We start from the raw sequence: 144,179 nt of genomic DNA, 5'->3' as shown, positions 1-144,179 counted from the left end.
ATTGAGGAAAGGAGGGAGGGAGGGAGGGAGAGCAGGAGTTGGAGGGGAGAGAGGAGGAGGGGAGAGAGGAGGAGGGGAGAGAGGAGGAGGGGAGAGAGGAGGAGGGGAGAGAGAAGCAAGAACCAGAGAGCAAGAGAAAGAGACAGAAATTAAATAGGTGGTATGGAGAGAACTAGTTAATTGAAAGTGATGATTGACCAGATGATCACTTTATGTTAGGAGGTCCTAAAAGAATTCTTTCAGTAGTGGCATTTGTGTTCAGCCCTAATTCAAGACAAAAGGCTGCCACTGACAGATTATGGGGAAGGACATTCCAGACAAAATCAGCAGCTAATGCAAAGCTGTGAACCAAGTGAAGAGGTATTATCTATGAGATGTGCTTGCTGAAAGAGGGCTATTGATGGGGGCGGGGAGCAAGAAATTAATGATAACTGTGGTACTTTTTGATTGAGCAATTCGGTAGATGATGGTACCTTTTCCAAAGCTGGGAAAATGAAACAGTGTTGGCAAGGAAAAAATCAAGAGTTATACTCTGGCCATGTTAAGTTTGAGATATTATTAGACATCAATGTGGAAATATCAAGAAGATATCAAGGTGACATACATACATATTGGATATTCAGATCTAGAGTTCCACAGAGAGGTTAGGCTAGAGATAATGATATGAGAGGAGCCTACATATGCTCAAGAGAATGTGTTCTTGGCCAAGACTCCTAGATTGTCCAGGAACCCCTACCCATAAAATTGCTAAAAAGTATCTCACATGACAGAAATTATTTCAACTGTGTTTAAAACTAGTCAGTTCAAATTCCTGATCTTTTTATACCAAAGCAATTTTTTTAAAATAAATAATATTGAATAATTATAATACTAGGGGAAAAGAAATTTTACTATTTCCCTGGAAATTGCAAATTGCACACTCTATTCAATGTACATAACCCTTCTTAAGAGTGAGAATATAGCCCTTTTATCCACTGGATAAAGGTTCACATAAATGTTATTTAAGCCAACAGTACATCTTCATATATTAACAAGTTAATTTATAACTTTTTGTCTTCACAGAAGTATAAATAACTAATTGACCACATTATCATTTTTAGCTTCACATAGTTCACTGGAATTCTGCAAAATACTCCAGCTTTGCTGAAGCTGCCTCACAGGCTGATGGTTTGGCAATTATTGGTGTTTTGATGAAGGTGAGTTACAGAGCTCGGTTAACACAATTTCTTACATCAAAAAAGTATAAAATAAGGCAAAAGGATATCTGAGTCTTTCTTTTTAAAATTTTCCATTCTACTAATGGCTACAGGTGAGCAAACAGTTCTCAAATACTTTGTTGCTTTGTTTTCTCTTGGTTTTTTCCCTTTTTTGAGAGAATTAAGTTTCAGGTAGGGCTAACATGGGAAGATATTGGAGGAGGGTGGAATTTCTATTTTCCAGCTTTTCTAAATGTCTTTTCCTCTAAACTTCTACTTCATAGGTTCAGGAATTTATCAATTTAATGTATCATCAGAAAAAAAAATACTAAGAGGATTATTGTCCCATAAAGAAAGTTCAGTTAATATTTAAAATGTCAGATGTTGGGACACCTGGGTGGCTCAGTTAAGCATCTGACTATTGATTTCAGCTCAGGTCATGATCTCAGAGTTTGTGAGATCAGCACCCCCCCCACACTGCCCCCATTGGGCTCTGCTCTAACATCACAGAGCCTGCTTGGGATTCTCTCTCCCCCCTGCCCCTCCTCCACTTGCTCACTCTCTCTCAAAATAAATAAAGTTAATAAAATAAAATAAAATAAAATAAAATAAAATAAAATAAAATGGCATATGTTGCTGAAACCCTCTATAGGAGAGTCCCTGAAAAGTCCTATAGAGAAGTTATTATTAAATTGGATATACTAGGATCTTTTGGGTTCTGCTCACCAAATTCCAATGTGACAGGTTCCCCCCACACCTCTAACAAGCAATTCTTGGGCACCAGCAGGGTGTCCAGGAATTCAATTCTAACACTATCTACCCAGAGATAGCATCAGGTTCCACAGGTTAAGGGTTCAGACTTGCAAGATTACAAGTCCCCCTGCCCCACTTCAAATGTCAGTCCTCAAGTCCAGATGGTTGTTAACCTGTGCTTCTGACTGACTGGTTATAAATCAGAGATTCCCATGACCTCTTCCTTGGGTTCAAAGAGGCTTGCTTAATTTGCTAGCATAGCTCACAGAACTCAGAGCAATATTTTACTTAGTAGATTACTGGTTAATTATACAAGGGTATAACCCAGGACTAGCCAGATAGAAAAGATGCATAGGGCTAGGTATGGAGAAAGGCAAAGAGCTTCCGTGCACTGCCCAGGCACACTGATTTACCTGTATCTCCTTTAAATCACCAATCTGGAAACTCTCTGAACCCAGTCCTTTTGGGTTTTTATAAGAGCTTAATTATTTAGGCACAATTGATTAAATCATTGGCCATTGCCAATTGATTCAAGCTCTAGCCCTGTCCCCTCTCCTGTCCCTAGAGGTCTGAGGGTAGAATTGAAAGGTCCAACCCTCTAATCCCCTGTTTGTTTCTCCCGGCAACCAGCCCTCACCTTCAGATTCAGTCTAGAAGTCCCCTAATTAACATAACAAAAGACACCTTTATCACTGTCATCACTTAGCAAATTCCAAGGATTTTAGGAGCTCTGTGTCTTAAACATATGTCTTATTATAAACATCACAGGTAGCTAACTTTTGGGATTATAGCAATTCTCGTTAACCTTTCTTGAGCACTTACAACATGCCACGCATTGTACTCATTATAACTAATAAAACAAGCCAAAAGTAAGAGGTTGTGTTTTGTATCACAGTTTTGCTAAATTCCTGGATTTTGTCTTGTATATCCCTGAACATCTTGTCCATATTAAATTAAAACCAAGGTTTTGTTTTCCACTTCATCTGTGGTGTGAAAAAATGACATTCACAGAGCCATTTACAATGGAGATATAGTGGCCATTTCAGAGCTGCCTTGCACATCCTGCTTTTTGAACCTTAGAACTGGGCCAAACCACCAATATTCCAAGAAATCAACAAGAACAAGAATATCCTATTTGAGAGAACTAACAAAAGTGAACTTTTACGTAGTGACCACTTCACCTGACAAATCTGTAATGTACAAATCTCACCCTGCTTGTCAGCACCAATGAACTCTTCTCAAAAACTACTTACATGGGGGCGCCTGGGTGGCTCAGTTGGTTAAGCGTCTGACTCTTGGTTTTGGCTCAGGTCATGATCTCAAAGTTTGTGAGTTTGAACCCTCAGCTGGGCTCTGTGCTGACAGCATGGACTCTCTGCCCCTTCCTCTCTCTCTCTCTCTCTCTCTCTCTCTCTCTCTCTCTCTCTCTCAAAATAAAAAAAATTAAAAAATGTAAAGAAACAAAAAAACAAAAAACGAACAAACTACTGACATGATCATCCTTCTCTTCCATAAATGAGTCTATGTCCTGTAATTAGAACACTATTTGGGTTTCTACCTCAATCTGTGTGCCCTGAATTGTAATTCTTTGATCTCAAGTAAACACTTTACCTCTTGAGCTGGTTTCTTGTTTTTAGGTTGATGGTGGTTACACATTATGAACAACTTACAGAGCACAAGGGCCCGCAAGGACATACAACCAACAAAATTCCCTCTCCTAAAGCAGAGAGAAAATATCTTACCTTTCTTCAGTTACAGTTTCCAATTGAAAAAAAAATAGCCAAACATAGGTTCACTTAATAATACTTTCTAACACACATTTTTTTTTTAAATCTCCAGGTTGATAAGGCCAACCCACGACTGCAGAAAGTACTTGATGCCCTAAACGCAGTTAAAACCAAGGTAAATAGACTAAACACATTAGTTTAAATCAGAGAACAAGAGGGGGTCCCTGGATGCCTCAGTCAGTTAAGCAACTGACTCTTCATTTCAGCTCAGGTTATGATCTCACAATTCCTGGGGGATCAAGCCCTGCATTGGGCTCCATGCTGAGAGCGCAGAGCCTCCGTGGGATTCTCTCTCTGCTCTTCCCCTGCTTAAGCACACCTGCGCATGTACACACTTTCTCTTTCTCTTTCTCTCTCTCTCAAAAAAAAAAAAAAAACTTTAAAAGATAAATAAATAAATGAAAACATTTAAATCTGAGAACAAGAATCCACAGAACTACTGAAATCATTTACATATTTGAAGTGGGGAATAAGAAGCCTAAAGCAAAAGTTACCACTCTGAAAATCAAGGTACTACTTGGATATTGCTTGCTTCTGAGGTCTCTGACTCAGGTATTTGTTTTGTTTTTTTTTCTTTTTTCACAATTATTATCTATTTCAGCAGGATGAAGCCTATAGAAGAAGAAGTTTCATAGCCATTCAAATTTTCTTTAAAAACTATATCCAACTAAAATGTGATTTTTTTTCCCATTTCATGAAGAAAAATGTCTCTATTTCTTTAGCAGTACAAAAATGCAGGAGTTAGGGGTATTTTTTTGAGATACCATTAACAAGCCATTAATAAACAACCAAAACAGAAATAGGAATAAATAGAATAAGGCTAAAACATAACTAGTTTGCACATCAATAAATAGTTTTGTCACTGGAACAGTTTCTGGCATCATTCCTAAAGAAGCAGTAAATGTTTGGGGCACCTGGGTGGCTCAGTCAGTTAAGCATCTGACCTTGGCTCAGGTCATGATCTCACAGTTTGTGGGTTCGAGCCCCATGTCAGGCTCTGTGCTGACAGCTCAGAGCCTAGACCCTGCTTCTGGCCCCTCCCCAACCCCTGCTCACACTCTGTCTCCCTCTCTCTCTCTACCTCTCTCTCAAAAATAAATAAACAAAATAAATTTTTTTTAAGAAACAATAAATGTTTTATTCTGGAAGTGAAAGATCTTCTAGAGAATATAGATTATTTTAAAACTTCTTAACATTTGTTTATGTTCAGCCAAATGAGGAAAGAAGATTGCTTGGCCAAAATGCCAGTGTAGCAATTTTTCAGTCTTCTATTACTTTTATTGTTTATATCTACAAACACACCAGTGTATACTATATAGTAGGAAAATTAAATTTTCAGCTAAAATATCAAGACAATATATATACCAAAATTATATAACATAGATACCATATACGTATATGCTGTAAGTATTTTAAATCATGGTATAATGATACATTTCTTTTCCTTCCAGGGCAAACGAGCCCCATTCACAAATTTTGACCCCTCTACTCTCCTTCCTTCATCCCTGGATTACTGGACCTACTTTGGCTCTCTGACTCATCCTCCTCTTCATGAGAGTGTAATCTGGATCATCTGTAAGGAGAGCATTGGTATCAGCCCAGAACAGGTAGAGTATAAAAGGTGAAAGAGTGGGACTTAGGAGTGCAAAGCAGGAATATCACTTCAATTCATAGTAAGGTGGACATTATGATTTCAAATAGATTTTTGAGGAGTTTGTTTTCCACTCCCAGTGAAAAAGATTCATTTCTGACTTAGATCCATTGAATAATTAAACAGAAATGTGTGTTATAATACTGTTTTCTACTTAATACAGAAAAAAAAATATGAGATTCTGAACTCCTACTATCTTTTTGACCTTATTAAAAAAAAAAAAATCCAACCTTGACACGTGTCTTCCTAAGAGTTTGAGAAACAAAGAAAAGATTGTCACTGGAAATTCTACCAAGACTTTGAGGAAGTATGGCTCACAATAGACATAACTTCAGAGTTGACAAAGGTTTTTTGTTCTTTTTTGAAGGTTTTAATTATTAACTATCCAAAAAAAATATCTCTTTAATTATTGTTTATAATTATGATAATAATAACTACCACTGATTGAGCAAGTACTTTCATTAGGTGCCTTATACATGTTTTGTCAGCCAATTCTCAGAACAAACCTATCGGACAGCCAAGTATGTAGCCTACTGATAACATATGCTACATGCCAAGCAACATTCTAAGAACTTTATGTGTATTAACCCATTTAATCTTCACAAAAACCCGTTGTAAATAGCTGATAGTGTTCAATATTTTTCCTATCAGCTATTTAAGGGGCCTGCTCCATACTACATTATCTGTATAAAGTTTTGCCTCTATTAAATCTGGAGCGATAAAATGGTGAGGACACACCAATTTCTTTTTCAGTTGCAATCATTATTTCCTTTTTTGCAATTTTCTTTTAATTGTGAAGTCAGTGACTTTTTTTTCATGCCTCAATAGTTTTATAGGCCAGTTGATGTTTTTGTGGAACTCTTAAAAGTCTGTCTACATTAAATGACAGGGTTTTTTGTGGGGTTTTGTTGTTGTTGTTGTTGTTGTTGTTGTTTGTTTTGTTTTTGTAAGGTGATGTTTTAAGAAAAAGGTAAGAATATATTTTGGGGTGGGAAAGTGATTATTCTGAGAACTCATAAGTTATCACACATTGTGCCTTAACAAAGAAGCCTTCAGCCATAGCTGAAGTCACTTACTCTAAATAGGCTAGATTTTTAGCAGAATCGGACACACAAGCTGAAAACAAACTGATGGCTGTCAGAGGGGAAAGGGTGGGAGATGGGCATAACAGGTGAAGGGGAGGGGAAGGTACAGATTGGAGTGAATAAGTCACAGGGGTAAAAGGCACAGCACAGTGAATATAGTCAATGTGATTGTAATTTTACTATACAGAAACTGAGGCCAAAAGCAGAAAGTCACTGGCCCAATTAGCCCAGTTGACACTCTGAGAAAGTTGGCATTCTAATCCAGTCAATCCTTGATCATTTAAACCAAATACCTAGTTCAAAGAAATGTGAAGGAATTTTGCCTTCCACCCTTCCAATTGGTGAAGTCATTGCAATCAATAACTTAGTTTTTTATATGTCAGTGCATTGATTATACTGGAAATAAAGTGCTTTGTGTAACTTTAATAGCCTTTGATTCCTTAAATATTTTATTCTTCCTCCCAGCTGGCACAGTTCCGAAGTCTTCTATCAAATGTTGAAGGTGACAAAGCTGTCCCCATTCAGCACAACAACCGACCACCTCAGCCTCTGAAGGGCAGAATAGTGAAAGCTTCATTCTGACGGGAACAGGAAGGAACTTATCCTCCTTCCAGAAACACTGCCCTGCTTCTGACACAAACCAGTAAAACAAATTTTGAAGAAATAAAATTATTTCAATACTAGCAAGACAGCATAGCTGCAAATTTAATCTGTAGAACTGAAAAGTTTTAATTTTTGTTCTTAATGCTTAACTCAAATAATCATCTATAAGCTTGTTAAACTTATGTGTAAATTCAAGTTTATTTTGTGGAATTATTTATAATTACAATTAAGGTATATTGAATAATTTCTTAGTGACTTGTATCTCTTTCCACTTTATTCAGTTTAGTGGAACCAATAAAATAATTTTATCCCTTTCTTATCTGTTATATGCTCTGTTTTTTTAATATTAATTTTCTACCCCATTTATATCCAAAAATCTTAAGTGCCTTATTTGCAATATTATTTTACTTCAAATGTAATAACCTAAGAGCAGCTTGAGATGAAATATTGAGAAATGTATTTTCTTACTCTTAAAGGCAAATATATAGCTAAGATGACAACTGTACTTAATATCGTTATACCAGCCCAACATTTGTGTTCTCTGTGATTAAAATGGTGTCTTTTATACAGGAAGATGTTGCTTCTGGATATTGCTTCCACTTTTGCTCCTCCCATTAGTAAAGCCAGTGGTTTCTCCCCTTCCCCCCATTATTATAACTGATTAGCTTGAATAGAGAATCTATAATTCAAAATTTGAAGAAAATTCACCAGTGAATGGTTTATAAAAATGATGGAGTCATTTGGACCTAAAATCATATAAAAACATCACATAATTTTTAAGTCAGATATGTCCCTAAACTAAAGCCAGTTCTTTCTGAAGCCATATCTACATCCAGAATTCAAATCTTGTGTCTAGTGTATAGTCTTGTAATTGACTTTCGTTTCCTTCTCTGTGATTTAATACAAGGAACTGTATTAGATACCAAAGCCCATACCCATTCCAATGTCCTAGAGCTGTCTAATGTTACAGAATCAGTAAAAACTTCTAAATAAATATAAACATAGTTTAAAAAGACAGATCAAGCAGATTCTTCATTGCTCTGAGAGAGTCTTTGTATAAAGATTATGTTTACTTTGTACCTAAAAACCGCACTAAGAGACTTCTTTTGAAATTTTTGATCTGGGGCCCAGAATTTAAAGAATCCTTCTTATTAAAATGTAATAGGTTCAAATAATACTTTAGCTCTGCTCACATAAGCATTATATAAACAGAAATACTTTCTTTGCAAAAGTAATGTGTGTATATTACTGTATATTTGCCAGATACCGAGAACGCCTGAAGCAGTTACACTTGTCCTATGATCCTCTTATTTTACATGAGTGACATTGATGGGATTTCAATTCTAAAGTTATCAAAGGTCATCATGAAAGCCAAAGAAAGAGGGGTATGAGTTTAATTTGAGAAATATATTTGCATGAGGTATGAAAGGCATAAAAATTTTTGCAGAAAGATATCTGCAAAATATATCTACTCAGGACCCACAGTGTTTGAAAATATTTCCCAAGAAGAAATTGAGCAATTTAAAAAAAAAAAAAAATTTGACAAAAAGGATCTGAAAAATATTTAACTTGATGACCCATATATTTTTTAAGAAGGTTAAAATGTATTCTTGAATTTAAATATAAATCTGTAAGTCTTGTTTTGAAGAGGGCAAAGAGATGACACAAGATATATGATGGTCATCAAACTTCATCCCTAAGCTGAATACCAACTGGGGAGCATGTTTCCCCTTACTGCTTCCGCCAGAATTTCACTTATTTGGCAGAACTCACGAGGTGCATTATGGGGGCTTTCCACATTTCTCTGAAGTAGCCGATAAAAGCAGCTGTTGAGAGAAGGTATGTGGACAAGGCATTGGATGATCTAAGAAGGCAACTCATATGTTTCTTTGACTCACTCTCCCACTGTGTGCCCTCTTCCCTTGCCAATGTAGGTAAATGATTTGAACATCCTGCAAGTATTTTCTGATTTTTCCATGAGGTTTGGCAGCTGACCTTCTTCCAGTAATCCAGAATGACAGTGCCACCTGATGGGCCCAGCTCAAGAGTAGAAAGGTGCTTCTATACCCTACTGTTTCCTGTCTTGTCCAGCCCCACAGTCCCACCCTTGCTTTCAGAAACACCATGCTGAATATTTACGGTGTCCTTTTGCTAATTCGTGAGTACAAGATATTTTCTAAATGATTCATTTTTGTAAGTTTTAGATAGCTCAAAGAACGTTAAATTCATCAAAGACAGAATTAGGGAAAAGAAAAGAAAGGGAGATAAATATCTTCTTTAAATTTATTTTTTACATGACTCAAAGGAGGACATTTCTATTTCTTATAACTCTGGTTACTATCAGTGGTTCTGCGTGGATTCCTGTGAGTATGTAAGTTAAGCAATGAAACCTCTTTCTACTTCCCCTGAAAATGTAAATAGATATAATCAAAATTTTGCATGGAATTTTAGAGTACTTAGAAACTCAATCCTTTGTTCCTTTCCCCATCACAAAGTCAATCCTGGACTGCAAATAGGATTCTGGCTCTAAACTACAAAAAAAGTTGAACTACAATGGGACTGACTCCAGGTTTCTCGATCTTGCTTCCTAATTTAACATTTATTTTTGCTTTTCTACATCTTTCTTTAGAGCAGGTTTCTAGATGGAATCATGTATATTTCTCATATAGTTCATAAATTATCTTCTTGTTTTCTCCTTTACAAATATTATTTTGAGTTGGTATAGGGCTCCATTGCAGAAGAGATATAAAACAATAAAAAAGAAAGAGAATTCAAACTTTAGGGAACTGTTTCATTTATTAGTGGGTAAGCTAAAAAAAAAAGTTGCAAGTGAGAGTGAAAAGAGCATAGAAAAAAATTCAATTGAGGAGGATCTAATTAGATCAATAATAACTCAAAATCACTCTGAAAGTCATCAACATACTTTGTATCTAAGACCACGAACGCATATGGAATTACTTATTTTATGAGCATAATCTTGATGATTATCCATAAATAGCAAATGCTTAATTACTGTTCTCTGTAAGACACTGTTCTAGGATTTCCTTATTACTCTCACTAGATTTGGCTATTTTCAATCTCATCAGGGAAACAGAGACAGACAGACAGACAGACATAGATATAAATGAATAAATGATTGTATTTATTGCAGGACTGGTCTACTTTGACAAATTAGAAACATAGATATGAATATTTAACCTATTAAGAACACAGTTTATTATATGTTCCTAGAATGATATGGACACATTTATAAAGCTAAGGGGAAAATGTGTAAAATAAGAAAGATTTGAAAAGAAACATAACATGCTTAAAACAAGTTAGGAGAAAAGGCCTTAGGCGTTCTGGCTTACAAATCTAGATTTCAATAGAGAAGTAGCTCATGGGAGTAACTTTGAGTCTTAAGATATGTGTATACTCTCACACAGATGAAACTGGTGGTTGCCAGCAAGGAGAGGGATGGGGGGATGGGCAAAATAGATGAAGGAGAATAAGAGGTAAAAACTTCCAGTTATAAAATAAATAAGTCACGAGGATGTAATATACAGCATAGAGACCATCGTCAATAATACTGTAATAATGTTGTCTATGACAGATAATAACTAAACCTATCAAGGTGATTATTTTGTAATGTACAAACATATCAAATCACTACATTGTACACCTGAAACTGATACAACATTGTATATCAACTATAATTCAATTAAAAAGTAAAGCAAAGCACGAAAAAGAATAAAGCCCTAAAATAAGAAAAAAAAAAGATACGTGCATACTCTCATCTTGTATCTTTACAAGTATCTTTAGTATCTTTATAGGAAAAGTGCCTGGTGGACAAAGAGGTCATGTTTGAAGGTGTTAGAATGCTCAGAGCATAAGTGCACTTACTAGAGGTTTCTCACAATGGCATCTGGGATGCTAATCCCTTTGCTATGAGAAGGTAGAAATAGCAATTATGTCAGAGAGGCATAGTGTTTAAGTGGCCTTATTTTTTCCCCTCAAAGACTAGAGAATATACTTTTCCCAAATAATCAATAAATATTTTAATACCCTTTAGAGGCAGACACATGTTAAGCTATTTGAATATGTTATTTTCCATCACGTTAACTGATGACTAAATTGTCTGCAAACACAAACACGCACAACAGAACCACACCATGCAGAAATAATGTTTAGCTACTTAGGAAAAAAAAAGACCCTCTCTCATCCATACACCAAAATAAATCCAAGGTGGTAAATTTTTCAAGGAAATCAATATACAAGAAAAATAGGTAAATATTTAAATATCTGGTTGAAGAACTTTCAAAACACCAAAGGTACAAACCAGGAAATAACAGAATAATTGATTGAGCTAGGAAAAACTTAAATATCTAGGTCAATCAACAATAAAAAAAATTAATGAAAATAAAAAATTGCAACTGGAAACATTTTTTTTGATGTAAATGACATCAACAGGAACAATGGCCTTGCTATAGAGAAAGTTTTCATAAGTTATTAAAATAAAAATTGACTTCCCAAGAGAAAATAGTAAGAAGATACAAATAAGCAATCAGTAAAGAAGTAAATATATGAAAACTGCTCAATCTTAATCTTTTTTAAGATTATTTATTTATTTTGAGAGGTGGGGAAGGCAGAGAGAGAAAGGGAGAGATAGAATCCCAAGCAGTCCCCATGCTGTCAGCACAGAGCCTGACATGGGGCTCAACTCAGGGACCATGAGATCATAACCTGAGATGAAATCAAGAGATGGACACTTACCTGATTGAGCCACCCAGGCACCCCAAATTAGCAATTTTTTAAAAATTTATTTATTTAAATTCAAGTTAATTAACATATAGTGTAGTATTGGTTTCAGAAGTAGAACCCAGTGATTCATTAGTTACCTATAACACCCAATGCTCATCCCAACAAGTGCCCTTCTTAATGCCCAACACTCATTTAGCCCATCCCCTGACCCACCTCCCCTCCAGCGACCCTCAGTTTGTGCTCTGTATTTAAGAGAACCAACATTTATGGTTTGCCTCCCTCTCAGTTTTACCTTATTTTTCTTTCCCTTCCCCTATGTTCATCTGTTCTGTTTCTTAGATTCCACATATGAGTGAAGTCATGTATTTGTCTTTCTCTGACTAATTTCACTTAGCATAATACACTCTAGTTCCATCCATGTTGTTGCAAATGGCAACATTTCATTCTTTTTGATTGCCAAGTAATATTCCATTGAATGTATATACCACATCTTCTTTATCCATTCATCACTCAATGGACATTTGGACTCCTTCCATAATTCAGCTATTGTTGATAGCATCTACTGATGCAAGGAAATAAGAACTGTCATACATTGCTGGGAAGAACATAAAGTAGTATAGTCTGTTCATGAGTAATGCAAAAGTTGTGCTCCAGAACAAATCTTATTATCAGAAATCATGTAATGAAATGCTAGGTTCGATGTAGGAAAGGAGAGTTAAATGGTAGAATTCCCACAGCTAGTTACAAGCCTTGCCTAGCAAAGAGTTCTCCCATAGAACATTATGGGAGCATCTCCCCTGGGTCTTCTTTTCTGTCTTATTTCATAATTCTTGTACACTTCAATAATCTCTTCCCTTAGACTATAAACATTGCAAAAAGAACAGGTGAGAGAAAAGAAGCAGAAAGACTGTGATCTTTCTTATCACTCATCTTTGTATCTCTTGAAAAACTCAAAAAGATAGAACACATGATGAGTGTTTAACGTATTTGACTCTAACACAGATGTAATTATTCTGGCTATAAAAAAGAATAATGGGGCACCTGCATGGCTTCAGTTAAGCGTCCATCTTGGTTTCAGTTCAGGCCATGATCTCACAGATCATGAGTTTGAGCTCCACCTCCAGCTCTGTGCTAACAGTGAGGAGCCTTTTTACAATTCTCTCTCTCCTCTCTCTCTGCCCCTTCCCTGCTCTCACCTGCACAAGCTCTATCTCTTTCTCTCTCTCTCTTTCTCAAAGTAAATAAACTTTTTAAAAATTTTTAAATAAAAAAAATTTAAATAAAAATTTAAAATAAATAAATAAATAAATAAATAATACATTGCCTATGAAAATTAGGCACAACCAGTCTAATAGCAGTTTCTGATTTCTATGCAGGAAAAAAATAACAAACAATAAATTATTAACCTAGAAATTTGAAAAATGAAATTCTAATTCTTTTCTTACTTATTATTTCAAACATTTACTAAGCATTTTACCATGAGGATAGCATTACACTAATGTAATAAATATAAAGAAAATAAGACACTGTATCCTATTAATAAGCATCTTATGAACTCTGATTTTATATTTCTTTATTTCTAGAACACTATGCTAATGCTGTCAGGAATACAAAAATAGATAAAAATAGACCAAATCACAGAGGAGCTTACAATCTACTGGGGGAGACATCCATGTTAATAACTGCAAATCATTACAGAATTAAATATATACTGATATTCACGCAGTCAAACGCTATAGGAAGGCAGAGGAAGAATGATTTAACTTCCTTAACTTCCTCTTGCTATTTATCAGCAAGGTTTTTCTACCTGTATATGAGCTACAAATTTACCCATCTTTCAGGACACAACCAACCTGCTTCAACAAGTTGGAACACAATCGAAGGGTTTGAAATCTATCAGCCTTGTCTCCTGGTATGAAGCACATGCTAGAAGAATAGACCTAACTCAGGGAAAGGCCATCTTGGCCTGTGAAGTAAAATGCGTAAGAGGCAAGGCAGCATACAGAGAGTAGTAGACCTGTACTGAGCAATCAGACACAAGATAATGTTGTGTCGTAAAGAAATCCAGGACCAGTTAGAAAATCCAGGAGGTGGTCACAGAGTCAAAGGTGAAGTCGAGGAGCCAGGCTTCACTTCCTGGGTAAAATAAAATAAAAAAATGGCTAAATGCAACTTGCTGTCTATGTCTTAGGAAACTCGGGTTATCGATGCCTAGACTTAGACACAGAGTGTAGGCAGAAGCAGCAGTTACCGGAACTGAAGCACACAGTCAGGAGCAGTAGCAGCATTGACTGGTGTGGAGTCCCAGGTTAGGGCTGGACTTCTCATATCCCTCTATTTAAGGTCAGGATAAATTTCAGAGACAAGCAGGACTGAATTTGCATCAGATAGGCCGGTCGACCCAACTATTGATGGAAAGGCAGATAGAAGAAGCATGAACAAAAAGGGACTTTTAAAGACAGATACAAAAACAGCATGATCCCCATTGTCTGCGACTGTCACATTTTCAAACTTTCATTTCCAAACTAACAAGCTGCATTTGTTACAAATCTGTCCCCAATCAGTTTTGAAAGGTTACATGAAGTCAAATAAAGCACAACAAAATAACAACAAAAAAGTCATTTTAGGTTAAATTTGATTTAGAAATAAATGAGTCACCACTTTAAAGAACAAAAGGAACATTCTGTGAAGTTACAGTCCGTGCAGAAAACTCAAGGATTCCAAATGTTTCCCACTGGGCAAAGTAGACTCAGAATCCTAGCAAAGGTAACTGAAGGGCAGTGTGGTTATGTACAGAAAACTTGTGAATGAGCAGTATACATTATAACCCACCCATGTATGACCTGATGGACCTGTGAGATGAACTTCTTTGACTCAAGGAGATGTTCCTATTGGAAATGAACACAGTTGTGTAACAGTATCAGACCAACTTCACTGAGAACTTCTTGGTATGTCTCCCTTTGGTATCAATCTTCCTTTTGTAAGAATGTACCCACTTTACAATTCAAAGGATTAGAACACTATATTCAGATTAATGCACAGTTAAACAAAGGCATGTGTGATAATGTAGTTGAAATGCCAGAGGCACTGGCAACAGGAGCACAATTCACTTCAAACAAACATTTATTAAACCACTAAAATGTTCTAGGCCCTCCTATATCTCCAGTCTCTCTTCATATTCTCAATTCCTCTCAACTTCTCTCATCATTTGCATTTCCACTACCCCAACTTTGTTAGTGTCAGCATTGTTTCTCCCTGGAATAATTGCTACCCTAATTGCTGAGTGCTTGCCCTTCTCTGAGTATGATCTACATCAAAGCCCATTCTAAACAAATTCCTCCCTTGTAAAAAATCCTTTAATGTTCCTCCTTGTTTCAGGATAAACATCAAATGGCTCTTAAGACCTGTGTGATGTGTCCCTACTTATCTCTCCTGCTTCACCCTCCACCTCTCCCCTCAAGCTTCCTGTGCTCTAGCCATGCAGACATGTCTGCAGTTCACTGAGCAGGCTACACTACTAAGTACCTCAGTGCCTTTGCATATGCTCTCAGCAACATGCCCCATAGTAGTGCTCTGTCTCCAAGATTCAACCAAATATCTGCTTCATATAAAAAATTCCTTGGTCCTGTAGCTAGTAGTTACACAGTACCACCCTAAGACCCAAGCAAGAAGGACCCTACACTTCTGAGGGCCTCATACATTATAAACAAACAAAAATAAATTTATGAAGGAACATATGAACACCTCTCTCTCTCAGGATCTGGTATTCAGCACTGGCACAGCAAGACTCATAACCCTAATCATCAATTCCTCCACTAACATGATTCAGGCTCCAAAGAAATACATCTCCGTATCTCTAGCCGCGTCCTTGAAACAAAAGGCAACTGGAGCTAGACGACATAAAGGCTTGTGGGGTCATGCCCGTGCTGATGTTGGAGACAGACACTGCTGCAGAGTGTGGGGGGAATTTGAGCAGAAATAGCATTTAGGCAAGAGAAGGGCCATGATAATCAAGCTTTCCAATAGCGTATGTGCAATAGATCCTTGCAAAACAAAATGCTATTCCCAGTAGAGCCAAGTACCCATTTTCTTGTTTATCTATGTGCTCAGATTTACGGTTCCAGAGCTACTCACAAATTAGCAAGGATTCACAATAATTGCACATGGCAACTGAGGAACATTTTGCAACCTTTAACAATTCACATTACTCTTAATTTGTATATAAATAGATGTAACATGTGTGACTCATCGATCCAAATAGCAACTACATGGACATTAGAATCCATTTGTTTGTATAAAAATATTTAATACACTTTAGGATGGACCGAAAGGGTATTATGCTAAGTGAAATAAGTCAGACAGAGACAGGAAAGTACCATATGATTTCACTTATATGTGGAATCTAAAAAAACAGAACAAATGAATAAATGAACAAAAAGCTCAATCAGACCTATAAATACAGAGAACAAACTGATGGTTGCTAGAGGAAAGGGAGATGGGGGGATGGGCAAAATGGATGAAGTACAGTGGGAAATACAGGCTTCTAGTAGCAGAATGAATAAGTCATGGAAATAAAAAGTACAGCACAGGGAATATAGTCAATTGCATTATAATAGCAATTATAGATGGTAGCTACAGTGCCCGTGAGCATAGCGAAACATACAAAGTTGTTGAATCACTATATTGTACACCTGAAACCAATGTAACATTGTGTGTTGAGTATAATGCGAAACATACAAAGTTGTTGAATCACTACATTGTACACCTGAAACTAATGTAACATTGTGTGTCAAGTATAATGTAACATTGTGTGTCAGGTATACTCAAATACATAAATATATTTGATACGGTTTAATTAAATATTCAAAAAATTGAATTATTAATTCAGTTTCAGTTAATTTTTTTAAAATTTTAGTGTTTTGGGGCACCTGGGTGGCTCAGTTGGTTAAGCATCAGACTCTTTTTTTTATTTTATTTTATTTTTTTAATGTTTACTTATTTTTGCAAGAGAGAGCTGAACATGAGTGGGGGAGGGGCAGAGAGAGAGGGAAACAGAATCCAAGCAGGCTCCAGGCTCCCAGCTGTCAACACAGAGCCCAGTGTGGGGCTGGAACTCACAAACTGTGAGATCATGACCTGTGCCAAAGTTGGACCCTCAACCAACTTAGCCACCCAGGCGCCCCAGTTAAGTGTCAGACTCTTGATCTCAGCTCAGGTCTTGATCTCAGGGTCGTGAGTTTGGGGCCTGTGTGGGGCTTCGCACTGAGTGAGGAGCCTACTTAAAAAAATAAATTAATTAAATAAATAAAATTGTTAATGTTTTATTTTACATTTTATTTTAAGAGATAACTGGGTATTTTATATAAAGAGAATTAAAAAAATTTTAACATTTATTTATTTTTTGAGAGATAGAGAGAGCATGAGGGAGGGAGGGGCAGAGAGAGAGCAAGACACAGAATCTGAAGCAGGCTCCAGGCACCGAGCCATCAGCACAGAGCCTGACGTGGGGCTTGAACTCATGAACCGTGAGAGTATGACCTGAGCCAAAGTCAGATGCTTCACCTACTGAGCCACCCAGGCACCTCATATATAAAGAGAATTTTTTGAAAAAATATGAAAATAATTTAACTTTGGTAAATTTAATTAATGATTTGATGAAAATATGTTAAAATTTTATACACTTTGAATAGGTATATATTTAGACACTTAGGTTATTACTATTAATAGTATACAAATTATGTGAAAATCTTGATTATAAAATCATCATTAGTTATTTTGGTAAGAGTAAGTTCAGAAAAATATATTTGTGGGTAAATGAATTTTATTTATGAATTATGTTTATTGCTATTTAATCACTCACCCAAACATTGCCAGCCCTTCAACAGAATACACAGACATGCCCACAAATATTTAAATTCAGTTGTCTTTGCTCTTGTGCTATGGTAACTTTTAGTAATAAAAAATTCCCAGACTTACTCAGACTTTCAATTTTGTCATTATAAAAAACAGCTTTGTGAAATTTAGTCTATAGTATTTAAATATTTGAACATATGGAATGCGGGTTTTCATTTATGCCTCTTCCTAAGCCCTTCAAATGTTAATAATAGGCCAGTGACTCCCACAGCCACTGAGCTTATGTCTTCTATGGATGTACAGCACTGTATCATAATTATCTGTTTCTAATTTTTTTTTTTTTACCACTAAACTATGATCTTCTCAAGGGCACAGATTTCTTCATCTTTGTAACTCATGTGCCTAGGACAATTCCTAACATATATAGTAGTAGTTAAGTAAATTGGTTACATTCGTACATAAATAAAATAGGGCTACATTATTTAAGAGCATTAAGTTTTTAGCCTAACCACCCAGGTTGCTATCCTGGCTCTGATACTCTCTTTACCTGGAATAGTTACCTTAACCTTTCAGCCCCTTGGTTTCCTCATCTACAAAATAGAAGCAAAGGGGCGCCTGGGTGGCGCATCGGTTAAGCGTCCAACTTCAGCCAGGTCACGATCTCGCGGTTCTTGAGTTCGAGCCCCGCGTCGGGCTCTGGGCTGATGGCTCGGAGCCTGGAGCCTGTTTCAGATTCTGTGTCTCCTTCTCTCTCTGCCCCTCCCCCATTCATGCTCTGTCTCTCTCTGTCCCAAAAATAAATAAACATTGAAAAAAAAATAAAAAAAAAATAGAAGCAAAAAGAGTGCCCACCTTGGGGTACCTGGGTGGCTCAGTCAGTTGAGGGTCCTACTCTTGATTTTGGCTCAGGTCATGATCTCACAGTTCTTGAGATAGAGCCCCATGTTGAACTCTGTGCTGACGATGTCGAGCCTGCTTGGGATTCTCTCCCTTTTTCTGCCCATCCCCTGCTCATGCGTGCTCTGTCTCAAAGTAAATAAACACAAGAAAGAAAAAAAAAAAAAAAAAAAGAGTGCCCACCTCATTCAGTTGCTATTAGGATTGAAGTATTAAATGAGAAAATAGGGGCGCCTGGGTGGCGCAGTCGGTTAAGCGTCCGACTTCAGCCAGGTCACGATCTCACGGTCCGTGAGTTCGAGCCCCGCGTCGGGCTCTGGGCTGATGGCTCGGAGCCTGGAGCCTGTTTCCGATTCTGTGTCTCCCTCTCTCTCTGCCCCTCCCCCGTTCATGCTCTGTCTCTCTCTGTCCCAAAAATAAATAAACGTTGAAAAAAAAAAATTTAAAAAAAAATGTTATTTAAATGAGAAAATAAATTAGGTCATCTTTGCAAAGTCTTAGAACTGTGGCTGCATATTAAGTAGTATTTACTAAATAAATCCCTCAATGACATCAGATTAGATTTCTTTAGCTTTCACCAGACACCTTCATCTTTCATCACAACAGCCCTGTGAGCTACATGCATAGGAGAATGTTGAGGTTTCCAGGACGTTAGAAGCTTGTCCAAAACCACACAGATGGAGACGAGCAAAGTCAGGGTTAGAATTCTAAAGTTTGGAGGCAAAGCCTGAACCCTGAACTTTCTTTTCAGATACAACCATTTTATAAAAATATGTATGTGAATGGGCGCCTGGGTGGCTCAGTCGGGTGAGCGTGCAACTTCGGCTCAGGTCATGATCTCACAGTTCCTGAGTTCAAGCCCCACACCAGACTCTGTGCTGACACCTGGAGCCTGTTTCGGATTCTGTCTCCCTCTCTCTCTGCTCCTCCCCAGCTTATGCTCTGTATCTTTCCGTCTCTCTCTCTCTCTCTCAAAGGTAAATAAAAAATTAAAAAACATTTTTTAAAAATATGTGTGTGAGGGGCGCCTGGGTGGCGCAGTCGGTTAAGCGTCCGACTTCAGCCAGGTCACGATCTCGCGGTGCGGGAGTTCGAGCCCCGCGTCGGGCTCTGGGCTGATGGCTCGGAGCCTGGAGCCTGTTTCCGATTCTGTGTCTCCCTCTCTCTCTGCCCCTCCCCCGTTCATGCTCTGTCTCTCTCTGTCCCAAAAAATAAATAAACGTTGAAAAAAAAAATTAAAAAAAAAGAAATGGATACATTCTCTTTAAAAAAAATAAAATAAAATAAAAAAATAAAAATAAAAATATGTGTGTGAAGAAAAAAGTGTGTGTATATAATTGCAGAATTATTTCTTAATGCTCTATTTTATTTAGCTTTTAATAATTTTTAAATTAGTTTTTATTTATTTTATTAACTTTATTTTTATTAATTTTATTCAGTGTTATTTAATTTTTCTTAAATTGTCATACTGTTCTGAAAAGATTTCAAAGGAAAAAGTGTTATGAATCTCAACAAAAGACAGCAGATGTTTAGCAGACAATAAATCAAAAGGGGTAAAATATTTCATTGCTAAATATAAATAAAAACAATGAGCTCAAACATAAGTCACTAGCCCTTAAAAATACATGTTCCTAAATGACCTCAGATATTGAAGTATTTTATGACCACTCTGGTATTTATTCTATGGTACAGGAAGTACATGAGAGTCTTTCCTGGTGAAAAAAAGAAATTACTTCTGTCAGGTTGTCTGTGGAGCTGAAATAATGGCTTTAATGCTCCTTCCAAGAACAAAATTAGAATTATTGTAGCACCATAGACATGCATTAGTAAGTGACTTCATTGGATTGGAGGGGCTACCACTGTGTTTTATACTATTGAGTTTATAAACTTTTCATGAGACATCTCTCTCCTCAAGGATTATATATCTCATAGGAAAAAAAAAAATAGACAGGCACTGGTTTTATAAAATGTACCTGCTAACACGGCCAGAAATGGAAGAGATTTAAGTTTATTAACCTGGGGATTTTGCACAATGCTGTTTTCACCCTTGCAGGTTGAACTAGATAGTACAGTCAGAAAAACATACTAAGAAACAGAAAAATGGCAGTGGAGGAATCATATGTCAAAGATGACGAGCCACTTGTCATATTGAAACATGAACAGTGCACATAAGTAGATTTGGTCAAGATGGTGATATCATAGAAGAAATGCCATTGATTTGCCCTAAAATCCATACAGTGTTAATTTACCAACAGAACAATTGAGGAGGTATGCTAGAATTGAGAGAAGGATAGATAAAAGGGTCAGAGAGGCCCTGAGATCACAGTTCTGAAATGTAATGTATTCTTCCTGCCTCGGGCAGTTGCTTTTATATTCTCTGAGCACACTTTGTGCTGTTCATATACTCACTGTTATACACTTTAAGAATGCATTTGCTGCATATATTCAGTGTAGGTCCTAGACCACAGAGGCACAAGTGACAACACGAATTTCTAAGGGGAGTTATTAAAAGAACAGAAAGAGAGAAAGCAATAGAGTTCCCATATTGCCCTTCTTCCTAGCGCTCATCACACTTATAACTACTGATTAATGTTTGATTCCCATGAGGTCAAGGACCTTGTTTATCATTTCACTGCTGTATTCCAACGGCTTGACATGCAGTAGGTACTTGATGAATATTTGTTCATTGATAACAGACGATTCATTTGTCAATATGGCAAGAGTGCCTTATTGTTTCTATTTTGAGTGAAATTTTGTTGTTCTTGAGGGAAGAAAAAAAGCAGATTTATGGAAACATACAGAAAATGTGTGCCAAAATTCTAATATCATGGTAGCAAGTCTTACATGGATCGTACACTGGTTTTCTTTATTAACTTCCAAGTTTTTCATATTCCCAAACTTTATATATGGAACAAGTCCACTTAAAGTAACACGACCAGCAAGAAGAGGATGGATTGGGGCACTTGGGTGGCTCATTCGGTTAAGTGGCTGACTCTTGGTTTAGGCTCAGGTCATTATCTCACAGTTCATGAGTTCAAGCCCCGAGTCAGGTTCTGCCCTGTCGATGTGAAGCCTGCTTGGGATTCTCTCTCTTCCTCCCTCTCTGCCCTCCCCCACTTTCTCTCTCTCTTTCTCTCTCTCAATAAATAAACTTAAAAAAAAAAGAAGAAGATGGACTGGAATTAGACAATATGTGGAAGAGGAAAAACCAGCTAGCTGACAGGTTAAAGCAGCCCTCTGGACCTCATTTTCCCATGTGCTAATTGGTAATTATTTTTTTGATACTAATCTGAGACAACAGTGATATAAAAGAATATTCTAAGGCATCAGATAGTAAAGGACCAGATGGCAGAGGGGCACATAGGTGGCTCAGTTGGTTAAGCTTCTGACTCTTGATTTCAGCTGAGGTCATGACCTCTCAGTTCCTGGGTTCAAGCCCAGTGTGGCGCTCTGTGCTGACAGTGTGGAGCCTCCTTGGGATTCTCTCTCTCCCTCTCTCTCTTTCCCTCTCCCCCTGTCTCAAAATAAATAAATATTTCTTACAACAAGAAAAGAGAAAAGAAGAGAAGAACGAGGTGCAGAGTCCATATTCAATAACAACTTCACAATTCTGTTCACGAAGGGGCATGATTCTCCTGAATATTCTCAGCATCGTACTTCCCTGTCTCCACACATTCAGAAGAGTAGCATGGCATTCTGGGTCTCCTTAAAAAGAAAAAAGAGAGTTCTAAATTCTTCTTAGAGAAGACCAGCAAGATACGATTCTACAAGGTGCAAATGCTGATGGGGAGAGTAGAAGTGAAGATGGTTCAGCAATGACAAATATTGTGAGATTTATAGGAAAAAAAAAAGTTGCCTCCAGTTTAGATAATAAAAAAGAGCAGAAAAACATAAAGGGCCCATTTAAAAGCAGTCCCCAAAGCACTTTACCTGAAAAAAGCTCTTCAATCATTTTCCAGTTTAGTGGGATGAAGATATTCTTTCCTTGCACACTTTCAACTTGAGTAAAGAACCTCACTTCTGTGTGTAGTTTCAATTTTTTTAATGGTTATTTATTTTTGAGAGACAGAGAGAGACAGAGCTTGGGTGGGGGAGGGGCAGAGAGCAAGGGAGACACAGAATCTGAAGCAGGCTGCAGGCTCTGAGCTGTCAGCACAGAGCCTGACGCGGGGCTGGAACTCACAGACCGCAAGATCATCACCTGAGCTGACGTCAGGTGCTTCACTGAGTGAGCCATTCAGGCGCCCCTGTAGTTTCAATTTTTAAACACCTTTCCTAATCTGTGACCTGATGTTTTTAGATCTGTTATAATTCCCTTCAGGACCTTGTTGGTGGAAGCCTCTGGAAAAACAGACTTAGAGACCAAACACCTGCTCAACCCAATATTTTTCAAGAGACATTTCAGAAGTAACTTCAAAAATCAATTTCAAAAACTTACATTTCACTCTATGGTGTAACATTTTGAAAATTAAGTTTTAACATTTTATTTAGATCTTAAAAATGAACATATAGATGAACTAAGAGATATTGAGCTCAGGCCTTACAGCTCTTCATTATTGACAGCATAAATGGTATAATTAGATCATCTGGTCCTGCCAGTCTCCGTGACGCCTATAGACTCTGCAAGCCAAGTATGTGAAGTGTCAGTGTGGAAAGAGGCGATTTGGACATTTTATGAACAAAGCAACTGAAAGATTATACTCTGCTGAAATTAACTCTGAGTGAATGCCTTTGTGGTGCATTAATGTCACCACAGCATTGTTTGCTCACTTCCTGAACAAATAAGCCATCCATATGAAAAGATTTTGTCGGCAAGAGCTAAATTCTTATCTAGCAAAGTTTTTAAAAGCTGATAGTAATCACACTGAGCTCTGAATTTGGGTGGGCAAGCCATATTGAATGCTCTGGCGTGGAAACCCTGCCCTGATAATCCCTGAGCTAAAAAAAAGATGCAGAACACAAAAGGCATCCCGACAGCGGGAACTGGCAACACTCTCCTTTTCTGTGACCAAACCAGGAAGATTCGTCATTGCTGAACCATCTCCACTTTTACTCTCCCCATCAGCATTTGCTGCCTTGTAGAATCGCATCTTGCTGGTCTTCTCTAAGAATTTAGAACTCTCTCTTTTTTTTTTTTTAAGGAGACCCAGAATGCCATGCTACTCTTCTGAATATGTGGAGACGGGGAGGTATGATGCTGTGGATGGTGCAGGAGAATCATGCCCCTTCGTGAACAGATTTGTGATTTTGCCACCCTCTGGCATTTTCCAGAATGTGTGGGTGGGGGGTGTGGGGTTGTAACACAGGTTTATTGAATAAAACCTGAAAAATACAAACAACCCTAATGAATAAACAAAACTTATCTGTAATCTTACTACCCAAAGACCACTATTGTGGCATGAATCTTCCAGATAGATAAACCTGGGGGGGGGGATCGATAGATGACACTACAAATTGAGACTTTATTCTTTTGTGATTTGCTTGTTTTGACTGTCAATAATTTATGAACATCCTTTCATGTCAATTAATACATTTCTACAATATTTAATAGCAAAATAGTAAGTGGGTGAGCCAAATTTATTTAATAGAGCCCTTACACTTAAATATTTGATTGTTGTCAATACATTTTTGACAGGCAAAACTTGTGGTGATCATTTGGCACAAAATGTACAATGGGTATTTGTACACTGCTTTGATTTTTTTTCTTAGTATAAATTTACAGTTATGGAAGGGTATGCATATCTTCAAGCTTCTGGTATAGAACTTCCTCTAAAGGCAGACCTGGTGTCACAGGCACGATGAAGAGTGCCCTTGCTCATCCATATGGGATCACCTTTACCATTGTTCGGGGATAATCAACCAAATGGCGGGTCTAATATTTTGATAAATATGGGACCTAATAGTTTAATAAAGAGAGTTTCCAGGGGCACCTGGATGGCTTAGTCAGTTAAGTGTCTGACTTCAGCTCAGGTCATGATCTCACAGTTCGTGGATTTAAGCCCTGCATCACGCTCTGTGCTGACAGCTCAGAGCCTGGAGCCTGCTTAGGATTCTGTGTCTCCCTCTCTCTCTCTCTGCCCTCCCCCATTCATGCACTCTCTCTCTCTCTCTCTCTCTTTCTCTCTCTCATAAATAAACATTAAATTTTTGTTTTTAAAAAAAGAGTCTCCTTAGAAAAAAATAACACAAGGCTTCTGCTTTCTTTTGAGGGAAATTTTAGCTTTCCCAAATCCCACAGACTAACCCTACCAAACACAGCAGCCACTGGGCCAATGTACAGTGTACTTGTGTCTGATCACCTTTTGGCAGTTGAAGGAGGCTTGAGGAAATGGGTTCCCTGTCTTTAACAGGTTTCAAGAGCTACCTCCCTGTCCTAGGGGGAACCGGGGTAGCGTGATCATCCTTCCTCAAGTGGGATGTAAGGAACCCAGTCCACCCTCTCTCTTTCTACAGTGAAGCATCAAGTCCACAGACATGACAACTTTGAAACCTGGACCTTCCAGTTATGGCTTCTATTCACAGAGTGTACCTGGTTTGCTTGCCATTTCCTTTAGCACCTTTCCCTGAATTCACCCTTGTTATCTCTCTCCCATGTAATTTTTATAATCCTTTATAAACTCTATGTTTCCTCTGTGTACTCCTTTCTTGCGCTCTTTTACATTCCACACTTATTTCCCTATTGCACTAAATTCCTCCATCTATTGTTTATTCTCTGTCCAAGCCTCCTCTGAGATGACCTGGCTCCTTCTTTCTTTCTTTTCTTTTTTCTTTATGTTCATTTTTATTTATTTAATTGACAGAGAGAGAGCATAAGCAGGGGAGGGGCAGAGAGAGAGTGAGGTAGAGAGAATCTCAAGCAGGCTTCGCACTGTCAACACCAAGCCCAAAACGGGGCTCCAACTCACAAACTGTGAGATCATGACCTGTGCTGAAGTCAAGAGTCAGTCACTTAACCGACTAAGCCACCCAGGCACCCTTGACCTGGTTCTTTCTAAGAAAGGGCAAGAGCTAGAACACTCGTGTTCTAGCTTGGAGTAACTTGAAGAGCGGTAGTAAACACCTAAAAATGATTTAATACACACAAAACGGAGGGAAATTAAAACCAAGGGCTAGAAAGGATTCAACTTTTAATCCTTTTAAGTTTATTTATCTTTTTGTTTGTTTTGTGTTTTTGTTGCTGTTGTTTTTTTAAGTAGGCTCCACACTCAGGACCCTGAGATCAAGACCCAAGCTGAGATCAAGAGTCAGGCACTCGACCGACCGAGCTACTCAGGTGCCCCAAGTCTAAAAGTTTATTTATAGAAACCACAAAGAGATTACACATCACACCTTCCAGGATGATATTGGTGAGGAATGGAGAAATTGGTACTACTGAACGTTGCCAGTGGGAATGTAAAATGCTGCAGCCACTATGGAAACCAGTTTGTCATCCCTCAAAAAGTTAAACCTAAAACTACCATAGATTCCAACAACTCCACCACTAGGTAATATACCCAGAAAACTGAAAGAAGAGATTCAGCAGATAATTGCATGCCAATGTTTATTGCAACATTAGTCACAACAACCAAAAGGTGGGGATAACCCAAGTATCCATCAACAAATAGGTAGGTAAGTAAAATGTGGTATATACATGTAGTGAAATACTGTTTAGCCATACCAGGGAATGAAGTTCTGATGCAGGCTGCAACGTGGATAAACCTTGAGAACATTATGCCTAGTACACAAATCAGACACAAAAGGAAACATACTGTATGACTTCACTATAGGAAATATCTAAAATAGACAAATTCTTAAAAACAGAAAGTAGATTAGAGGTTACCAGCCACTGAGAGGAGGCAGGAATGGGGAGTTATTGCTTAATGGTTGCAGAGTTTCTATTTGGGGTGATGAAAATGTTTTGGAAATAGACAGTGGTGATGGTTGCTTAACATTGTAAATGTAATTAATGCCACTGAATCGTACACTTAAAGATGGTTTGAAATTTTATCACAATTTTTGCATATGCATTTTATCACAAGTTTTTAAAAAGCAATAATGTAATATGCCCAAAGCCATTGCATTGTACACTTTAAATGGGTGAATTGTATGGTATGTGAATTATGTCTCAATAAAACTGTTCTTTTAACTTCTTTTATAAAAATTCTCCCTCTCTGCATCTGAATTACTTTAGTTTAAGAAGTCACAAGTAGGCGCCTGGGTGGCTCAGTCGGTTGAGTGACGGACTTCAGCTCAGGTCATGATCTCAAGGTTTGTGAGTTCGAGCCCTGCGTCGGGCTCTGTGCTGAGCCTGGAGCCTGCTTCCGATTCTGTGTCTCCCTCTCTCTCTGCCCCTCCCCCACTCATGCTCTGTCTCTCTCTGTCTCAGAAATAAATAAACATTTAAAAAAATAAAAAAAAAAAATCCTTTGAAGAAGAAGTCACAAGTAAATTTGAAACATATTAGATATTTTTTTGAATTACGTTTCAGGAGTTTCTTTTCCTTTGTCCGAGGTGCAGTTCCTGGTAGTATAGAAAAATGCCTTACCTGCACTGTGCTATATATATGTTGACTACATTTATTTACAAGAGTACACATTCCTGTATGTAGCTGCTAAACTTACGTGATTTGAATAAAACAATAGCTGATTCCAATGGTCTCCATCAGAGCTGGGCTTTCTGCTGTGAACAGGGTAAAAGCCACTATCAATGAAGCCAAGTGGAAATCAGCTATGTAGCAGCCAAGATAATAGCGGATCTTTCCTTTTTAAAATATATTCAGAAACAGTTTGGGGAAAATAATATATACCCAGTATTGCTCTATTAGCAGAAAACAAAACCCAAGTTTTGGAGAAAATCTTTATTGCGTTTCAATACTCAAGGACATAGCATAAGACCAGGAAAGAGCATGACTCCGTCTTACAGTACAAAACCTCTGTTTTGAGGATGGTGAGAAGCTACAAGCTACAAGGAGGTCCTTCTTTTTTTAAAAATTTTTTTTTCAACGTTTATTTATTTTTGGGACAGAGAGAGACAGAGCATGAACCGGGGAGGGGCAGAGAGAGAGGGAGACACAGAATCGGAAACAGGCTCCAGGCTCTGAGCCATCAGCCCAGAGCCTGACGCGGGGCTCGAACTCACAGACCGCGAGATCGTGACCTGGCTGAAGTCGGACGCTTAACCGACTGCGCCACCCAGGCACCCCAAGGAGGTCCTTCTTCCTTCATCTATTGGATGGATCATTTAACGTCTGACTTCTAGTTTCTCTTAACTTCCTACCCACGGTTTTTCTTAGGTAAAATAGGAATAAAGAAACCAGGATAGTTGTGAAGATCAAATGAAATGTTTTCTAAAGTGTTCCATAAATCTTAGTTCTCAGCAATGAACTAGGAACATCACGTGAGATTCAGCTCATGAGAATTTGTATGATCTTTTCCAGATTTCCTAGGCAGGAGCTTAAGATTTTATTTTCTCTTTATTCCAACGAAACCATTAATTCCCTCCAACTGAGCCACCCCACTGAATGGGAACTACGTGCCAGAAGGTGGCTGCCATAGAGAGCTGCAACGAGCTGTTCACTGCATCCTTCTACGAGTCAGACTCGACTCTTCTCGTCAGACATTCATAATTATTGTCACAATGCACTCCTGTATTAGTTTCCTATTGCTTCCGTAACAAACTATCACACACTTAGTGGCTTAACACAACTCAAATGTATTGTCTTACAGTTCTCCAGGTCAGAAACTCTACATGGTTCTCATGAGCTAAAATCAAATTAGCAGCAGGGTGAGTTCCTTTTTTGGCAGTTCTAGGAGTGAATCCGTTTCTTTAACTTTTCCAGCTTCCAGAGGCCACCTGCATTCCTTGGCTCATGGCCCCTTTTCTCCATCTTTACAGCTCACAGACATAAAAGTGGCCAACAGATATATGAAAAGGTGTTAATATTTAGGGCAACGCAAGTCAAAACTGCAATGAGATAACACCTCGCATGTGTTAGGATGACTGTTATAAAAAAGACAAGAAGTAAGCAACTGTTGATGAGGGTACAGAGAAAAGGGCATTTTCATGCACTGTTGATGGGAATGTATATTGGTGCAGCTAATAGAACTTTCCTCCCAAAAATTAAAAATAGAACTACCATATGATTCAGCAATCCCACTCCTAGGTATATATATCCAAAGGAAATTAAATCAGTGTCTCAGACAACATATTTTTTAAGAAGTTGTGTTAAACTTTGGGAAAGCTGGTAAGGGAGAGAAAAAAAAGACAATGCATTAAAATAGTTGAAAATAATGCCATAGAAGGATTGTTAATTGATAAATATTATTACACTGCAAAGAGCTTATCATTGCTTTGCTAAATAAAAATCTTCTTTTTTAGAATTATTTTTTTAGAGATAGGGAGAGAGAGCACAAGCAAGGGAGAGGAGCAGAGGGACAGAGAATCTTAAGCAGGCTCTATGCTCAGTGCGGATCCCGACATGAGGCTCCAACTCAGAACCATGAGATCATGACCTGAGCCAAAATTAAGAGTCAGACACTCAACTGACTGAGCCACCCAGGTGCCCCAATAAAATCCTCTTAATAAGTTCTGTCATTGCTTTGCTAAAAATCTTAACAAACTCTTCTCTTCTTTTTTTAATTTTTTTTAATGTTTATTTATTTTTGAGACAGAGACAGACAGAGCACGAGCAGGGGAGGGGCAGAGAGAGAGGGAGACACAGAATCTGAAGCAGGCTCCAGACTCTGAGCTGTCAGCACAGAGCCCGACGCGGGGCTCGAACTCACGGACCGTGAGATCATGACCTGAGCCGAAGTCGGACGCTTAACCGACTGAGCCACCCAGGCGCCCCAACAAACTCTTCTTAATAAACATCCTATATCTAGAAGTTGTACATTTCCACAACTGGAGCTCATACTCACTCCCATGCCTCATGGGAAGCACACCTCCTCCTCCAGTAAAACTGACACTAATTTCCATGGTAACTTCAGGAGCACACACCTTACAGGCTATATCATGATATGATAGATCCACTACTGTATTATCTTCCATAATCTTAAAAAAGACTCATTTCTAAGAGATAAGTAAATAAAACAGGTAAGAAAATTATAAAATGTCTTTAGGATCCCTTACTATTCTAGAACATCAGCTCAGATGCCATGCAGGTATTAACTGAGCCATTTGCTGGAAAGATAGGCTTCCAAAATAGGATCTGGTTGATAGGGCCCATTCTACTTTCACTTTTTAAAAAAGTTTATTTATTTATTTTGAAAAAGAGTGAGAGAGAGTGTGAACAGGGGAGAGGCAGGGAGAGAGGGAGAGAGAATCCCAAGCAGCCTCCCACTGTCAGTGAGGAACCCCACCCAGAGCTCTATCCCAAGATCCATGAGATCACAACCTGAGCTGAAATCAAGAGCCAGACACCTAACTGATCAAGCCACCCAGGAGCCCCTATTTTCCTTTGGTTTTTTGAATGATTAGATGTCCTCCTGTTTGGAGGCAAGGGCTGAACGACTTTACCTCTTGGTGTCCCTGTCAGTCCTGTGATCCTACGCGTCTGGATTTTCCTCCTTGTCTAGTGGAAGAACAATCGTTGTCTCTGCACAAGTCCTTTTATAGTAACCCCTGACCTTTACAAAATGCCAGTTCACTATCTCAGGTTGTCCCCTTTATATGTCACGGTTCATTAATAACTGGGACTCCTTGTCTCACTTGGCCAGACAAGAGGAAGACTACATAGCAAATCCTCACTCCAAGTTTGTGTCACAGGCTTATACTGAAATTAAAGATTGATGCAAGACTCTCTTCTGGTTATGTTGTTAAACTCTTTATCTTCTCACTTTCTAGAAGGCTGAGGGTATTTGTGGAGACACCATTGCTCTGCTGCTAGTGCTATGGATTCCGGGAAGGGCAGAGTCCCAGCAGGGTTCTGGTGGTGAAGGAAGTAGCCTCTCTCTCTGTATTTCTAATGCCACAGCTCGTCTCCCCAGAAGTATGGTCCACCGTGGAGGGGGAGGGGAAGCTGCCTGTGGCAGAAAAGGGAGAATCTAAACTCCCGGTACAGCCAGCAGAAACACCCAGGATTGCACCTTTGCTGGCAAAGATCAGAATTACTCTTAAATATATCTTTTCCGAATAGTACAGACTGGAAATTAGATATAATTATATAGTTTTGCTACTCATACTCTTAAAATGCCACTACCCACTGTAATATCATAGAGGAAAACACATCCATATTAAGAATGTTTTTTATTTTACAAAATAAATAAATGAATATAATTCTTGCTTATTTGCCTATCTCCCTTAGAAGACTGTGGGCCCCTTCAGATCAGAAACAATGTCTTCTTCAGTGGGTACCATTGCATACCACAATGGCTGGCACATAGTAGGGACTCAGTAAAAGATGATTGAATAAACAAATAATATATATTGGTAAACAATCATTACTTACTTTTTTATTGATTTACCAGTGACTATAACCTATTTATAAATAGATGAATTTGTTCAGAAATATTAAAAAAGCATCTATTATGTTTCTGATACTCTGTTAGTTCTGGGGATAAAAACATGAAACAGAGGGATGTCTGGGTGACTCAGTTGGTTAAGCATCCAGCTCTTGACTTCAGCTCAGGTCATGATCTCACAGTCTGTGAGTTTGAGCCCCACATCAGGCTCTGCACTGGCAATGCAGAGCCTGCTTGGGATTCTCTCTCTCTCCCTCTCTCTCTGCCCCTCCCCAGCTCATGTGCTCTCTCTCTCTCTCTCTCTCTCTCTCTCTCTCTCAAATAAATAAAATAAACTTTAAAAAAAACATGAAATAGATACATTTAAAAAAGTAAGTCCTAGAGATCCAATGCACAGTATAGTGAGTATAACAAAAAATATTGCTTCATAATTATAAAACTTACAAAGAGAATAGATCTTTATTACCCCCACCATAAAAAAGAAATGACAATTATGTAAAATGATAGATGTGCAAATTATCACTACACTGGCAATCATATCACAATATTTAAAGGTATCAAACTAACATGTTTTACATCCTAAATTTACACAATGTTGTATATCAAATATATTTTAATAAAATTACTTTAAAATTTTTAAAAAACCATGAAATACAGCTGCAGTCTGCTAGTTGTGAAAGAGACAAATACAAAAAACTGTATTATAAGGTGAACAGTACTATGAACAAAGTACATCAGAGCAGAGCTCTACATCGGAACCCAGCAAAGAGAGATAGTCAAAGAAGGATTCAGAGAGTAGGCTACATTTGTGCTGGCTATTAAAGGACAAAGAAATAGAGCAAGGAATTTAATGGGAAAGAAGAAAGGGTGAACAAGAACAGAGCTTGCTTAGAGGATGGCAAGGATGTCTGGAGAGACGAGAACACAGTGGGGCCAGCCAGTACATGGCAAGAAGTGGGGCCGGAAAGGGGGTGGAGGCCAAGAGCACAAGTTCTTGAATGCAGGAACTCTTGATTGCCTGGGCTCTACTCTGTCAGCAGTGTAAACCCCATCAAGGTATATGGCCAGAAAAGAACATCACCAGCTCTATCTTGGAGAGATGATTTGTACAGTGGTAAGACAGTTGGACTGAAGGCAGGAAAGCTGGGGGGTATGGCCTGAACTAGGACAGTGGGTATGAGGAAGTGCTCCAGCTTCCAAACACCGTCATACTGCACACACAATTTCTAGGTTCGTGGATTTGAGTGTGAGTGTGTGAGCTTCCGGTAGTCTGTGGCCTCATTAATCCAATCTCTCCTGTCAAACTTAAAATGAACTTTTCTAAAAGTTGCAAAAAAGCAAACACATGACTTTTAATAGTTAAAGTCCTGGCATCTCTTTGGACACATACTTAATAAAGAAAGTTTTCATCCTTGTTTGCTCCAACCTTAATGTTGGCATCTGCGTGACACCGTAAACTGAATCTCTCTGCTTTATGAGAAGAGAGATTAGCATCATAGGGCAGAGTGTGACATTCTTCAACCATTTGCCACCACTCTGAAATGAGTAATGTCATGTGGAGGTGAGAACATGGCACCCTTGCTCCTAGTCATCTCTGCTGAGCTTGGAACAGAAATGCCACTTGGAGTGTTTATGTATTTGACCCAGGAAAATAAATGCGTGCTTAGGATGGAAAGCAAACTTTACCCTTCATATTACAAAATACATTGTAAATTACTGCAAATCTGTGATTTACAAGCATGGAATTACACCCAGTTTATCTGATTCCTTCAATTTTCTGCCACATTATTCAATTTATAAAAAGTAAAACAGATTAGGGGCGCCTGGTGGCTCAGTTGGCTAAGCGCCTGACTTCGGTTTGGGTCATGATCTCGTGGTTCATGAGTTCGAGCCCCGCATCTGGCTCTGTGCGGACAGCTCAGAGCCTTGAGCCTGCTTCGGATTCTGTGTCTCCCACTCTCTGCCCCTCCCTTTCTCTCTCTCTCAAAAATAAATAAGCATTAAAAAAATTTTTTAAGGTAAAGCAAATTATCAAAACTTTATAAGACCCAGATGCACTAAAGATTCTTTTTTTTAATCCCTAAAAGGCAAAATAGTCAACAGTTGTTATTGGTATGGAAGTGAGAACATGAGTGATTTCCTTTCTTTATTTTCTTTGTCTTTAATAAATGGTATTTCAAAGCTACTCTTTGCATGTGTTAAACACATTACATTTTCCCAATAGAGCCTTGTGAATGAGCAGCACCAATTACATTCTGCCCTATCTGACTTTCAGAGGTAAGACTTCTTCCAGGGAAGTCACTTCGCCAAGTCAGGGTCCCTCAAGATTCCAGGAGAACCAAGATCTCCCACCCTTCCTGCGGTCCCTACATAACCCTTTGTAAATGGCACATTCTTCTACTTCAGTAGAAAGGAACTCAGAGAAACAGTTTCCTCAGGGAGCTGACTTCGGTGCTGCCAATATAACTCGGCCATATTTAACTTGCAGTTTGTTTTGGGTTTGGTTTTTGTTGTTGTTGTTTTGTTTTTCCAAAGCTGTTACTTTCGGTTTGTGGGCAAAGGGCAAGGGTCCTCACGCACCCTTGGCACCGCAAAGTGCCTTCCACAGGGCATCTTGGCAATGCTGCGTAAAATGCTTATAAACGTCCATGTGCTTTGAGCCTACACCAACTCCAGGAAATACAAGAAAACAAAAGAGGGGAAACTACAAAGACGTTCGTATCAATAGGACAATAACAAGTCATGGAGCTAACCTAAGTGTTCAACAGTAGAGGAATTAAAAACTCTGATGTAGTTTATGATATTTAAACTTTGTTTAGACAAGACAGTGAGACCCTGGCATCGTTGAAACATTACTCATAAGCTATAAATGTGTCAGTGGATTTAAAATATTTTCAAGAGCAACCACTTTAGGTGAGGCGGGAAAAAGGGGTAGGACTGAGTCGTGCTCGTTTGTGCCCTGACCCCCTATATGCTGCAAAGTGGCCCCAAACCACCTCTGAGAAATTCACAGGGCACCGTGAGACAATGTGAAAGCTACTGTGGCATCATTTCTGTTGTCACTAAAAGTAAGAGTGCAGCCATACAAACAAAATGAGACAGTGTGTGTAAGGTGAGGTTAAATGGGAAGAGTGGAACACAGGCATACCACACACACATACACGCACACAACTGTATCAGTGTGTAATTAAGAAGATTGGAAAGATGGTGGAGACATGAACATAATTGCCCTTATCTCTCCAGGCTGTTTTAGAAACTTACATCTCTACTTAGTGGAAACGTGTTTTATCAAAGTCATGATTAGCACTAATGCTTTAGGCAATTAACCTGGCCTTTCTCAGCATTCCCATCTGTAAAATGGGAATAATTACAGTATTTGTGCTGTGGGGTTACTGTGAGCCTCAGATGAGTTGTGTACAGGGCTCAGAACAGTGCCTTAACAAATTTTAGCTGTCATTAGGAATATTATCATTCCACACACCCAGTTGTAAACGTTTTTGACGTAAAGAGAGAAAAATTCAGATTTAGCCACCTGCCCATCTCCTTGATCTTTTTCTCAGTCCAGTAAACACCCACTATGCTGGCTATAGAGGCTGTCCTGAGCTAAGACTCTCTGCAGCTGTAGAAAAATCCTATGGCACAAAAACAGACACATAGACCAATGGAATAGAATAGAAACCCCAGAACTAGACCCACAAACGTATGGCCAACTCATCTTTGACAAAGCAGGAAAGAACATCCAATGGAAAAAAGACAGTCTCTTTAACAAATGGTGCTGGGAGAACTGGACAGCAACGTGCAGAAGATTGAAACTAGACCACTTTCTCACACCATTCACAAAAATAAACTCAAAATGGATAAAGCACCTGAATGTGAGACAGGAAACCATCAAAACCCTAGAGGAGAAAGCAGGAAAAGACCTCTCTGACCTCAGCCGTAGCAATCTCTTACTTGACACATCCCCAAAGGCAAGGGAATTAAAAGCAAAAGTGAATTACTGGGACCTTATGAAGATAAAAAGCTTCTGCACAGCAAAGCAAACAACCAACAAAACTAAAAGGCAACCAACGGAATGGGAAAAGATATTCGCAAATGACATATCGGACAAAGGACTAGTATCCAAAATCTATAAAGAGCTCACCAAGCTCCACACCCGAAAAACAAATAACCCAGTGAAGAAATGGGCAGAAAACATGAATAGACACTTCTCTAAAGAAGACATCCGGATGGCCAACAGGCACATGAAAAGATGTTCAGCGTCGCTCCTTATCAGGGAAATACAAATCAAAACCACACTCAGGTATCACCTCACGCCAGTCAGAGTGGCCAAAATGAACAAATCAGGAGACTATAGATGCTGGAGAGGATGTGGAGAAACGGGAACCCTCTTGCACTGTTGGTGGGAATGCAAATTGGTGCAGCCGCTCTGGAAAGCAGTGTGGAGGTTCCTCAGAAAATTAAAAATAGACCTACCCTATGACCCAGCAATAGCACTGCTAGGAATTTATCCAAGGGATACAGGAGCACTGATGCATAGGGCCACTTGTACCCCAATGTTCATAGCAGCACTCTCAACAATAGCCAAATTATGGAAAGAGCCTAAATGTCCATCAACTGATGAATGGATAAAGAAATTGTGGTTTATATACACAATGGAATATTACGTTGCAATGAGAAAAAATGAAATATGGCCTTTTGTAGCAACGTGGATGGAACTGGAGAGTGTGATGCTAAGTGAAATAAGTCATACAGAGAAAGACAGATACCATATGGTTTCACTCTTATGTGGATCCTGAGAAACTTAACAGGAACCCATGGGGGAGGGGAAGGAAAAAAAAAAAAAGAGGTTAGAATGGGAGAGAGCCAAAGCATAAGAGACTGTTAAAAACTGAGAACAAACTGAGGGTTTATGGGGGGTGGGAGGGAGGAGAGGGTGGGTGATGGGTATTGAGGAGGGCACCTTTTGGGATGAGCACTGGGTGTTGTATGGAAACCAATTTGTCAATAAATTTCATTAAAAAAAAAAAGAAAAGAAAAATCCTAGAAAACAGTGGCTAGGAGTGCATGTAGGCCCCCATACCCCTACTTCCTAAATACTTGATAAAAACAGCACTTTGTTTTTCAAACCTGTAATGTGATTAACAAAATCATCACACCAGAAGTGCCATTCTTCTCACATATATATGGAATTCAGAAATTTTTACTTTAGGCTGTATATTTTCATTTAATCTGATGTTCTATACATGCACAAATCAGAGAAGGTACTTTTAAAAAGGCCCCAAAATTTAAGTTCATTGACCAAATCTTGAATGGGAAGGAAAGATCCATATCTGCCCGGATGTTACCTGTCATCTAAATACAGGGCCCATAGGAAGCTGTTTGCTAACATCCCCTCCCCACCTCCTCAACCAAGCCTCCCATTTCTGAGGGAGGTGTTTCAGACTTCCATCAAAGTAGCAACTTCTTAAATACAGAAATAGCATTTAGTTTTGTATTAACTTCAATCAGTTAATCAGCAAACCCTACTGGGTTCCTTGCTATCTAAACACGTTGATTAAAGCTTTACAATTTTTCTAAAGCTGACTCACTTTTAACATGATATTTAAAGAAATGCTTTCAGGCTGATGTTTTCAAGAAGCAATCTCCCAATCCCCCAAGCTTTTTTTTTTTCCTTTAGAACTTTTTAAAATTTCCACTTGGAAAGTACCATTCATCAGCGACATCTAGTGTCTGGAGTCTAAAAGGAATTTGGAACTACTAGATTGTTCTTACTTGTATCTCCTTCATTGACAGACCGTGTTCATTCAAATAATAAATTTATTGAGTATGCCAAGACCTGCTGTAATTCCTTCAAGTGCCTCATCTCACCTAAGATGCACAAAACATTTTATGTCGATACTAATCTGTGTGTGTGTGTGTGTGTGTGTGTGTGTGTGTGTGTGAATTAGAAAAGAAAGACATGGAGAAGTGAAGAGACTTCCCCTTACTCACAAGCCATTGCACTTCATCCTCCTTTTTTATGATCAGAATTAGGACTTCCGGAGGTGCCTGGGTGCCTCAGTCGGTTAAGCATCCGACTTGGCTCAGGTCATGATCTCACAGTTTGTGGGTTCAAGCCCAACGTCAGGCTCTGTGCTGACAGCTCAGAGCCTGCAGTCTGGTTCAGAGTCTGTGTCTCCCTCTCTCCCTGCCCCTCTTCCACTCACATTCTGTCTTTCCCTTTCTCTCAAAAATAAATAAATGTTAAAAACATTAAAAAAAAAACCCAGAATCAGTACTTCCTTCAGGGACACTGCCTTTAACCTCAAATCTAAAAATATGCCAGAAAAGAGGGCTCAGATTTGGCCTTGATGATTCAGTTGTGAGAGGGTAGGACCAGAAATCCCAAAGGCTTCTCAAAAAGAGAAAGATATACCTTTGAGAAAAGATAAAGAAAAGAATTACTTTTTTCTTATATGAGAAAGCAGTAACCTGATTTCTCTAGAATCCTAAAGCTAGAAAAATTCCATTCATGCTCTCATAACTTCTTTTTGAATAAAATATGTTTTTTGAATTCCCCTCATTGTAGGAATGGCCTCTGAGGAGGGGAGGAGGTGTGGGGGTGGCGGATGGTTATATAGGGAATCTAAGGGAAGAAAGCCAGACTGAGCAAGTCAGTAGATTGCCCGAAGCCAGAAGCACAGTCTTCACCCAACAGAAAATGAAGATTGAAAAAAGAATACCAGTGGGTCTCCTAACCCCACCACGAGTCTCAACAAGAATGAGGCATGCTGAAGAGGACAGGATGGTAAAAATGACACAGAGATGTTTATAAGTAAGTCCTTGATAACAAAGCTTTTAACAAATAAGTCCTCGATATCTGCTGATAGATCTTAAGCATTGCTTGAAGACCTCAATCAAGTTCATCCCTTTTGCAAAGAAAGACAACAGTCACAGATGAGACTCAATGGCATTTGAAAACATAGGAAAGGATGACATATTTATAGAAGTGAAGAGCTACCCAGTATCAAAGCAGCCTTGACTTCAGGAAATTTACATGCAAACTTGCTTCCACCTCGGGCCACTTCCCCTGATTTTGTGCTTAATAGAGGTAGATGGGGCGCCTGGGAGACTTAGTTAAGAGTTCAACTCTTGGTTTCGGCTGAAGTCACGATCTCATGGTTTGTGAGTTCAAGCCCCACATTGGGCTCCGTGCTGACAGTCCAGAGCCTGCTTGACATTCTCTCTCTCTTCCTCTCTCTCTGCACCTCCCCTGCTCACTGTCTCTGTCTCTTTCTGAAAAATAAATAAATAAACTTTAAAAAAAAAAAAAAGGTAGGAAACACAGAGTAGGCACAAAAATGTTTACTATTAATGAATACTTCCTGAGCCTTCTCTCCCCTGGCAGGGGCACAAACAGAGCCCAGTGGAATCTGTATGGTGCCCAGAGGATTAAGCAATACCCTAAGCAGGTGTCAGAGATGCTCCCAGAGGGCATGGTGGCTAGGAGATGCACCTGGGGGGAGGAGAGAAAAGAGAGGACAGAACACAATAGAAGAAAGGACACTATAAGCTAACCTGACTTATCCATGAACACCAATGAGACACTCCCTGGAAGAACTTAGAAGTAAAGGATAAGTGGGAGCCTTTGGAAGGGACTGGAATCTGGCACCAGCAGAGGAAGTAAAGAATGATAACGTGCTAGAGGCTGATGGCGTCTGGTCTGGCACTGGCCAGTCCACTCCCTGGAAGGCAAATCAGCTTTTCTTTTCCAACAACACCACCTGGTGGTTAACAGAAGGAATAACCCTCTGCTTTTTAACCCCTTCCTTTTTCGCCCTTTAGGGAGATTATGGTCACATAAATTTTTCTTCCTAAAGTTTCTTTAATGCCTATTAAAATACTCTTTCTTCCTCTGCATTTTCTCCCTTTCAAACACCGTTCACTATGAGAACATCGTTCTCTTCATCATCCTCTCCTGTGCTGCTTTTCTCTTAGTCTCACTCAGCAGTGTTTTGGAAGATAACAGTGTCCAGGGCAAAGTGACGCCTGAGTTGGGAAATATGGCATCTATTAAATTGTGAGTAAGGGTCTTTGAGTCAATCAACTACTAGACAGTAAATTAAAAAAATTTTTTTAATGTTTATTTATTTTTGAGACAGAGAGAGACAGAGCATGAACGGGACAGGGTCAGAGAGAGGGAGACACAGAATCTGAAACAGGCTCCAGGCTCTGAGCTCTCAGCACACAGCCCGATGCGGGGCTCGAACCCACGGACCTGAGATCATGACTTGAGCCAAAGTCAGACGCCCAACCGACTGAGCCACCCAGGCGCCCCTAGACAGTAAATCTAAACCTTCGAACACTGCATGAAAATTTTTAGAAGACTTTCAAAGTACTAAAGCACTATTGAAAGAAGTTTTCTTAAGAAACAGTGCACACTGTATCTAGCACCAAAGCTGACATAGAATTCTAGACCCAATCTTCTATGGAAGCACAAAACTAATCCAGAAAATTAAAGATTATTGTGTGAATCTTTATGTTATCTTATTTCTTTTTCTTAGTGAGGTATAATTGACATAACATTGTGTAAGTTTAAGGTGTGCAAGCGTTGATTTGATACATTTATATATTGCAATATGATTCCCACCTCAGGTTTGCTAGCACCTTCCTCACATTACATAATTATTATTCCTTTTTACTGTGGTAAGAACAGTTAAGGTCTAATTTTTTTAGCAACTTTGAAGTATATAATACAGTATTGTTGACTATAATCACTAAACTGTATTAGATTTCCAGAATTTATTCATCTTCTAGTTGCAAGTTTGTATCAGCTCTGTTATTTTAAATATGCAAGAAAATATATTCATTTTTTCATTGAATAAATATTTATTGATGTCTAGCATGTGCCAATCACTATTTGGATGCCAGAAACACTAGCTAACAAAATAAAAACCCTGCTCTTAGGAAAATTACATTCTAGGAGGAAAGAGAGACAGATAACATTAGAAATAAATAATATTATATTAGGTTAAGTTCTACGAAAAAAAACAGTCAAGCAAAGTAAGGAGAAAGAGAGTGTGGTCAGGGAAAGTCTCTTTCAGGAGGTGACATTTGAATGAATGAGGGAGGATCTGTGGGAAGATCCAGGGAAGGGCATTCCAGGTGAAGAGAAGGTCAGATGAAAAGGCTTGAAAAGGCCTGTTGGAAAAGTGAGTGTGTCTGCACCAGAGGGCAGTGGGTGGGATAGTAGGAGAGAATGGGACAAAGGCAGCCAGCACAGGTTACACAAAGTCCTGTAAGCCACGTGGCTTTTATCCTGAGTGAGAGGAAGTTCCTGAAGCATGGAGCTCAAGCGAATGAAGCACTTTGACCTACTTTTTCAAAGATGCACTCTGGCTGCTGTGTGAAGACTGTAGGAAGCAAGACTGGAGCCAGGAGACCACTTGGGAGCCATAGTTTAAGCACAGAGTCCATAGGACTTGCTGACAGATTCACGTGGTTTAAGATAAAGAGAGGGGTGGGAGATGAATGTGTTTTAAGTAGCTGGTGGTGCCATTTACTGAGATGAGAGAACTGGGAGGAGGAGGTGTCGCAGGGAAGAAACTGGGATGGCGAGTGGAATCAAGGGACCTGTTTGGACATGTTAGTTGTGAGAGGTCTATCAGGAATCCCATGGAGCTGTCTTCTAGGCAGTTGGATATATGAGTTAGAATTTCAGGGGGAAGGTTGTGGTTGGAGATGCAAATACAGGTATTATCAGTGTACCTAAATGTTGGTTAAAATCATGGAACTAGAAAAAAATCACCCAGAAAAGAGTGAAATAAAGAGAGAACAAACTAGAAAAACAAACAAACACCTGGAGAGGACAAAAGAAACCAGGAGATTTGTCTCAGAAGAAAAGTGAAGAGGGGGCACCTGGGTGGCTCAGTCGGTTAAGTGGCCAACTTGAGCTCATGTCATGATCTCACGGTTCGTGGGTTCAAGTCCCGCGTGAGACCCTATGCTGACAGCTCAGAACCTAGAGCCTGCTTCGGATTCCGTTTCTCTCTTTCTGTGTCCCTCCCCTGCTCATGATCTGTCTCTCTCTGTCTCTCAAAAAATGAATAAAAAGGCTAAAAAAAAAAAAAGTGAAGAGTTAAAAAAAAAGAAAGAAAAGAAAAAAAGAAAAGTGAAGAGATAGAAATGTACATACACATACATGTATGTATAGTTGTGGGTGTGTATTATAGGTATGAGTGTGTGTATATATCTATATGTGTATGTACCTATGTGTAGGTGGGTGTATCCAGTGTATTTATGTCTAGTAAATAACTAAACTCATAATTGAGTACTTAGTATTTCTCTCTGATTCCATGCCAAGACTAAAGAAGAGTAAAGGAAGGTGACAGAGAAGAACTTATGACTTAGTTGAATATTCACATGTAAGCTAACCTAAATGAAGTTATTACAGAGCAATAGCATGTGATTAAATTTTGCCAAGCCATTTAAAAGGTAGTATCTGACCTGGTTATAAGTTGACACATTTACAATAAACATTAATCAATTATAGAGACTAATTAGAGAATCAATCTGTTGTTGAACATCCACCATTAATAGATGTATTTGAGATAGTTCCTTTATTAAAAATATTTGAATGGAATATGCCCTCATAACATTCTCAATCTTACTGCTTTTTAACAAAGATGCATTTTCATTATATATGACAAGGAGTTTTTTCTTGGATAGGAATGAAGTGTATCCTCATAATAAAGAAAAAAAAAAATAGAGCTCTGTTTCCTTTCTTCCTTAATATTGGTTAGAAAGCCAGATCTGGCTTTGTGTTTTCTTAATAGACTCCTTTAAGTAAAGGAATAATTGGAGCTCAGATTTCAAACTCCTGTGATGAGTGAGCAAACTCAGCTTCAAGTATGCCTCTGTGTAGCTGCAAAGCACAACAGTACCTTCCATTGTTCAAGGAAGGAGCACTTCAAGCTTGTGTTTGTCTAGGCTCCGATTTCTAAAGGGAAAAACACAGAAAGTATATCAACTACACAGCAAATAATAGGAGCAAACAGATGTGGGTTTAGGAATTGTTGTTTCATTACTTGATCTCAGGATGTCTGAGTGACACGTGAAGAAACCCAACACAGAATAGTCCCTATGCCCAGAGAAAAGGACACTGTTAGGTTAATGATATTCGAGAGACCCCTTGGGATCAGGGCTCCAGGAGTTTTATGGGTCTCCAAGATTTTCATTATATAACAACCCTGAAAATTGTCTTCAAAAGTTTTTATAACTGCAAGACCTCTACTTGGTCATGGATTTGTGATCAGTCTGACTCATCTTTATCACAGCCAATGCCTGCCATCTGTATCCCTGACTTTATTCTTTTGCTTTTCATCCCAGCTGGCTGAAAAAACACTGTATCTCCTTTATCAAAAGATAACTTTCCTTAAAAGAAAATTCCCATGAAAATAAACAAGATGAAACAAAGAAACAGACTATGCTATTATTATTTTCTAAGATTACGCAAGGTGACCGCTTTTTATTTTTAACTCTATCCTTTAACAACTCTACGGGTAAAAGGAACACAGCAAACATCACTGACATCCTTCTGTATTCCCCTCTCCTCATACGCATACATTGTACCTACTGCCTTCAGTGTGCACACATTATTTACTCTTTACAGTATCTCATGAATCCACAGCATCCCATTTTCCATGAGCCTGTGGCCTCCCTCTAGGTCGTGTAACGTAAAGCTGGCTGAGCCATTCACCTCTGCACCAGCATTTGGCTGGAAGTGAAGTCAACACTGTTGACTGTACCCATCCTTCCTTTCCTCTTCAAGGTTTCCTCTACAAAAGTGGGATCTCCAAGCCAACTGGTGTGAAGAGTTTATACACTCAGCAGAAAAGGCATTATTTTAGGTATGCTGTCTCATTTTCTTTGTATTCTCTTTTATCCATTCGGCAAGTAATTTAAATAATTCCATTTTCAGTCCTTGGGGAGATTTAGAGACTTTCCCAATAAAAACTTGAGAATAAGAAAAGTAAGTTTAAAATTCTATACATCAGCTAAATAGCTCTAAGAATTGGGCTTTATAATCTGTACATTATTGGATAAGAACAGACATTTAAAGACTATCCTTAAACGGTAAATGGCCCTCAGATCTGAAACTCTTACTTAGTGAATGTTGACATGTTAAAAGAAAGGATGTGCTAACTAGGGAAGAGGTTGATTTGTCACAAAACAATAGAAAATGAAAACCAGAGAGGTACATAATAATAGAGTTTATCCAAATATGATCCAATGTTGAGAAAACATTAACCAACAGATCAAGTATTTTAGTTCTTCTGGCAAAATTATCCATATTTTGGAAATAATGCTGGGAGATACAGCCAACAAAATTCTATTATTATGGTCTCACTTTGAAAATCACCCCTTTTAGTGAGCTGGATATTTTAAATTATTCCAGGTCTACTGATGTAAAACATTTACTTCTTCTATTTGTCTTCTTTGTCCTGAATTCCATACTCACTGAGAAAACTTCTGATTTGGTTTCCTATGTACGGTTACCTTCCTAGTGGAACTCAGTAAATATTCTTTGAATGCATGGTCATGCTGATCTGAGCATTCCAGATGATATCAGATGCATGCTACTATTTATAAATTAATAACTTGACTTTTGTGTTTTCTGTATCAAACTTGTGGCGTCACTTATGAGTCTGCATTTAAAAAAGGAATTCAGGGGCGCCTGGGTGGCGCAGTCGGTTAAGCGTCCGACTTCAGCCAGGTCACGATCTCGCGGTCCGTGAGTTCGAGCCCCGCGTCAGGCTCTGGGCTGATGGCTCAGAGCCTGGAGCCTGTTTCCGATTCTGTGTCTCCCTCTCTCTCTGCCCCTCCCCCGTTCATGCTCTGTCTCTCTCTGTCCCCAAAATAAATAAACGTTGAAAAAATAAATAAATAAAAAAATAAAAAAGGAATTCATTGCAGTGACAAAGTAAGCTTCTAACCTTGCAGAGATGAGGGCATGGCTCTATACCTGGAGAACTTATTAAGGTATATCAACTTAGGACACTCCTTAGAAGGAGCCATCTGGCCACACCCTTCTGCACTGACCTAGCAAGAAAGCCGAATTGTAACTAATCTGCCAAGATAGATTATTGCTCTTTTTCCCAGAGAAGAAGCAAGAACTGGAAGGCCAGTAACTCTCTAACGTAGGAGAGGAGGGATCAAGGGAAAGGGAAGGTGGATAAAAGTAAAAGATGAGACTGGGAAAGGATATGGCAAAGAAACCTGGAGTTCATGGTCAGAACCATTCTGTAATACACAATAAGAAGACAAAAGACTGGGAGGAAATTTTTTAAAACTGAGTGCTTAGAGCAGGAGAAGTGGCAATCTGCTAAGAGCAAAAGGGGGTGAGAAATTTCTGTTGGCACAAACCAGGGAACTACAGGCCAGGACTTCAACGCATCTACAACAAGTAGTTTGGACTTGAATTCAAGGAGTTACCCCAAACTTAGAGGAAATTATATTGTTCCTTCAGCACCTAAATAGGAATTAGTGCAAATTGCTTGACCTTAGATTTGATGTTGCAAAGTGAATAGTAAATCTAGAAGGACCTGAACTAGAGTGGTTAATCCTATGCAAATAATGTGAGACTATGTGACCAGAATTTACCTTCTTACATCTGGGTAATATGGATGCATGTCCGTATCTAGTTCTATTACAGTATTAATAGAACTTAATTACTGTTCACTAGACCTGATCACAACTTATTTACTTATTTCTTTATTTATTTAAAAAAAATGTTTTTTCTATCACAACTCTTTGATAGCAGATCTCTGCTGAGAAGAATGAAGGGTGGGACACTGAATCATGACAGGGTCCGCGGGAAACACTCTTAGTCCTTTTGGTCTCAGGACCCTTTACTCTTGAAAGTTACTGAAGGATTTGGAAACAAAAGCTAGGAAGGGAAGCGTCACAGGCAGCACCTGCTCTCCTTCTGAGTCACAGACCTCTGCTGAGACGGGGCAGCGTAGAGCCAGTGAGCTGCCCTGGGGAAGCAGGCAGAGAAAGGGGAAACAGAGGAAAGAAATGATTATTTCAAGGAGGGAGGAGCCAAGATGGCGGAACAACATGGAAGTTTTCTGTGTCTCGAGTCCATGAAATACAGCCAGACCAACACTAAACACTCCTACACACCTAGAAAACTGATTGGAGGATTAACACAAAAATCTGCACAACCTGAACCACAGAATTCAGCAGGTATGCGGCACGGAGAGGTGAATTTGGGCAGCCAGAAGCCACAAAAGGTAGGGAAACACTTTTGCGGGTGGAGAGAGGATGGAGACTGGGGAAGGGGGGAGAATACGGGAAAAGCACCCCTCCCCAAAAGCAGCTGGAGAGAAAGTGAAAAATTGGAAATAGCCGCAGGGACTAAACTAAAAAGGGAGAAAGGAGAAAGGAAAGGGTTTAAATTCCATTAAGACTAAACAAGGGGAGCACAAAGGCTGCAACTCCGCAGCTCCATACCTGGCGGTGCTCTGGTGGGAAGGGCGAATCCCCAGGAGCAGAGTGGGGTCCGGGAGGTTCTTGGGCCACACGGGGAAAAGCGGTTCCACTGCTGGAAGGACATTTGGTAGAGACTGTTGAAGCCACCTGGTCCCAGCCCAAAAGGGGGCCACATTCGCTGGTGCTGGAACAAGGTCCTTAAGGGTGAAGCCTGGTGCCAGATATGTGTTGTGACTTCAATAATCCCTGAAACGTTGCTACGACACTGTCTTTGGGGCAGGCTAGCACCTGGCTGCAGTCTTGGGGCACCGGCAGCAGTGCGGTCCAGCAAGCGTTCCTGGGTGCAGCTGACATTCAGCCATTGCTCATTCGGTCATTGCTCTGTGAGACCCACTCATAGAGGCGAGGAACCGGTCAAAGCCACAGTCCTTCAGAAGTAAGGGGCCAGGGGAAACAGCCGCATCTCAGACAAAACTCAGGAGAGGGGTACTGCCTGGGGCCTGGTCCCGGAGATGAAAAAGCAGGGAGCGGACAAAAGCTGAAGGTGGACAGGTGCGCAATTGCTGATGTGGGAGAACAGACTGGGTAGCTGGCTGGCGCCATTCACACCAATCCCGCACATGCGCATACGCACCTACGAGCCCCACAACAATCCGCCCCAATAGGCTAGCAGCGCCACCTAGTGGAGAGCGGAGCTGTTACACTGAGCCCTGCCCAACTGGGCCAACTTGGCTCTTCAAGAACACAAGGCTCACCGCCAGCTTAATTTATGGACTCTAAAGAGCTACATAGACTGACTTCTAGGGGAAAACGAAGCAATTTCAGTCCTACTTCAATCTGTTAGCAGGTTCATTAATTCAATTTTCTTTCTTTTTTGTTCTTTTTTCTTTTTTATAATTCTTTTCTTTTTCTTGAATACAGAAAGAGAAAAAATTCATTTTTATTTTCCATTTTTATTAAAAATATTCTTTAATTTTTATTAATATATTTTTTAATTTGTGTAATTTTTTTCAAATTCTATTTCACTTCCATCATTTTATTTTAGTCTATGTAAGTGTATTCACCTTTTCAAATTTTCAAACAATCGCCTTTTTTTCTTTTTCATTTCTTTTCTTTTTCTTGAATGCAGAAAGAGAAAAACTTCATTTTTACCTTCAATTTCCCTTAAAAATATTTTTATTTAATTTTTTCACTATATGTTTTGCTTTTATGTAAATTTTTTCAAATTCTATATTACTTCCATCATTTTATTTTAGTCTACTACAGTGTGTTCACTCAAATTTTCAAACGATTTCCTTTATTCCTTTTTTCTTTTTTTCTTTTCTTTTTTCTCTTTTTCATTTCTTTTCTTTTTCTTGAATACAGAAAAAGAAAAAATTCATTTTTATTTTTAATTTTTAATAAAAATATTTTTCTTTAATTTTTTCTACTATATTCTTTACTTCTGTGAATATTTTTTCAAATTCTATTTTACCTCCATCATCTCATTTTAGTCTACTTCAGTGTATTCATTTTTTCAAATTCTCAAGAGATTTCCTTTTTTTTTTCTTCCCCCTTCCCCCTCCTTTTTTTTTCTCTAATCTGTCAAACCACTTTAAACACCCAGACCAAAACACACCTAGGATCTAGCGTCATCTATCCAATTTGTGTTTACGTGTGTGTGTGTTTAACTTTTAATTTTAATATTTTTTTAATTGTAATTTTTTTTAATTTCAATTTTTCTACCACATTAATTCCTGTTCTCCCTTCAAAATGACAAAATGAAGGAATTCACCCCAAAAGAAGGAGCACGAAGAAACGACAGCCAGGGATTTAACCAACACAGATACAAGCAAGATGTCTGAACCAGAATTTAGAATCACGATAATAAGAATACTAGCTGGAGTCCAAAATAGATTAGAATCCCTTTCTGCAGAGATAAAAGAAGTAAAAAATAGCCAGAATGAAATTAAAAATGCTATAATTGAGCTACAATCATGGATGGATGGAGCGGTGGCAAGGATGGACGAGGCAGAACAGAGAATCAGCAATATAGAGGACAAACTTATAGAGAATAATGAAGCAGAAAAAAAGAGGGAGATTAAGGCAAAAGAGCACAATTTAAGAATTAGAGAAATCAGTGACTCATTAAAAAGGAACAACATCAGAATCATAGGGGTCCCAAAAGAGGAAAAGTGAGAAATAGAGGTAGAAGGGTTATGTGAGCAAATCATAGTGGAAAACTTTCTTAACCTGGGGAAAGACACAGACATCAAAATCCAGGAAGCACAGAGGACCCCCATTAAATTCAACAAAAGCCGACCATCAACAAGGCATTTCATAGTCAAATTCACGAAATACTCAGGCAAGGAGACAATCATGAAAGCAGCAAGGGAAAAAAAGTCCCTAACATACAAGGGAAGACAGATCAGGTTTGCAACAGACCTATCCACAGAAACTTGGCAGGCCAGAAGGGAGTGGCAGGATATATTCAGTGTGCTGAATCAGAAAAATATGCAGCCAAGAATTATTTGTCCAGCAAGGCTGTCATTCAAAATAGAAGGAGAGATAAAAAGTTTCCCAAACTAAAATTAAAGGAGTTTGTGACCACTAAACCAGCCCTGCAAGAAATTTTAAGGGGGACTCTCTGAGGGGAGAAAAGATGAAAAAAAAAAAAAAAATATATATATATATATATATATATATATATATATATATATATTTAATATAAATAAATATATGTATTTAATATAAATAAATATATATTTTATATATCTCAAAAGCAACAAAGATTAGAAAGGACCAGAGAACACCACCAGAAACTCCAACTCTACAAGCATCATAATGGCAATAAATTCATATCTTTCAGTACTCACTCTAAACGTCAGTGGACTCAATGTTCCAATCAAAAGACATAGGGTAATGGAATGGATAAAAAAACAAGATCCATCTATATGCTGTTTATAAGAGACCCACTTTAGACCTAAAGACACCTTCAGATTGAAAATAAGGGATGGAGAACCATCTATCATGCTAATGGTCAACAAAAGAAAGCGGAGTAGCCATACTTATATCAGACAATCTACACTTTAAAGACTGTGTCAAGAGATGCAGAAGGGCATTATATCATAATCAAGGGGTCTATCCACCAAGAAGACCTAACAATTATAAACATTATGCACCAAATGTGAGAGCACCCAAATATATACATCAATTAATCACAAACATAAAGAAACTCATCAGTAGTAATACCATAATAGTAGAAGACTTCAACACCCCACTCACAGCAATGGACAGATCATCTAATCAAAAAATCATCAAGGAAACAATGGCTTTGAATGACACACTGGACCAGATGGACTTAACAGATACATTCAGAACATTTCATCCTAAAGCACCAAAATATACATTCTTCTCCAGTGCGCATAGAACGTTCTCCAGAATAGACCATATACTGGGACACAAATCAGCCCTAAGTAAGTACAAAAAGATCGAGATCATACCGTGCATATTTTCAGACCACAATTCTATGAAACTCGAAATCAACCACAAGAAAAAATTTGGAAAGGAAACAAATACTTGGAGACTGAAGAACATCCTACTAAAGAATGAATGGGTCAACCAAGCAGTTAAAGAGGAAATTAAAAAGTATATGGAAATAAATGAAAATGATAACACCACAACCCAAAACCTCTGGGATGCAGAAAAGGTGGTCATAAGAGGAAAGGATATAACAATCCAGGCCTTCCTAAAGAAGGAAGAAAGATCTCAGATACACAGCCTAACCTTATGCCTCAAGGAGCTGGAAAAAGAACAGCAAATAAAACCCAAAACCTAGAAGACAGGAAATAATAAAGATTAGAGCAGAAATTAATGCTATCAAAACAAACAAAAAAAAAAAACCAGTAGAACAGATCGATGAAACCAGAAGCTGGTTCTTTGAAAGAATTAACAAAATTTATAAACCACTACCAGTTTGATCAAAAAGAAAAAGGAAAGGACCCAAATAAATAAAATCAAGAATGAAAGAGGAGAGATCACAACCAACACAACAGAAATAAAAACAATAATAAGAGAATATTATGAGCAATTATATGCCAATAAAATGGGTAATCTGGAAGAAATGGACATATTCCTAGAAACATATACACTACCAAAACTGAAACAGGAAGAAATAGAAAATTTGAACAGACCCATAACCAGTAAGGAAATCGAATTAGTAATCAAAAATCTGCCAAAAAACAAGAGTCCAGAGCCAGATGGCTTTCCAGGGGAATTCTACCAAACATTTAAGGAAGAGTTAACACCTATTCTCTTGAAACCTATTCTCTTGTTTCTCTTGAAACACCTATTCTCTATTCCAAAAAAATAGAAATGGAAGGAAAACTTCCAAATTCTTTCTATGAAGCCAGCATTACCTTGATTCCAAAAGCAGACAGAGACCCCACTAAAAAGAATTATAGACAAATTTCCCTGATGAACATGGATGCAAAAATCCTTAACAAGATATTAGCCAACCAGATCCAACAATACATTAAAAAAAATTATTCACCACAACCAAGCGGGATTTATACCTGGGATGCAGGGCTGGTTCAATATCCGCAAAACAATGAACGTGATTCATCACATCAATAAAAGACAGGACAAGAACCATATGATCCTCTCAATAGATGCAAAGAAAGCATTTGACAAAATACAGCATCCTTTCTTGATAAAAACCCTCAAGAAAGTAGGGATAGAAGGAACATACCTCGAGATCATAAAAGTCATATATGAATGACCCAATGCTAATATCATCCTCAATGGGGAAACACTGAGAGCTTTCCCCCTAAGGTCAGGAACAAGACAGGGATGTCTACTCTCACCACTGTTATTCAACATAGTATTGGAAGTCTTAGCCCCTACAATCAGACAACACAAAGAAATAAAAGGCATCCAAATTGGCTAGGAGGAGGTCAAACTTTCACTCTTTGGAGATGACATGATACTCTATGTGGAAAACCCAAAAGATTCCACGAAAACACTATTAGAGTTGATTCATGAATTCAGCACAAAGTTGCAGGATATAAAATCAATGCACAGAAATCAGTTGCATTCCTATACACCAACAATGAAGCAACAGAAAGAGAAATCAAGGAATTGATCCCAGTTACAGTTGCACCAAAAACTATAAAATACCTAGGAATAAATCTAACCAAAGAGGTGAAAATTCTATACGCTGAAAACTATAGAAAGCTTATGAAAGAAATTGAAGAAGACACAAATAAATGGAAAAAGATTCCATGCTCCTGGATAGGAAGAACAACTACTGTTAAAATGTCAATACTACCCAAAGCAATCTACATATTCAATGCAATCCCTATCAAAGTAACACCATCATTCTTCACAGAGATAGAACAAATAATCCTAAAATTTGTATGGAACCAGAAAAGACCCCAAATAGCCAAAGCAATCTTGAAAAAGAAAACCAAAGCAGAAGGCATCACAATCCCAGACTTCAAGCTATACTACAAAGCTGTAATCATCAAGACAGTATGGTTCTGGCACAAGAACAGACACTCAGATCAATGGAACAGAGTAGAGAACCCAGAAATGGACCCACAAACATACAGCCAACTAATCTTTGACAAAGCAGGAAAGAATATCCAATGGAATAAAGACAGTCTCTTCAGCAAGTGGTGCTGGGAAAAAATGGACAGTGACATGCAGAAGAATGAACCTGGACCACTTTCTTACACCATACACAAAAATAAACTCAAAATGGATGAAAGACCTCAATGTAAGACAGGAAGCCATAAAAATCCTCGAGGAGAAAGCAGGCAAAAACCTCTTTGATCTTGGCCACAGCAACTTCTTACTCAACACATCTCTGGAGGCAAGGGAAACAAAAGCAAGAATGAACTACTGGGACCTCATCAAAATAAAAAGCTTCTGCACAGTGAAGGAAACAATCAGCAAAACTAAAAGGCAACCGACCGAATGGGAGAAGATATTTGCAAATGACATATCAGATAAAGGGTTAGTATCCAAAATCTATAAAGAATTTATCAAACTCAACACCCAAAAAATAAATAATCCAGTGAAGAAATGGGCAAAAGACATGAATAGACACTTCTCTAAAGAAGACATCCAGATGGCCAACAAACACGTGAAAAAAATGCTCAACATCATTCATCATCAGGAAAATACAAATCAAAACCACAATGAGATACCACCTTACACCTGTCAGAATGGTTAACATAAACAACTCAGGCAACAACAGATGTTGGTGAGGATGCAGAGAAAGAGGATCTCTTTGCGTTGTTGGTGGCAATGCAAGCTGGTGCAGCCACTCTGGAAAACAGTACGGAGGTTCCTCAAAAAACTAAAAATAGAACTATCCTATGACCCATAAGTTGCACTACTAGGCATTTATCCACAGGATACAGGTGTGCTGTTTCGAAAGGACACATGCACCCCCATGTTTATAGCAGCACTTTCAACAATAGCCAAAGTATGGAAAGAGCCCAAATGTCCATCGATGGATGAATGGATAAAGAAAATGAGGTACACGTAAACAATGGAGTATTACTTGGCAATCAAAAAGAATGAAATCTTGCCATTTGCAATGACGTGGATGGAACTGGAGGGTATTAAGCTAAGTGAAATTAATCAGTCAGAGAAAGACAAAAATCCTATGACTTCACTCATATGAGGACTTTAAGAGACAAAACAGACGCACATAAGGGAAGGGAAAGAAAAATAATATAAAAACAGGGAGGGGGACAAAACAGAAGAGACTCATAAATATGGAGAACAAACTGAGGGTTACAGGAGGGGTTGTGGGAGGGGGGATGGGCTAAATGGGTAAGGGGCACTAAGGAATCTACTCCTGAAATCATTGTTGCACTATATGCTAATTTGGATGTAAATTTTAAAAAATAAAAAAAAATAGAAACAAACAAGAAAAGTTACTGAAGACCCCAAAGAGCTTTTGTTAATGTGGGTTATATCTACTGTTATTCACTATACTAGAAATTACAACTGAGAAAATATTAAGTATTTATGTATGTTCATCTAAAGATAATGGACTTATATAGTAAATAAGTGAACATGACAAATTTTATGAAAATAATATTTTATAAAACAAAAAATATAGTAAGTGGCACTTACATTTTTGTAAATCTCTAATATCTGGCTAACTAGAAGACAAGTTGATTCTTATGTCTGTTTCTACATTTAATCTGTCATGTTAGGCTCTTTTGTTTGAACTGCTTATAGGAAATCCAGCTTCACACAGACACATAGCTAGAAAATAGAGGAGTACATTAGTAGCCTTTTTGGATAATTGTGGATATTCTTCATTAGTAATACACCAAAACTTAACAATTGGCGTTTTCTTAAAAGTTACATATAAATAAACTCTATGAATAAACTTTTCATACTTTGTTGCACTAAAATTTATTGGTCTATCTTGCATTGTGAATAGATATTTTATCTGTGCATGCATTTGTAACATTATGCACCTTTTGTTTAGAAAGTATTGCTTCACTGAGTTATGCATGTCTTCAAAATGTTGGCACAATTCATTAGATGATATCACAAAAATCACATTTAAAAAAATTACCACCGGTCTCATCAAAAATGTCTTTAAGCATTGAGAAGCTGGCATGCTCGCCTAGGCAGATGTAAGTTTTCCAAAATCCTAATTTTCTCTTTAGAGTTCTAATTTTATCTTTGCCAACAAACGCTTTTAGTTGTTTTTCTTGAAATGAAAAGCTCACTTTGCTCATTTCCAGGAAAATATTTGCCGATTACCCAAGCCTGACTCTCCAGTTTGTCGGTTGCTCTTTTATGAAAAAATGATGCTCAACGAAAAAAGTGCAGGACACTTGGCTGGCTCGCTTGGTAGCGTGTGTGATTCTTGATCTCAGGGTTGTGAGTTCAAGCCCCACATGGAGTGTAGGGTTTACTTAAAAAAAAAGAAAAAGAAAAAGTGTCTAGTTCAGTTTGCAACTCAAATCATTGCATAATGCTTTCCCTAAAGAAAACGACCATACTTCTATATGCAGGTGAAGTTCTGGCAAATTTCCCATTATGTCACACTAAGTTAAATGAATGTGTACTTGGGAGTTGAGATTAATAGTTAAGCTCAAACTAATTTTCAATTATATGAATCCAATTAACCTTAACAACAAGGACTTTCTTAAGAGAAATTAGCATTTTAAAATGATGCATGCAAGAAAAAAATGACTATTAACACCATTTATTGCCACAGCCTTGATTTATGCTAAGAAATCAGCAATTTTAGCCATCATCACTTTACACCATCAGTGCAAATACCAAAGCAGTTGAAGAAGGCAAATAATACCTTTGACTTCACTGACCCCCTACTAGTATCTCTGGGGCCCCAGATATCTGCAAACCACTTTGAGCAAAGCTGGTCCATGGCATAGGTTGTGGAAGAAAATTTCATAGTTGTCCAGATGATGGCAGCAAAAGGTTTTAGAGGTTTTAGGAGGACCTTGGCCCTAACAAGGAAGGGCTTCCGGTGGTTGGAGACCATCCTAGGGAAAGGGTGTGTGCATTTAATCACAAAGAAACAACTACAACCTAAACCTCCACCCTCATTTATCTTGAATTAATTTCACAATTGATTAACATTTCCCTAAGGGAAGAAATTGCTTGAGATTTTAGGTCAGTAACCTGTGGACACTTGTTATTTCATTGAAGAAGAGTGGATTTCAAAACGTGCTAATTTTACACATAATCAGAGCATTTATTACTCATTCATGTGTTCATTTGTTAATGCTTTCCAAAAATACTTCCTAAAGCCACCTGTAAAGACAAAAGCACTGAGAATAGTACGCATGATCAATCACTAGACCAATCCATAGAAGACTAAGAGAGATGCGGATGAAAGCTAACAGAGACCTCTCTGCCTCCTTGGAACAAGAGAGAAGCCAGCGAGAGACAGACCACAGTGATCAGAAACCAACATCGACATAGGAGCCCTGCATGGAACACCAACTGAATTGCATCAACAAATAGCCCTTTTCTGCTGACATTACCAGGTTTGCCGATTCCAGTTTAGGTACCCATCCTTCCTCATCCCTGTGAAAAAGTATTGACTTAACATTGTATCAAAGCACTGGCAGGAAAAAAAAAAAAAAAAAAAAAAACACCTTTTAAAAATCTTGTGCCCCAGGGGCTCCTGGGTGGTTCAGTTGGTTGAACATCCAACTTTGTCTCGGGTCATTATCTCATGGTTTGTGGGTTTGAGCTCCACATCTGGCTCTGTGCTGACAGTTCAGAGCCTGGAACCTGATTCAGATTCTGTGTCTCCCTCTCTTTCTGTCCCTCCTCTGCTCATGCTGTTCTCTATCTCAAAAAAATAAACATTAAAAAAAAAAAATCTTGTGCCCTTCCTAAAATGCTGCCCTTGCTTTTGGCTTGAGAAACTTCATTCTCTTTTAGGTGGCTGATGGTGAGTTCTGGAAGGTATCAATTAGCTCATGAGTTTTATTCTCTTCAGACCACTTTTCAGCCACTCTTTCAGTTACAGAGTAGACATTTATTGCTTTTGTCACCCAGGAACCTTTCTCCCTTCCTCAGGTACTAGCCCCCAGTTTCCTTTTGCGGTAGCCAGCCCTCCTCTGTTCTTAGTCTGTGCAGCTTGGGAAGGCTGGTTCCACCTGCTTCTCCAAGCGGATGTTCTATCTGCTGGCCATGATGATAAGGATGGACATGTGACTCAACTGAGGCAAATGAGTGAAAGACAGACATTTTTTGAAGTTTTTGAAGAAAGAAGCTCTCCTTTACCATTGGTGTGGCTTACAGGAGGTGTTTAGGTATAGAGGTGCAGGCTTCTACCCTTCCATTATGAAGGGACAGTCTGACTGATAACAAAACCCACAGAGGTGGAGACAGCCAAGAAGTAGGAACATTGAGGACTGATTGTAGCCTGTGGCTTCACATTATTGCTTTATCCGCATTGTGTTGGAGTTCCTATTGTTCTCAAGCAAAAGAGTCCTCACTGATCCATTTCCCTACCCCCTAGCACCAAACACAAATCTACATTAGAGAACGAGAAAATCCAATTTTCAAAATATCACACTTGCAAATTTTTGTGCCTCTATTAATTTATCTGGAATTAATTTCTGCATCTTTTTCATGTTTCCTTAGCACTCTATAGATAGCTGAAATTAAACTACTTAATAACATTTCATATGTTGCAATTTATTTTTATACTTGTCTTAGATTTTGAGCTAAGAAAAGCAACCATATCTTAATCATCTTTATATCTCTAGTACCTAACATAACATTTAGCACATATCAGATGTCTGACAAACTGTGCTCAAATTAAATTTCCAGAATGGGAGTGTTCAGCAAAGTTCTTCCATCTTTGGAGACTTCCAGCTCAATATCACAGTCATTTGATGAGCTTAATAGAGATCCCAGTCCTCGGTCCCTGGCTGGTTTTAAGTCTGTTTCTCCTCGGATCCATTCCTGGATCTTTCCACTGATCTGCTCTGTATGACAGAAGGGATGATTTCTCATATTTCCACATTATCTGGCATCTGACTAGGTTAGGACAGAATAAAAGGAGAACCCAGAGTATGTCTCCCCCTCTCTCTATCTCAAACCAGATTTCACATAGTGGCTGACTCCAAAAACTAACCAGATCCTGCTCGTCAAGTCTACTCTAGTTTCAACTTCACCTGGGTGGCCATGGTGCCTGGGCTCCAGGAATATTGCCTCCTTTAAGGAAGGTGATCTCTAGGTTGCCTCACTGTTCTGTTTAGTTTTTCAACATCTTTTCTCACTTGTATAATCAAATCCAAGCATTGGTTCCTCTGATCTCATTGAGACACAAACCCAGAGTTTTTGCAACTCTAACTTGAGTATAGCTAAGATCAACTGACCAGTCCCTCCACTTAGAGGAGTTGAAAACAGATTCATTAGGAAAGTTTAAAATTTTTTAATGTTTACTTATTTATTTTGAGAGAGAGAGCATGAGCAGGGAAGGGGCAGAGAGAGGGAGAGAATCCCAAGAAGGCTCCACACCCAGCACAGAGCCCGACATGGGGCTCTATCCTATGAACCCTGAGATCATTGACCTGAGCCAAAATCAAGGGTCAGATGCTCAACCTACTGAGTATCCAAGGCACCCCTAATTAAGGAAGTGAAAATACCCACTTTCTTTCACCAGATGATTTACACTGGTAGGAATGTTGAAGACCTTCAGGCAAGAAGACTTTCCTTAGCCCATAACAGGAGGTAGGGGATCTCTGCTTGTTATTAATTCCTCTTTAGGAAGGTACAGGTGAGTTTGAGCCACAACAGAAAAATCTGCAAGTAATTCAATTCGATAAACTTTTTTAAGTCAAAGTTTAACTCACATAAAATTTACTCAGTCGAGTTAATAAAACACCCAAATTTCTGAGTTAGTGTATAGCAGCATAAATTTAATTTTTGTTACAAAAATTCAACATTTGATGTTTCCACTATTAAGCTATGCTGCAAAAAGAGCAAACACATCGAATCTTAATTCAACAGGGTCACGGTGCATAAACTTCTTGTAAACTTCTGAGGTATCCTCTAACAAAGCCTCATCACTAGTTCCTCCACAGTTAATTGGAAATTGTTTCTGTTCATCTATTTTGTAGATATGCCCATCTACGTGAACTAATGCAATAAAGCACGAACTAATGCATTCTGTTCATTGCTATACATCAGTCCTTGGTGTGAGGTGTCAGGGTACAGGTAAGAATGAGACATGTAGGCAACATTGTGATGTGGTTCAAATTCACCTCGATTATGTGAACACTCAGATCATTGGCTCTCTGGTACCATGTTCACATTCTTCCATCAAAGACATTATTCCCACCAAAACCCACCATGCAAAGATCAGTTACCTTGAAGTAGAAATGACTGGTGGCAACTTAAACAATTATCCACTGAGAGGAGTTTGCATTTCAATGGGTATTGAAATCTTAATATAAAAAAATTAATCTTCTTCAGAATTTGAAACAGGAGCAAGTTGGGGTAGTTATTCATGGGCCGGGATGGCTTCCCACCCTCCATAATGAGACCACTATTCCTTGGCCTACATTTTCTGCAGTCCCACTCCAAAGGTATTAAAAGGCTTTTACAAAATATTCTACTCCATTGTCACTTATGATGAAATGTGTATAGGTAAAGCTACATTTTCAATAACCTTGTGTTAGAAATAAAGGACTTCCCTATGAACAGCCCATTTGAAATACCCATGGAGTATTATGAAATACCCATAGTATTTCAAAATGTGCTCTTGCTCTTCTCCCTTCCCTTCCTTTCCCTTCCCTTTCGGGGTCCAGGCAGCCCAGCACAGGACATCACAGCCCAAGCTGAGTGAGAAGGGCATCCATGCAATGTGGGGGTGAGAGGCTGCAGGTGGTGATGGAATATGGTTACATACAGAAGAATTGGTCAAATAAATAAATGTGTTGAGGATAATGGAAGCCTGGTTTCTTACTTTTGGAAAAGAGAATTACAAATACAGAAATGGAGAACTAGAATGAAACTTGCAGTTGGACAGAAATTGGACATATGAGTGTGAAATCATGTTTCCTAACACAGATAAATATAGAAATACCAGTGTTGAAGCTGTATATACACATGATGTATGTGTGCATGTATGAACATGTGTGTGTACACATTCCCAACTTCTGTCCATGGAGAGGACCTAGAAGTAGTGACATTCCAATAGCAGTGAGATCATCTAGTACCCAGACTGGTTTTCTCAATACTAGCAGGGTCCCTTTGGAGAAATGGTAGATCCTAGGACTAGGAAAGGGAAAGAATGAGATGAGCCAGACATGTCAAACTGCTTTCAGAAAGTAAGCAAACAGGGACATGTCAAAAGGACACAGAAGTCATCTTGAAGGTGCTCCCACTGGGCAAATCAAGAAAAATTTGGGGGCACCTGGGTGGCTCAGTCAGTCGGGCGTCTGACTTCAGCTCAGGTCACGATCTCACAGTCTGTGAATTGGAGCCCCACGTCAGGCTCTGTGCTGACAGCTCAGAGCCTGGAGCCTGCTTCAGATTCTGTGTCTCCCTCTCTCTCTGCCCCTCCCCTGCTCATGTTCTGTCTCCCTCTCTCTCTCAAAAATAAATATGAAATTGGGAATGCAAACTGGTGCAGCCACTCTGTAAAACAGTATGGAAGCTCCTCAAAAAACTAAAAATAGAACTACCCTATGACCCAGCAGTTGCACTACTAGGCATTTATCTACGGGATACAGGTGTGCTATTTCGAAGGGACACATGCACCCCTGGGTTTATAGCAGCACTATCAACAATAGCCAAAGTATGGAAAGAGACCAAATGTCCAACGATGGATGAATGGATGAAGAAAATGAGGTACACACATACAATGGAGTATTACTTGGCAATCAAAAAGAATGAAATCTTGCCATTTGCAACTACATGGATGGAACTGGAGGGTATTATGCTAAGTGAAATTAATCAGAGAAAGACAAAAATCCTATGACTTCACTCATATGAGGGCTTTAAGAGACAAAACAGATGCACATAAGGGAAGGGAAAGAAAAATAATATAAAAACAGGGAGGGGGACAAAAGAGAAGAGACTCATAAATATGGAAAACAAACTGAGGGTTACTGGAGGGGTTGTGGGAGGGGGGGATGGGCTAAATGGGTAAGGGGCACTAAGGAATCTACTCCTAAAATCATTGTTGCACTATATGCTAACTAATTTGGATGTAAATTTTAAAAAATAAAAAATAAAACAAGTTAATAAAAATAAATAAATACACATTAAAAAAATTTAAAAAAATTTGTGAATGAGAATAAATAGATAAGGTATTAGTGATAATATAATAGTAATAATGATAAGTGACTGAATAAATTAGGAATTGCTAAGTCCTTAATAAATCAACTAATATTTATGTGGTCTCAAAACACATCCTCACACAAATATGTTAATTACAAAGGGTAAACAACTTTGCAGTGGAGAAACCTAGCAGACACTGTCTTAAGTGATGAAAGTGAATATTCTCCATAAGAGAAAAAAAATCACAATTGGTTGCCTGATAGGATGAAACGAGAAGAGCACAGCATGCAACACTGCTTTTCTGATACTCCTGCCAACCATGCATAACCTGTATCTAATCGTAGGAAACCTTGAACAAACCCAAGTTGGGGGACGTTCTATAAAATAACTGGCTTATAATCGTCAAAAGTGTCAAGGTCATAAAACCAAGAAAAGACTGGAGGATCGTTTCCAACTGAAGGAAACTGGACAACTAAATGAACAAGTTTTTCTCAAATAGATTGGGGGTAATAATAAAGCAATATTAATTTCATGGTCGTTTTAGCCATGTTGCAACCATGTAGGACAATGTCCTCACTTGTAGAAAATATAAATTAAAATCTGTAGCAAGATGGAGAAGCAGGTTGGCAGCTTACTCTCAAATAATTCAGAAAACAATGTACTGTGTTTGCATTTTTTTCTGTGAGTTTGAGATTATCTTCTAAATAAGAAATGTAGGGGCACCTGGGTGGCGCAGTCGGTTAAGCGTCCGACTTCAGCCAGGTCACGATCTCGCGGTCCGTGAGTTCGAGCCCCGCGTCAGGCTCTGGGCTGATGGCTCAGAGCCTGGAGCCTGTTTCCGATTCTGTGTCTCCCTCTCTCTCTGCCCCTTCCCCGTTCATGCTCTGTCTCTCTCTGTCCCAAAAATAAATAAAAACGTTGAAAAAAAAATTAAAAAAAAAAAAAAAGAAATGTAAAAATCGAATCTCATTCTGTGTCTTGCATATACAAGTCCCTAATACAGTTCAAAGTTTGTCTCATTTTCCTTATTGTGGTTGGATTCAACTTAAATTAAAATGCAAAGTGCTTAATAAACATAAATCCAATACACGTATGGGAAACAAAAGAGATCTATATTAGTATTTACAACTCTTTAATCTTGTTAAGAGATCAACAACTTCAACACACACTTAGACCTTTTCCCCCTAAGAGATAAATAAATTCACAATCTTCAAGATAATCAGTGCTGTGTAGACTTTTTTAGTCTACTAAAGTCCAATTTGTAACATAGAACCGATGCAATACTGTAGCAGAAACCATAAATTACAAAGTAATAACTCTCATGCAAAGTAGTTACACTCCCCATGATATACCCCTTCAAACAGAACATTACTTTTTCTGAGGAAACAGACTTCTTTCTCTGACTAGGATACTTTACAACATGTCCTTCCAAACTAAAGAAACACTTTACCATTCAACACTGGTATTTTTAAAGCCATTAAAACATCTGGTGACACAGGTAGATTTAATAATCATGCCTTTAAAAGGAAACCATTTTTAAGAGATAACTTACATTTTACTTGTTACATTAACTTATAATGTATTTAATCCCAAGCGGCAAGATAATTACCAAAGATATCAAATAAAACGTTTTAAAACATTCAGTTCGTTAAATATTTACTAGATGGCAAGCTCCTGTGAAGCGTAAGCTAGATGGGGGAAAACAAAAATGACCAATATCCACATTAGTCTTCAGGAGATTACCTTCTGCAACCAAGTACAGCATTATTACACAACTTACTGATTCTCAGTGATCCTATCAAGAAGACTACTGCAGAATAATTTGAATTATTAAAATCTACATCTGGAGGAGAAGCGGTGTGTGACACAAATTAATAAAATCAAGGAAACTCAGCTAAACTTCTCTCGAGGACAGAAGTGTACCATGTGTTCAAGTCTTAATGTGATTAATGCTTAGTGTCGCTCCATTTGTACCAGAGAGAGTAAAAGGACTTCCACCATCCTCCTTCACCAAAAACAAACAAAAATATATGAGAGACAATAGATTAAAATGAATATCAGAAGCCAATTTAAAAAATTACTTATGAGATTGAGGGACATGTATCAAAGGGGAGATTGAGGGACATTGCCAAGGAAATGGGTTGCAGGGTTTGTAGACTCATTGTACATTCATACGAGGCCCGGGTAAATGTTTTTCACCAGTTGACATACTAACCTTCACGGGACTGTTTGCTGCTCTGTTGCCAAAACATAGGAGGAAAGCAGGCGACCCATCCATCATACCCTTGGGGCGCTCCACCTGTGTGGTACCCTACAATCTGTTAGTCTCAAACCATGTCTATACATTGGGCAAGCACTGTATCTAATCAATTATTAACCAGTTTATCATTAACATTACTGCATGACTGTGATATAGGGCAAAACTCATTAAAGTTTAAACAGTCATTTATATCCAGAGGAATTCCTTGCCAAAATGGTATCGGTTCATTTTGAGCTGTGAAATAGACAGAGTAAGGAGTTATATCCCCACCCCCACCCCTACCCCCCCGAGTACTCATATTGTTCATTCTATTAAAGGTACCATGCGATGAGAATCGACAACATAATCAAAACAAAAATTCACTTTAAAAGGAAGTATTATCGACTTTTTATGAATTGGAATGATAACAAGACAGCAAGCTGACTCATTTGTGTAGAAAAAGATATCACAATCTTATCATTCTGGAAAAGAATTTAAATTTTTCACCAAACATCACTGAGAGAGATGACTGATTCAATCTCTAGGGCAAGGGGAAAATCTTAATACATTCTGAGATTTGTGATGCCTGCCATGTTTTCACACAGGTTGAAGTAGATGCACTTCATGGGCTTTAACACACATCAAACAATGTTTCCTGTTTGGATACCCATGAGGGAAAATCTGAGACAGATGAGTTAAGTTATTAGTTTGATTAAAGAGATCTGATCTTTGTGGTACTGAAGCTGACAGCAGCCATATGGTACCTGTAAACCAGAATCCTGGGAAAGAACTGTTACTGGAGATTTTTGTGTTTTGTTTTTTTCTCCACCGACTTGTTTGGGGTGGTCGACTGGTGACAACCTTTAATGGAAAGAGGCTCTCACTTTTCGGCCCTTCAAAGGCTGTGGCGGACGGTGATTGCTCAACAGAAAAGCTGCTGCTTCGCCCTCCGCGGTACAAAGGAGAGTGCGGAATGTGGCCAGCTGTTGAAAACAAGAGAAGAGTTCGTTTCAGCATAGAAAGTCACACCTGCAGGGACACCTAGGTGGCTTGGTCAGTTAAGTGTCTGACTCTGGATTTCGGCTCAGGTCATGATCTCACAGTTGTAAGATAGAGCCCCATGTCAGGCCAGCTTGGAATTCTCTCTCCCCTCTCTCTCTGCCTCCCGTCTGCTGGTGTTCTCTCTCTCTCTCTCTCTCTCTCTCTCTCTCTCTCTCTCTCTCTCAAAATTAATAATAAATAAACATTAAAAAAAGTCATATATAACCTTTCCCTTACCAGGAACTAAAATACTGCAGTAAAAGTGTTCTAAATTATGAGTCATATATATAATAAAACAATACTTCTACTAAGTTCTCACCACTATACAAATACCTATGGGTTCAAAAACTTAAGTACATAAGCATTCTTTATCTGGAGATGAAAGTAATATGAGGAAACAACATCTAGAATGTGGTTCAAAGAGTCCATATCTAGGAATCAGAGAATGTCACCTACCAAGTCACAGAAGGACAGTGGAAAGGTCACTGCACTGGCTTTCAAGGCTAGGTCCCAGTTCTGGGCCTGGTACAGACCAGTTGTGTGACCTTGAGCTCTAGCCTTCAGTTACTTCATCTATAAAGTAATGCATTGGATTATATTCCTTCAATAGCTGTCTTCCAACTCTTGGAATTACAATGGACGCTTATCAGTATTCCGGCACAACATGGCCTCAATTCGCACAGGAACCTTGTGGTCCTCATCCTATGGAATTTTGATCTTTTAAGTACTGTTTTCCTGAAACAATTATTTTGTCCTCACCATACTTGAGCCTTGGAAACAACAACCGTGGTAAACATCTAGTACCCTTCAACCTCTGATAATGTTTAAATACAATTTAACTGGGATAGGCATATTTCTCATCAAAAGAGCTTAATTTTTCTTATTACAAAAAATGTTTACTTATCTTACAAACTTCATACAATATACAAGCATCAAAAGGAAAACAGAAGTTACTAGTAATCACAAGACATGATCACAGTTAACATTATGGACTATATCCTTCCAGATGTTTTTCTTTATATAAACACATGAGCACACATGCATGTACACACAACGTGTTTTATTACAAAAATAGGCTCAACTACCATGCTCTTTTTAAACTTTATTTTTTAAATTAATATATATCTTAGATATCTTGCCTGTCAATAAACATAAATCTATGTCACTATTTTTTTAAGTTTATTTAATTATTTTGAGAGACATAGAGACAGTGTGAGTAGGGGTGGGGCAGAGAGAGAGGGAGAGAGAGAAAATCCCAAGCAGGCTCTGTACTGTCAGCACAGAGCCTGATGTGGGGCTTGAACTCATGAGACAATGAGATCATGACCTGAGCAGAAACCAAGAGTCAGACACTTAACCAACTGAGCCACCCAGGCACCCCTATGTCACTACTTTTAATTGCTGAAAAGTTTTCTATTATAAGCAGGATTTATAAATTATTCACCAATTCCTTGGTGATTTAATATTTTTTATCAAGATTTAGCACTGGTCTACAGTAGTAAAATGAAGACTGCTAACTGAATAATTCTACTGTCACAAAAATGTTCATCTAAAATACATTGTCAATTAACACAAGTAAGTTTTGGGTGTTTGTTTTGCTGCTCTGCTTCAGCAAAGACTAATTATTACATTATTGAGAATGAAAGCCTCCATTGTCTAAGCCGAGTTAGTCACCTAATCGCAGAGTCAAGTAGATTCAGACTAGGATACATCTATTAAGTTTCTGTCATCATCATTTAACTGAAGCCTAAAAGGATGTGGGCCTACATGGCAGAGAAGTAGTGGGATCCGTACTTCCCGCATCTCTAACTGAAGCCTAAAATATTTCTTGCACAGCCCTGGCCGGGATGGGAGGCAGAGGTGACAGAGGTGCTCCACAATAAGCAGGCAACAGTTTGTAACCACAGTCCACGGAGATAAGTTCATGCATCATATACAAGCAGCCAGGTCTCTCCACAAATGATACTTTGAGGTGTCTTTTATTATTTATTTTTGTAAGATTTTATTTTTTAAGTAATCTCTACAACCAACGTGGGGCTCAAACCCACCACCCTGAGATCACGAGTCACATGCTCCACTGACCAAGCCAGCCAGGCGCCCCAAGGTGTATTTTAAGAGGTATAGATATGGGCAAGACAAATATTTACAACTTAACTGTTACTCATATTTCATTAGACCAAATTATAGCTAAAGCCAGATGAGACTTGAATAATTGTCTGGTGAAGTCAAGCAGCAGAGGAAAATAAAATCTAAACTCTGGAGCCATAGGGAAGACACCCAGGCTTTTCCCCAGACCATGCGGATCAGGTTTGTCCGGAGTGACCTCTCCAGGTGTCTGTGCAGGAATCTGGAATCTGGAATCAGGGCACCCACTCGCTGGCCTTGGCCAACATGACTTGCCTCCCCAGTGAAACTGCTGATTCCTCTGAAAACCTGGGCTTTATTTATCTCGCCCATCCTCCTTATAACTCCTCTGCAAGTTGATCATGGCTCCCTACCTCTGCAACACCTTGACCTCATGGTGTAAAACTGGAATTTACTCTAGATCTTTCTCTGAACCTATCCTGATGTCTCACCAAACCCCTGACCTTTTTGGCTCTGCATCTCCCTCCCAATCGCTTTGCCCAGCTAGGTAGACCTACATCTGCCAGTGTCTGCTCAGATTTGCTTTTCTTGGCTCTGCACAAGAAAATGCACATCCTTGGCTGGCCCCTACCAGTCTCCTTGCCTTCCGGACCCCAGGCTTCTTGCAGACAGAGAATCGGCCACTCTGTCACTAAGGCTCATAGCATCTGCAGGGGTCCTGGCAGCAGTCTCCACAGATCAGCCTGATGTCTGAGGTGGGTATGACCTGTTTTGCTATTTTTCTTGGCTCTAATACTCAAATTTTAATGTCCTTATATAGCAAGCCCAGCAAGCAGAAATACTCTCTTCTAATGTTTTGTAAATAACTTTGCTTATGTCACTCCAGTGCTCAAATGTCTAATGGCACTCCACTGCCTGCCAAAGCTGGATAATAATGAAAATAAAATCTCTTACAGAATATGGTAGGCCAGGTAATGTGCTAAGTGCTTTACATACATATCTCATTTAATCAATGATATACTATTATCCCCACTTTAAAGATGAGGAACTTGAGGGACAGCTAGGAAGTTTCAATAAATAAGCCGTCTGGCAGATAAGTCATATACTAACTAACCACTACTGCATCTCTTTTCCCCCCCTATTTTCCCCTAATGTCTTTTCATTAAGTTTTTATTATGCAAACTTTCCGACATACACAAAAGTAGAAAGGGCAGCATAATAAACCACCACAAACCCATCACCCAGCTTCAACAACCATTAACACAGCCAATTTCATTTCACCCATATTCTCATTCATTCTCTTTCCACCTCCCATCCTGCCCAAACTGGATAAGATTGAAGCAGATTCTGAACATCATATCGTTTCAGGTGTAAATATTTCAAAATATAATTCTAAAATGTGTAATATTTCTACCTCTAATAAGACCCCCAAAACAAACTTATTAGCCTGGCTTCTGAATCACCGGGTTCTAACTAACTAGATTATCTCCAATTATGACCACACACAGGTTCTGCTCTAAGCCAGTTTTATGAAGGGTGGCTCCAGAGCATCTGAATGAAAAGACTTTGGGGTGATTTGTAACACTTCAGGTTGCTGAACTCTACCCCAGACCTTCTGAATCAGAAATTCTGATAAGGCCCAAGGGTCAACGTTTTGGTAAGCTTCCCCAGGTAACTGTTGTATACTCTAAAGCTTGAGAAGTTCAGGTACAAAGTTGCCCACATATCTTCTGTACTTCCTTTACTTGCCTTATTTATGGTGTTCCATCTTGAAATTGCTCCCTTTCCTTTACTACTTCGAACCAGTCACCACATTTTCCCTAGACCAGATGTCAGCTCTTTCATGAAGTCTTTTCCTGATTTTTCCAATAAAATAGTCTCTCCTTTTTTAAACATCCTAACACTTTATATCTCTTACGTACCAAGCACAGACATTGTGATATCCTTTCTTATGCATTTATTTTATCTTGTCTATCAGATTACAAACTACTTGAGGATAAGGGACATTTTTAACACTTCTTTGTAATTTTGTGTATTATGCCCTATAAGAATTAGCAATTATTAAACGATTCTAAAATTGGCTTGTACTGTCTCCTATAATTTAGAACTTTAATTTCAAAGCTAACTATACACAGTTTTATATCAAGTCAAAATCAATGTTCAAGCAAATGGATTCTTTCCCCATTTCACATTTAGCCTAAAGATGCAGAAGCTAAGAAAACTATTCCTAGATCATTATCATTAATTACAAAATATAACATTTTACTATTTAAAAAGGATGTTAGAACTTTGCTTCCAGATATGCTGGACTGCAGACAACCTCCCTGTGGAAAACAATGCTAAAACCCAGATGTAATACAAAAAGCAACTAGTCATAGGTACTGGAGAGTGAACAGAAGCAGAGGGACTCAGGTGGGGAGTTTATGCTCACTTGAAGGAGAGATGGGAGCTCTATAAGTGAGTTCCAATTTCCAGTTTTTCACCTGGAGCTGAGAAGAGTCTGCAAGGTGCACACAGTGCAATGGAGCACACTGGTGTTACAAGGATAGAGGCAGAGAGGGTCATCAACTCTACACCCAAGAACCACACATGGCTGTACTGAGACCAGAGCTGCTGCATGAGAACGAAAACCTGAAGTTCAAGCCCTACCCAAAAAATTACCTGCTAGCACAGAGGAAAAAGTGCTCATCAGAGAAAGTAACTGAATCCAGAATGTCCACAACTTAATGTTCATCACGTCTAGAATACAATAAAAAATTACTTAACATGTCAAGAGGCAAGAAAATGGAACACCTTCTCCAAAAAAGCAACTCCATTGCTTATGGAGTGACATAAGCAAAGTTATTTACAACATCAACAGGGTCACACCCAAGATGAACCAAATTAGGAATTTACAAGAATTTTTTTTAACTTTTAAGTTTTTTGTTAATGTTTATTTATTTTTGAGAGAGAGAGAGAGAGTGTGTGAGCAGGCGAGGGGCAGAGAAAGAGGGAGACACAGAATCTGAAGCAGGCTTTGAGCTGTCAGCACAGAGCCCAATGTGGGGATCGAACTCACAAACCACGAGATCATGAGCTGAGCTAAAGTTGGACGCTTAACCAACTTGAGCCACCCAGGGGCCCCTGAATTTACAAGGATTTTTAAATGAGTATTTTAACTACCTGAGGGTCATATGTTAAACAAAGCATCATTTTAATGCTTGAGAAATCTTAGCAGAGTAGTGGTAAGTCTCAGAAGAAAAATAGATATAATAAAAGAGAACCAAATAAAATTTTAGAACTAAAATATAGAATTGCTAAAACAAAAAAATTAACTAGATAGACTTAATAGTCAAATTGACATGACAGAGGAAAGAGCAAATGAACTTGAATATAAATAAGTAGAAATTATCCCTGGTGAAGAACAGAGATTAAAAAATTATTTTAAAAAAATAGAACCTTGGGAATGTGTTAGATGATATTAAAAGGTTAAAGTATGCATAATTGAAATATCAGAAGGAAAGGAATGAGAAAATGGGGTGCAGGATACATAAAAGTTCAACTCATAAGTCATCAAAAACTTAAATGTAAAAGCTACAACTATTAAAGTATGAAAAAAATATTTAGAGGCATATAGTTAGATTTAAGAAATCTTAAACAGGTCATCAAAAGCACAGATTATAAGGAATAAGTTGATAAAAATGAATTACATCAAGATTAAGAACTTTTGCTCTTCAAAAGACATAGTTTTAAAAATGGGGCGGCAAGCAACAAACTGGGAGAAAACTTTGCAGAACATGTATTTTAAAAAGGGCTTTATCCTGATTGTATAAAGAACTTTTGCAATTCAATAATGAAAAGACAAAACGCAATTCAAAAAGGAAAAGATGATTTGAACAGGTATTTCACCAAAAAAAGATATACGTAGTCAATAAACATATGAAAAATGCTCAACATTACTAGTCATCAGATGAATGCAAATTAGAAATCACATATAACCGGGGCGCCTGGGTGGCACAGTCGGTTAAGCGTCCGACTTCAGCCAGGTCACGATCTCGCGGTCCGTGAGTTCGAGCCCCGCGTCAGGCTCTGGGCTGATGGCTCAGAGCCTGGAGCCTGTTTCCGATTCTGTGTCTCCCTCTCTCTCTACCCCTCCCCCGTTCATGCTCTGTCTCTCTCTGTCCCAAAAATAAATAAACGTTGAAAAAAAAAATTAAAAAAAAAAAAAAAGAAATCACATATAACCTCTAGAATGGCTAAAGTTAAAAAGACTGACAACACTAACTGCTGACAAGGATGTGGAAGAGCTAGAAATCTCATATATTGTTGGTGAGAATGGAAGATGGAACAGCCACATTAAAAAACAAGATGGCAGGTGTGCCTGGGTGGCTCAGCTAGTTAGGTGTCTGATTCGGCTCAGGTCATGATCTCATAGTCTGTGAGTTCAAGCCCCACATAGGGCTCTGTGCTGACAGCTTAGAGCCTGGAGCCTGCTTCAAATTCTGTCTGTCTGTCTCTCTGTCTCTCTCTCTCTGTCTCTCTTTCTCTCTCTCTCAAAAATAAAATAAAAACATTAAAAAAAATTTTTTTAAACAATATGGCAGTACCTTAGAGAATTAAACATGAATTTACCACATGATCTAGTAAATCTAGTTGTTAGGTATTGCCACAAAATGTGAAAACGTGTCCACAAAAAATATATGACAATTATTCCTAACACCCAAATATGGATAGCTATTATTCATAATAGCCCCAAACTGGAAGCAACCCAAATGTCCATCAATTGGTAAATAGATTTTAAAATAATGTGGTATATACTCTTATGTGGATCCTGAGAAACTTAACAGAAACCCATGGGGGAGGGGAAGAAAAAAAAGAGGTTAGAGTGGGAGAGAGCCAAAGCATAAGAGACTCTTAAAAACTGAGAACAAACTGAGGGTTGATGGGGGGTGGGAGGGAGGGGAGGGTAGGTGATGGGCATTGAAGAGGGCATCTTTTGGGATGAGCACTGGGTGTTGTATGGAAACTAATTTGACAATAAATATCATATAATAAAAAAAATAAACTGATAAAAAAATAAAATAATGTGGTATATCCATATCATAGAATATTACTAGTAAGAGTCAGTGAATCTTAAAAACATTATGCTAAGTAGAAATGCAAAAATCTATGTACTGTCTTATTCCATTTAAATAAAATTCTAGAAAAGGCAGAATCCTAGGAACAGCATCTCAAAGACTGCCCAGAGCCATGATTGAGGAAGGAGCTAGAGCGCAAGAGAATTTTCGGGCCAAGTGATCTGTTTCATATCTTGATCTAGTGGTTGCTGCACAGTAATATACAATAACAAAATCAACTGCACACTAAAATTCATGAATTTTATTGTATGCAAAGATCGTAACAAATAAGAGAGATTTTTTTAAAAAAATAGAGCAAAGAATTAAAACCAAGTATTCTGCACACTGAATTCAGCAGATGAGTAAGCCAATTTAGATAATTTAGGATAACCCTAAGAAACTTGGCAGAAAAGTTAGCTTAGTCTTCCAAAGAGAATGATGGATCTGTTATCAAAACTATCTGAAAACAGCATATCTGTTTACTGGCCTGGCAGTTAAATCAAGCATTTCAATAAGTGACTCTGGGGACAGAAATGGGCTTGAATCAAATAAAAGAAAATGAAAACTGTCTGATTTGCCTTTTTGGTCAAACAGTGACTTGGCAAGAAATAGCAGTAGAAAGACCTAGAAAAAAAAATTGGCACTAACTCACTAAAAAAAGAATTTAATCTTCATGGCTAGTGACATTATATGGTAGAATTGAAAAATAAATAAAACAATGTGCCTCAGGGACTTCAAAAATAAACAGCTGCTGAAGTTGAGATTAAAAATTATCGTTTGGAAAGTAACTCTCAAGTGGTATACACAAAAGACATATTCATTTTACTTTATAGGAAACAGATAACTGAATAATCATCTTGACACTCTCAGGCTTTAGATTTTTTTTAAATAACCTTTTATTTTAGAACAGTTCTGAATTTACAGAATTATTAAAAAGATTGTATGAGTAGTTCTCATATACCTCATACTGAATTTCCCCCATTATTAATATTTTACATTACATGGTACATTTTTCACAATTGGTGAACCGATATTAATATGTTACCATTAACTGCGGTCCATCCTTTATTAAGATTTCCTTTTTCTGTTCCAGGATCTCACCAGGAAACAGCATTACACTTGGTAGTCATATTTCCTTCAGCATTCTTGATGACAATTTCTCAGATTTACCTTGCTTTTGATAACCTTGACAGTTTTGAGGAGCACTGACCTGCTGTTTTGTAGAATGTCCCTCATTTGGGCTTTGTCTGATGTTTTTCTCATGGTTAGACTGGGATTGGACTTTTAAAATATCTTTTGCTTCATTCTTTAACTCTTAAAATCACCATAATGTCATATTATAAAAATGTAGATTATTACCCAGATAATCATGTCCATCTGATTAGAAAATGTCTGAAAGTACTCCTACTATAGATTTAAGTGAATGTAAGTAGATCACAGTGAATTATCATTCATACTAAAGCTCTAAAATATAGCTATTATTTTATATATTCTACCATATAAATACCCCATTAATACTTAATATTAATTAATTGAGACCTAAATAAGATACAGCAGTGTATCCACAGCTAGTCACAATTCCTAACTTTACAGTGAGTCATTTTTTTTTAATGTTTGTTTATTTATTTTGAGAGAGAGAGAGCACAAGCACCAGAGCAGGGGAGGAACAGACAGAGAGATAGAGAATCTCAACAAGGCTCCACATTCAGTGTGGAACCCAGGGCAGGACTCGATCTCATGTGAGATCATGACCTGAGCAGAAATCAAGAATCAGACACTCAACCAACTGAAGCACCCAAGTGCCCCTACAGCGAGTCATTTTGTTTAGGTTAGTCTTATGCATTTTAAGGAACTAAATTATATATTTTAACATATTCTCTTCCAAATGGCAGGTGGATTTTAAAAAGTTATTTTCCAAGTGGCTTTAAGAAATAAAAATATCCTTAAAACATGAGGAAGAGGGGCGCCTGGGTGGCGCAGTCGGTTAAGCGTCCGACTTCAGCCAGGTCACGATCTCGCGGTCCGTGAGTTCGAGCCCCGCGTCAGGCTCTGGGCTGATGGCTCAGAGCCTGGAGCCTGTTTCCGATTCTGTGTCTCCCTCTCTCTCTGCCCCTCCCCCGTTCATGCTCTGTCTCTCTCTGTCCCAAAAATAAATAAATGTTGAAAAAAAATAAAAAAAAAACCATGAGGAAGAACATGAGCTCCTATTATTACTACCTTTCTATTATAATTTATCAATTCCTACTGTTAACTTGTTCAAATTTAACAGAGGAATGCAAAAGTAAACAGTTTAACACATGAAGGAAAGAAAAATGTACTCCATTACTAAGGCCACTGAATCAGTGACAGGTCTTTTTTCTTATGACACAATGCACCTTATTCATGATTGGAAAAAGTCGCAGGAATTTCCATGTCAGTCAAACTCTGGACTTCAATCCCAACTTTCACAAAACGTTTTAATTAGTATGTTCCAGAGTATTATTTGGCTTTAATCCTAAAGACAAGGCCAACAGAAGTTGGATCTGTTCAACATGCCAAGGAGAAATGTTATCTGACATGACCTTGGAAAAGGTGAACCAGCTCTAGTCTTTGATTGGGGGAAAAAAATAAACAGCTAGGAAGGTGGGCTAGCCCAAAATAGAAGTGCTTTATCAGCTGCAAAAATTATTAGACTATGTTCTTATTCAGATTTTGCAGCAAGTAATTCAAGTAGGAAAACAAAAAGAAAATAAAACCCACTAAGCACAGCATCCCAGAAGATATAGCATCCACCTGTCAGATTGGTTAGTCACACAGATTGTAGACCTGAGCAGAGTTTCTAGACCCAAAGACATCTTGAGCCTGCAGACTGCTTGGCTTATCGTGGGGGCTCAATATGTTTTTCAGAAAAACAAGTGAGGAAATGTCTTCACTAAAACACCACGGGTGCAAATGCTCAAATAGCGCCTTAGCAAATCCTCTAAGTCCCTCAAGCAGCCCCACAAAAGTTCTGTCAACAAAAGCCTAAAGACCCATTGTTGTTGTCACTGCTTACTTTCTGAATGTCAAATTTGTAGGAGGAGCAGGTCTAGGGACTGAGGTCAAAAAGGAGAAAGTCCCCTTGATGAGCACTGGGTGTTGTATGGAAACCAATTTGACAATAAGTTTCATATTAAAAAAAAAAAGAGTAGCCTCTCTCCTGATTTGCTCATTTATATCCCAGCCTGTTTATATCTCAGACCAAAAAAGAAAACAATTATAGCCTTTAAAGCCACTTCACTTTCCTCAGTGTCTGTATGCACATGGCATTTCTAACAACTGGGAGAGAAATCATCTAATCATAGAAGGTCAAATAAGAAAGGGACACAAGTTTTACCTGGTCCAACCACCTATCTGATTAATGAAGGGAAAACATAGGCTTCATAATGCAGCAGAAATTAAGGGCAGGGTTTTTATTTTTTAAAAAAGTTTCAGTCCCGTTTCCTCTAGTAAATCAGAATCAACCTTGAGCAGTGACATACCTGTTGAGAGCTGATATTTATAGGTTGTTTTAAAACAATCCATGTGACACTCTCAAGAAGAGGTGGGACCGTAAGGGAACCAGGGTATGTCCAGTAGTCCCAGGACGGAGGAAGCAGAGATAATGGGTCAAAATTCGTGAATCGAGTTTGTTTACCCTAGTGGAGAAAAAAGAATTCCTACAAATTACAATGGGATAGCTTTACACAGACCTCAAAAAAACACACATCCCATGAAATACGATTTTACTGGAATTCTTTAACTCATGGAATTATTTAGTATCTGCCTTTGTATCTTTAAAAAAAGTATCTGCCTTAATCTAAAAATTTTACATGAAGCAGCACATTACCTAAATTTATTTAAGAAGCACAAGATTTGTTTGAAATGTGCTGCAACTAAATGCTTATTGTGCAAAACTCCAATATGAGAAACTAAGTATGCATAGATTTACTAGTAATGGTTTTAGATAATTTAAGACCCCTTCATAATTTTCAAAACACACTTGGCAACAGGTTAATTCTGCTCTATTGGTCAAGTGTGTTCCAAACCTGCTTCAAAGCAGATAACATATCCAATGTCCAAAGTCTAAGTTATTAAAAGAAGGTAAGAGAATTCAGGAGAGAACAAGTCATTAGCACATAGTATTTTATTGTACCTTTTCTTTAATGGAATCCAAAATGTCAGTAATCTTTTGCAGTTGAGAATTGTGTTCACCAATCTGAAAGCATGAAATTTCAAAAGAAATGGTTACTGTTAACAGAACAGGTCTGATTCACTCCATGCCAGTCACTTTTTTTTTAACCCTTTTTTTGAAAAACCTTTGCCAACCCAGAACAAACAGTAATTGTTCTATAATGAATCTGTCTTTTACCTGCTGGCTTTAGCATGCCAGAGAATGTGAATAACAAGATAATGTTACAGGGCTCCTTGGCTGAATTATAAGTTTGATTCTAAAATGAGTAGTAACAGCTACATATTCTTTAGCTTTATGAAGGTTTAATGTACAGGTTAACTTAAGAGAAAACTTGCTTAGGAAACTCTACCATAATACTTGCACAATTCAACCAGATGTGACCTTCAGACCCTACATCTAAACAGACTCTTGTGACATCAAAGTATTAAAAGAAAACATCTCCCATTCTCAACCTAAAATGATTTGAGGTCCTAACCAAAACGATATATTGTCATGAGTAGGAACCATCAGAAAAATAGATGTAACTCTTTTCATTGTTAGGGATGTCCTGAATCGACCTGAAGTTTTTAAGTCCTTCAGGATGAAAGTATAATCTCTTGCTTCACTTGGACTCCATTGCCACCAGCAGACTTGGTGGCCAAAGGGAGGGAGCCGCTGCCATTCATGCCTCCCTCCCTTCTGCCCTGGGCTTCCCCCAGTCCCAGCCCCAACGAGTTACATCACACACAGAGTCGGCGGCAAAGCAGAAGTGCACGCCCTGCAAGAATGCGGTGCAGTGGGAGCCCAACCCACCCACGGATATTGTAACAATGATACTTGCCTAATCCCATGTGAATATTAGACAAAGGAAACTACAACAAAATTTTTAAAAAACTGGTCAGTGTGTTTGAGACAACAAACCATTGTGGTAAAACTAGTGCTTCAAGAATCAGGAACTTGAACTTGACTGTCTGTTATCTCTAAAGACTGTGCAATCAGGAAGAGCCTACAATAAAACCTACAATAAGAGCCTACAATAAAGATCTTCTTCTCAGAATGTTAGTGTTATTCCTGCTACTATTATTGTTGTTGCTGCTGCTGCTGTTTCTACCCACATAAAAATGATCAATGGACAATAAGAGGAAACAGAAGACAAATCTCCTAAGGTAGTTGTGGGCTATTAGATGAATCATAAATTAATACATAAATTTTTAATATTAATTGCAAAAGGAAAACATTAAGGTTAGAATGAGTTTACTATTAAAAGTGGTAGACTATCTTCTCCATGACTGAAACCCTTTATCCAACATGACTGATCAATTATTTAAAATGAAATCAGTGTATTCTCACCTGTAAAAATACTCCCAAAACAGCTAGTCCATCTGGCTCATGAGCTGCCTCAACAAAGCTGGGATATTTGTCTGAATTCCAATGAACAACATGGAGCTGAAAGGGAGGTATGCAAAATAATTCAAATGTTTTATTGTAAAACGTCCTTAAAAACATAAATGAAAATAGAATATTTATATAGATGTTCTGGTGCTGTGCACTCATGTATATAACGTATTCTTCACAAGAATCTTGGACAGCATCTTATTTGTTTTCATCCAAAAACCAGAGACAAAAACCATGGCCACTTAGTCTGTGGTGCACTATCACAAGTTCTACATCATTATTTAGAATGCTCTGGACTATCCTGCCAAGGAACAATCTCCAGCCATTGCTCCTGAGTGACTTAAGGCTCCCCCACAGCCTTCCAAGGGTGGGATTGCAACAGAGCCATCTTAGGTCAGGTCCCAGCTGGTGGCAGAGTCCACTAAATGAGCTTAGGCTCACAGGATGGCAGAGAAGTCCACTGAGGTCTGCAGTGACTGAGTCCTGCTGCTAAGGACAGTGCCAATTGTTCCTGAAACTGCCCAGTCAGCTGTTCATCACTGTACTCTAAGACTTTTTATGGCTTGAAAGTGCAAACTCTCCTTAACACAACTATTTTAAGCAATATTCACACATTTATTACCATCTATAAATATGTTCAGATCCTTTGCTGACAGCAACTTTTAATGGGGACAAAGAGGCTTTGTCTAGGAACAGGAACTAGGAACCAGAGGTGTCTGAGGATGAAAATGAGAGGCAGGTGGTGCTACTGAGGTGGGGGAAAGGAAAGATGGGGAGAGGGAAGGAGTTGGAAGACTTGGAACTCTAGAAAATAGGTTACACCTACTTCACAACTCGGACCTCATGCAAAATCCAAAGGTGTTCTAAATGTTCTGCCATTGTACACAGTGCAGTATCCCTATCACACAAACAACTGTGGAAGACTGTAGAATAACAATATGGCAGAAAACCACTCTGGGAAGATCTTCATTCCTGATTAAGGGGAAGAACAATCTAAACTAAGATAGATGCTAAAGGGCAATGTGCCACACTCACATGATTCAGCCAAGATCACGAGTAGACCATGTGGTCCAAGAACCCCTATATGAGGGACTGACTTCAGATAAAATCTCCTTTAAATAAATCCTTTTGGCAACTCAGGAAGGAAACACATATAAAGGGTTTCATGCACAAATAACCTTTCTAGCTAACTCTTACAGAGAGGATTTAGTATGTTCAAAGACATATTTTAATCCCATGCTTTAACTATAACTTCACATCTTATAGGCAACTAATATGGGGGATTTCTGAATAAATAAGAATTATCATAAATAGTGAGCCACAAAACTATAAAATAGTATATCATCCACAAATAATCAAGAACGATTGTGGGATATCCATATAGAACATACAAAAGTGGGTCCCACCCTGTGACCCAGCAATTGCACAAAGGATAAAAAAATATATAGATTCAAAGGGGGTACATGCACCCCAATGTTTAAAGCAGCATTATCAACAATAGCCAAACTATGGAGAGACCCCAAATGTCCATCGACTGATGAATAGATAAAGAAGATGTGGTACACATATACAATGGAATATTACTCAGCCATCAAAAAAGAATGAGATCTTGCCATTTGCAAGGACATGGATGGAGCCAAAATGTATTACACTAAACAGGATAAGTCAAACAGAAAAAGAAAAATACCATATGATTTCACTCATATGTGGAGTCTAAGAAACAAAACAGATGAACATATGGAAAGGTGGGGGTCAGGGAATAGAAGAGAGAGAAACAAACCACAAGAGACTCTTAAAGACAGAAGAAACTGAGGGTTCATAGAGGGAGGTGGGTGGGGGATGGGCTAGATGGGTGATGGGCATTAAGGAGGACACTTGTGATGAGCACTGCGTGTTGTATGTAAGTGATGAATCACTGAATATTACTCCTGCAACCGGTATTGCACTGTATGTTAACTAAATAAAATTTAAATGAAAAAAAAAAGTGGAGGGGCGCCTGGGTGGCTCAGTAAGTTAAGCATCCGACTTCAGCTCAGGTCATGATCTCACGGTTCATGAGTTTGAGCCCCACATTGGGCTCCCTGCTGTCAGCGCAGAGCCTGCTTTGAATCCTCTGTCTGCCCCGCCCTTGCCCTCTCCCTCTCTCTCTCTCTCTCTCTCTCTCTCTCTCTCAAAATAAATAAACATTAAAAAAAAAAAGTGGATTCCGGTGTTGCCATGTTCCAAGTTGGTGTGAGATAGCTGGAGGAGGAACAAAACCGGAAAACACTAAATGATGAAACAAAATTCATTTGGTTCACATGAGATAGATGACATTCCACTGGAAGGGAGGGGCTGAAAAGAACATTAAGGTTGTTTAAAATGGCTCTGTGCCAATCCATCAGCTCACTTAGTAAGAGATGACACCAAAGAGATAGAAAGATGTAAAATGACGTCTTTAGGTTCACAACCACAATTGACTAAAAAATGAACATGTAACTAAAGAGAAATGAATCTATATATCCTGCTGCTGGTTAAAAAACAGCAAATGTGTAGAATATTCTGGGAAACTAGAGCAACAAAACTCTTTTTAAACAAGTCTTTCTCCCACACACCTTGCCTAACTGGCAGCAATACCTTCAGAGAAACTGTTATCACTTGTATTAGCATTTGTATTTGAATTAAAACTCAAACAAATAGCAAACTCACATTTCCTGACTAACAACAACAGCCACCGTGATTGAAGTCATAGCCATGACAAAAATGGAAATGAGATTCTTCCCTGTTGCAAAATAATTCCTAAATAATAGTATTATTCAACTTTAGCATTTTTAACTGCATACTACTGATATGTCAATTACGGTTAGCATGCCCAAGATTGCCATTAATGTTAAAATCATAGTTTTACTATCAACTACATATTTAATATGCTTACTATATAATCTGCACAAACTGGAATCAGATGAAGTTCTAAATATGGAGTGGATTAGGGGCGCTTGGGTGGCTCAGTCGGTTGAGCGTCCGACTCCGGCTCAGGTCATGATCTCACAGTCCATGGGTTCAAGCCCCGCGTCAGGCTCTGTGTTGACAGCTCAGAGTCCAGAGCCTGCTTCAGATTCTGTGTCTCCCTCTCTCTCTGCCCATCCCCCCACTCATGCTCTGTCTCTCTCTGTATCAAAAATAAATAAACATTTAAAAAATTTTAAATATGGAGTGGATTATTAGTCTACTTTGTATAGATGCCTAACCCTTGGGATATGGTTTTTCATGATTTAGATCACTTTAATCTCTCTGTAACAGTTACAAATCATCAGAGTAGACCTCAAGTTAAGTTTTTATATGGTACATTTTAAATGGTTTTCCTTTCCTTTCTTTTCTTCTTTTTATTTTGTAAGAGGGTACAACTCAATGACAGTCATGAAATTAGGTACAAATGTAGCTGGAAAAACTAATTAACACTTTAGACTCCTATCTACAGCTCAGCACAAAGGGACTCTTTTGAACCTGAAACTATAAGTAAGTGACTCCCAAATGCCTCCAGCGCCAGCCTGGACCTCTTCCCTAAAGTCCACACTTGCACCCAACAGCCCTCTTGAATGTGAGCCAAGGATATCTATCTAATAGACACCTCAAACTTAACATGTGTAAAACAGAAAGTTAACTTCTCTCTGCAATCTGCTTCTCCCTGGACTTGCCCATCTTAGTAAATGGCAGAACCATCCTGTTTGTTCAAGCCAAACTCTTAGGAGTGTTTCTAGACCCCTCTTTTTTTCTCCCTTCAATCTTGTCATCCTTTTCATTGCCAAGTCCCACTGACTTCACTTCGCAAACACATCGTGGACTCATCTAGCTCTCTTCATCTCCACCACACCCATACCCCAAACCATCATTGCTCATTTGTACTACATCCATAAGCTTCAAATTTGTCTCCCTGTTTCAACCTTAGCCCAACCTCTTCTCCACATAGCAGCTGGTTCTATTTTATAAAATATAAAGTAGAACATGACATTCCCCTGCTCAAGACCTTCCATCATCTTTGTCTCAATACATTAAGGATAAATCCCATGGGGCGCCTGGGTGGCGCAGTCAGTTAAGCGTCCGACTTCAGCCAGGTCACGATCTCGCGGTCCGTGAGTTCGAGCCCCGCGTCAGGCTCTGGGCTGATGGCTCAGAGCCTGGAGCCTGTTTCCGATTCTGTGTCTCCCTCTCTCTCTGCCCCTCCCCCATTCATGCTCTGTCTCTCTCTGTCCCCCCCAAAAATAAATAAACGTTGAAAAAAAATTTTTTTAAAAAAAGGATAAATCCCAAATTTCTTACCATGCCCCACAAAGCCTGACAAGGCATGGTCCTTGCCTGCTTCTCCAGGACATGGCCTATAACTTCTCCCTCGTTAATTCCAATCCCAGAAGCCAAAGGCTTTTGCTTCTTAAACATGCCAACCTTACTCCTGCCTGGGGTCATCTGTCTTTGCTGTGCCCACTTGCTGAGAAGCTCTTTAGATTTTCTCATAGTGACTCTTAGACATTCAGTTTCAATTCACATAAATCACAAAGAAACATTTCCTAACTATTCAGTAACACTACCAGCTCCCATGGTATGTTCCTATCAAAGAACTTATCACATACCATTTATTAATGTTTATCATCTACCTCTAACATCCCCCCAACTCTGAGGTCTGACCCAGACTTCCTCATTCTCCATCAGCATTCCTGTCTCAAACCAGAAAACATGACCCCCTCCTCCTCTCCCCTTCAAACCAAATTAACCAACAAATCCCACTGAAGGGGGATACTTCCAGTCTATACTTCTAGCCAGCACTCCAATTAACTATACTATCATCGATTTACCTGGAACTCCCCCAAAAAATCTTCTCACTGACTCCTCTTATCCATCCCTGCTTCAACCCAATTTATTTTCAAATGGTACCTAGAATGTTTTTTTAAATGCAAATATGATCACTTTCCAGTTCAAAGCTAGTCAGTGGCTTCCCACTGCACAGAGAATGAAGTTCACAATCCTTACCATGACTTACCTTACTAAGTGCAGGCCCTCCAGCCCTTCCAACCCTACCTGGGGCAGCTCTCCTCCTTGTTCATGCACCAATCCAACTAGCTACTTTGTTCTTCAAATATGGGATGCACTTCCCACCCCAAGTCCTCATACATGATCCCGTGCAGGACCACTGCTGTCTCTCTCCTTTGCCCGGCTCACTGCTGCTCATCCTTTGGTTGGGGCTGAAGGGCTGTTTGCAGGGAAGTGTTCCCTGTTCTATCCCTACTTCCTTCCAGCATTCCCTTCAGGATGAGCACATGTCAGCTAGGCAAACATGGGGGGCATAGTAGGGTCACAATGAATTCTTAAAGAGTGAATGAATTCATGAACAAATGAACAAAATAAGAAATAGTCTTAAACATATATTAAAGAATATATGAAATTCCAGTCAAAGCTTTATCTCCTTCAAGAAGGAAAGTCTACAAAGATGTTTCTTTCTCTGCAAGTCAGGACTCCGAGCTTCTGGAAAATTTCAGGATATGGGTGCCCTTTTCAAGAAACAACTTGCCAGCTCAGATAAGATCTCTCTGAGAGTATGCATTCAAGTTTATGAAACTAGAAAGTAAAACCATAAAGCAATGTGACTAATTTTTCTTAGTTGTTTAGGAATATTACAAAGCAGTAATCCAAAACCAGCTCAATCCCCACAAAGCCTTTAAGATTTAGAACAAAATGTGAGATTTAGAACACAAAATGTGAGAAAGCAACATGAAAACTGTTCAGCAGATGATATAAACTGAGGCACCACACAGATTCAGAAGTCCCACTTCCTACATTCTTGGCTTCTTTTCTCCACTGGCATGGAACACTTTGGATATACATTTTATTTCTCCATCCTAAAAACAGAGCAAGTCCCACACCTTAAGCACTTGGCCTCAGACAAAAGTGTTTTAAGTTGACGAAATGGACACTTTGGTTGATAGACTCAAAGAATAGATGTACCTGTGAATGGAAGAGCAAAACTGGAAAAAAGTTCTGTTGGTTGGATTTCTCTGAACAGCAGAATTATAAAGGAGTATCCATACTCCACAGCTCAGTAACCATGAGAAAATGAAGAAGAACTTTACTGGCCTGGTAACACTGCTCTGTCTCACCTAGATGGCTCACAAGCCAAATTATTTTCACATAAACAGCTTTGGTTGAGTCATACAATAATTCACTTTCGCTTCATGAAAAAGTTGGGTGTTAGCAATATTTAACAGTATGAAAACTTGAAGTATATTATGCTTTGTCATTGAACAGAGGATTAGAAAAAGTAGAGTATTATTAACAAATATAATTATAAAGAAGTGACTTCCCAATTTAAAAAAAAGATCAATGATGGGTGCCTGAGCAGCTCAGTCAGTTAAGTGGCCAACTTCGGCTCAGGTCATGATCTCGCGGTCTGTGAGTTCAAGCCCCGCGTCAGGCTCTGTACTAACAGCTCAGAGCCTGGAGCCTGCTTCAGATTCTGTGTCTCCCTCTCTTTCTGCCTGTCTCCCACTCACGTTCTGTCTCTGTCTCTCAAAAAGTGAATAAACATTAAAAATTTTTTAAAGAGTCAATGAATGCTTTATTGTGTTATGCTTTACCAATGACCTTAATAATTAACAGATTCCATTCTATACCTATAATTATAGAGGTAATGTAGAGTTTAGGAGAATTTGTGTCTTTGTTTTTTCTTCCCTACAAGAAACTCCTCCATTCACTATTACCTCTACAAAATATGATATTAGTATGTATCTCTGTCTGGACCAAATCAAATGTCTCTTTCTCTGCCTTCTCAGTGGACTTTCGGGAAGCACAATAGATAGTATAGAAAGATTTGTAATTTGGTATCAGACAAACTTGAATTTAAACCCATCTTACCCACCCCCTAATTGGATAAGTTACTTAATCTCTCCAAATCTGCAGTTTACTCATTTCTAGAATGAGCACAATAACCCTAAGCTCTCAGAGTTGGTATAAGACTCAGAAGAGCCACACTGATCGCTCTCATATTGATAAACTCTCATGTTGATTGAATAAAGCAATTTCAGACACCGAGAAACCTAACTGACTCAGGATCAATTTGGAGTCAAGAGAGTTGCCCTCTGCGTTCCTTAAATCCCATCACCTAGGAAAACACTGAATCATGAATCTATGTCTGTTGGCTTACCTCTGCAGCGTATCTCACTCCATCCACCACGTGTTCAGAGCCGTGATCATCAGCAGACCCCCAATGCAGGTGAAACTGCCGCAGCCTGTAGTTTCCAGTGAGAGGACCCCCACGCAGAACTAAAATGGCGATCCATTTTCAATTGTGAGCAAGAAAACAATCTTTACACATGCTGCTACAACCCACATCATCTCCCTGAACACACGCAGGTCCTCCAAGGAAGTGTTTACAAATGTGTCATTCAGTTTGTGGACAGGAACACAACTTTTAGGTATATGAGGAGTGCGTACAAACATTTTAAAAGGTTGGAGAGTCTACAAAACAGATTTTTATGGAATATCTGGGAAATCACAGCAGACAGTGGTTGGAAAGTAGAAGAAATTAGGAGTTCTTAAAGGTAAGGAATTGGTCTGTTTATTGGAGAATGTCAGCCTCTCTGAATAAGGATGTGATTATGTAAAAAGGGCCACCTTGAACTTGGTAGAGCAGTCCAGCATTATGATTAAAGAATAGTGTCCTGCACTGAGAAGACCTGGGCTCATGCTCTTACTGGTGATCTTGCATGAACTCTAACTTCAAAGCACCAGCTTTCATGTCTGTAACCTCAAGAGAGTAATGCTCCCTCCTCCTAATGCTGTTTTGAAACTAGAAGAAAAGTTGAATACAAAGGACTTAACACTGCCTGGCACACAGTGAGCATGCTGGACATGTTAGCTATTATTACTATTTTATTGTGTTAGGATTACTACAAAAACTGGCCAAGTAAGCATATCTTCTGTACTTAAATTCTATCTTCCCAGGGAAACCTGGAATACAGTGCAAAATTAACTCTTTTCTGACAACAGAATCATATCTTAAGTATATAGAAAATCTTCTTAATATAAAACATAGCTCTAACCTGTCTCCTCCTTATTAATCTTTGTTGGGCATGTTTAGGGGGGATAAGACAGCATTGGATATTGAATATACCATACACATTACTAATCTCCCACCAACATCCAGTAGAATTAAGTGTTAGATTATGAGATTCAGCCTTAATAACAGTTTGATTTAAATGACCTTCCTCTTCAGAGATTTCAGATAGGTAGACAGATAGAGATAAAGAGAGAGAGAGAGAAATCTCAAAATTTGTCAAGAATGATCCATCTTATATATGAATCAAAAGATGTTAATGGGGTTCCTGGCTGGCTCAGTCAGCAGAGCATGTGACTCTTGATCTCAGGGTCATGAGTTTAAGTTCCACATTGGGCATGGAGTTTACTTAAAAAAGAAGCAAGGGGCGCCTGGATGGCTCATTTGGTTGAGCATCTGACTTCGACTCAGGTCTAATCTCATATTCTGTGAGTTCAAGCCCTGCATTGGGCTCTGTGCTGACAGGTCAGAGCCTGGAGCCTGCTTCAGATCCTGTGTCTCCCTCTCTCTCTGCCCCACCCCTGCTTGCTCTCTGTCTCTCAAAAATGAATAAACGTTAAAAAATTTAAAAAAAAAAAAAAGAAGCAAAAGATGTTAAGAGGTATCACATGCAGTAAGGATGCCTAAGGCACACGCCTCTTTGAGCTCTTTTGTGGGAGAAAAATGATCCAGATGGCTGCCTCTATTAACCAGTACAATTGAACTCATTTCTTCCTTACTCAATTTGACTCAGTGAAGTTGAACATCAATGATTAAGAGTTACCGTGGTTAGAATCAGCAAACCTGGGAATGGTTCCAGCTCAGCAACTGAATTATGTGATCTTTCAAGATTCACTTAAGTCTCTGTGGGCTTTAGCTTTCTCATGCATACTTGTGTTCATCTGTCCATCTGTCTGTCTATTTTTAATTAGGAGATAGGACTGGATGCTTTTTGACTTATACAATTATCAAAATTACCAAGGGAAAAAATTGAGCATATGCAATTCATTTTGTAGGTTTTTTTTTTTTTTTTTGGAAGATTGAATGGTAGGAACTTCCCTTAGATTTATTTGGATCCAGATTTTTTTTTTTTTAAATAACCAAAGATGGCTATTTCCAAAACCCTCTGAAAAGTTAAAGAGAAGAACCATTTACATCAGACTCTAAGGCTTGCTCTTCTGTTACACCGTTATAAGCAGAATAATGTTAGGGTTTTGAGTCTCCCACTGGACAGTGTTCATGAGGGCAGAGGCTCTGTCCAACTGGATCACTGCTGTACCCATCATCTAGCATGGAACCTATCACAGAGGAGATGTATGATAAATATTCGATGAATGAATGAATAAAACATTTGATTTGTCTTTAAACAAACATTTTCAAAGATCATTCACAGATAAATTAATTTAAAAGGCAAATTTCCCTAAGTGACTCCATACAGCATGGATACAGTGGCATTCCAAATGAAAAGAAATCAACAGTTCTATTGTCCTTTCTTTTCTTGCAGCAGTAGCATAAAACCTGAGCTGAAACATAAAGTCATTCCTTCACAGATAAAAGGCAGATTACAGAGCTTGAGTAATCAATGTGGAATTAACTTTGGGAGAAGATGCAAATAAGCTGGCTCAGGAGAAAGAAAATGATACCAAAAAACACACATTGTTAGGGAAACATCCAAGAATAATGGCTGATCTCTGGAAAGCCTGCTCAGAATCCAGGGTTTAAAGCCAGATTAGCATAGCTCTGTTAGTTAAGCAACAAAGATTGCCTTACACTCTACATATTTGGACTCCACACGTGAGTGTTTCAATTAAAATATCCAAACTGGGGGCTCCTGGGTGGCTCAGTTGGTTATGTGTCCAACTCTTAATTTCAGCTCATGTCATGATCTCATGGTTCATGAGTTTGAGCTCCATGTCCAACTCTGAGCTGACAGCATGGAGCCTGCTTGGGATTCTCTCTCTCCGTCTATCTCTCAATAAATAATGAATAAATGTTAAAAATAAAATAAAATAAAATAAAATAAAATAAAATAAAATAAAATAATAAAATAAAATATCCAAACTGGGACCATGATCAGCAACTGTCTACGTGTGAAGAAAACATTCTCTTAGAACAGAGCTCTTCTGAAGAAAGCTTCCCACAGGATGGGGAAAAGTGAGTCAAAATATCAAGGTTAATTTATCACTGACTTCGAGATACTCTATAATAAAATAACTTAACTATAGTATAAAATGAACAATGGCAACAAAAATTATTTTTAGGGGGAATGACTTAGTGTTTTCAAGCATCAAATCATTCACCTTCCTCTGTAATCCAGATGAGTAACTAAATATTATTGTCTCCATCTTATATCCGAAAACAGTAATTGTTTCTCCCAAATCATACTTGGTATACATATATAGTCCACTTATCCTTTCATTCAGAATTTTTTAAAAATCTATTCCAAATAAAACATTCATATAAGAGGTCCACAGAGAGTAAGCAATCAGAGTTAAGTGCCATTAAAATTTGGGAACTTTTTATTATCTTAATAAAAGAATCCTTGTCATTTGTTATATGCTGCAAAGACCAACAATGTTGTGAAACTAGAATGTATATGTTACTCCATTGAGTTTGACTTTTTTAAATTGTTGGTAACTGCTTCTTTTCTGAAACCACACTGTAGCCAATGGCCTTAAATGGTAACCAAGGCTTGCAACAAAATCAGAAAGAAAATAATTTAAAAATTAACACACTTGTCTATGCATGCATTTACTGTCTATCCCACCAGGATACAAACTCTTCTAAGGCAGAATCTGTCTTGTTCTCTTGTATCTCTAGCGCTTAAGACAGTGTCTGCACCAATAAATATTAAAAACATAAAACAAGAGACCTCACCTGTAGAAGCACGTCTCTGTAAACTTCAGTTTATAAGATGGCTACAGAATAAGTGACCTGGGAACCACTAGAGAACATGTTCTTATGAATCTAATGAAAGCCATAGACTAATCACTGTGTGGTAAACAGTTCTCTGAAGCAAAGCTAAATGAATAGCACATGTATTTTGCTTGGACCCTAGGAAAAGAGGAACCAAAGGGCACAAATCTGCCAGGATTATACTGTGAGAGAGAGAGAGAGAGAGAGAGACAAAAGCCATAAATGCTTCCAGTCAGTGGGGCCTGAATTCTTTATGGAGCCAGGAGAGTCTTCGTTAAGTCTGGCCTCTTTTGCTCTGAGCATATGCACACCAGGTTACTCTCTGCTTATTCATTCAACAATTCTGAATACCTTGCTATGGGCTAGCAACTATGTTCAATACTAAGTATGGGATGATGAGTAAGGTCATCCTTATCCTCAAGGGACTTAGGCCTAATGAAGGAAACATCATGATGATAGTTTTGTAATGTATACATTGTCACAAATTACCAATTCAGTTTCCTGGAGATCTTGGTTCTTGGAGGAATCACACAACTAAGGCATCCTTCTCCCATATCTTTTTATGTTTTTTCTCTTTTCTAATGTATAATTTCAGATCTTGTGAATTTGGTTGATTTCAGGCAGTTACCTAGAACCAGATAACTAGAACTAAATAACTAGAGCGTAACTAAGAAATTGACAATTTCTAGAGGTGAAAATTAAAGAATAAGCATCGAGTCCATCATGTCACTGGTTTTCCCACAAGGCCTTTCTCAGTAAGAAACTAGCTTCCTTCCTTTTGACATCTTTAAAAGATTTCAGCACAACATATCTTACACATGGAAAGGATACAGGCCTGTTATTTACTATGTCTTATTATTATCAGTTTGTTATTAATAGTTATTAAGTACTTACTATATTCCAAGAATTTTCATTTCTTAACATGTAACAATCACTACAACAGCCTTTAATGATTAAACATTCAGGGGCGCCTGAATGGCATGGCTCAGTCAGTGAAGTCTCTGACTTCAGCTCAGGTCATGATCTCACGGTTCATGAGTTCGAGCCTGGTCAGGATCTGAGCTAACAGCTCGGAGGCTGGAATCTGCTTCAGATTCTGTGTTTCCCTCTCTCTCTGCCCCTCTCCTGCTCACGTTCTGTCTGTCTGTCTGTCTCTCTCTCAAAAATAAAAAAACTTTAATAATAATAATAATAATAATAATAATAATTAAACATTCAAGCAATGAATAATCCACTAATGTTTAAACTAGTTAGATGTCAGGGGCACCGGGGTGGCTCAGTTGGTTAAGGGTCAGGCTTTTGGTTTTGGTTCAGGTCATGATCTCACGGTTTTGTGGGTTTGAGCCCCGCATCAGGCTCTGTGCCAGCAGCGTGGTGCCTGCTTGGGATTCTCTCTCTGTCTCCCTCTCTCTCTGTCCCTCTTTGACTCGCACTGTCTCTGTCTCTCTCAAAATAAATCAACTTAAAAATAATTATAATTTAAACTACTTAGGTGTCAAATGGAATGCTGTATCAATTTTCTATTTTATTTTATTTTATTTTATTTTATTTTATTTTATTTTATTTACTTATTTTTTTATTGAGAGAGTACAAGCACTGGGAAGGGGCAGAGAGAGAGAATCTCAAGCAGGCTCCACGTTCAGTGCGGAGCCTGACGCGAGGTTCGATACCAGGACTGTGAGATCATGACCTGAGCTGAATCTCTTGATTTCATTTACCTACAGGGCCACCTACGCACTCCGCCATATCAATTTTCTATCCTCCAAGAAACATCACACCAAAAAAATGTTTTTAACTTAAACACACATTTATTGAGTACCATAGTATCTTGTGTGCAAGGCACTATGCTAGAGACAGGAGTCAGACAGAGCTGTTGTCCACAGGGAGCGTTCAGCTGAATGGGAAGAGAACCAGCTAGCAGTTACAATGCAGTGTGGGGAGCTCTGGATGGGACAAGCAGGGATGTTACAGGAGGAGTTGTGGGGCCAGTCAGGTGAGATTCCCAGAGAGGTGAGATCCTGTCTGAGTACACAGACCAGTAGCTAGGGTGAGAATGCCCTTGTCTTTCTTTACCAGATTACTATTTACCCTCTGCTATGGCCAAGAGGAATTCTTCCCCCAAAATATCATCACTTCCTACCCCCTCTTTAAAGGACTATTAAATTCTAAAGGGTGGCTCGCCAGACGTTAACCATGGGGAATGCAACTGCCCAGCCAAAGAAGTCCTACAAGGACCGTGAGGATAGTTTCATGCCTGTGGTTTCTCTCTCTCCTTTTTTTTTTTTAAGTTCATTTATTTATTTTGAACATGGGAGGGCAGAGAGAGAGGGAGAGATAGAATCCTAAGCAAGCTCCACACTGTCAGTGCTGGGCTGTACGCAGGGCTCAAACCCATGAACTGTGAGATCATGACCTGAGCTGAAATCAAGAGCCAGAGGCTTAACCAACGGAGGCACCCAGGTGCCTCTGCCCTCTTACTGGTGGGATTCAGAGTTAATTTTGGTCAAGAATGGCTTCTTTACAAAATAGAAACTGTTTTATTCAAATTAAAGTGGTTTGCTATAGAAAGTTTGTGTTTCTTATAGTTTACCAAAGAAAAAGAAAAATCAACAACAATTTAACTATAGTGGTTTCTACTTTTTAACTGATTAAATACCCAGAATCACCACAAAACATTCTCTTTTTATTTATCTTGAGAAAAAAGAATGAGAATCATGACCCATATTTATGTAGTTTCTGTCTCAGAGGGGTACAAAGTACTTTACAGACGTTTCCAATTAACTCTGGTAATTTCATTGTGATCTAGATAGGAACTAGACCTTCACATATGGGAGAAGGCACACACTACCAATCACAGACAAAGTGTCAAATCTGGAAACATAAGCTGATTCCCCCAGATTAACTCAAAGTAGAAGGAAAACGAGAGGAAGAGAGAAAGAGGCAGAGAGAGGAAGACAGAAGGAAGAGGGAGAAAAAAGGGAGAGGGAGAGAAAGGAAACCTAGATCATCATCAAGCAAATTAGAGTAGGAATTTTCTATGACTAAGGCTGCCTACATTTATTTATAAATTAAAAACTTCAAGTTTTAGGTGATGTAAGTTTAATCATTTCTTATTGTAACAGCAGGAGTGGTTAGCCTCAAATTTTTATGTTTAAGACATAAACAGTATCAAACTACAATTATGGGTGGTAAAGCCTTTATACTCAGAAGCCATGGACTACTTATAATTTACCCATTGCATCAACCATATCTATTAATACAGAAGCATTAAACTGAGGGCTTAAAGGAAAGACAATTGAATATAGTATATAAAAAGTGAGGTCTGGGGGCTCCTGGGTGGCTCAGTCGGTTAAGCGTCCAACTCTTGATTTCAGCTCAGTCATGATCTCATAGTTTGTGGGTTTGAGCCCACGTTTGAGCCCACTGTTAGAGCTCTGCACTAACAGTGCAGAGCCTGTATGGGATTCTCTCTCCCTCTCTCTCCCCTCCCCCACTCTCTCTCTTTCTTTCTCTCTCAAAATAAATAATTTTTTTTAAAGTGAGGTCCTTCCTCCCCATGAAAGTTAAAAATAGCATGTTAATCCTTTTATGTATATTTTTTACAGTGCTCTGATGAAAATGTATCTTTTATGAATTTGACAAATATGAGAAAGAAATTTTATGAGCTTGTAATTTTTGCTAACAATACAGTATCACAAAAATACAGGATATTATTAGGAACCTATTCTGAGATTAATGAATAAGTGAAAATCTTTTTCCAATTTAGGATTTGCATAACTTAACTATATTTTTGGGGCACCTGGGTGGCTCAGTCGGTTGGGTGTCTGACTTCAGCTCAGGTCATGATCTCACGGGTCGTGGGTTCGAGCCCTACATCAGGCTTCATGATGACAGCTCAGAGCCTGGAGCCTGCTTCTGATTCTGTGTCTCCCTCCCTCCCTGCCCCTCCCCTACTCATGCTGTCTCTCTCTGTCTCTCAAAAATAAATAAATGTAAAAAAAAATTATAATTTAACTATATTTTTATTAACAGAGCAAACACAACATCATCCTAATATTAGACTAAAAATGAAAATAATTTGTCAGAAGCCTTAAAAATTATTCCAAAATTCAATTCTCTCTAATCTTCTCTCTCATCTTAACTTTAAATTGGATATCATCCATTCTTTGGGCAGTTGATATGCTTGAAGAAGGATTCAATGTCCCTTTTAAGGAAATTCTCTTTTTCTACCTCATTTGGTTATCAAAATAACACATAAACTAAAGTTTTATTTGGTTGGTCCATGACTTATTCACAGCGTGAAAGACATTATCCCATGAAACAGTCAAACAAAACTTTTATTACAAGTTCTAGCAAAGTATTAATAAGGAACACACAATACATAGGTATTTTAAATATGAAAGATAAGAAATCACAGTGCAGTCACCTCACACACACCCCCAACCAAAAAAAAAAAAAAGAACCAACCTGATTTGTCTTCTGTGTCATCGAAGTCAACGCTGAAGGAATGGCCACTATTACTGATGATTTTGGCTGAGTTTGCATCATACTTGATACTCAGAGGTCGCAGGGAAGAGTCATATTTCACTTCTTTGGTTTTAATCTCAATTGGAGATTGCTGATCCCCATCAGCAATCGGGAAAAATTTATTCCAATGAATAGGACCTTAAATATATAGGACCAAAAGAAAAGGATTAAGTAAGTTACTTCATTCCCCAAACATTTGTTGAGTACAATGTACTGTGCTTGAGCTGAAGGAATAAAAAGGATTAATAAAATAAGATCTTCATCCTCACGACCTTTGCATCTAATTTTTTTTTTTTTTTTACAAGGCTGGGTGCTTTTATTATAGGATGAAAACCTCCTGGTTTGCTTAACTCATTTGCAGCATTAAACTAACCCTTGCAACAAAAACCGTTTAAGGGTTAAAAAGTACTTTCCAAAGGTGCCTTTCCACCAAACTAAAAACAATAGCATAATTGATCATTGAAAACAATGAGATTTAGTCTCAGCTCTAAGAAAGATCTGTGGTAGCTCCAGAGGTCTCCAAGTTCTTAAGATGAAAGAACGAATGAAACTGAGAAAGCTGTGTAGTGAAAAAAGGGTGCAGTTCTTAAAAATGCTATCCCTGAGGTGCCTGGGTGGCTCAGTTGATTAAGCATCTGACTCTTTCTTGATTTTAGCTCAGGTCATGATTCCACGGTTCATAGGTTCGAGCCCTGCATCGGGCTCCATGTTGGCAGTGTGAAGCCTGCTTGGGATTCTCTCTCTCTGTCTCTCTCTCTGCCCCTCCCCTGCTCTCTCAAAATAAATAAATAAACTTTAAAAAAAAAAATGCTATCCCTACTTCTTTCTTCTATCACTCACTGGTATCTTCAGGTGTCACTCAGGCCTCAACTCAGCTACCTCCAATGTCCAACAGGCATACTAAGGAAATACGTAAATTTTTCACATAGTATAATCCAAATAAAATGGCGGCACCATGTCAGGAAATGTAATATTGTTGATTATCTTCAGCGGAGTCAGGTAACAATTTCTTTCTTTCTTTGAACACTTCTGAAGTTCTTTCTGTGGTTATTTTGCCAATGTTATATTTGAATTCCAACACAAGGGAAAATGGTCATCCTGATCATCTACTCAAAAAAGTCAAAATTGCAACAAGTCCCCAAGTCAGACACACGTTTGGTAAACTGATATGAACCAATAAGCAGGCAATTCCCTTGTCTAGACTGTTCATTTCTCTGGGAGACTTGATTCAAGTTCTGCCTCCCCAAATCAACAGCAAGACTGCAGCTTCGGGTAAATCTCTAAGTCATTTACAGGTGTGCGTAGTCACTTTACAGGTTAGAGGTTCTTATTGTCTACTATGCCTGCAATTTATACAGCTACCACCAAGTCAGCAGAGCACAGGGCTACTGACTAAGCTTTTCCCTACTTCACTAACTTGATTTCTCTAATATTCAAGTACTTATTAAAATGACACAGCCTGGGGGTGCCTGGGTGGCTCAATTGGTTGAGCATCCAACTCTCGATTTCTGCTTGGGCGATGATCTCACAGTTTGTGAGATGGAGCTTCATGCTCTGACAAGGTGGAGTCTGCTTGGGATTCTCTCTCTGTCTCTCTCTCTCTGTGGCCCACCCCTTGCATGCACGCTCTCACTCTCTCAAAATAAATAAATAAACATTAAAACAAATGTTACTGAGACAGCATGACAATTAAACATTTGTTACTGACAACAAATATTTTTAAAGATTTAGAATGAAACTTCAAGAAACACAAACACATAGCGATTATCAACAGCTTCAATCTCTAAATCTAATGCTCCTTATTACTCTTAAATTTTGCAAAGGAGAAAGCTTAAGCTCTTTCCTTCACATAAGCATCAGTTACAAAAACTCAAAGCATGAATATACAACCATTCACATAACTTAAAAGCTCTTCTCTAGGGAATCTGACATTTTGGACTTCAAAACAACTTGAACATCAAAAGTCTTTGCCTACTTATTACAGAGAAGGCATTACATTTCCTGGTTTATTGAGTACTCTCATTTACCTTTCTAGTACTCTTTCTGTGTACAATCTAGTCCTTTCTTCAAGTGAAAAAAAGTTTTCTATTTCACTGCCACCAAGTATGAGTCAACCTAACCAGAGTTAGATTTCAAATATGTGATGCATGTATCATGAAATGTTGTTGTTGACTTTTTTCCAACTAGGAAAGAGTTTCTGTCTCCTCCTAATTCCTTTACTCTCCTATTTCCAGTCCTTTATAACAAGAATAATTTTGAAAAGCAGAGGCAAACCAAAATAAAACAAAAATAATAACACTTTGGGGTGCCTGGGTGGCTCAGTTGGTTAAGCGTCTGACTTCAGCATCAGGTCATGATCTCACCATTTGTGAGTTCGAGCCCCGCATCAGGCTCTGTGCTGACAGCTCAGGGCCTGAAGCCTGCTTCGGATTCTGTGTCTCCCTGTCTCTGTTCCTCCTCCACTCACGCTCTGTCTCTCTCTCTCTCTCTCAAAAATAAATAAAGATTTTAAAAATAATAATAACGTTTTGCATAAATTACTCAATATTATTTATTAACCGCTATAGTCGGTTCATTTTCCTGCCTCTTAAACAAGCTCCTTTTTAATGAATGTTTCCAAAACATTCAACTTTAAACCCATTTAAACACAGCTCTTAAGTAGAAATAAATGGTGATTCTTCCACTGACTGAAGAACTTTTAAATATCTACAGATATGCAGTTTTCAGTAACTGCTACATTCCCTAAACTAAACCAATAAAACTACCACAGGTTAGTGGAAGAACTTTTAAGTATTTGGTGAAGGTGGTATACCCCCTTCCAATGGCTCAAACTCTTGGTGTTCCATTTTATTGTTGCTACTACACCTTGTTTAAATTTCCTTTTATCTGCTCATTCACTGCTTTTGCCAGCCTAAACAGAAAACAAGCAACTAAACTTGCCCGGTCAGGATACAACACATCTCCAGTAGCATTTTGCCACAGTTGATTTACTTATAGGCATAGTCCTCAGAAAGCTATTGCATCAAAAACCAGGAAATGGCCCTACAATTCTTAGCAGAAATACAAAATCACTCCTTAGTAATGGCTTTTCAAAGATAGATTTTTTACATTTCTGAAGATGAGTTTCACTGAGGCCAACATTTTCTAACAAATAAATGTATTAAAGAGTAATCAGTACTCATTGATTGAAAAGACCCTTCTTCTTCCTAACTATTGTGAGGGCACGGTTGACACCCAGTAACTATGAAATGACAAAAATTAAAATTATTCCAGCACAGAGGGAAATTAAAAGAAATTTTTTGTGGGTTTTTTTCCCAAACATAAATTAGAAATTAGCAAAGTGTGAGATTATAATTACAGACTCAGTCAAAAAGAAATTCACCTAAATTATACGTTTTATTATTAAAGTTCTAAATTTCACCTGCTGCCATTTTAAACTGGCAAGTTAATCATAACCTCAAGAAGGCTGCAATTAGAAATGAAGCTGAAAAGCTTTCTTTGTGAAAGTTTCTTGGTGAAAGTAAACTTACTCTAAAATTTGACTATATGGTACTATTCAATAATATGCACATTAATCCAAGGAAAGTATTATTATTATTATTATTATTATTATTCACAGATCTAATTTTGACACTGATTCACTGTAAGGCTTCTTGGTTCACTGTGCAGTTATTTCAAATAATGGTTATTTTGGTGATTTAGTATATAGAAGAAGACAAGTATACATATTATTACTGCTGCTCCCATCAATAAATCCATTTTTGCCAACATGTTAAAATTTGAATAATCCTTTGCTAATCCTCTATCTATGCAAGGATGATTGTGGGAGAGGGAGAAAGAGTGAAGTGGCCCAAAGCATAACTTTATTTTTTTAGAAAGAACCTGAGACCTCCTAAAGCTAACAGTACCAGTCAACCAACTGCAAATTACCATGGCAATATTTTATAGTAACAGCTATTAAGATATATGCAGTATTTCATTTGCCAGGAAGGCAACTTCAATCTTCAGGATTGTGATTCAATTATTAAAATTTCTTAAGTATAGCTTCAAATGTTTTCTATGATTTGTTTCCTGCGAATAATGAACTCAAAAAACTGAAAGCAAACTTGCCCTCGATTCATTAAAGTATGTCATCAGACTTCTAATCTCCATGCCTTTAATTGATAAGTAGCTATTACTAGGGAAAGTCCTCGGCTTTTCAAGTGAAAGTGAATGGACATATACGAAGATTTCGTGGTCTGGGGGAATCTTCACAGGGCTAACACACACCAACTCTCACCCTCACTACCAACACCCTCCAAAAGACGCTTTTCCTGTCTTCACAAGACTGAGCCCTCTCTTTACTTCCTGCATTCGGCTCAGGGGAAAGCTGCTCAATTTAAAGAGGAACCAAAAAGTTTCTCGCAAGTGCGAGATCAGCAGTGTGTGGTCTGTCCCCCACGGCCGCCCCCTGGAGCAAAGCCCTCCCTCGCTCACCGTTGTGTTCGCCGTATCCCCAGCTGAGCCGCGACATGGTCCCTCGAGTGGGAGGCAAAGGAAGATGTGGCAGGACAGCGAGAGGAGGGACGGAGCCGGGCGGGCGCGCGAGTTGGCAAAGGCGGCGGCCAGCCTGGACGGTGTCCGCCCCGCGCCGCCTGGCAGCAGGGGTGCGCTACAACCCCGGGGCCAGGTCGCTCTCGGCTTCGTCCGCCAGGGGACAGTGGCGTGCAGGAAGGCGCCCGCACATGTCTGGGCGACCTCGGGCGGCGGAGCTGAGCTAGGTCCTGGGGCGAGAGTCCCTGGCACTAACAGCTTGAACTCCAGAAAAGGAGAGTGGGTTTGATAGAGAGGCGGGGAGGAAGGGAGGAAAGAGGGAAGAACGAGAGAAGAGTTTTCAGAGGAGATTTTCTGCCTCCTGAGAAGTAGTCACCCCCGAAAGTATTGCTTGGAGGTCTATCCTGGGAATAAATGAGTCACCTGGGCCTGAAGCTGCCGGGCTGGGAGGGGCTGCTGGTGGAGACATGAAGTCAAGTCTTTGGTGGTGGTGGTATTAAAGTACAAAATAATAGTGACAATGGTAATAGCTACAAAAATAATTTAGCTGCTATTTACTAAAGGCTTACCATGGGCCAGTGTCTGAACTAAGACTTTTACCCACATTTTGCCACTAGATCCTATAATTGCCCTAGAGTCTTAAGACAAGCTGAGTAGCCCTCCCAGGTCACACAGCCAAAAGGGGCCTAGAGTTCTTACTAAAAAAGGACCCCTGACCCCTCCCTTACCCAGCCTGGTTGCACCAGTCCATTCATCCCATCTCCTTCCAGACTCTCACCTCTGCTCACTGTGGCTGGAGGAATTAGGGAACCAATCTAATATTGATTCTTGGTCCCGAAATAATGCTGCCCTTTTGTCCCAGCAGAGACAGGAAGGTGTTCATTCCATCGTTGGTTTGGATGCACAGTAGGCTTGCTGCCCTATGGCTGAAAGCTGAACTGTCTGCAGAGCCTTGAATTTCTGTCCTGGAGTAGTAGGTGTTCTGGGCTCAGAGTGAAAAATAAAGAGAACTCTGTGACCTGCCAGGATTATAAGTACTGTTCCGGCTGCAGAAGGGTTTGAATTGGGTCAATTTGAAATTTCAAATTGAACTGTGCAGTGTTATTTATGGTCAAGCCAATGCAAATAGTTTCTTAATGGTCATGAACCTCCCATAAAAGATGTAAGGATGGCTGTTTAACTATCATCTTTCACTTTGTCTTGCAATCCACACAGCAGCTGCCTAATGTGGTAATTGAAAGTCCCAGGAGGTACCTCTTTTGGTAACCACCGTATTGTTTAGGGACCACTAAATAGGGATCAATTTGAACTATTCTTTAGACCTGACCTAAATACTTCATAGTGCAGCCTGCACCTCCTTCTGCTTCTGTAATTCTTAATGAGGTTAGAATGCAACAGAAAAAAAGTTTTTATACAGCCATAAGTACAATAAATTTTATGCTCCTCTTACATCTAAGGGAAAGCCCAAGTTTTCTCTTCCATATTCTCTGGTACAGTTGGGTTCATTTATGCCAGTATAGTAGTAGTCAAACTTTATTTTATTTTATTTTTTAACATTTATTTATTTTTGAGAGACAGAGCACAAAGCAGGGGAGGGGCAGAAAGAGAGGGAGACACAGAATCTGAAGCAGGCTCCAGGCTCTGAGCAGTCAGCACAGAGCCTGACGCGGGGCTTGAACCCATGGACACGAGATGTGATCTGAGCCTAAGTCGGGCACTTAACGACTGAGCCACACAGGCACCCCGTGGCCAAACTTACAATAATAAAAGGTTTATTTATGTTCACTTTCACTACAGAACACAAAATAGATATATGTATATATTTATATACAAATATATAATAAAGTACTGTTATCCAAAATATACAAAAAATTCTTAAAACTCAACAATAAGAAAACAACCTGATTAAAAAATGGCCCAAAGACCTTAACAGATATCTTCCCAAAGAAGATACACAGATTGCAAACAAGCACGTGAAAGACATTCCACATTATATGTCACCAGGAAAATGCAAATGAAAACAAAATGAGATACTATTACACACCTACTAGAATAGCAAAAATCCAGAACACTGGCAACACCAAATGTTGGCTGTGGAGCAACAGGAACTCTCATTCATTCATGATGGGAATGCAAAAAGGTACTGCCGCTTTAGAAAACAGTTGGCGGTTTCTTACAGGACTAAACACACTCTTACCATATGATCCAGCTATCATGCTACTCAGTATTTATGCTAATGAGTTGAAAACTTACATCCACATAAAAATCTGCATATGGACGCTTATAGCAGCTTTATTCATAATGGCCAGAACTTGAAAGCAACCAAGATGTCCTTCAGTAAGTGAATGGTACTTCCAGACAACTGAATATTATTTAGTACTAATAGGAAATAAGCTATCAAGCCATGAAAAAACATGAAGGAAACTTAAATGCCATATTGGTAAGTGAAAGAAGCCAATTTGAAAAGGCCACATACTGTACGATCCCAACTGTAGGACATACTGAAAATGGCAAAACCATAGAGAGAGTACAAAGATCAGTGCTTGCCAAGAAGGGTGAGGGGAGGCAGGTGCTGAGTAGGCAGAACACAGAGGATTTTTAGGGCAATAAAATACTCTGTATGATATTACAATGATGAATACATGTCATTATACATTTGTCCAAACCTATTGACTATAAAACACCAACAGTGAACCCTAAGATGAACTATGAACTTTGGGTGAGTAGGATGTATCAATGTATGTTCATCATTTGTAATTAAAAAAAGACTCTGGAAGAACAAGTTGATAATGGAGGAGGTTAGCCTCCATGTTGGAGCAGGGGGTAGAGGGTATATGGGAACTCTCTATACATTCCTGTCAATTTTGTTGTGAACCCAAAATTACTCTAATAAATAGTCTTTTTAAAAAAAATAGGCAAAATAAACCCACAAAATACTAATGGACTCATGTAAAATACACACACACACACACACACACACACACGAGAGAGAGAGAGAGAGAGAGAGAGAGAGAGAGAGAGAGAAACAGGAGGTAGCATGTAAGAGGTCCTGCTGCCAAATTGGGAACAATTTGGCCATCAAAAAGAATAATGATAGTAATAGATTATAACTTCCACTCCACAAAATATCCATGAGTCCATAGTGATACTGAAAGAAAAAGAGAAAAAATGTTCCTTTATGAGAGAATGCAAGCCACTAAATACAGATAAAGTGATAGAATTATAAAGCAATAACTTTTGCAAGGCCAATGTAATATTTGGTTCAGGCAAGGATCAATAATGGGTGTTAAAACTTCCAGGTGAAAGGTTCCTGGGGAATAGGATATTCCCACAGCCTGGAATTAAGAAACAAAAATATATGTTACAGCCAAACATAATGTGTGACCCTCAATTAGATCCTAGGTTGGAAAAAAAGGTGCAATACATGCCTTGGGGACAATGAAATGTAAACATGGACAGCATATAGGTGATACTATTGAACTGATGTTCATTTGCATAGGTGTGGTGACTGTACTGGCCATACTTTAGGAGATAAATGCCAAAGCAATAGGGCTGAAGTCCTTTATGTTTGCAACTGACTCTCAGATGTCTCAGTCAATAACTGGAGACTCTAGCTAAAGGATATTTGGGTGCTCATGTTACTACTCTCACAACTTTTTGTAGGTTTTTAATTTTTCCAAAATCATCTAGGGCAACAGAAACCTGCTTTCTCAAATCAATGAGCCATTAGTTTGCTAAATAACCTTTATAGCTAGGTGTGGGTTTTCTCCTTAACAAAGAGCCCCTGTCTCCAGGTTCAATACCATCAAGTGTAAACAAGTAGAGGAAGATTAACACTGACCAGAGAACCCAGGAATCCTGACCAGACATATGTGCATCAGCTCTACTTCTCTCTCGATACAATTAGATCCAGTTCAAGCTTCCTTTGCCACAAAGCATGGTTAAGTCAGCTCTCCTCTTCAGTGAACCAGACACTGTATGTTATGAGCAGCACTTGTAAGTTAGAACTCTAGCCATAAAAATATTTAATTAAGGATGGTAACATATTCAGAAACTATCAAAGTGTGAATCAATCTTATTCTATTAGGACATATATATGGACTCTCTTTGAGATGCATTTTTTTCAGGGATTCTTTTTAAGAAACTCTGAATGTGAACCCAAGTGGCCATTGTCATCTGATTTTTACTGAGTAGTAAACTGAGATGAGCAAGGTTCCTCAGTTACCTAGAGAGGCAGGCCACATAGTTAGGGACATAGCCCCAGTCTGCAGAGTCCCAAGTCCAAGGTGCTCCCCAGTCTGTGACCATTTCCTTCATTCAAGCCCTGTGATTTGCACAGCTGGGATTTATTAACCACAGGACTGTCTTATCATTTGATATCTTGTGGAGCGTGTAGGTTTTATGGAGCTGATATATGGGGGTTTCGATTTCTTTAGTTTCCATTCCTAAAGTTATCCTAAGGTTAGGATTGCATAACACAATCTCCCAAAGGGGCTTCAGGACTTGCCCAAATGACTTAGGTTTCATGCCAAGATGGGAATTCTCAGACCAGAATTGGAAAGACAGCTTTAATGTATCACCTCTCAAGTCTCTTTTCAGATAATAACTTTCAGAAACTGGAGCCAAACATTTTGTCCTGTGTTGTCAGACAAGAACCTCCATTGCCAAAACCCTACCTTCTACATTTTTGTTCTTTTGTTTAATCTCATGCAGTCTTCTGACAGAAATTTATCACACCCTATTTTATAGCATATTATAAAAGCAGATAAAGCATGAAAGAGAAAAGCAGAGATTATTTAAAAGGAAAGGTTATTTAAAAGGAAATAAAGTTGTATAGACGTCAGATCAGTGTTGAAAAGCCTAGATAATTCAGGGCAAAATAACTCAACTATCGAAGAATTTAATTAACTGTTATTAGCTTGGAATAAGCTGATTTGGAAATAAGTCAATTTTACTCTACTGTTGTCAACTCTTTGAAATATAACAACAGAGAAAATTAGGGGTGTTAACAGGCATTCTGTCATCAGTGCTTATAATGTTAATCTACCTTCTTCTGTCCTCTAGGAAAGGGCAGTCTGTTCTCTCAATAGCAGTACCCAAATCAATAGCAGTACCCAAAGGCTTGATAGACCCCCACTCCAAGAAGTTCCCTGCCTGGACACCACCATTTTACCACCAAAGATTTGATGCACCAGCATTACCTAGCAAAACTTCTTACTCCCACCAAACACATACCATTACATCCTTTATAACACAAGTTACCAACTCCACTTCCTGTTAATCATTGCCATCAGCATACCAATATGTTCTAGAATTTCCTCTTTTTAGAGGGAAAAATCCCCCCCCTGAACATACATACATATTGCTCCCTTTTGCTGCCCATCATCCTGTCTGCTGTTCCTTGGGTTCTTCTATACCCAACTGTATTAGTAAGGTTTCTCTAGAGAGAAAGAACCACACTCTGTGTGTGTGTGTGTGTGTGTGTGTGTGTGTGTGTGTGTGCGCGCGCGCGCGCGCATGTGTGTGTGAGTGTGTGTGAGTGTGTGTGCGTGTTTGTGTGTGTTTAAGAAGAGATTTAGGGGTGGGGAAAAATAAAAAATAAAAAAGATTTAGTATAAGGAATTGGCTCACACAATTATGGAAACTGACAAGTCCTGAGATTCACAGGATGAGTTGGCAAGCTGGAAATGAGAAAGTCAATGGTCTAATGCCAGGCTGAAGACTGGCAGGCTCGAGATCTTGGAAGAGCCAATGTTTCAGTTCAAGTCTGAAGGCAGGAAAAAACCGATGTACAAGTTCAAAAGCAGTCAGGCAGGAGGAATTCTGCTTTACTCAGGAGAGGGTCAGCCTTTTTATTCTATTCAGATCTTCAACTGATTGAATAAGACCCACCCACATTAGGGAGAGCACCCTGCTTTACTCAGTCTACTGGTTTAAATGCTAATTTCATTTGACAAACACCCTCACAGAAACACCCAAGATAATGGCTGACCAAATATCTGAGCATCCTGTGACCCAGTCAAGTTGGGACATAACATTAACCATCAAACCAACCTTTAAATTTTAAGGGTTTGGGACTTTCTACCAGGATCTCTTCTCTCTCTACACTCTTCTCTTAGGAATTTCCACCAACGTCTATGGACATAATCTACCTAGTTTAGAAATATATTCCAGCACTATCCAAGAGAAACGTAGTGTGAGTCACATATGTTATCCATATTTTTGACTTTCAATTTTCAACTAGTTACATTAAAAATAAGTTTTAAAAAAGTGAAAATTTGTTTTAATGATAGATCTTATTTAATCCCATATATCCAAGATATTTCTGTTTTAACATGAATCAATATAAAAAATATTAATGAGTGTGTCAGTGATCAATGCATTCTTCCTCAGTTCTGAGTTCACCACACATTATCTGCTCTGTGATAATGGAGCTTTAAGAATTTCTTCTTTGCAGCAAGCACAATGCCAACCTTTTTTCAGTAGAGGGACATTTCAGGACAGGGACCAGTTTCCTGGTTCTGGTGTGCTGCATTTTTGTTTTCTTCTTGCTCCTGCTGGGCTCCTGGCAGAGATGTGTGTGGATGGACATGCAGGGCCGCTCTGGCCCAGCCTCACACCAAGAGTGTGCAGTCCCTCAGCAAGTTCATAGCCCCAGCCCGAACCCAGTAACCCTCTCATCATAACTTCCGAAGTAAACGCCAAACACCCCGGCTCTCATGCTCCTCTTCTGGCAAGTAGATGCCTCTATTCCCTCTCCACACCTGCCTACCGGCCTCAGGCAGACTGCAGCATGGATGGTGTTTCCCATTGTGCTTCTGAAACAGACACTGCCCTCTAGCTTGTGTACCACCCTGCTGTAGAGGTGGTTCCCAATGTCTGAGTCCCTTTGCACACCTGCATGCCAGATTTAGCTCACTGTACCCCAGACGGGTGTTTCCTGCTTGCCTGCCAACTATGGGCCAGCTCTGGCCTGGGCCACCCCATGAACTTCTCTGCCATCCAATGGGCTGCAGCTACACCTTCTCCAGTGATCTGAATCCCAGTCTTGGAGAGGAGGCCAACTTCCAAGTTTGTCCTTCCTCAGAGACTCTCCATTAGCCTAAGGATATTCTTTATGGTTCTCTTACGTCTTATTCCTTGTTATAGTTAACAATTCTTTACGTCAACTTTTACTATTCAAAATATTATATGATTTCTGTCTCTTGAATAAATCTTAACTGACACAATTATACCTTCTACTTTTTTTTTTTTTGGTCTTACTAGGTCTTTAAGTCTGATGCATAGTTTACTATTACAGAATATCTCAGTTCAGGCTAGTGCATGCAAGTGATTGATAGCCACATGTGGTGAGTGGCTACTATATTGGGCAGGATAGCTCTAGATCCACTGAACTGCATCCAAGTGCTGCAACTTAAGGTGTCTGAAATGGAATTATTTATTTCCTCCCTGTCCCAGTTTCCCTCCCACAGTTTTCTCTATCTTATTAAATAGCACCACGATCCACCCAATTGCACAAGTCATAAATTTAATAATCAGGGGCACCTGGGTGGCTCAGTGGGTAAAGTGTCTGACTTTGGTTCAGGTCATGATCTCACAGTTTGCGACTTCAAGTCCTGCGTCGGGCTTTGTACTGACAGCTCAGAGCCTGGAGCCTGCTTCAGGTCCTGTGTCTCCCTCTCTCTCTCTGTCCCTCCCCTGCTTGCACTCTGTCTCCCTGAAAAATAAACATTTAAAAACATTTAATACTCATACTGATTCCTGCTTTTCTCTTTCTCCCTTTACCTCTAAATTTTGTCTATTTTAACTCCTAAACAACCAGTTAATATGACAAAAGAAAAAAAGAAAACTAAGCTATAAACATGAAACAAAATTCAAAAGATGAGAAATTGTTAAGAGGTCTTCATGCTATGTCTTCCTAATCAAAATCTCAGCTTCTTAAAAAGTATAAAGACTCCATATCAATAAGGACATGGTGAACTTGGCACGTTCACACACCGTTGGTAGAATTGTAAAATATACAGTCTTTCTGAAAACAATTGGTAATTTAAATCGAGTACTTTAAGTGTTCATAACCTGAGATCTTATTCTTAAACTATGCTCCCTAAAATATTAGATCTTCTCAAAGATTTATGTACAAAGATGTTCATCACAATGTATTTATATTAGAAAAAAATCCAGAAACAACAGAAATGTCAATGTTAAGAAGAGAGTTGAAATAATTTATTATAGATCAAAAAGATGTAATTTTAGAAAGATATAAATATATTTTCAATATACTTATTAATAAGTAGATGTTTGTATCTATAGGTTATAAATTTTTATCCTGAAACTCCAATTTTTAATAAATAACATAGCATAAGTGCTCTAAAAAAAGCTGCAAAGAAATATATTTTTGAAAATCTGAGTGGTGGAACTTATTCATTGTTCCAAATATTTATCAGATTACCTTTAGATGCTAGGCAGTTTTAGGCACAGGGGATATAGCAGCTGTACTAGTCAGCCTCCAAGATAATCTTCAATGAGCCTCACCTCCTGGGATTTAATTCTTTGTGTAGTCTCTTTCCTTACTGAATAGGATGGGCATACGTAATTAATAAAATAGAATGGAAGTGGTAGGGTGTGATTTCTGAGTCGAGGTCGTAAAAGACATTGCAGTTTCTCCCTTGCTCTCTGGGATCACTTAGTCTGGAGGTAGCCAGCTTCCACATCATGAGAATATCAAACAGTCCTGTGGAGAGGTCCTCCTGGAGATGATTTCAAGCATCCTGGCACTAGCCAGCACCAACCTGCAGCTGCATGAGTGAGTTGCTTTGAAAGTAGATCCCTCAGCCCCAGTCAAGCCTTCAGATGACTACAGTCCCAGCAAACATCTAAGTGAACCTTCAGCAAAGACCCTGAGCCAGAATTGTCAAGCAGAACCCACTAAAATTATGAAATAATAAATGAGGGTTGTTGTTGCGAGTGACTAAATTTTGGGGTGATTTGTTACACGTTAGGAAGCTAATATAGTAGCAAACAAAACCAGATGGAAAGATCTGCCTTTTTTTTTTTTAATTTTTAATGTTTATTTTCAAGAGAGAGAGCCAGAATGTGAGCGGGGGAGGGACAGAGAGAAAGAGGGAGACACAGAATCAGAAGCAGGCTCTAGGCTCTGAGCTGTCAGCACAGAGCCTGATGCGGGGACCAAACCCACGAACTGTAAGATCATGACCTGAGCAGAAGTCAGACACTTAACCGACTGAGCCACCCAGGTGCCCCGAATGCTTTGCTTTTATGGAGCTTACATTTTAGCAGGCAGAGAGATAAAAAAACAAAATGAAGAAATATATGGTAGGCTATGTGACAATAATGGGATAGCAGAGAAGGGATGTAGGAGGACTTGGAACTTTACAGTCATGGAAGCCCTCACTGAAAAGAAGGCATCGGAGAGAAGATCTGAAAGACATGAGAGAGGAGCCTTGCAGATATTTAGGGGCAGAAGGGTTGAGAAGGAGGAACACACCTGGCCAGGATTACAGAACAGTAAGAAAGCAGTGGGAGCAAAGTGGGGGGGGGGGTCACACATGGCTTCACAGGCTTTTAAAGAACTTGGCTTTTATTCTGAATCATATGGGGAACATTGGGGATTTTGAGCTGAGGAATGACATGAACTGATTAACATTTTAGCAGGATTCCTCTGGCCGCTGGGCTTGCATAGAGATTAAAGCAGGGAAACCAGATAGGAATCTATTACAATAATCCAAATGAGAGAAAGTAGATGGAGAGGAAATTCAGAATGTAATAATTGTTGGTTATTTGTTTTCTTCTTTATACTTTTCTGAATTTTCCATTTCTACATTGACTCTTCATGACTTTTCTAATCCAAAAGAAAAACAAAAGTCTTTAAGGAGCCAAATGTTTGTGAGAACTTTTAGTCCTCAGCATTTTTTGGTTTTATTAAAATATAGATGCCCGTGGAATTCTTAGTAAGATTTCAGCACAACAGGGTTGCCATAGAACAACACAAAGATGAGAGTCAAAAACTGTTGACTTTAGTCTGTGCAGACTTTGAACATAACAATGTCAGCTGAAAAACAAATGTGAAAGGACTTCATGTACCCTTTGAATATTTTTATTGCCTTTGTGCTATGTATTTGACCATTCTTTTTCAATTTTAATTTTAATTTTTTTTGAGAGAGAGAGAGCAGGCATGTGCATTTGCATGTGTGAGCAGGGGAGGGGCACAGGAAGACAGAAAGACAGAGAATCCCAAGCAGGCTCTGTGCTGCCAGCATGGAGCCTGACAGGACTTTATCTCACAATGGTGAGATCATGAGCTGAGCTAAAAGCAAGAGTCCTTAACTGACTGAGCTACCCAGGCACCCCTGACCGTTAACCTTCAAATATTTCACATACAAGCATTCCTTTGTGACTGGATTTCAGGATTTCTAGGTACTTGGCTAGGAGATAACTCTGGATAAAAATCTGTTTAATTAAATTAAAAACATATTTATTGAGCACCTATCATTTCCAAGGAATAGTGCTACACGAAGATAAAAAGAAGTGTTTCTCTAGGTATTTTTCTGTCATGGTAAAGATAATAGAGCTTTAAAGTCATTTTTAGTATGTTGGCTACAATACCTTGCTCACCTGTTTATAATTAGCAAATGTTTATGCCACATCTCCTATGAACTGGAAATAGAGAATCCTACACAGGGATGCAAAGGCGCCTGAGTAATAAACGAGCCCTTGAAGAGTACATGGGCTAGGTATAAAAATTTCATCTCAGTCTCAAGTACATGGGAAGTGAATGGCTTATCCCAAATCCAGAAAACAGAAACTTTTTTGGTCTGCAGTCCATCACAGTGGCTGCTACAATTGTCAATATCAATGCCTAGATTTCCTTTGCAGACAGAAAGCTCCATCCTTTCTGTAACCCTTGTTGGTAGAGAGATCTTATGCTACTTCTCCTCAAGCCATGTGCCAGAGGGACAAAAGTCTCAGGCACTTACAGAAAACTGTTAACCACCCTCTCCCCTGAACATTTCTTCAATTTCCAGAAGCTCATTTTCTCTCCTAAGATTAAGCCATTTCCCTTTTCCATTCCCTAAGGAAGATCCAGGTAGGGATGTCTGCAAAATATCTGGAAACTTCAATTTTCAGCCCAGACACATGAAAACCATCGATAACCATTAGAGACAAAGAAACTCAGACTCATGATGTAAAAGATCTAGCTACCCAAGAATGCTGGGAGGAAAAGTGACCTTCATTCTTCTAAGACTTGTATTGCTTTGAGTATAAAATACTAATACTAGTACAACCAGTTACACCACCATGCTGCTCATCCTCTAAGATGGGTTGGTCAAGTTTTTAAAAGTTTTAAAATTGGTAAAGGGCCAGATGGCAAATATTTTAGGCTTTGCAGACTACTCAATCTCTGTCACAACTACTCAATTCTGCTGTTGTAGTGTGAAAGCAGTCATATATAATATGTAAACAAATAAGTGTAGCTGTGTTCCATCAAATTATACTTACAGACACTGAAATATTAATAGAACGTTTATGTGTCTCAATAAATTGTCCTTACTTTGATTTTTCCTCCCATTTTAAAATGTAAAACCTTTCTTAGCTTATGGGTTGTACAAAAATAAGCAGTGGGCTAGATATGGCCTTTGAACTGTAGTTTGATTTCTGTTTTAAGACAGTCAGATGAGAACTTTAACATGAATGTCTCCAGAGTGCAAAATTATTTTCTTCCTTAAATAATGCATTTTTATATTTATCATTTTGCATTTATCACAGTCCTTACCACTTTCTGTCTTCAATGATTACTCCATGTGCACACATCTGTCTCTCCCAGGTGACTGTGCTCCCTTTAAGAGAAAGCAGTGATCATGTACTTCTCTGAGCTCCCACAGAGCCTAGGTGTTCAAACTATTGTGATCAAATGAAACTGAGCACTGGGGAGAATAAAGTTGAACCGATAAAACAAGTTTATCATAGCGTATCATTTATACAAGACTGGCTTTGTTCCGGTAAAGGGCTATGAGATTTGTTATGAATGGTTTGTAATTATTTGTGTGTGCACTCATTTTCTTATTCCCCCTAACTATCCGTGTTTACTCGTTGAATTACTTTTAAGACAGTTCTTTGAGGACCAGATCTGTATACAGAACTCTGCATTGCTAAGTTTCAACAGGAAAACTAGTGTTTCCGAAAAATGTTTTTTCTACTTATGATTTTATTTTTAAGGTTGCCGGAAAAATGTGAAATGATATTTGCATGTATTTTTAAAGATTAGAAAACTTGAAGTTATTTTTTTCTTTATATATGATTCATTTGGTTCATAGGTAAATAGCTTTTAGAAAATTAGCATGATCCTTTCTTTTGTCCTAATAATATCTTATGCTTTCCTGCTTTGTATTTTATTAACTCTGCACATGGGCTAGGTAGATTGGACAGGAATAAAGACTCTTTTAGGTACAATTTTAAAAAATAACAATAACCCCAGACCACTGAAGCCAACAAAACACAATGTTTTTGCTTAGGTAACTGAGAAGTCTGGGGATAGATCTTTCTTGCATCTATGGCTGAATCCAAAGATTCAAATGACATCATCAGGGTCCTGTGTTCTATTGTTCAGTCAGATCTATTCTATTTTGTAATTTGCCCTCATTCCCTCCCACTGCAGACAGGCCTCCTGCAAGTTGCTGGAGGAGATGGCTAATAGCAGCCCTAATTTCATATCATCCCAATACAAAGACACTAAATGCAGGAAACAGCATTCCTCACCAGCTCTAGTTGGAAAATCTTTCAAGGAGGACTATAATTATCAGCTCAACCAGGACCACTTAATGGGAGAAAAATGGTTCCTCAGAAAGGATGCTGAACAGAATGGACATTCTCTGAAGTGGGCATACTCTATGAATGGCCATCTACACATGGGAAAGGGAAGCACAGAGAAATGAAGTAACTTGTTCATAATCACACTATTGGTTGGTGAGAAAGGTAAAACAGAAATCCATGACTTCTCACTCACACCTCATACAATGCTTCTGCTTTTGCCTGTATAACCATGCTATTTCTTTGCTGGATGTATCTTTATCTCACCATTTCAAATAAAAGAGCCAGTCCCATAAGTTTTCATAAACACTATGATGTCATTCTATTACATCTATTTGTCTTCCTCATATACATCAGTAACTTCACATTCAAGTAACCATAATTAAACCTGCCTTATTTGCTTCAGTACTTGTGGATAACTCGGGTCTTGTAAAAGATTCTGATGATTTTCTGTAATTTTGGTTTTGCCCCACACATTACTGGTATTTTATACCAGCATTTTAAGTTGTTTTTTAAAAGTCACTCTTAGGGGCACCTGAGCAGCTTGGTGGGTTAAGCGGCCCACCTCGGCTCAGGTCCTGATCATCAGTTTGAGCCCCACGTCAGGCTCTGTGCTGACAGCTCAGATCCTGGAGCCTGCTTCGGATTCTCTGTCTCCCTCGCTCTCTACCCCTTCCCTGCTCATGCTCTGTCTCTCTCTCAAGAAATAAACGTTAAATTTTTTTTTTAAAAGTCATTCTTAGAATACAATATTTGAATAAACACACTGACAGGTAATTATTTCTTTCCTTAATATATCCCCTAGTTTTTTTGTGATGAATATTAACATAATAACACGATTTATTGTATAAGCGGCTCATCTTCCTATAAGCAGGCAAGTGGCTGTTTGGGCGGAAAATTTGACCCAGAGCCAACCCACAAATATCCTAGTTTGGTTTTGTTCAGTACTAGTTGTGCGAATGCCGGTCAATAGCTTAAAATATGAACCTTGATAGCTAGTATCTTCCGTGCAAAAGGAGAGTGGAATTATGGCTTTATTTTGATACTTAGTGTAGGCTAAACTCCTGAAAGTAATAAATTGATATATGAATGTTAGTACTTCTACATGCGTTTAAAATCTGGATTTTCCTATGAACTCATCAAAATAAACATGTGAAAACTTAATGAGGAGTTCCTCTTAGTAGAATTGAATCAGTTTTCTAGAAAACTCAACCCACAATGTCTTAATTGAGAAATACACAGGAACTCACAACCAGAAGGCAAAAAATGTTTCTTCTAAGTTTTTCTAAGTTCCCTGATAATTATTTTCTTTTTATATTTTCTTGTACCTCGGCTGTGCTGTTAGAAATTCTCTTTTTGGAGCAAGGAAACTACACGAGAAAAGCATTCCATCTCCTCGCTCATTCCAAATGTCCCCTTTCGAGGTTATAGCCCCCATCTCTCCAGCCAACAAGGTTCTTTACACCTCCAGCCAAGCCCCGGACGCCACCCAGAGGTGCGCAGCGCCACCTCCTGGGAGCTTGGGCAGAGACAGTCAGGAGTCTGCGGCTGAGGGGCGACCCCTTGGTGACTGTCTTTAAGGCTCGGAACCTCAGAAACGCCCTCAGTGCTTTCTGTGCACATACCCATCAGCCCTGGAAGTCCTGCTTGGCTGCGTTTCCAACGCCTCCAGTTTGCCGGAGCAGAGTACGAATCCACAATGCTGCCTAAAGTAAGGGATGCTCTAGGGGCGGGATTTCCCATGGTGGGTGGAACTTCTCCCTGTGGGCGGGGCTTCGCTAGGTTTGGAAGGAGCTCAGCATTTGAGCAGGCTCTATGGGCGGGACTACGTTACGAGGGTGGGAACGCGCTCCTGAGCGGAACTACGTTTGGTAGGCGGGGCTTCGTCTGTGTCAGGCCGTGCTCTGTGGGTGGGACTCCGCTCGGTGGGCGGAACTATGGCCTGTGGGAGGAATTTTGACTGGCTCCTTTCCCCCCGGAACTTCCTGGATCGTGTGCGTGCAGATGGCGTCGCTTGGAGTTTGACGTGCTGCACGAGGTTATCGAAGGTATGGTAAGATGTTGATAAATTTTCTGGCAAACTGTCGTGAAGTTTCAGGGGGTTGGGACAGGACCGGTGGGCCTTATACCGCCGAGGCCCGGCGGCTGGGTTCCATCGCGCGCGGCCTCAGGGCAATCCTACTGGGCAGCGGCGTGCCTGCTGGCCGAGGCCTGAAACCAAGGTGCCTTTGGGCCTTAAGCCCTTGTCCGGGTACCAGTTTTTTCGTTGTCTCTTGTTAACAACAATTTTCACGTTGTTGTCAACAAAATTTCAGTATTGCCTCAGCCACCACGGTATTCCCTTCTCCACGAACCTTTCTCAAGTCCACAACTCTAGTAGACCTCTCCCTCTTGTGTCCATTTGTATGCTTCATGTAGCGACACATATCATGTGTCCGTGTTTGTATCACATACATGTTTTTGTATTGTCACTTTTATACCACAGCTGGCACATAGTACGTTATTAATAAATTCTAGATGAGTGATTGGATTTTTGGTTACTATTGGAAGAAGGATTTTAGATTATTTAATTGGGGGGATATGATGTGTATTTTCTACTTCCTCTTTAGTAATCATGAATTTCCTATTGTGTTCATGTCTGGCTTTTTTTTATAAGTAGGAGGAGTACCGTTGGTGTTTAAAAGCATTGCTGTCCCTAAGTACTTTACTGAGGCTAGACATTGAAGGAGAATATAAATTTAAGTCCAGAGATAAAAGTTGAGGAAAGGAAAGAAAGAATGTGCAAAGTGTCTTCAAACAGCAATTTGTAGACTAGGATGGGTATGTATAGAGAGGTAGCAGGAGATGTGTTTGACATATTTATGCTAGATTTGGGGTTCTGGCAATATACCAGGACAAAGCTCACTGTCCCTAAGGCATGGGAAAAGTCACTGGAAACTTTTAATATTGGAGAGGTTCATCGCACAGCACTATACATAGACTTGAATGCAGATGGCTTAAGCCAGGGGTTGGCACTCTTTCTGCAAAAGGCCAGATAATAAATACTTTAGGCTTTGTGGACTATTGTTGTAGCAAGAAGGTAGCCACAGACAATACATGATCAGGCTGACATAGCTGTGTTCTACTGAAACTTTACTTACAGAGACAGGTGCCTGATCTCATTTGATCCATTGGTATAGTTTGCCAATCTGTGGTCCAACCAAATGGACCTAGGGACCGTGCTGGTAATACAGTCCTGAACTAGGCAGTACTATACTATGTTTCTGTATACATATGTTTTTTGTATATGAGAGACCAAATCACATGATGTTAGCTCTGGATCTAATCTTCCTGGCTTTGAATCCTGACATTTCTTGATTACTAACAGTGTGACATTGGGCAAATTAGCCTTTTTGCATCAGTTTTATCTATAAAATGGGGATAATAGTACCTCCCACAGTGTTGTGCAGAGTAAATTGGCTAAAGCAATAAAATGTTCACATAGTGCTTATACACATTTTAAAACCTCAATAAATCTTAACTATTAATATTTTAAAATTTTTCCTCATATGCATTGTTAAAGCAGATTTGAAAGACATTTCTAAAGTAAAATTTACAGGCTACGTGCATGTTTAACTATAGAGCAAAGAAAATATCTAAAATTTCACAACAAGAGCCATTCACATAGAGGTGATATGAAAGTTGTGAAAGTAAGGTAGGAAGTGCAGAATTAAGGACTGATTTTGAAGAAGTGTACATAGGAGAGAAAGGCAAGTAAAAAGGAATGAAAAAGGAAGAAGGGGAGAGGAGTCCCTCCTAAAGTATGATAGGAACCAGAGTGGTATAGTAGTATATAAACCAGCAGAAGGATGGATGGTGGTGGTTAATGTTGTCATATGCTGCAGAGAGCTGAGAAAACAATTGTGTTGATAGTATTAATGAATTCAACCCGCAGAAATTAACATGGTACTTCCTATGGGCCAAGTATTGGAGATACAGAAAAGAATCAGGCACATACTCTGCATTAGACAGCAGAAAACTTAGTAGTGACGAAAGACATTGAAATAATTTAATACGTACAGCAACTTTAAAAAATCCGGAGTAAGATGGAATTTCTTACACTAAATTGGTACCTTTATTTTAAAAACTTAAATTGAGCTTAATTGAGTTCCGTCTCTTTTTTTCCCTAGACAATGGCCAAGAGCAAACTAAGAGGACAGAGGTCCAGAAATGTATTTCATATAGCCAGCCAAAAAAACTTTAAGACTAAAAACAAAGCAAAACCGGTTACCACTAATCTTAAGAAGGTGAGTATTATTTAAGTACTCTGACAGTATCGTTTGCAAGCCACGCATAGTTGTAAAGCCACTGAAAAACTGAAAGCTATTATTTAAAACAGGTTCTTAGCCTTCCTCACAAAGGCAAGATAATTTTAAACATTTATTTTTTTTTAATGAAAAATTACCCCCCCTTTCTTGATGTATATGTATGAAAAGAAAAAAGCACTTTTTTTTTTTTCCTTTTTAAAGACAGAGAAAACACGTGAGTGGGGGAAGAGGGCCAGAGGGAGAGAGAGAGAACCCTAAGCAGGCTGCACACTCAGCTCAGAGTCTGACACAGGGCTCGATCCCACAGCCCTGGGATCACGACCTGAGGTAAAATCAAGAGTCAGACACTCAACCAACAGAGGCACCCCAAGAAAAAAGCACTTTAACTGCAAATGCATGAGGCTCCAAAGAACAGTTTTAAAAGCTTTATCAGAGCATAGAAATTATCCAAAACCATGGTGTGGGAAACAGTTCTTATATCTGACCCCAAATATATTCAAGAACCTCCTGACAGAATCGAGACATGAAATGCTGATCGGCACCCATTCTTTTTCTTCTCAGTAATTCTTATCTCCCTGATATCTAGAACTCAAACAAAAACCTATAAAATGAAGATAAGATACTTTCTTAAAGTGCAAAATTGGGAAAGAAAGGAGTTTATTGTTTTTTTGTGTGTGTGTTTTTTTCCTCAAAATATTTGGGAAATGGGAAATTTCTTCTTCAAGATTAAGTAGATTCTTTCAGGAAATTCTTCAAGAAAATGTTTTCAAGTTTAAGTAGTAGGTGGAGTCAGGTCTCCAGGACTTTGTAATTGGCAAAATAGTCAAAGATATGTAACATTTTATCTTTCAGTTTTCATGAACTAGCAAAGTTAAGCATTTTGATGGAGCATTTTTATGACTTACTTAGTAAATGCTATAAAGGAAATAAAGCTAGGTGATATGATGGGGTACGGAGTGACAGTTTTACACAGGATTGCTTTCAAAGTTGACATTCAAGCCAAGATCCAGATGGTGGGGAGCAAGTAATGCCGCAGGATTTTTTACCTCAGGACCCTGGGTTCGTCGTCTCACCTCTTCAAAGAATGAAGAGGTGTACATAGAAAATGAGCAGCAGGCAAAGGTTTATTATTAGAGCATAAGATTGGAGTGTAAGAGTAGTAAGTAGGGAAGCTGTCTTTACCGAGAGGGGGCATTCAAAGTGAATGCCTAAGGACTGTAGGCAAGGGTCCTTGTTACATAAGGCTCCTGTCACCCCCCAGCCCTTCCCCCTTGTTCCTTCTCAGGTTTTATACCCTTACTGGCTTGCAGCTCTTGGTGCTGGGTTGTCCATTCCTGATTGGCTCATTTCCATTGTACCAGGGGGTGGCCTATGGTCGTACTTAGGTCTTTTGTCAAATTCCTGAAGGAAGCCTGAAGGGGAGTAGGTGGGGTCTGTTACTTTAAGAGGAACCTTATGCCTGAAGGGTTTGCTGGGGTCAGACACTCCCAACATTGTTCCAAAATAAGGGTTTTTCCCTACCAGGGACCTCAGGTCCCTACTGAACCCTATCTTTCCCTTATCGTAGTAATATAAAGCTCTGGAAAGTGTTGGGAGCAGCACACTTTAGGCAGAGAGAATAACAAATGCGAAGGCCCCACGCTGGGGAAAAACTTGGTGTATTTGACTGACAGGAGATCATGTTGTTTGCATAGAAGTGCTAGCCGCTTTGTGTATGCTAATGAAAGATATATAAGGGAGGGAAATCTGGGTAGGCCGCCTGGTTGGGGAAGGTATCAGATAGTTTTCTCAGAAAAGTGGCCTAATTTACTAAGTGGAGGTCTTAAGATTGCCAGGCACTATATACATGGTAAGTTGAAGTTTGTGATCATGAATTGAAAGTGAAGCCAGCCAGTTAGATTTTCTGCAGATTCAGTTTTAGGCTCAGGAAAAGCTGTCAGTTGAGTTTAACTAGTTTGTCAAGCAGGTTTGATTAAGGAAGAGAAGGAAAGTTAAGAGAGTAAAGGAGTGATTGATTAAATAATGGTCACGGAATCTGGGCTGGCTAAAGGAAAAAGTGACGATACGGAAAGTGAAAAATAGTGAAATTGGTGGGAGATTTCAGGAAGATTGAAGAATCGTTAATAAGCCAAGTGAACTTGAAGAACAGGAGGTGTTACAAGTTGCAGGCAAAGGTAATCCATGGAAGTGGATGGCTGAGGTAGGTAGTGGGAAAGAATCTGGGAGTTGAGGACCTGAACAGACTAAGAAACTAGAGGGTTAGGTTTTTGTTGAAGCCCCTCACCAGGCATGAGAGAGGTCAGTGAGCTGAGTTTTGAGATCTTTCATGAGGGAGCAAGTAAATGTGTTGGCAGGTGACAGTAATGAGGAAAGAGGTATTAGAATATTCTGATGCATTAGGGGCAGAGTTTTTAAGGAGAAATGGTTTCAGAGCAGCAGTGAAAAACAAGATTTAAAGAGAGAAGGGTTGTAAGGGAAATTGTCCTCAGGAGACTGGAAGGGACTCCTGTTAAGGCAAGGAGGTCAAGGAAGGATTCTGAGATGGACTGTTAGAAGGAGTCTAAAGTGGAGCACCTGGTTGGCTCAACCAGTAAAGCATGTGACTCTGGCCGTCAGGGTCGTGAGTTTAAGCCCCACACCAGGCATGGAGCTTACTTTAAAAAAAAATTAATTAAAAAAAAAGAGTAAAGCATTTGATCCAGGTTCCTCGTTTTACAATGAGAGATGACTGTAGCCTAGGATTGTGGTCATGTTTTTAATGTGCCTATACCGTGTCTAAATATGATGTATGTCCACATAATTCTTATTTTGAAAAACACAGAACCTTTTGTCTAAAACTTCCCAATAAGACCATAAGAATTTTTGTGTAAATTATCCCCACAAATGGGTAGGGTTGATGAATTTTTACATTTTTAGGTTTAACAAGATTAAATTAAAGTTGGATATATTTTATTATTTATGGTTACAAGATTGTAGATTAATAACCTTTTTTTCTTTTTTAAAAGATAAACATTGTGAATGATGAAAAAGTTAACAGAGTGAATAAGGCTTTTGTAGATATACAAAAGGAACTTGCACATTTCTCCAAAGGACTTTCCCTTGAACCTCTGCAGAAACAGCTGGTGAGTGTGAATCATTTCCTTTTGTTACGGCTAATAAGCTAAACTCTAACTTTTTAAAGCCTGTGATTTGAATATAATTTTTAGTATTTGGCTCTCTACTATCCTTGGCTCTGTAGTATATATAGCATATTGAGTCATTCAGACCATTGAGTCCGAATACGAGAATTTACTGTTCTGTTTCCAAAGGTATGACTAGAAGATATTAAATTAGGTAATATATTATATACAAGTCATTTTTGTTGACTGTTGTTATCTACATTTTTAAATACAATATTTTTCTCCCTTCAGATTCCTCAGCAGTGTCATGAAAACGAATCAGTTAATGTTGATGAAGCGACAAGATTGATGGCTCAATTGTAATACACTGGTGATACATCAAATACCCCAAGAAGACCAATAAATTAAATGTTTTATACAGTTTTATTTTTAAAAATCTTGTTAATGTACAAGCATTGGCACATTTTAAAAACAAACTACATAAACAGATCTTTCCTATAATCTAGGAAAGTGGAATGTCAGAAGTCAACAAAATGTGATAAACTTAAAGTGCTAAAACAGAAGGCACTTCACAAAATCTGTTCACTGAAACAGTTAACATATCCTAGTTTACATCCTTCACTTTATAAGTGGCAGTGAATGTGTTTTTGGATTGGAGGACACACAGAAATATGGACAGTTTCGTGGCAGTAAAAAAATATAAGACAAGGGATGAGCCGCTGGCCAACTTTGTTTTTGATGACCTTAGTCTACTTTAAATTTCCTCTCATAAGAGGGAAAAAAACAGAAGGATTCAGAATTGGAAGAAAAGGTGAAATCCCAGAATGTAATCACTTAAGGGGGAAGGGAGGGGATTTGTGGGTATTAAATCACTTTTTCCCCTGAAAAAAAGCCTTTGTTTTTATGGTTGAAAAGAGCCCTTTGTTTTTATGGTTGAAGTTTTGTGAAGTAAAAAAGAAATTATTAGAGAACACTTCAGAATCAGTGAACTAAAAAGGTGTTACATTCATTATTTTAAATACTTAGGTTATTAAGAAGTCTAAAATGTTACAGTTAGAGGTAGATAACAGTCCCAAGTTTCCATGGAATCTAATAATTTAGTATCTGGACATCAAACAGATCACAAACTCCTTCATTATCATCTAAATTAAAGTTGTAGTCATCTGCCGGGGTAGGAGAAAGCCGTAAAAGAGGAAACACTGCAAGTAAAACAAATTCAGTGTTAAACATGGTTTTTATATACAGTTAATGATGTTTAACAGAACTCTCAAATACATCTATCTAAATATCTAAAGAAACTATGCTTCTTAATGTTATGTAAGAATTTTTAGGAAATAATAGAAAAAGTTGTAATCAAATGAACGACTTCTGTTTAGTGTATATTTTGAAAGATTCTCATTTAAAGATAATTTATGCATTGGTATAGCTTAAGAAATAGAGGTTAAAAATTTTTTTTATTTAAAAAAAATTCGTTTTAACATTTATTCATTTTTGAGGGACAGAGAGAGACAGAGCATGAGCGGGGGAAGGGCAGAGAGAGGGAAACTCAGACTCTGAAGCAGGCTCCAGGCTCTCAGCTGTCAGCACAGAGCCTGATGCAGGACTTGAACTCACGAACTGTGAGATCATGAACTGAGCCAAAGTCGAAAGCTCAACCGACTGAGCCACCCAGGCGCCCTGAGGTTAAAATTTTTGTTGGTTGAACTTGTCACACTAAAATGTATGATTCAAAAACAGTGTCAAAGTATTTCCTCTGATCTCTGCTAAATAAGCTCCTACTTTGAAAAGAGAAATAGGAACTAGACTTCATAAATACGCTGATGTTTTGTTTCTACAGAAGTTTATTCTCTAAGTGGTTATTGTACCATTTGCTAATTTAACAGTTGCAGTTTCCTAGGTTCGGCTATATTTGTTAGGAAACAGGACTGAATCCAAGAATTTACAGGAAGGTGAAAGTCAAGAGAGTTATTAAAGTAATTATAATATTTTGTAGCAATTGATTTTTAAGGATTATTTCAGATTAGATGATGACATGGCTGATGTTAGTAATAGTTCTGACATTGGCCTTTGTGGGGATATTTACAAAACTGGGTTTTGAGATTACCTATATATTATTTTACTTTTCTTGGCCAAATTCTTCAGACATGAAAAAGACTAGTGGGCTAACAGTTTAGAAATTTATTCAGTGAAAGTGATAAGTATCCCCTTATTGGCCTTTTTCTTTTCTTGAAATGCAGTAAAATAAAAATTGAAGGATGCCTATGATTTACTTTAAAGTGGGAGATTTTTCATGAATCATCATAGGATGTTAAGCAGTTAAAAAAATACACATTCTGCATTTCTTTTCAATCTTTTGCCACTTATAAACTCTAGAGAAGCATTATTGATATTTAAGTAGTAAAATTTTAAACTACTTACCATCAGAAGACATTAACTCATCAATGATATCTCCACTAATAGATCCTGCTGGAAACAGAAATACGATAATAAAGTTTTGTTACCGTTCTATTTATATATTTTGACAGTAAAAGGCAGTTACTTTAGGAAGCTTGGGTGGCTCAGTTAAGCATCCAACTCTTGATTTTGGCTCAGGTCACAATCTCACTATTCATGGGATCTAATTTCACATTGGGCTCTGCGCTGACAGCACAGAGCCTGCTTGGGATTCTCTCTCTCCCTCTCTGCACCTCCCCCACTCACATGCATGCACATATGCACATTTTCTCTCTCTCTCAAAATTTTTTAAAAGGCAGTTATGGGGCTCCTGGGTGGCTCAGTCAGTCAAGCATCCAACTTCAGCTCAGGTCATGATCTTGTGGTTCATGAATGAGTTCAAGCCCCATATATGCTGACAGCTCAGATCCTAGAGCCTGCTTCAGATTCTGTGTGTGTCTCTCTCTGCCCTTCTCTCTTTCTTTCTCTCAAACATCAAAAAAAGGGCAGTTATTTAAAAACAGCATATATTTAAACAGTTGTGTTTAAAAAGTTAAACACTAGCAGCTTTTATTAAAGTATAGAACTTGACAGATACCATTTTCATGAGCACCTACTCTGTGCTTGGCATTACTTTTAACTTCTAAACTCAAGATGTAGATCAAAAGACTCCTCATCATTCTCCCAAAACTGACTCCTTGGTTTTACAAAGTCAGTATACTGTAATTCTCCCAGTTACCCAATCTCAAAACTTCAACATTACTTTCCATTCCTCTAATTTATCTCCGGATCTCACACATCAAAGTTATTTATTTTATTTTACCTAAACAATACTTCTCAAATCTCTTCTTTCTCTTTCCAATCCCATTGTTATCACCCATCTTAGCTGTAATGTTCTTTTATAGTTACATAACTGCAGACACCATATATTCATTCTCCATTGCCTCTAATCTCTTCTGTTTCCCAGGCCAAAAGCATCTTCTTGTTACTCCTGTACTCACCAGTGTGCAGTTTCTAAGTTGCTATTTCCCTGCTCACAAATCTTTGGCTTACTGGCTAAAGTTCCAACTCAGTCTGATATTCAAGGTCCTCTCTAAAATCTGACCCCAAATTACTTTCTCTACTATTTCCAAATACAAAACTATATACAGAAACTGCTGAAAAAAAATTTTTAATGCTTTGTGGAAGATGACTTACTAATGGTGTCTAAATTAAACCACAGAGAGCTTGTCTGTCTTTAGATTTGCCCCCATTAATTATAATTAGATCATAAACTTCTTAAGGAGTACACTTTGTTGTGCACGCCCCATTCTATATCTTAAGTATAGAAATACTTCTAGAGGAAGGAAAGGAAGAAAAATACTGTGTCCAGTTAGATCTTTATAGCCTCACTCTTAAGTATTGTGAATTCCCACAGTAGTAAGATTCATGTCACATTCTAATGAGACACATCCCAAAGGTAAAAATAGACAAATTGGATTGTGTACAATGTAGCTTTTAATGATCTGCAATATTACATCTAGACTGGCATGACTTAATTCATTCAGCAACTCCTTCAGATATTGAGAGAATATCTGCCATGGGCCCTTTATTTGGAATCAAATTTAGATGTGGATGGTACTCCCAATGCCCAGTTTTTGGAGATTTAGCTATTTTCATTTCAGATTAAACAATTTAGGAAGGCAAGATTTCCTAACTTGGAGTTGAGACCATTTATCAGCTATAAAACTAAACTTTCCAAATAAAAAGTGTAACAAGGGATATGAAGAGGCAAATGTCACTATATTCTACAGTAGTTTGATTTTTCTTAAAGGTAATTGGAACACATTTCAATAATTCATCCTAGAGTGACTAAGATGAGTGACTAAGATTTACAAAGTAAACCTCTGATAAAAAAGTTGATATGTGGGGCGCCTGGATGGCTCAGTCGGTTGAACTTCTCACTTCAGAAGGTCATGATCTAACCGCTCGTGAGTTCGAGCCCCATGTCTGGCCCTGTGCTGACAGCTCAGAGCCTGGAGCCTGCTTCAGATTCTGTGTGTCCCTCTCTTGGCCCCTCCCCTGCTCACACTGTATCTCTCTCTCTCAAAAATAAATAAACATTAAAAAAAAAAGTTGAGGGGCGCCTGGGTGGCGCAGTCGGTTAAGCGTCTGACTTCAGCCAGGTCACGACCTCGCGGTCCGTGAGTTCGAGCCCCGCGTCAGGCTCTGGGCTGATGGCTCGGAGCCTGGAGCCTGTTTTCGATGCTGTGTCTCCCTCTCTCTCTGCCCCTCCCCCGTTCATGCTCTGTTTTTCTCTGTCCCAAAAATAAATAATAAAAAAAAAAGTTGAAAAAAAAAAAAAGTTGACATGCAAATATTAATGGGGGGGGGGATGGGGGGGAATGAACAAATTTCTATCAATTCCAAACATGGAATTCTAAGGAAAACTGCATACGTAGGTCCATTAACTATCTTTTCCTTGCTCACACTATTCATAATGCTACACGGTCTTAGCCACATTATACTGTATCCAATTATATATGCTGAATATACAATCAGATTGTGTGTGTATATCACCTAAAAAATAAATCTGTAGTAACAGAATTAAAGCAGGATCTGTTTTTAAATTTTCCTCATAATACCTATCCCAGTGTGTCCTGTGTAGGAGACACTATATACTTCTTAAGCTTACCATTTTTCCTCCTGTGTTTGGTAACAGAATGACCATAGCTGACTAATTCAGAAAAGCTCTCCAACTTACTTAATATGTTATTCATATTTTTCCTTCTCTACTTTTTAAAACAAAGGCTCTAGACTCACCTGATGACAAGTCTGTGGCTGGAGTCTGTTGAAGATTTTGGCTTCTTTCAGAGACATGTTGCTCAGGCAGATTCTGAGTTGCTATGTTGGATTTCTGTGGAGTCACTGGAGTGGAGGGCTGAGAGGAGGGTTGTGTGAGGTCATCAGGTGGGGGAACAGGAAAAACCACAGGCTTAGATGAATTGGATTCTTTATTTATAAGCAGCACGTGGATAGGTCCTGAATGACTCTTTAGATTGATCTGGTATTTCTTTTGTCCATTCTGACCCTTTAAGATTATTGGGTATAAACAAATGAATAAATATTAACATTTCTAACTACTTTGGAACACCAAAAATTAAGATAAGCAAAGCTATAAAGGACTAATTGTATATATAACATAGAATTATACATAGAATAGAGTCAATAAATGTCTTTGACTCAACTAGAGAATGTTTTGAAAAAGACCCAATTTCAAGCAATCTGGTATGGTGGATATTTAAGTTGAACTTTTTCCTCAGCTAGGATTGCTGTATCAGTTATAGATATAGTCATTTTAACTGACTTTTTAAAAGATTATTGATTCTATCATTACTCATTCCTTAATATTTTCTAGCTCAAAAAATCACATAAAAAAACTTTTATACTCAAAATGTTAAATGATTTATTCAGTCACTTCTATAATTTTACTAAAGTACTAAAGACATACAAACTCATTTATAAATACTTTCAGATAGAAAACTTAAAAGCAGTATTTGAAAGTGTTTACACACAGTTAGCTCTTGTTCAGCTAAAGATAATACATTTGTCCTTCTTAAGACAGCAGATCCACATTAAGAAAAGTTACCCTGCATACCATTTCTGGAATAGGTACCTCCAGCTGTGTACCAGAAGGTGCTTGAATGGCCAAAAGTGTATCACCTGAGGAAAAAAATTTCTAAGTTTAGAAAATACTATTGATCTTGGAATACAGTGGCAAGAGTGTGAGTTCTGGAATCGGAATGCTTGGGTTTGAATCCCAGGCTGGGTAACCTTGGGCTTTGGTTCCTAATTCTGTAAAATGGGGGGAATAAACCTTACTGCATAGATTTCTTTTGAGGATTAGATGAGGTAATATATGTAATAGATCTGAGAAGAGGGTAAATACTCATCGTTAGTTCTATTCTCATGAACAAATTTGGATCAAGTTAATTTTGCTTTCATTCAGTCTTGCATAAAGTCTGAAATTCCTGAAACTGTTAGCCTCAACACTGTTTACTTGAGATTTTTAAATTACTTAAGTGACTAGGGATACTAGAAATTAGGTATGATAGTGTGAAATCTTGAGCTTAAGTGAACTTAATTTTAAAGCTAAATTCTATAGCAGACTGTTGAGCTGAAAATTAAAAATACTTTCTCAAACTTTCTTAGAAAGCTCAGGATATATGGTGGCAGAGTAAAGCAGTAAGGCCACACATATTGTCAACATAGCCTTGGAAAGTCAGATTTCACTTGGCAGGGTGCTTGGCAGATTTTTTTTTTTTTATGTGCATAATATGCATGACTGTTTAACAGGTCATACATGACTAATATAAATATGTATACAAAATTTCATTTTACTTGTATTATAATTATGGGGTACAGCCTCCCCCCCCCCCCCCACCAATGTTATTAATACACTGTATTGTCCTGTCAAGGGGAAAACATGGAGGCAGGGGATGGGATGGAGCAGGGTTAGGAGTAACTGTCCTGGTTATAAAATGGATTAACCTAACTCTGCCCTCACGCTTTCTTTGAGTTCATTTGTGACCAGCACACTGCACATGGTTTCTAAACAGTGCCAGTGAGAAATATATTTGATCAAATTTAATCACTGACCCTACAATTCTGTGACTTTGAAACTGTTTAATCTCCCTCTGATTTAGCTGCCCCTCCCACACACAGTTTACACCCACCAATGCAGGCAATGAAGTGAAAACTGTGCAAAGCAGTTACTGTCATGAGAACGGAAACAAAGGCAGCCTATCACTACAGAGCACTGAAGAGTAACACAGAACATCCACAGTTCCTGAAACTAATGACTTAGGGTGAGTGTGTGGGGGAATTTTGACTCACTCTCCGCTGAATAGGTTGACCAGAGGAAGAATGTTAGGACAAACAAATAGTACTTACCATTAAAGCAATTACAGATGTCTTCATGAGTTACATAGGAAAATGTACTGCCATAAGAGTTAAGGAACAACATGTGTACCAAGGTCTCGCCATTTAAATTAAGATAATAAATCTGCAGGCCAAAATAAACAAAATGACCAAGTGCATGAAGGTGTTGCCACACATGGTCAGATAAAGACGTCTTTAGTCTGAAAAGGCAAAGATAAAGGTCCATAAGAGGGGTACCCATCCTTTGCTCTAAGAAGCCACTTTTGATTTTTGTGACATTTGAGTCCTCCATATTCCTCATGGAGACAGGGCTTCTGGGGCGGGGAAAGAGCAATGGGGAAAAGGATGCAGTCAGCAGGAGTGGAGAGCAACCATACATGTCTCCACATTGAGAATTTTCCTGGTCATGGTTTAGGGGTCTGGGAATGGCCAGAATCTTGGAAAGCAGTGCAGCAAAGTCTATGATCAGCTAGTTCAATGGTTTTTGTGTTTTGGGGCTCCACAAGGTACAGCCTGAAAACCCCATTTAAGTTATCAAATTGTTAAGGAGCTTTGGTCCATAGAAAAGAAATAACAAATGCGATCATGGACTTATTCAACAAATTACAAAACATAAGAAATTGGATACAGTAGTCAAAAATTCATGAGAGGTAGTAGAAGATAAATGCAATTAAGAGATTCCATAAGTATCTAGGTAAGTTTACAAATCAAGAGTATCATGTGTATCTAAGAGAACAGTGATTTTTGGGAAACACATGAAGTACATCACTAATTTTTTCCCACAACTTAATATGATGGATACATAAGCCTTGGTCCCCAACCTCAAGTAGGTTGTATCTTTCAGTTAATATTAGGCAAAAAAGTATCCTGGATTGATTGCCAGCCCATGATATTTTATTTTCAAGCCAAAATTAATTTTTCAAAACTTGAGAGGTAACTGAATTTTTACCACTTCAGAACACTGAGCACAATTATTTAAATATACCTGTGCATTTAACAATTCCTTCTAATATTCAGAGACCCCCTAAGCACACTTTAGCTAGCATGTTGCATCCTATTAATGGTAGATTTAAAGTAATGACTTTTTTCCTCAATGCAACAAAGGAATAATGTTAATAGATGTACTTTGTAATTTTAAGAGGTAAAACGTTTCAAATATTAGTATAAATTATTAGAATATTATAAAATTAAAATACTTTATCCACTTAGAAAACTTTGTGAAACATTAGAATAAAGTAACTGATCTTCAGACTGGAAGAATGCATTATATACATACATATACTACAGCTACATGTGTAACTTATTTAAAAGGATATCTATTGTTAATCGAGTCGTCCATCACATTTTTGATGCTTTGCTGTAGCCACAACTTCTGCTGATCAAGTTCTCTTTCCTTCAGTTCTAGATCTTCAATTTCAGCTTTAAGATATCTTAATCTATCTATGACTTCTTTAGTATTACAGCCAGCACCTACACCTCTTAAAAATGTATGAGAATCAGTATCTCCAGTATCAGACCCAGGTTAACATCACTTAATTTTTATAGTAATAGAACTGAACTAGTAATTTATTCAAGACAAAAATCTTTACACTCTTCTAAAAATCAAGCATTAAAATCCTGAGAAAATTTAAACATCGTACCTCTGAACATATTTGCTTAGAAAATTTATTGGCAAGAACAATCAAATCACAAAAATTCTCAGTGGTTTTGCCATACAGAAAATAAAAATTTTCATAAAGTCAAAAAAAGTTCTATGTTCTAATGGTGTTTTTCATCTAAAAGGACAGGCTAGTGACTGGCACCAAAAGGATGTCAAAGCTGAGGCATGTAGGTGGCTTAGTCAGCTGAGCATCTGAGTTCGGCTCAGGTCGTGATCTCATGGCTCATGGGTTCGAGTCCCGTATTGGGCTCTGTGCTGGCAGCGCAGAGCCTGCTTGAGATTCTCTCTCTCTGTCCCTCCCCCATTTGTCTCTCTCTCTGTCTCAAAATAAATAAACTTAAAAAAAGAAAGAAAGAAAAGGATGTCAAAGCTACATAGTTACACCTGGAAGTCGCATGATATAGACTGAGATGCTGGTAAATTACAACCTTTTAATATTTTGGTGAGACTCTGGCTTTAAAACAGAACAAAACAAAAGAAAAAACTAGGGCCAAAGAGGACGAATTTGCAGGACAGAAAGTATTTTTCACATTCAAACATACAACCATACAACAGTTAATGAATGACAACATGCATTTCAATCAACCACTATACACAAGGTCATATTCCTATATATAGGACATAGTTCCTATTCTTAAGGAGTTTATATTAGTTGGGAAGCTAAATGCTCACGCAGAAAGGGATCAATAATACAAAGCAGTATGCAGTGTGTGCCAAATGAGTAGCTTGAGGGAGAAAATAAGATTTGAATTTTCAGTGTGTAAATCAGACAGTGGAGACAGCAAGGGAATATCCCAACATAGGAGTCACATACAGAGGCCCAGAGCAGTGTCCAGGGAAAGAGAGGGGCCTGTTGAGAATACCAGGCCAAATGAGAGGGAGAGCCAGACGGTATAAAGGTCAGATTTTATACAGCATCAGGAAGAAAAATAAAGGTTTTAGAGTAGGGTATTGGTTTGTAACTTACTTCCATTGTATACTATTTTTTGACTTTTTTTCAATCAGGTCAATTCCCTCTAAGACATTGGTGATATCATAAATTCTTCTTTTTTGCCTCACAGCCAAAGTATCTGCAGCCTGTTTTTAAAAAGGGGAGGGGGGAGACAAAGAACAATGAAATAAAGGGCAATTCCTATTTTAAAATTTAAAAAAAGGTTGATTATGAAGTTCACAGCATGAGAACCCAATGCCAAATTTAACCAGTATGTTCAAAGTATCTCTCAAACATTGCAAATACCAAAGAAATTATCCCATTTAAAAGCCAGCAGATGTTAGAATGGGAAAAAAATATATAAAGGGTCATGACACAAAGCCCACAAAAATAAAAGAACACAGTGAGAATACTTCATGTCACCTTATGGACTAATCCTGAGAAGGAGCTCCTGATTATCTACCCACATCACTTCCTATTTTATCTGTTCATATACAGTCACCTAAAAACAGCCTTTACTGTTTTTTGAAACTTTGAAAAATTATATCTCAGCAGCTTGTTAGTAATTAAGATATTTGGGGAGTTCTAAATTATACACACACTTCAGTACCTTGAAATACGCTATCTGCATTTTTTTAACTCACAATGAAAATGGAGGAGTGAATCATGCCATCCCAACACAAAGCATAAAATCAACAAGAAATCAAAATTCATAGCACTAAGTTGTGGTACCAGCAAATATTATCCAAAAACCTGGTAGTCTGACTAAACAAAAGTAAGGTCAACAAAAATATTTCATGCCACCATGACATCAATAAATGCAGGAATGTTGTACTGTTTCTCTGATTGGTTCCCACTCACATTTATGAGCTTTGTTCCCCAATGGAACAGACACAATCTTAAAAAAGAGGTTATCCTGGGGCACCTGGGTGGCTCAGTCGGTTAAGCATCTGACTTCGGCTCAGGTCATGATCTCGCAGTCCATGAGTTCAAGCCCTGCGTCGGGCTCTGTGCTGACAGCTCAGAGCCTGGAGCCTGTTTCAGATTCTGTGTCTCCCTCTTTCTCTGACCCTCCCCTGTTCATGCTCTCTCTCTGTCTCAAAAATAAATAAGTGTTAAAAAAAAAAAAAAGGTTATCCTACAGCTCTTTTTCGGGGTGAGTTAGACAATAACCTATCTTGAATGTGGAGTCACACTGTAAGAGTCATGGTAATAATGAAAAAACACATTCATGTCCTTACTGACAATATTCAGCACATTATCCAAATTAATGAACAGATTTTAGCTTCACATTATTGTTTTTCAGCTCTCCCAAAGCATTATTACTTTCTTAATTCTTTAAAAACATAGCTCTACACACACACACACACACACACACAATCCAGGAAAGCATATTTTTGCAATCTGGACTTACTTTCTACAGGGAGCAAGTGTGACCAACTTCACAAGCATTTAATGTCAATTCTACCAATCCATTTCTTGTGCTACCAAAATACCAAGTTACCACTGTGCAATTATTCAGATCTTCAGGAAGGGGATCCATGCCTCAGTCAATGGGCCAGGAGAGTAAGTAGGATATGACAGAGAGAATGAAGAACCAGAAACTGAAGCTCTGAGTTCCCAACTCTGACTAGTTTAGTTCCATCTCTTCCAGAGAACCAGAAAATTAAAAGGACTAGGCATGGTTTTGTTGACTTCCTCTTTCCTTGCACTTAGCTTAGGAGTTTCCTCCCCTTCATAAAGTTTCTTGAGTTCGAAGCTGTTTTTCTAAAGAGAAATAATCTCCTGCAAAGTTAACTATAAAAATCTGAAGTTGAGAATTCATCTCACTTCCCTCTGAAGAGGCCGTCTTAAGAAGTAACCCAGAGCACTCCAAGCCAGCTCTACCCGTATCTATGTACTCACACACAAAAGCCTTCACAACCATAGCAATAGCTCACTGGTTAGGGTATTAGGACACATTTGTATAAATTAGATTGCAAGAGCAATCACAGTCATCAGGCAGAGGGCCATCAATGCTCACTTTTAGCTCAAGACTTTTTACAGTTGATAATCTATCAGGGTGTCTGGGTGGCTCAGTTGGTTAAGCATCAGACTCTTGATCTCAGTTCAGGTGATGATCTCACAGTTGTGGGATCGAGTCCCATGTCGGGATTCTCTCTCTCTGTCTCTCTCTCTCTCCCTCCCCACCCCAAAAATAAATAAATAAACATTTTTTTAAACAAAGAATAAAGCTTATAATCTATCTAGTTTATAATTTATTATGGTTTAACAATTACAAATTTTAGTCCTTTAATTTCCAAAACTAAACATTATTTCTTAAATACTTTTCTATTTAAGTATATAAACACATAAAGGACCAGCATATACAGAACATATGTCTTAAAAAGGATCTCCTGGGGCGCCTGGGTGGCTCAGTTCATTAAGCATCTGACTTCGGCTCAGGTCATGATCTCGCGGTTGGTGGGTTCAAGCCCCACATCGGGCTCTGTGCTGACAGCTCAGAGCCTGGAGCCTGCTTTGGATTCTGTGTCTCTCCTTCTCTCTCTGCCCCTCCCCCCCCCCCCCCCCCCCCATGCTCTGTCTCTCTCTGTCTGTCAAAAATAAACATTGGAAGAAAAAAAAAAGGGCAATCTCCTGGAGGCTTTTATTTAGCAGCCCCATCTTCTTTGGATGTTAGGTTCTGGAGTTAGGCACACAGAGATCCAATCCCAGTGCTGGCACTTCCCATCTTCAGCTGGTCTCAAACTCATTAAGCCTCATTTCCCTTTTTGTAAAATGGAGTAATAACATACCTGAATTGTAGAGACTCAACTAGATAATCTAAGCACAATGTCTGCTGCATAATTAATGCTTCAATCCTGGTAAGTAATAGCCTCATCATCAGATACAGATTGAAGCAGGGGATCATGGAGGAGATTTAGAGTTTTTGTGTATCTTGACCTATCACGTTGTATGTAGTATTTTGAAAAATTGTATGAATTCTTATAGTTTTATGAAGTAATTCAAGACATCATACTTAATGGAATCATAAAATGAATCACAACCACCACCTTCATTCGTTTAGCACCTGTGATGTGCCAAGCTGGTTCTGTGTCTCACGGATAGAGTAGTAACAGAACAAAGTCCCTGCCTTCAAAGAAGGGAAAGAAGGTAATAATAAACAAATAATTATGTTAGGAGGAATGCATGTAGGGACTATATTTAACAGAATTTTAAAGCCCCCTGAATAAGGAAGCATTTGAATTGAATGGAGAAAGTGACTGCTGACAAGCAGCAGTCAGAACATCTGACAAGCAGCAGCAAGAACAAAGAAAGGCTCTGAAGTGGGAATATGCTTACTTCCTTCAGGGAAAGACAGGAAGTCAGTATGGGCAGAACAGTGAGTGAGAGGGAGAAGAGTTAGAGAAAAGGGGAAAAAGGAAAGAAGGGAGAAAAGATGGGAGGGAGGGTGGGAAGGGAAATGACAGAGATAAAGACAGTAACACCATATGCCAAGGGGCCAGATCACTGGGGTCTTGCAGGCCATCGTAAAGACTTCAGCTCTTACTCCCAGTGAAATGGAAAGCTACTGGAAGGCTCCGAGCACATGGTGATTTGGTGCTATGCTTTAGCATAGAACAGGTTCATTCTGGCTGTTCTGGGTAGAAAAAAAGAGGCCACCAAGAAGGCAATGGCAATAATCCATTCAAGAGATGGTTAGCTGCTTGGATGAAGGAGGCAGCTGTGGGCGTTGTGAGAAATGCTGAGATTCAGAATATATTTTGAAGATATAGCAGGTAGTAGATCTGAGAGCAGAGTTAAGGGTAACTCCACAGTTTATGACATGAGCAACTGGCCATGAAGAAGACTGCAGAAGAATAGGTTGGAGGAAACCTATTGGTTTCCTCCTTTGGCTCAGGAACTTGGCTTTGAACAATTTGACCTCCAAGGGGAGTAGTTCGGAAGACCACTGGACACGAGAGTGTGGGGTAGGACAAGTCCAAGCTAGAGATACAAATTCAGTAGTCATCAGTAAATAGACATTTTAGGTCACAGGGATGGAACCCACTGGATTCACCTAGCAGGTAAGCACAGAAAGAGAAGACATCTAAAGGCTTAGCCCAGCACACTCCAGTGTTTAAGATCTGGGAAGGGAGGAGCAACTTGCCACTGAAGACAGAGAAGTAGGAAGAGTGGGGTGTTGGAGGCCAAGGGAAGAGTATAAGTAAGAGTGACCATGTCAAGTACTGCTGTCAGGGTGAGTCAGATGAGCATGAGACCTGATCATGGATTTGACTTTGGCAAGGTCACTGGTGACCTTGGTCAGAGCTGTCTTGGCAGAGTAATGGAGTCAAAGCCTTAACGGAGAAATTACACCAGAGTGGAAAGAAAGCTAGAGTAGACAACTCTTTTGAAGAGTTCTGCTGCAAAGAGGAACAGAATAGAAGAATGGGGCAGCAGCAGCAGGGAGTTGTGGGGTCCGGCCAGGAAGTTTTTCCCCTTCCTTTCTCTTTTCTTTTAAAGATGGGAGCTAATTCAACATGTGAGTTGTGCTGATAAGAACTGCCCGGTAATGGAGGAAGAGGGATAATTAACCATGCAGGAGAGAAGGGACAGCTGTCGGTAGGCACAGGGGAATGTGAATCAGACAGGCTGAGGAATAGCCTTAGATAATAATGAGGCATATTAATAACTGAAGTCCAGCCGAGTGACCAGCGCAGATGTAGGTACGATAATAGACAAGATAGGAAGAGACACTAGACATTTCCTCCTGGTTGCTTTCTATTTTCTCCTAAGTGGAGGCTAGTGGAGGGAGGGGGGTGGGGGAGAAAGGGAGGAGGAGGCATTTAATGGTTTAGAAAAAAGGAGAAAGTGTAAAATATTCATCCAGGAGAGTGAGAGAGTAAGTAGTGTAAAAGGAATGCTGGACCCCATCACTACTTTTGAAGTTAGTGGTGGTGAATTTGAAGTGAGACCCACGTGCAATAAGAGTACATCCTCATCCCATGTTGCCAATTAGCTATTGAAGAAATGCACATGTGCATGCATCAAATGTACTTAAGAAGGTTACATTTGCTATTATAGATCTGACCTATAAAACATAAAGGAAGCATCTATTTGTACCAAACCAACTCAAGTTGAGGGAAAAATAAACATAATCCTCTGAAAGAAATACATCTCCCCTCCAAATACTAAATCCTTTTCTAAAAATGTCACCACTGGGGCACCTGGGTGGCTCAGTTGATTAAGCATATGACTTTGGCTCAGGTCATGATCTCACAGTTCGTGGGTTTGAGTCCCATGTCCGGCTCTGTGCTGACAGCTCTGAGGCTGGAGCCTGCTTTGGATTCTGGGTCTCTCCTTCTCCCTGCCCCTCCCCCATTCTGTCTGTCTGTCTGTCTCTTGAAAATAAATAAATGTTTAAAAAGAAATTTAAAAATATGTCACCAGTTGTAAACAGTGTGGTATCTATACATGGAAAAAAATTAAAGCTTGTGATACCATTAAGAGGTGGGCAAGCTAAATCAGGACAGCTGAGATCGCATACAAGTGCTAAAAAGGGCTTAAAGAATTTCCTGGCCCCACCCCTTCACTTTAACAAATGAGTCCACTAAGACCCTGTGTTAACTCTGGGAGGGAAAGATTATGTGGTAGGTTTATTTGAGTTAAGATTAGTTGCAGCTCATTTGTTCAAGAATGTTCTCCTGATGGAGCATGATGTTGCATTCAAAAGCACTAACATAAAAACAATAACTATGGGAAACATCCCGTCTTTCAGGTTCTCCATCTGCAAAGCAGGTACTTGACTCTCTTCCCGGCCCATAACCGTCAATACATGTGTACTCAGTGTTTTAGCTACTGTGCTTCAGAAACTAACACTACACGAAATTGGGCCAGAATCCAAAAGTAAAGAAGGTGCTATGGAAATACTATATAAAACCAATTTGATAATGAATTGCGCATATAAATGCACATGCACAGACACATACAGATGATGGGATGCCGACAATGAGGTGAAAAGAACTCAAGTGATGCACCACCCAGAGTGCCCATAAAATATTTTTAAGAAATTTTAAAAACTGAGTGAACTGCCTTTCAACTGTGCCACATGGATTTTCTGTTGGTCTATCCTATAAGGTGTGGGATATGAAATTATTAGGTAATTTCATATACTGCCAAAGGTAATTAACATGTAGAATGTTTGATTTCGACCCACAGTTAAGACCATTGATAAGCCAGTAATGGGATAACTGTGTAAGAGGATCTTCTGAAGATGTCACCTAATTTAAGGCTCACACCATTTTGCAAAGTAGTTACCATTTTCCCCATTTGATAGGATACAGATTCAGAAAGCTAATGGATAACCAAATGGAATTTGGCATTAATTCCATATTCATGAAATAAGTTTGTGGCAGAATTTTTCAAATGGGCTCTATAATTTCAAGATTTTAAATAAGTGCGGTGTGCCATCAAAATTCCCAAGCTGTAAAAATTGCACTGAATAAGCAAAGTGCCACTGGTACTTGTAACACAAGAACTGTGTAGGTATCTAAGGCTGTGGGTAACACCTTGTGCTAGAGAATGAGGTCCAAAAATTGAACAGCCCCATACAGTAGAGATAAAGTGTTACAAGAGGCTGAATAAAAGAGAGCTTACTTAAGGTGGAGGCAAAAAGGAGAGTTCCTGGAAGAGGCTGCCATTGTGTACAATGGATCTGGAGGGGATGGATGTTAAATCAATAAGGAAATGAAATACCAAACATAAAGAACTTACTTTAAGGATACAAAAGTCTCCCTCAAGAAGCAGCACTAAGCACATAGTATTTTAATTCCCACTCAGTATCCTGCCCCAAAGGAATTTCTCCTAAAAAATCTCCAGTCCTTTCAAATACCTCAAACTGTCATCCATAAATATGATATTGATACATATACCAGTATCGTGTCTAACTTTATTTAAATCCAAGTTAATTAACATATAGTGTTATAATGGTTTCAGGAGTAGAATTTAGTGATTCATCACTTATATATAACACCCAGTGCTCATCACAAGGGCCCTCCCCTTGTAGGGGAGTTCCCCATCACCGATTTAGCCCATCCCCCCACCCAACATCCCTACAGCAATCCTCAGTTTGTTCTCTGTATTTAACAGTCTCATATGGTTTGCCTCCCTCTGTTTTTATCTTATGTTTCCTTTCCTTGCACTGTGTTCATGTTTTGTTTCTTAAATTTCGCATGAGTGAAATCATATATTTATCTTTCTCTGACTGACTTAATTTGCCTGGCATAATATATTCTAGTTCCATCCATGTTGTTGCAAATTCAAGATTTTATTCTTTTTGATTGCCGAGTAGTATTTCTTTCTCTCTCTCTCTCTACACACACACACACACACACACACACACACACGCACACGCACACACACACACCACATCTTCTTTATCCATTTGTCAGTCGATGGACATTTGGGCTGTCTCCACAATTTGGCTATTGTTCATAGCGCTGCTATAAACACTGGGGTGCATGTGCCCCTTTGAATCAGCATTTTTTTTTATCCTTTGGATAAATACCTAGTAGTGCAATTGCTTGAGCTTTAAATTTGTTCTAATTTATATATATATATATAAATTATATATGTATATATATATATTTAATGTTTATTCAGTTTTTGGGACACAGAGAGAGACAGAATATGAGTGGGGGGGGGGGGACAGAGAGAGAGGGGGAGACACAGAATCTGAAGCAGGCTCCAGGCTCTGAGCTATCAGCACAGAGCCCAATGCGGGACTCAAACTCACAAAACATGAGATCATGACTTGAGCCGAAGTCAGACACTTAACTGACTGAGCTACCCAGGCGCCCCTTCTATTTGTTTTTATTGCAGTATAGTTGACATACAATAATTTATTAGTTTCAAGTGTACTACTCAGTGACTCAACATTTATATTCATTCTGATCACCATGATAAACCCAGCTACCACCTGTCACCATACAAAGTTGTTACATATTAGTGACTATATCCCCTATGTTATACTTTTATTCCCATGTCTTATTTATTTTATAACTGGAAGCTTGAACCTTTGAATAAATTCTGCATACACTTTTAAAAAGGAACTTCAGGGGTGCCTGAGTGGCTCAGTGTCTGACTTCTGGTTTCAGCTCAGGTCATGATCTCATGGTTCATGAGTTCGAGTCCGCATCAGTCTCTGAGCTGACAGCTGCAGAGCCTGCTTGAGATTCTCTCTCCCTCTCTCTCTGCTCCTCCCCTGCTTGCTCTCTCTCTCTCTCTCCCTCCCAAAATAAATAAATGTTTAAAATAATAAGGAACTTCAGTTTTATTGTTTTACTCAAGTCACCAAAGATTACTCAAAAGAAGAAAAGAAGGTATTTGATAAAGTATCTATTTAAGTAGGAAAAGGCTGATGAAATTCTGAAATCTATAAATTGGAAACTCTAGATCTCGTCTAAGTCTTCAACTGCTTTGGAAATTCTTTTCTCATAAGTATTAACTTTTTAGAACAAGAACAAAATCAAGTGTGCATTTGCTCTTCTACCATTTGGATTTGCCTCTGCACATTTTGTATCTTCCTGCTGACGTAAGGCACAGAAGTGAGGGAATATGCTCGGAGATTGGCCCGACTTTATTTCTTTTTTAGAGAAAGAGCACCAGTGGGGGAGGAGGGTTCAGGGGGGAAGAGAGAGTTGAGGGAGGGAGGGAGGGAGGCAGGGAGGGAGGGAGGGAGGGAGGGGGAGGGAGAGAGAGAGAGAGAGAGAGAGAGAGAGAGAGAGAGAGAGAGAATATCTTAAACAAGCTCCACGCTCAGCACGGAGCCTGACATGGGGCTCAATCCCCCCCACCCCCGCCCCGACCCTGGGGAATCACAACCTGAGCCAAAGTCAAGTGTCACACACTCAACCAACTTGAGCCACCCAGGCACCCCCAGGCCCAGCTTTAACTTTATGACCCTGGGCAAGTTACTTAGCCTCTCTGTGCCTCAATTTCCTGGCCTGTATGAATTTTTTGTTTCTTATTTATTTTTGAGAAACAGACAGAGGGCAAGTGGGGGAGGGGCAGAGAGAGAGGGAGACACAGAATCTGAAGCAGGCTCCAGGCTCTGAGCTGTCAGGACAGAGCCTGACATGGGACTCAAACTCCTGAACCGTGAGATCATGACCTCAGCAGAAGTTGGACACTTAACCAAATGAGCCACCCAGGCATCCCTAAGATGTTACTATTGTAAGGATTAAATGAGCATATCTGAAACACTTAAAGAGTGCCTGGCACATGGTAGGCACTATAGTTGTATTAGCTATTATCACTATTATTGATCCAATTTCTCCCTTAAAGTAATAAGGAAACTTTGTTCTTGGAAAGGTATATCATAATAAAACACCTCTACCTGTGAACTAACTTTAACAGTTGGGAAGATAGTCAAGCACAATGAAGTATGAAAAAAAGCTTCTGAAGAGTAAAAATAGATATAAAAAATGTATTTCCCTACTCAAAACATTCACCCCATTTGGATCCTATTGACTCCTTCTTTTCTAGGATTCCTAATGGTTTATACCATTTAGTACTCTTTTTTTTTTTTTTAGTTTTTTTTTTTAACGTTTATTTATTTTTGAGACAGAGAGAGACAGAGCATGAACAGGGGAGGGTCAGAGAGAGAGGGGGAGACACAGAATCTGAAACAGGCTCCAGGCTCTGAGCTGTCAGCACAGGGCCTGACGCGGGGCTCAAACTCACAGACCGTGAGATCATGACCTGAGTCGAAGTCGGACGCTTAACCGACTGAGCCACCCAGGCTCCCCTAGTACTCTCGATATTAAGGTAGACTTCATCTGAAAGTTACTACTTTCACCCCTAATTTCTTTTCTCTTTCTTTCTTGCCGGTCTGCCTTCAACTTTTTGAGTCCTTTGTTGGCAAGTTACTTGTCAACACCAGAATTGTCTGAATTCTTTTTCATCTACACAACTCTATTGAAAAGAAAAAGGAATTGCATACATTCACATGTACTATAGAAACAGGTTATTACTTATTTGATGTATTTTGTGTATTATGCTTTCATGGTGTTACCTTTTCATGGATTTGTTAAGCTGTGTTATTTTCCCCTCTTAAAGTGTGCCAGCAGTTCAAAGTGTGTTTCTGGTCAGTTAACAGTTACCTTTTAAACTTTTAATAACATATAGAAAGACAATGAGGTATAAAATCAGTGAAAGCCTAACCACCACACCAGGACACTGCTAATATAATCTCAGTTAACAGCGGCTGTCAACTGGAAACTCCTTCCTACCCTTGTTAAGAATGCTCCCCAATGTGTATGTTCCTGACTCTACAAGCTCTTCACTCCAGGAAAGAACCCTTCCCCACTCACTGAGGCCCTTTCACCCTTTTGAGCATCACTGCATTTGTTGCTTAGTCCCCCGGAACACACATAATGGAGATTCGGCCAAAGTCGTGCTGATTTTGCTCTTTTTCAACATTAAATGCAAACTTTCAAAATCTTGGGATTCTCTTCTTCCTAAAAGTCGAGAATTGTACTGTAAAAGTGGATTTTCCTTTATTCTATTATAGAATAATTCTCAAAACTGTTTAATTTCCACTTGAAATTAGGCCCTTTAATTAGCAGTGTAAGATTTAAGAGCTCTAATATGTTGCAATTCAAAGATATGAGCAGTAACTATATCAGAGCATATGAAAGGGGGACCTTTTCAATCCCCAACTTCTCACATTTTCCCAAATGCAGAACTCACCAATCTTAGCTCCTAACACTAGAAGCTATTTCTGATTTGTGAATAGGATGGGAAAAGGAGAGGCAGCAGGATTCATTCCATGGCTCTCAAATGCCAGCAGGAATCAGAATCCCATGGGGTATCTGTTTAAAATGCAAATTCTTAGGCCCCTTCTCTAGCCCTACATAACCCGATCTCTCAGGTCCAACATTAGAATCTGTATTTTTAATAAGATCCAGGAGAGTCTGATACATTTGCTATTCCATCTACACATTGAGAAATACTGTTATAATCCCTTTCAGGCCCCCACCTTTCTTCAAAGGGGGGGAGGGGCTGTTAGCTTAGTGCAAAAATAAAACTTGCCTGGTACTTTTCACACAAGACACTGCCTCTAGTTATGGTGGCTACATCACTTCCTCCTCCTTGGGGCAACTATATGCATTTTGTACATTCTATTTCAGTAAGAGATACAGCTTATGAGGCTTGCCCAAGGACACACTGCTGGGACCAAGAACTCAGAACTACTGTCTTGGATACAAGCCTATTTATCCTGTCCAGAGATGGAAAAGCGAGATGGCTGACTTCTTTTTCTTTTTTCTTCTTCTTTTTTGTACTGAATGAAGTTGTTTTTGAAATGACACCAAAACTTTGGAGGTGGGTACATGTTTTGCTTACTGCGGTGGTTCAGGGTGTCAATTCTGGCATTTATATGTCAATTCTGTGGATACTTTTTTTTTTTAAGAAAGCTCTGTGCCCAATGTGGGGCTAGAACTCATGACCCGAGATCAAGAGTTGCATGCACCACTGCCTGAGCCAGCCAGGCACTCCAAAACTTTTCTTCTTTCTTTTCCTTTTCTTTCTTCTTTTTTAAAAGTAAGCTCTACATCCAACGTGGGGCTTTAGATACTATGGATACCGATTGCCACTTAACCTCATCACACCTCACTTTCCTATCAGCAAAATGGAGATAGATCTCCTGTACACTTTTGTTATGAGGGTTATTGATATTGGGTTGATGTTGAATAATTAGTCATTGGAATAGATGTATCCAGATCACCTTTTTATGTGCATTTTTAATGATTTTATTTTTTAGAGGAGATTTAGGTTCTCAGCGAAACTGAGCAGAAAGCAGAGTTCCCCATAGACCCCTGCCACCACAGAGGCATAGCCTCCCCCACTATCATTATCTCTCACCAGAGACATTTGTTAAAATTGATGAATCTAGGGGCACCCGGGTGGCTCAGTCGGTTAAGCGTCTGACTTCGGCTCGGATCACGATCTTCAGATTTGTAGGTTTGAGCCCCAAGTCAGGCTCTGTGCTGACAGCCGGGAGCCTGGAACCTGCTTCAGATTCTGTGTCTCCCTCTCTCTCTGCTCATCCCCCACTCATGCTCTGCCTCTGTCTCTCAAAAATGAATAGACGTTGAAAAAATTAAAAAATAAAATGATGAGTCTACATTGACATGTCATATCACTCAAAGTCCAGAGTTTACATTAGGGTTCATTCTTGGTGTTATACGTTCTGTGGGTTTTAACAAATATGTAATGACATATACCCACCATTACAGTGCCATACACAGTGGTTTCATTGCCCCAAACATTTCTCTTGTGCTCTGCCCTCTAGAGAACTTCCAGCAACTACTGATCTCTCCCTGTCTCCATAGTTTTGCCTTTTCCAGAAAGCTATAAAGTTGGAATTTTATAGTATGTGGCCTTTTCATATCAGCTTCTCTCACTAAGTAATATACATTTAAAGTTCTCCCATGTCTTTTCATGGCTTGATAGCTTTTTTTAAAAAAATAAACAAACAGGGGCGCCTGGGTGGCGCAGTTGGTTAAGCGTCCAACTTCAGCCAGGTCATGATCTCGCGGTCCGTGAGTTCGAGCCCCGCGTCGGGCTCTGGGCTGATGGCTCAGAGCCTGGAGCCTGTTTCCGATTCTGTGTCTCCCTCTCTCTCTGCCCCTCCCCCGTTCATGCTCTGTCTCTCTGTCCCCAAAATAAATAAACGTTGAAAAAAAAAATTAAAAAAAAAATAAAAAAAAATAATAAATAAACAAACAAACAAAAAACACTGAATAGTATTTCTTTGTCGGAACATGCCAGTTTATTTATCCATTCACCTACCAAAGGACATCTTGGTTACTTCCAAGTTTGGGCAATTATAAAGAAACCTGGTATCTACATCCATATGCAGGCAGACCCACGTTTCCAACTCATTTGGGTAAATGCCAAGTAGTGTGATTACTGAATCGCATGGGAAGATTATGTTCAGCTTCCTAAAAACTGCCAAATGGTCTTCCAAGGGGTCTGTACCATTTACATTCCCACCAGTAATGAGAGTTCCTGTTGTCCCACATTCACACCAGTATTCAGTGTTTTGTGTTATTTTGCCATTCTAGTAGGGATGTCGTAGTATCGCTGTTGTTTTATATGTTTTTTTTTTTAATTCTGGTAAAATACACGTGGTATAAAATTTACCACCTTAACCAGTTTTAAGTGTGCAGTTCAGTAGTTTTAAGTATATTCACACTGATGTGCAACCAGACCCCACTACTCTTCTCATCCGACAAACTCCAAATCCATAGCATTAGTTTGCTGGGGCTGCCGTAACAAAGGACTGCAGACCGGGTGGCTTAAACAACAGAAATTTATTTTCTGACACTTTTGGAGGCTAGAAGCGCAGGATCAAGTTGTTGGCAAGTTTGGTTTCTCATGAAGCCTCTCTTCTTGGCAGATGGTCACCCTCTCATCGTGTCCTCTCACAGGCTTCCCTCTGTGGACATGCATCCTGGCATCTGTGTGTCCAAATTTCCTTTCTTCTAAGAACACCATTCTGATCGGATTAGTCCCCATCCCAATGACTTCATTTTAACTTCATCACCTCTTTAAAGGCCCTATCTCCAAATACAGTCACATTCTGAGGTACGAGAATTAGGGCTTCACCATATGGATTTTGAGAACACAGTTCAGCCCGTAATGTGTTGACCCATGAAACTTCCCTCTCTCCCCTTCCTCCTAGCTCCTGGCAATCTTTTATTTTCTGTCTCTAAGAACTTGACCACTCTAGTTACTTCATGTAACAGGAATTACACAGTATTTACCTTTTTGTAACTGGCATGTCTTCAAGGTTCATCTATGTTGTAGCATGTTTGGGAATTTCCTTCCTTTTGAAGGCTGAATAATCTTCCATTGTGTGTACATATCACATTTTGTTTATTCATCTGTTGATAGACATTTGCACTGCTTCTATCTTTCGGCTATTATGAATAATGCTGCTATGAACACGGGGTACAGAAGTATCTGTTTAAGACCTGCTTTCCAAATCTTTGGGCTATACACTTAGAAGTGAACCTGTCCTTAGAATTTTTAAGCATGCACTAAAGTTCTGGCTGTACTACTAATATATCTTTCCCCAGGCTAATTCTGTCTTTATTCTGTGACACCAAATCTTTGCTTTATGCCACAAAGACGTTACGTTAAATTATTTATTTCATCCAGGGCATATATTAATTAGCTAATCATAAATGGGTATGAGTCAGGGACCTGTGAGATAAGAAACATCGTAAATACTTTATCATTTTAACCTAGGGACCATGCAGTCAATTTGTAACATAATTATAAGAGATAAGCCATCTTAATCATGCTTTAAAAAGTTCAAGATGGTCCCAAAATGGCAAGTAAAGAAACTCAGATAGAAATTATACTTAACAGGAGTTTCCAAAACAATAGACAGTTCTGACTATCTTAACAGTTCTTTAAATTCTTACTTCTGGAAAAGTAGAACCCTAATTTAATTTGTAAAATAATGTGGAATTTACCATCAATACCCTCATTTTTCAAGTGATAGCTCAATACCTCTCTCTTCTGTCATGGGTAGAGGGATAAAAATAATCATGCAAAAACTCATGTTTCGTTACAAGAAACATTCCATGTTCTTACACAGATGACAAACTTAAATGAGAAGTTTTTTGTTTTGTTTTAAGGAATACTAAAAGGAATTATAGCATAGTAAGAAAAATGGTCTACGTTCAAATCTCAGCTCTGTCACTTTCTGCTTCATGATATTGGGCAAGCTACTTAACATGTCAGTTTTCTCACCTGTGAAATGGGGGCATTAGTTAGGCTCAAGTTTCCAAGTTGTTAAGATGATAAAATTAGTTAAGATCTGTAAAAAGCCTGGAACAAACTCTCAATAAATGGTAGCTATTAACAGCATAAGCTGGCAAACCAGATAAAGCTTGAGGACCATGAGGTAATGTGTCATCTCACTGGAATAAAGAGATGTGACTACTGTACCCACTTTTATAAACGAGACTATGTGGTGTGGGAAGGAGATATGATTAAGTTTCTCAAAACACTTTCGAGGTGTTTCTAATCCCTTCTAATTGTTAAATTATACTTGAACAGCTTTATTAGAATTTATTTGCTTTATTGGTCTACGTTCTCAATTAGTTATGTTATGAAGAAGAAATGCATCACCAAGATGGAGCATTATGTTATTTTTCAATAATGTATGTCATGGTTCACAGTAAGAAGCATCACTGGAAAGATTTCACTGCAAGATTTTTACATGAGTAAGATTTTACACATACATGAAAATAATTGAAAAAAATATACGTAAATAAATGAAGTATGTATATTTTTCATGTATATGTGAAAAAGAATGATACTCAAAGTGTACCTTAGGAATAAAAAAAAAAAAATCACTGATATAAAGAGACAAAACGTAACTGCAAAAACTTTTGAAACTTTTAAGGAAAGTTCCAGGATGAATGAAACAATGTTGTTATGAACTGTTAAACTCCACTCTCTACTCACTGTTCCTGTGACTTCTGGAGAACAATGCAATGGCCATAGATCAAACAGGAGGAAGTCTTAAGAATTTAAAAGCAAGAAATGCAAAGTTCCATCATTTTGCCAGGTGAGTTGAGAAAGAAGCCCTCAAAGTTTGGGGTGCCTGGGTGGCTAAGTTGGTTGAGCGACTGACTTCGGCTCAGGTCATGATCTCGCAGTCTGTGAGTTCAAGCCCCATGTCGAGCCCCGTGTGGGGCTCTGTGGTGACAGCTCAGAGCCTGAAGCCTAACTCAGATTCTGTGTCTCCCCCTCTTTCTGCCCCTCCCCTGCTCACGCTCTGTGTCTCTCTGTCTCTCAATAGTAAATGTTAAAAAAAAAAATAAAATAAAAAGAAAGAAAGAAAGAAAGAAAGTCCTCAAAGTTAAACCCTCAGAGTGCAGCTGTATCTGGAAAACCCCAAAGTTCCCTGATTCCCTCTACTGAAAGCACAGTCCATTTACACAGTAAATTCAGGATACAACTGAATGTCTAGATTTTGAACGATAGTTTACAAGCCGTGTTTTGTAGCACGTCTGGCACTCTGATGACCTCATGGCTTCCTCTGAAATCCTTTAAACCAAATCCATTTTAGTTCTTGACAATCTAAATACTATATATGCCATAAAGTACTTTCAGGGAGGAAGCAAGGGAGGAAGAGGCTATAGAAAAAACAAGGAATTTCCAGAGTTGGGAGGAAATTCCAGCAATAACACTTCAAAAAAGAAGATAGCAGAAACTACTTCCCCAAATGCAAAACGCACCTACCATGCCTCATTGGAATCCGAATAATTCAATTCCACGATCACTTAAGGAACACCTACTGTGCTCAGGGAAAGAAATGGGCATTCTCAGACAAAACAGCAAGCACCCTCTGGGCTACAGTCGGGAAGGCCCTTGGGTCTTCCTTCCTCTCTACCTTCAGGAAGTACTATAAAATGCTCTCTCTCAGATGCCCCTTCTCTTGCTCTAGGCACAGCCTTGATGGTCTCTGTCACTCTTTCAAGCCAGGTGAGGTGGTCCCTCCTGCACTCCTCTGGCTGTTGGGACCAATCATCAGTGTAAAATCAGATTTCAGATATCAGGGACATGGCTAGGAGATGTCTGCAGTGATTAACAACTCATTAGTAATTTCTGTTTTCAAAGCTTTCGTTCTTACTTAAACTTGGGGCACTGGTTGAATTTTAATTCAAGTAATCACAGTCTCCTGCTCCTCAGCGTTGTGGAATCCTTCCAAATCCTGCTTGGAACGGTGAAGTCATTTTGTTTAACCCAACAGCTTTCGATGCATGTTGTTGTTTGAAAAATGTGAACTGTAGTCCACTACGGAAGCACACATTCTCAAGAAACAGGAGAGCTTACTGAGCGCTTCCCCCTCTTTGAGGGAAAGCTATAAAACATCCTCTTTTTGTGTGATGGCATATCTCACTTTCAGAAATCTGTACCATATATCAAATTAAGTTAAAATCAAATATCCCCCCCCCATCAGGATGATGAAAAGAAGTGTACAAGGAAGAGGGTTTTTTTCTTTATTACTATTATTATTTCAACGCGGAATGAGTGTGGAAAGTTCTTTTTTTTTTTCTTTCATCCGCAAAATCGGGTTGTTTTGTTTTTAACAACGGGAACACCGTCTCAAGTAGAATAGCCTATGAAAACCATCAATTCCCAACAGCAAAATCAATCCCCAAGTGTCTCCAGGCAGAGTGCCAGGGTCCCCCCTGCGCCTCTGCCACAGGTGGACACGGAGCAGCTAGGACACTCGGGCGCCCTCGGGTTCCTGCGCCAGCAGAAGCCACGCGGGCGCGCTCCAGGTACTGGGCTCTTTGTGGAGAGCCCGGCGCTGCGCCGGGCCCCATTGGTTGTGCGGCCGGTCGGGGCCACCCGGTCCCTCGTCCCTCCCCCATCCTGGAGTCGTGGGCCTGGGCACCGGCCACATGGCCCTGGCTCTGGGGGGGGGGGGGGTCGCCCGGTCCCCGCGGGGCGCGTCCACACCGCGCCGCCCGACCCCGCGCTTCAAGGGGGTGGGCTTCTCCGGGGGCCGCGGGCAGCTTAGTCCGCCCCCATCCCCGCCTCCCGCGCTCACCGCTTTGAGATCCAGTACGCCGTCCTTGGCCTCCTGCAGCAGCGACACGAACTTGGTAGTGAGCAGCCCCAGGCTCTTCTCGTGCCTGCTGCTGCCGCCCCCGCCGCCCCCGAGCTGCGGCGGTGGCGGCTGCTGCGGAGGCTGCGCCTGGGAAGGCTGTGGCTGCGGCCGCTGGCCCTGGCCCTGCCCCTGCGGCGCCTGCTGGCCCGAGCTCGCGGGCTCCGCCGCCGCCATCGCGTCCCCACGCCGCGGCGGTGCGGCCGCTCGTGCGTCCCCGCCCGCGGCCACCTGCCGGGCCCGCTGTGCAGCGGCCGCTCCAGCCGCCGCCGGCCGAGAGCAGGGCGGAGGGGCGCGGGCGCCTGCAAACAACAGGTGCGCGCGCGGCGCCCACCGGACTCGGGGCGGCTGGCGCGCCGGGCCTCCGCCCCCTCCCCAAGCCCCTGGAAGCGTGAATGGAGCCCACGACCGAGGGGAGGGGGAGTGGAAGCGCAGAGAAGGGGCAGCGAGGGGTGGGGACCCGAGTTTAAATGGCAGGAAGTGACGTCGCGGCCCGCGGTTGCCTGGAAACGCATTTTTCTGTGGGAAGGAGGAGCGCGCCGGGAGGAGGGGGAGCGTCGCTACTGTGTTTCACACTCGCTTCCCTATGGTTGGTGAGCTGCCTCGAGGAAGGACGACTTCCCGCAGCCACCTCGGGAGAAAGCAAGGACTTCTCTGCGGCAGAAAATCACTATGCCCAGTGGCCATTAGCTTCTGAGCTGTGAAGGTGGTTGGTTTCTCCATTTGTAGAGCCGCGGGAGATCAGCTTCGGGTCCCTTATGGTCTTTGGGTATTATCTGCTGAGCGCTCTTGCCGAGCTTTAAAGTCCTTTGCAAACATTTCAGTGACTCAGACCAAGTGCTGGGTTTTATTCAATAGATTGTCCTTTTAGATTTGTAACGCAGGAAAAGCAAAATCCTGGAGTTAGGGTTTTGTCCTCATCAGTGTAATACCCCCAATTTCGAATCCAAGAGAGGACCAAG

The 144,179-nt window shown here is 39.1% G+C and overlaps 4 protein-coding genes across 8 annotated transcripts in view; 2 read left to right on the top strand and 2 right to left on the bottom strand.

The window, feature by feature from the left end:
• Positions 1-7,155, top strand: part of CA1 (carbonic anhydrase 1) — a 10,782-nt gene extending 3,627 nt beyond the window's left edge. For all 3 annotated transcript variants that reach the window (XM_043602244.1, XM_043602243.1, XM_043602245.1), the window contains 4 exons: positions 1,101-1,196; positions 3,789-3,851; positions 5,188-5,343; positions 6,938-7,155. In XM_043602244.1, the coding sequence (XP_043458179.1) occupies positions 1,101-1,196; positions 3,789-3,851; positions 5,188-5,343; positions 6,938-7,054 (432 nt within the window). In that variant the 3' untranslated portion in view covers positions 7,055-7,155. The remainder of the gene's footprint in view (positions 1-1,100; positions 1,197-3,788; positions 3,852-5,187; positions 5,344-6,937) is intronic.
• Positions 7,156-60,280: 53,125 nt separating this feature from the next.
• CA13 (carbonic anhydrase 13) lies at positions 60,281-109,904 on the bottom strand. Of its 2 annotated transcripts, none has more exons than XM_043601298.1 (7): positions 109,787-109,904; positions 90,744-90,941; positions 82,470-82,588; positions 75,257-75,352; positions 73,889-73,951; positions 73,236-73,391; positions 60,281-62,496 (listed from the first exon to the last, which is right to left on the bottom strand). In XM_043601298.1, the coding sequence occupies exons 1-7, from the start codon at positions 109,902-109,904 to the stop codon at positions 62,377-62,379; spliced, it is 870 nt and encodes a 289-aa protein (XP_043457233.1). In that variant the 3' UTR covers positions 60,281-62,376. The 2 variants fall into 2 exon arrangements, with proteins under 2 accessions (XP_043457233.1, XP_043457234.1); XM_043601299.1 differs by lacking the exon at positions 109,787-109,904 and adding an exon at positions 95,280-95,717.
• A 174-nt stretch (positions 109,905-110,078) lies between these two features.
• On the top strand, positions 110,079-116,007 carry RBIS (ribosomal biogenesis factor). The gene is made up of 4 exons (XM_043601300.1): positions 110,079-110,209; positions 112,331-112,447; positions 115,474-115,590; positions 115,879-116,007. Exons 1-4 carry the CDS (start codon positions 110,099-110,101, stop codon positions 115,948-115,950), a joined length of 417 nt encoding a protein of 138 aa, XP_043457235.1. The 5' UTR covers positions 110,079-110,098; the 3' UTR covers positions 115,951-116,007.
• E2F5 (E2F transcription factor 5) lies at positions 115,992-143,636 on the bottom strand. 2 transcript variants are annotated; one of them, XM_043601297.1, is made up of 8 exons: positions 143,161-143,636; positions 125,568-125,677; positions 124,257-124,418; positions 122,953-122,996; positions 121,658-121,722; positions 120,823-121,090; positions 118,006-118,050; positions 115,992-116,786 (listed from the first exon to the last, which is right to left on the bottom strand). In XM_043601297.1, exons 1-8 carry the CDS (start codon positions 143,392-143,394, stop codon positions 116,677-116,679), a joined length of 1,038 nt encoding a protein of 345 aa, XP_043457232.1. In that variant the 5' UTR covers positions 143,395-143,636; the 3' UTR covers positions 115,992-116,676. The 2 variants fall into 2 exon arrangements, with proteins under 2 accessions (XP_043457232.1, XP_043457231.1); XM_043601296.1 differs by having other exon boundaries at positions 118,006-118,053; positions 143,161-143,409.
• Between the last annotated feature and the right edge of the window lie 543 nt (positions 143,637-144,179).

The sequence above is a fragment of the Prionailurus bengalensis genome, chromosome F2, assembly GCF_016509475.1.
Source record: "Prionailurus bengalensis isolate Pbe53 chromosome F2, Fcat_Pben_1.1_paternal_pri, whole genome shotgun sequence".
Classification (NCBI taxonomy): Eukaryota; Metazoa; Chordata; class Mammalia; order Carnivora; family Felidae; genus Prionailurus; species Prionailurus bengalensis.
The sequence above is the reverse complement of the archived record's forward strand: the minus strand, read 5'-3'. Positions and strand labels throughout refer to the sequence as shown.

What these genes read in the sequence shown, in the direction of transcription:
- CA13 (XM_043601298.1), bottom strand. Translation starts at nt 109,904, where the DNA reads ATGGGAAATCCCGCCCCTAGAGCATCCCTTACTTTAGGCAGCATTGTG. An exon ending in AGGACTTCCAGGGCTGATGG is followed by an intron (nt 90,942 to 109,786) that starts GTATGTGCACAG and finishes TATATATTTAAG; the next exon opens with GTCCTATTCATTGGAATAAA. An exon ending in TAAATATCAGCTCTCAACAG is followed by an intron (nt 62,497 to 73,235) that starts GTATGTCACTGC and finishes TGTTTTCAACAG; the next exon opens with CTGGCCACATTCCGCACTCT.
- RBIS (XM_043601300.1), top strand. Translation starts at nt 110,099, where the DNA reads ATGGCCTGTGGGAGGAATTTTGACTGGCTCCTTTCCCCCCGGAACTTC. An exon ending in GCTGCACGAGGTTATCGAAG is followed by an intron (nt 110,210 to 112,330) that starts GTATGGTAAGAT and finishes TTTTTTCCCTAG; the next exon opens with ACAATGGCCAAGAGCAAACT. An exon ending in TTACCACTAATCTTAAGAAG is followed by an intron (nt 112,448 to 115,473) that starts GTGAGTATTATT and finishes CTTTTTTAAAAG; the next exon opens with ATAAACATTGTGAATGATGA.
- E2F5 (XM_043601296.1), bottom strand. Translation starts at nt 143,394, where the DNA reads ATGGCGGCGGCGGAGCCCGCGAGCTCGGGCCAGCAGGCGCCGCAGGGG. An exon ending in GCGTACTGGATCTCAAAGCG is followed by an intron (nt 125,678 to 143,160) that starts GTGAGCGCGGGA and finishes TTTTAAAAACAG; the next exon opens with GCTGCAGATACTTTGGCTGT. An exon ending in AGCCACAGACTTGTCATCAG is followed by an intron (nt 118,054 to 120,822) that starts GTGAGTCTAGAG and finishes TTCTGTTTCCAG; the next exon opens with CAGGATCTATTAGTGGAGAT.